Raw genomic sequence first — 136,000 nt, 5'->3', positions numbered from 1 at the left:
GTCACTACCACCACAAGAGCCTCTCCAGTAGGCTCCATCTGTAGCTCTTCCCAAGGAGCCTGCAAACACTAGACATTCTCTGCCTTGCTCTTTGTCCCTCTCCTCCTATCCCTTTGTCTCACCACCTTCGAGGCAGCAAGGCCACAGCTGTATTACACTACTATCAAAGGGTTGGTAAGTCAGCAATCCTGAAACTGTTTTTCAGCGGCAGCTCCTTGCCTGTCTCCACAATGACCTGGCTGGGGTCATCTCTCTGAGTGGTGGCTGGAGGAAGGAATGAATGTAGAGGCGAGAAATAGCCAGATGGTTTCAGAGCATCTGTGAGCTGCCTCCATCAGCTGTGTGTTACTTGGCACCAGAGACTAAACCAACTCCAGGAGGTTTATATTGGCCAGATCAGTGCTGTTAACATACTGAACTTGGTGATTACATGTGGCAGGGTTGTGATTTGCAGGGGAACTGTGAGTGATCACCTCACAGCGGTCAGCCCTGCTCTGTGATGTTAGGTGTGGGATCTATGGCAGCTATTCATAACTGGGAAGGTGAAGGAGTTGCCCACAGTCTGGTAAGATGTCTGACAGCTCAAGGGTCATTATTATGTTTAGAAAAAATGTTGTTCCTCCTCAGTAGAGCTTGGTCACCATGAAAGCCATTGGCAGACTGCACATATGAGCAGTGATGAAAGTCTTAGAGGATCACAGGAGTGGGTAGGGGTGGAGAAGCAAGAAAGGCTGGTTGTGACAAACCTGCATTTGGTTCTTGAGCCTCTTAGTTCATGCAGGTACCCAGATTAGAATAAGGACCCAAGTAGAGACATCCCTGCTGTTGGGCTGGTAACAGAAGTACAAGTCCAGACCTAGGGCTTCTCTGGCTGGGCCTGCACCTTTTTTTCCACTGGAACTTCTGTTTGGCACCATTGAACAGTCTTGCATGCTGATCTTCTCAGTAGGCCTCCCCGAGCCAGCACTGGTTTTATATCAGTCTTTCAAGGGAGCTACAGAAGGTCTAATTCTTGTCAGTGCTGACCACTCTAGCTGTCAGCCACTTCCAGAGAATAATCAGGAATATCTATGACCTGTGTGTCATTTTGCCCCACAACCCATAAAATATAGCCTAGCTGTATGCTTTGAGGAATGCTAACTTTTTGAAATCCACTGTTGGGAGGATTGGATATCACCCTACCTCCTCATACTTAGCTGCTGGCTTCTTCCCCTTCTACTCCTGCCCCTACCTTCCTGGGTAATGTTCTCACACAGACTCTGTCTTCTCTTTTGCCATGGGCATCCCAGAAGGATGGTCAGGTGAGCCATGTTCTGCCGGTTCATATAGTGTGGCCTGGCCTATTGTCTCTAGACACGGTTCTGATTTCCCTGACTGCTTTGCCAACTCATGTTTATAATATGGACGGGGCTGAAGCACCACTCACAGTTCGTTAGTTCGTTTGTTTGAGCCAGGGTCTTTCTGTAGTTTTGAAGCCTGTCTTGGAGCTCACTCTATAAACCAGACTGGCCTCCAGCTCACAGAGATCCACCCGTCTCTGCCTCCTGAGTGCTGGGATTAAAGGTGTGTGCCACAGTTCTTAGTTACATTTTTTTACTTTGTTGTGGAAGGGGCCATGTGCATGCCACAAGGACACATGCCAGAGGACAACTTTCATAGTTGGTTCTCTCTTAACCACCATATTGGTTCTGGCATGGAACTCAGGCTATCAGGCTTAGAGGCAAGTGCCTTTACCAGTGAGCAACCTCACTGGCCCCCATTCATTCTCTCTCTCCCACACTTCCTCTCTTCCTCCCTCTCTCCCTTCCCCTGTATTTTTGTTTTTCTGTTGTTATTTTTGAGACAAAGTCTCATTTTTCAGCCTTCGCTGGTCTGGAGCTTGCTATTTAACCCAGGCTGGGCCTCAAACTCATAAAGATCCAGCTGCCTCTGCCTCCCAAGTAGGATTAAGACATGTGCCCATTCTTCATTTTTAATGTAGAGTTTCTGCTTCAGACACAACTCGTAAAATAATAGGAAACACACATGAAGTGTGCTGGGCTTGATGAGACAAGTAACTGTCTAGACAACCCACAGAAGGCCCCGAGCCCAGTTCTGTAAGTCCCCAGCCCCCTTGATCAGTGTTCCAGTCTTCTACATCTGGGGAAGTTATAAACAAGCAGAAAACTCTACTGTAAGGAAGACAAGCTCCTGGGAGGCTCTGCCCACCATTTAATGGCAACCCAAGGTCTTTACTGTTCTTCTTGATCAGAATAACTATGTCTTTATTTCAGTTTTGAGACTGTATCTTCACTGAATAGGGATGCTCTCCTATTTTGAACTTAATAATTTCCTAAACTAGAACCAATAGATAATCTCACTCTGGGTCCTTGGTTTGTGGTCTGTGGCTGGAAATCTTGGTTGGAATGAAGTGCTTGACTAGGAAGCCCAGCTATGAGTGAAGTGCAGAGGTCCAGTCACATATAAAAGCCTCTGATATTGTTTAAAAGACACACTAAAGAGCCCATTTTGTAAGGTGGTGAGCATTCATGGGAGTGCCCAGACAGAGAGAGGACAGTTACTTGAAATGCACGTGTAGAATCTGCAAATTTGGCATAAAATGATCTCTGAGGCTCTGCCCATTCTAAGATACCATGTTTCTGTGACCCCACAAAGAAGCAACACACATCAAGAATATAAACCATGGGGGCTTTTGGGCAGAAGACCATTGTTCACAAATGACAGGAATGGATGGACATTAGCTTCTAATTGCACTGTCCTCACTATCAGATCCTCTGGCTTCTTCACGTGATCGTGTCTTTACACCGTGTTCCATCAGCTTATGCAGAATTTAGGTTATTTTTAGTTTAATATTTCTATGAAAACAATAAAAGCAATAAAATAGCAAGTGCTAGTAACAACTCTCCCCAGCTGTGGCCATTGCTGCCTTGATATACCCCTTTCATCTTGCTACAAACACAGTTCATCATAGTGCATGTCTGATAGTCAAATCACTGTGTGTTTGCCTGTTGTTACCAGTCTTTGGGATTATTATTTAATAATAATAATTGGCTAGATCACCCTGTCTGGAAATATACACATAAATCTTTGTTCATGATCATGTGGTATCCATCTTCCCAACATTGTAAGTGTGCTGCACAGTATCTTGGGTTATTTCTTAGGATTAAAGATGTTAAGTCTCAGTGCCAAACTGGAGCACTTTTATGACTGTGAGAAGATGGCAGCCAAGTGCTTCCCTCTTACCTTCCTTCAGTCAGGGCAGATTTTCATTTGCAGGTTGCATGCTCAACTTGGTTTGATTTACATTTCTTCCATGCAAACAGGGTTGTTTCTTTGTATGTGATTCGCCATTTGATAAGCATCTGTAGTATCATTTGTCTTGTAAGATAATGTTATCAAGTTGTATGAAATACATGTGTGATTTTTCTTCCAGATACAATAAAGATAATGACCTTTTTATTGAGAATATATTTTCCCCAGATGCCTACCTTTTAAACTTTAGGTTACAGTCCCACATAAAATTATGTGGCTCAGAGGTTAAGAGCATATACTGCTCTTGCAGAGGACCTGAGTTCGATTCTCAGCACCCACATCAGGTAGCTCCTAACTGACTCTGGCCTCCTCAGGCACTCACACTCAAGTATATGAACTCATGTATGTATAAACACACACACACACACACACACACACACACACACACACACACACACACTTAAAAATAACATTTAATCTTGTAATGAAATATGTTCATAATCTTTTTCACTTCTTGGTCCTAAATGTTAACACTACTCTAGAAACATTTCAGTTTTATGCTGTATTATTTTGTGATTTTAGTATTTGATTACCTTTATTTATTTAGTGTTTGTGCATATCCATACCATGGTATGGATGTGGAGGTCAAAAGAAAATCTTCAGAAGTCAATTCTCTCCTTCAACCATGTGGGATCCAGGCATCACACTGATGTCACCATCTTGGCAGACAGTCCTTTCACTTAACTTTAGTCCATCCGAAACATATTCCAGTATGAGGCATATCAAACTGATCCCATTTTCTCCCTTAAAGGTAACTATGAGGCTACAGCTTTATCTCAGTGGTATAGTACTTGCCTAGCATGTTTGAAGCCCTGATTCACCATCCTACAGCATGGCGGGGGGGGGGGGGGGGGGGAGTGTTTAACTCTAACACCTGCTGTTGAGAAATCTGTTCTGCACTTTCTTCTTCTATCTCCTTTTTCATAGTACGTTTCTATATCCTTAACACACAGGATTCTGGAATCTAAAAATTTGTTTTTTCTAGTACCAGTTGAGAAAGGCTGTTACAGACTGTATTTTAAATATTGTTTGCTGTCTAGGTTACTGTGTCTCATTTTTTAAAAAGAAAATCCTCATTTATTCTTCAAGATTAACTTTAGAACTCTTTAATCAAATGCTCCAGTTTGGGCTGCACCCATTTGGCTATAATAATCAATATAGTCCATATATTACTTTGGCTATAATAATTAATGTAGTCCTTATATTACTTGGCAGAGAATCTGATTCTCGTTGCTTCTGGGTTTTTATTTTGTTCTGAGACAGTCCCAGTACATAGAAACAGTTAGTCTAACCCGTGTAGTCCTCCTGCTTCTGCCTCCCAAGCTACTGAGGTGACAGCTGTGTACCACTGCATCTTGATTTCTTTAAGAGTTTTGACCATGTGCTGGATCAGTCTGTCCTGTCTCAAGGAAAACATCAGGAGCCATGCTAAGTGTAAAGACACACAGACACCCAGGCCAAGAAGCCGGAGATTTTGATGGGAGAGGTGCTGGGGTGCAACAGTCCTCAGAGGGCCATGCTCAGTAGAGGCCCCAACAGCAAGCACTAGGCTTGATGAAGCCTCTTTGTCTGATATGGCATCTCTTCTAGGTCCTGGCCAGCTCTGCACTCCTTTTTATAAGTGATATCTCTGTACCACAAGCTTCACCCTCTGCTTCAGCTTCCCTGGCTTAAAGACAGCAGACCCATGTCTATTGTATTTCCTTCTCTTTGGGACCAATGCCCTACCCAGAGCTGGACACACAACATGTGTTCCCCAGACATGGGACGAGAGTGGAAAAGGGGGAAGCAGGCAGCCTCTGTGTGTAGAAGAGGTTTGTGTGGGCCAGTATATTTTGCAGCCATGACTTCAGTGTAAAAACAGGTCTCTTGGGGGTCATGTCAACTTCTGGACCATACTTCAGTGTCAGAATGCTTACCAAGGTAAGACTGCAAAAGAAGGGGCTACAAGTCACAACTATACTTAAAGCCTATATACATTTGGGTATAGACAAGCTTGGGAACACAAAACTACCTGACACATTATGGGAGTTGTAAAGCTGTGGGTGACTGTGGGTGGACTTCCTATATGCTTGTTGCAGCCTACCTCAAAGAATAGAAACTTTGGAGAAAGCCTTTGTTAAGGGGAGGAAGGCAGTAGATCCTACAGCATCACAAAGCCTGTGTACACAGTACTCACCAACCTGTTCTGAGCTGCTCTGTGCTCCTGGGGAAAAGTCTCTCTCTGTCTATGAAGACTTTCAAGAAGTTTGTGATTAGTATGCTTGACTTTTACTATAGCTTGGGAGCATTAAGACTATGATCACAGTGGGTGTGCTAGCATGAACCTTTAATCCCAGCCCTTAGGAGGCAGAGGCAAGAGGTTCTCTGAGTTCAAGGCCAGTGTGACCTACATAGTGAGTTCCAGGCCAGCCAGGGCTACATAGACCCTGTCTCAAACAAAACAAAACAAAAACAAGACTATGATCCCAGCCCAGAGGGTGACATGTGACAAGCTGTCCTTGTGCAAAAAGCCTGAAGAGAGAAGAAACATGGTGACAACCAGCTGACCTGATGCCCTGACACCTTTCAAGAGCATTATTTTAAAAAAATATGACTGCTGGACCCATTAATGCAGGCCTATAATACTAGCTACTCAAGAGTCTGAGGCAGAAGAAGCACAAGTTCAATGCCAACCTAAGCAGTTAGTGAGAGCCTATCCCAAAGGACACATACAAAGAACTAAAAGGAAAGCTAGAGATTAGTTCAAATAGAGTCTACCACTTGTAGTGCCCTACCTTCAATATTCATGAGCACACACCCCTCTAAATTGAGCATGGTAGCACACACTTGTAACCCCAACACTTGGGGTGCTGAGGCAGGAGGACCATGAGTTTGAGGTCAGCCTGGGCTACATAGAGAGACCTTCTCAAAAAGAGAAAGAAAAAGCCCTCTGAGGAGTGGGGTTCAGTGGTTGAGTGCTAAGTGTAAAGCCCTGGGGTTGATCCCCAGCACCACGAGAAAAAATAGTTTTTTTTTTTCCCCTTTCTTACTGGAAGAATTTTTACAAGACTAAAGTGTTGACAACTGTGTCATTCCCAGAACTTGCTAGCTCCACCACTCCACCCCATCCTCATTGCCTTAGCTTTTTAGTATTTTTCCCTCCTCACTTGGGGGGTGGGAAAACTGTCTCCAGCAAGCAGAAAGTTTTATCCAAGGTGTTTGGCAACGAATCTGGGGTCTAGGAAAGATTTATGTCTTGGTCGTCTGGCACTGCTTCGAGTTAGCTCACTTAAAATAACTGAATAAATGAGTTCACTTTATCCTGTCAAAGTGGAGCCTAGGGCAGCTTGGTACCCAGCTGGGGTCCACAGGGACCTGAGGCAATGTTCATGTCTCAGTCACTTACTCTGAGCTCAGCCCATTTTATGTCTATCTGAGATCATTAAACCAAGGTGGGCAGGGGGCAGAGAGACCTCGGAATGAATGGTGTGATGGAAACTCCAGCTGGAGTCAAGGGGACACAGCCACAGGCATGGACCATGGGGTTCACTTAGAGGGCTGTGTGCCCCTACCCTGTCTCTCCCAGTCATAAGTCTTTAGGACAAGAGCAAGGCTGAATGCTTTGAGTTTTAGCTACAAGAAAGCTCTTCTAGAAAGTTCTTCCTAGCTGGGCACTGAGGTTCACACTTAGAGTTACAGCACGTGAGATGCAGAGGCAGGGGGATTGCCACAAGCTCCAAGACAGCCTCTTCTACATAGTAAGCTCCAGGCTGACTAAGTCTTCATCAGCGATCCTATCACAGGAAGAGAACAAAACAAGGAAGTTCTCTTCAGTTAATGATCCCTAGAATATAGAAATTTTCCTTTCTTAGATTATGTAAATTTCCCTTTCTTGTTAAGTGGTATTTTCTTTTTGCTGACTCGTTACCATTATATCACTGAACGCTGGGACAATGTGAGTCTCTCCACAAAGAGGAATATGAATTCCTCCTGCTTGGACTTTTAGGGCCTCACCAAGGCCCATCCCTCTCATGTGGGTTGGCAAAATGGCTTCTGGTGACAAGGTGCCTGTCACTAATTCAATCCCGGAGTTCAATCTCTCGGACCTTCAAGGTAGGAGTGAAATGACTCCTGCAAGTTATCCTCTGACCCTTACTTGCTGACAGTGGCATGGGTGGATTCATGTATGCACACAGACACATAAATAAATAAAAATGCAAAATAATCAGAAAAGGGTTTGCCAAGCAGCTTTGTTGTCATCTTGAGGTAGCAGAACTAGAAAAACAGAGAGGGGGTTGGAGAGATGATTTGGCCATTAAAAAGCAATGGCTGCTGTTAGGGATCAACCAGCAGTCAATAGGGCAAGGTTTTCATTATTCAGATACACCAGCCAAGGGCAGGCCAAAGCCAGGAGGAGGGAGCTGGGACCAGGGCCAGCAGCAGAAGGGGGAGCATCCACGTGTCCGTGGTCCCTTAAGAACCCCCTTTTACGTCACCTTAGACTTCCCCTCACCCCACCCTCACTGGCGGGCGTGTTCCAGCACACCTGTCCAGGGTTACCTGGGGCAGGACTAGAGTGTCTCCCTACAGGCTGCTTTTCCAGAAGACCGGGGATTGGTTCCCAGTAGCCACATGGTGGTTCACAACCATCTGTAACTCTGGTTCCTGAGGTATCTGATGCCCTCTTCTGACTTAAGAGGGCACCAGGTATGCATACGGTATACAGACATGCTGCAGGCAAAACACCTATGCACATTAGAACAAAGAGCAAGCTGGAGTCTAGGTTCTATATCTGCCCATCCCAAAACACACCTGCATAATCTTTCACTCTTGCCCCACACTAAGCCCTATTCCCCCTTGCAGAATCCTCTGTGAAGGGGGGAAGGGGGGTCTGGGGCGGGGGCAGCCCTGGAACTGTTAGAATTGTTTGCATTTGAGTAACTGAGCATGTGCCCATGACCATGAGAAGTCCAAGAAAAAGGATGGTGCCAGCTTAGAAAATGAATGTGTTCAAAGAAGCACTGTGGACACTTCATTAATGACATCCTTCAAATGAAGCTGAGGCAATGAGTGACCCTCATTCAGACTGTGGCCTGCTCAGATCTCTCCTGCATCACTGCTACCCAAACCTTCATCACTCCTCAGCTGCCTGGCTGTCTTTCCTGGTCTTCCTACTACATGTCCAGGTAAACACGTCCTCACTATTTTCACCAGGAAAATATCATGACAAGCCCCTGATAACTCAGTTAAAAACTAGGTCTCAGTTCCTGCAAGAACTGGGCTTGAGCCAAGCTGCCTCCCCCTCTCCCTTCCCTACACACACACACACACACATACACACACACACACAGGTGATAACCAAACAAGGACAATGCCTGGAGCTTGTCCAGATTTACCCAAGAATGGAAAAACTATAGCCTCAGCCCACCCCTGCTAGCCCTAACCAATTAGAAATGCACTATGATTGCCACTTGTGTAAGTCAATCCTAAGTAGAATGGTCACACTGCTTTTAAAATTCCTGTAGCTGTGCTTAAAAGAAGCCTACATGGCCCTCTCAAGGTTGTCACCATTTTGCACAGGTGTGTATGACCCCACGTGTGTGTGGTATAATAAAAACGCTCTTGTTGATTGCATCATGTCTGGTGGTCTTTGGGGGAATTCTCAGGGACCCTAACATTCACCATTCACATCAGCATGCGTTAAATTCTGCAAGAGACAGAACTTCTTTTGAGTGACCAGGTCTATGAACACAGGGTACAGGTCCGGTTCCAGCAACACTTCTCTGTGTGGACTCCAGAGCATTAGCCTCAGGGCCACCTGAGAATGTTCTAGAAATAGAAATTCTGGGACTGGAAGATGGCTCAGAGGTTAAAGTGCTTGCTGCACAGACATGAGGATCTGAGTGCAGACCTCCAAGCACCCATATCAAAGCTAGGAGTGGCTCCAAGCCTCTGGAATCCCTGAAATAAAGGCAGAAACAGATCCTAGAGGCCAGAGATTGGGGTGGGGAGGTAACAGGAGGTGGGGGCAGACCTCACCTAAGTAAACTTAGCCAGTTTAACTGAAATGGTGAACTACTGGTTCAGTGAAGAGATGCTATCATCACTAAATTCAACTTCTAGCCTCCATATGTGTACATGTACACATACACACTCAGGCATACAGACACAGGAAATACAAACCCATAGACCTAAATCAGAAACCCTGCGTCGAGGCCTTACCTTTCTCTCAAACCCTCCAGCTGATTGCTGTAGCCACTGAGAACTTCTTAGTCAATATTGACCGCTTTAGAAAGTTCTAGTTGTTTTCTCTGTGTGTCCCAGCAGCTCCAGCATCACTCTGTGTAACCCCTCTCTGAGTCTTTGCCAAAGCTGCGGTCCTCTTCCTGCACCACTCAGACCCTGGCCCTTTCTCTTGGGGTCATTATGAAGACACAACTCATGAAATCAGATGCAGCCTTTTATGGTTTGCCCGAGAATGAAGCAGTGCAATGTGAATGGGCTCTGCATCAAGGCAAACACCTAGCAATCTACACAATGCAGGGCAAAATACCTGCTTGCTTTTCTTCCTTATTGTGACTTCTTGGGTCAGAATTCAGAAGTGAGAAGAGAAGGGAGGAAGTTGCAGTGAGCTTCCTGCAACTCCATCAGTGCTCTCAAGAATATTCTACAATGATGGGAAAGCTCTACACCTGCACTGCGTTGAGAAACAATTCCCTACAGGTCTCTAACATATATATATAAAGCAGAAGCCTTGACTATATTCTGAATGCTTGAAGGAAAGTTGCTCTAACTGGTAGCCTTAGAAGACAAATCTTCTCTCTTGTTATTTTGCAAGCAGGGTGAAACAAGAGACCTTTCCTATTTCTCTTTCTGTTTGCGTGTTTTGATTTTTCAAGATAGGGTCTCACTGTGTAGCTCTAGCTGTCCTGGAACTTACTATGTAGACCAGGCTGGGCCTCAAACTCACAAAGATCTTTCCTGCCCTTGCCTCCCGAGTTCTGGGATTAAAGGTATGCGCCTCCACCAAGCCTGGCTTTTATTTCTTGACTGTCACTATACTGCAACAACTGAGCCTCTGAAATGTGGTGATCATGATTTAAAAACTGGATTTTCCATTTTCATTTTAAATGGCTGCATCTGGAAAGGGACTACAATATTACAACAGCATGGTAGAGAATGCCCCTTGTAAACTAGAGTAGCAGCTGGTCAGGGCCACTGGTCAGAGAACAGCCACTTTGAGATGCAGGTGTAACATAGGAACCACCGTCTGAAGGAATGCATTGTTAGAATACAGCTCCTGCTCAGGCCACAATACCTCCACAGCAGCCCTTCCCTTTTCACAAATACCACACCCTACCAAAGCATTCATCATGGCTAACACATGACCATGTGCCAAGGTTTCTCACCTGGGAAAGTGAGTTTACACTAAAGGTGGTATTGGAGGCCACACCCTCCTGTTCCCACCTTACCTGCTTCCTGCCTGGGAAGCAAAGAGCTTGGCTGCAGGTTTCTGCTGTGAAAGTATACCCATCCACAGAAAGATATAAGAAGAATCCCCCCTTCTGATTTCCTTCCCTACGAGCCCCCTCCATGTTGCTGTCAGTCTGTGCCATTAATAACTCTTCTAATGACCTCTATACTCCCAACATCTGCCCAAGTTTCCCCTTGAACCCCCACCCAAGACCTTTGATTGTCTAGGTTATTTTCAGCATTTGGGTGGAATCATGGAGAGGCCAAGCAGAAAAATTATATGTCCTTTCTTATATGCTCACAAAGTTGTCCTGGCAGGGCATTATGCTGAAAGCAAAGAGTAATCGAAGGCTGGCTGAAAATGAAAGACGTTGCTAACATAGGAAATGCCTTTTGAAAGAGGTTAGGAGGCCAGAAGATATGACCAGAAAGGAGAAGCCACCTTGCAGCGGCCCTTGAGTTGCCTCAGTTCCACCATGTCTTTCTCTTTTCAGTTCAAGAATGCCACCCATCCTCCCCTGGTTGCCTGGGACCCCTTTGGGATTCTCTTCAGCTCCCCAGACTTCTGCCCCTCTCACCTCCAGGCTCTGAACAATCTTGTCTTTGATTGCTGGCCCCGCCCACTGCTTGTCGGGTCATCTGCACCTAATCAGGAGGAGCTGGGCCTGAGGGATGATAAACGGGGCTTCTCGTTTCAATAAAGTTTGTGTAGAATATTGGAAACAGCTGTGGTCCTCCACTGGCCCTGTAGAGCCTGTGGGGGCCTAGCATGGAGGGAGGAGGATTGAGATGAGGGAGCATCAGGGCAGGAGACTGTTTAAAAAGGTGCTTAGCCACCAAAGCTGACAGAGCTAGCAAACCCTGGAGCCCCAGGCTGGGAGACAAGTGAAGAGCACTATGCTCTCCTCTGATTAGAGGACATCTTCAAGGCTGGCAGGTTTCCATTTCCCAGCAGGCATTCACTCAGATGTATTGTCAGTTATTTTACAAATGCCACATAGTTGGTTTTTACACCTAACAAAAATACCACTTCAATTTGCTCTTTTTAAAAAATTTGATATGCATATAAAGTAAAACTTGCTATCTTACATATACTTTTTTTTTTTGGAGACAGGATTGTTTTAAATATAGTCACATGGTTATATAACCCATCCCTAGGCCGTTTCCTTTTTGCAAAACTGAAATTCTCTCCCAGTTAAACAATTCCCTGCTGCCTTTTCTTCCCAGCCCTGGCAAGCACCACTCTATTTTCCATTTCTGTGATTGTGACTCCAGGGACCTCATATCAGGGAAATCATATAGCATTCGCCGCTCTGTGACTTATTGTTTTAATAACTGCATAATAGTATATCATATGGGGGCTAGAGAGAGAGCGTAATCAGTAAAATGCTTGCAGCACAAACATAAGAGCCTGAGATGGATGCCCAGAATCCATGTGAAAAGCTGCACTTTTAATCCCTCCGGGATGCAGCAGACACGGATCCTTGGAGCTCCAAGGCTAGACAGTCCAGCCTCCTTAGTGAGCCCCAGGCCAGTGAGAAACAATACTTCAATAAACAAGGTGGGTCTCACTTGATGCATCCACTGGCACGTGCTCACACATGCACACCTGCACACACGCGTATGACCATGTGAACATGCATATACATCATTCTGCCATTACTATACTATGAAATATATGCACATACATGTGCATACACATATATATTGTATCTTGCTTTTTCCCCTTATGGCTTAATTCCCAGACTTTGTATAAATTGGCCACAGCAATTCACACTTTTAGTTTTCACATGCTTTGATAGGTACCTTTCTCAAAAGCCTGAGGCACCCGCCATAACTTCTAAGAGCACCGTTTCTTCCTCAACTTCCCCAGCACCGAGTGTGATCATTCTGAAGTTTGAGTCTACTGGTAATGAGAAGTTGTAGGGGAAGCTGTAGCCACGCCTTCTTAGGGGCTGGCTACAGGAGTACCTGAGGGCTTGTGAGGGCGTGGTCAGAGTGAGTAGGGGGACTGCGTTTTCGGTTTCGGTTTCTCTTTGCTTCTTGCTGTACAGACTACCACCGGCTGGCTGGTCCGCTCTGTAAGTAAGGCTTTTCCCTATTAAATACCCTTATATTTCTACCTGATTCCGTATTGGTAATTACCTACTATAAGAAGTGGTATCCCATTTTTAAAATTTTTGCATGCCATTGACTATGCATGAGTGAAAGCATCATTTCATAAATTTACTAGCCATTTGAGTTTTCTTTTCTACAAATCACCTATTTGTGTCTTTTGCCCTTTTTTCCTGGTAGGTTATAGTTCTTTCTTACTGGTGGGTTCAAGGACTGCTTTGTGTAAGGCAGCTGTTAACCTGTTATTCATGATACATATTGAACTATTTCATCTGCTCTATTTATATCTGCTACCTTCTCTTTGCTGTATAGATTCTAGACTTTGTTTGCTTAGAAAAATCTCCAACTCTAGATTGTATAGTCACTTAACATCATTTTCTCATGAAAGTGCTTTAAATGTTACATTTCAAGCTTGCATTTCTTAAAATGAGATAGAAAGCTCAACTATTTTTTTTAAATGCAGACATACTTAATTGTGTTTGCATGATTTTTGAATAAGCTGTGGTTGATATACCACCTTTATTGTTCCCTATAATCTGTGTGCACTGGTATGTATTTCTGGACTTGGTTCTATTTCTATCCTGAGTTGGTATTTGTCTTGTTTTTTTCTTTTTGTCCTTGACTTGTTCAAAATGATTTTATTGTTTTCCTAAGGCCATTCTTGCTTCAGGAGAGAGTACCTGGCTGCTGTTATTTTTATCATTACTGTTAAAAAATTCTTGGGCCCGAAAGATAGCTCAGAGAATAAGCTCACCAAACCTGATTACCCGATCCCAAAAGTCCTCTAAACACACACCATGCAGTGTGTGAACACATAGACACACATACACACAAACAAACATATTTGATATATACAAGTGGGGCTCAGCCATTAATCTAGAGTACTTCTTGATTTCCCATGGGACCCATGTTCAGTTCCCAGCACCCACAACAGGCAGCTCACAAGTTTTTATAGCTCGAGTTCCAGAGGAACCTGACATTTCTAATCTTTGAGAGCACTGGTAGGCATGTACGTGCAGGCGCGCGCGCGCGCGCACGCGCACACACACACACACACACACACACACACACACACACATTTTAAAATAAATATAAAGTGACAGTTTAAATTCTTTCCAGCAGAGTCCCGATGCTGCTGGAGAAGTAACACCATGTCAGGCTTTACCGGGTAAGCAATACATAGATTAATAGAAGTGGGTTAATAATTAAGACAAAGCTAGCTAATAAGAAGCCCAAGCCATTGGCCAATAGTATTATAATAAAAAAAAAAATTCTTTCCAGCTTTCAGAGCCTCTGAATGCCTGTAACCCTTCAAAACAAGCCGGGCCAGGCACGGCTGTCCACACCTCATGTGCTTCTTTAGGAATCAACACTTAACAATGAACAGCATTGCTCTTTCTATAAGCAACAAGGCTGGAAGACCCAACTTTCTGGCCCATGGTAAATAATCTCCCAAGGCTCCTGTTTCTCAGCCCAAGCTTATGTTGTCTACACTAGGCTTTCTAACACAGGCCTATTTCTGCTTTGCCACGGCTCCTTATTGGTCTCAGTCACTAGAGGGAGTGTGTAGGCTGCATCGGATACTGTAGAAGCTCCTACTAGCGTTCCCAGAAAGTAGCACCCAAATGGTTACTTTCTTCATTCCAGCAGCTGCAGGCCCACTCTACAGCATCAGGTGAATCCAGTTTGCAGATTTCCCACATCTGTGTCTTCATCACCTACCCCATCACCCACAATCACCCTATACGCCTGCCCAAGAGACCCCAGCACCAGCTGGCAGCTACTCGAAGATCTGGGCACGAGAGACCTTCCTTCTCACTCCAGGGCCCCACCGAGTGGAGTCCCCTCTTCAGAGGCTCCTTTCTTGAGAACCTCACCTCTGGTTTCTCCAGTCCTGAGAGTGGGAGGTGTGCTTGCAGGTGTGGCTTCCCTATACCCCAGCTTTCTCTTGTTACCCCCTCCCCCTTACCTAATTAACCTTAGGCCTCATTATCAGTTCCTTATGTTAAATGTTCTTTTCCAGCTAATGCATGGTTTCTGTCTCCCGACAAGACCCAATTGGCACAAGTAATGAGGACCTCAAGTTTTCTGGGGCTGAAGGCTGCTTCTCTTGGCTGCCCTGCACGTAGCTCCCCTCCCTCCTCCATTCCCAGAATTATTTGGCTGCTAGTTGCCAAGGAGACGGCTGACAATTTCCAGTTGCCAAGCCTCCCCCTGAAGCCTACAGAGACATTCTGGGAACTCCCTAGTCCTTCCTGAGCCCTAGCCAGAAAACTTGGAACACCGGGCCAGGTTGGGGTGGAGGGCTTTGGATGCAGGAAAGGGAAGCCAGCCAGTCCTGAAAGATGGAGAGAGACTGGAGGTTTGTGTGGACTCTGGTTTTCTCCACTGATCCCAGGTGCCTGGCCTGCAATCAAAGGCTAAGGGCTGGCCTTGATGGATGCCCCCTCTGCTTTGTGTGGACAGATACTCTTCAATTCAGTTCAGGTGTTAACTGTGTCTTCTAGGTAGGCCTCTTACCACAAACACACACACACACACACACACACACACACACACACACACACACACACACACACACACACACACACACACACACACACACACACACAAAGGTCCCCATACTGCCACCTCAGGCCTAAGAGAAGTCCCTGCTACTTCCATCTAGGGAAAATCTGGGGAAGAACCTGGCCACTAAAGGCTAGGGAAGGAAACTTGGACATTTTGTTGGCACCAAATAGCACTTAACACCCACTGAGACCTAATGTCGCAGCCCATGCTATTTGACAGCAGTGACACAGTGCCAATCTCAGCAATCGGGAATCTTACAAAGTTATGTATGCAAAAATACACATTTCTTCATTTCATTAAAATCAGAGTTGATCACAGGGGCTTCCTCTCCCTCCCATGTCCTCCAGAATCCAGGAGTTGCATTGTTATACTTCAAAGAGGGCTCCAAAAGTTACATTTTTCTGGGGCAACATTATTAGGGGATGGGCTTATAAGAAGCAGTTAGACTCCTTCACTAGGAATGGGACTGGGTGCCCTTATAAGGGGCTTGGTAAAGGGAGTTTATTCTTTTTTGCCCTTCTGCCTTCTGCTACGTTAGGACAGGGTACTCATCTCCTCCAGGGACATAAGCATCAACGCATAGTCTTAGAAGCAGAGAGCAGCCCTCACCGGCCAGCCAAGCCTTCCAGCATCCCATCTTAAACATCCCAGAGCTGCTCCTCCTAAATCACCATCTCTGTTCTCCCATGATAACAGAAACCAGGACTGACACTTCAGAGACACCATACACAGGGACAGGCCTCTACTCCCCTCAGTCCAGGCTGAGACAGTTTCCTTGTCCCCAATTATGGTGAGCCTGTGCATCAAGGCAGGGTTCACGTCTCTGCCCTGGGACATAGCCTGCCTTCCCCAGACTCAATCTTTCCTGGGTGCCTCCTGGCCTCTGAGGAAGAAAACCTCAAGTCTGCTCTCACCACCCCCAGGCCTTGCTCCTTACTCTCCTATTCCCCCTCACACACCTAATCCATAAATCCAGACTTCTAAAAACTTTAGGAATATTTTAGCTTCTGTTCATGATCCCTGTGGCAGTGTAGAACCAGACACATGGCTGAAGCACCACTGATTTTATTTTTGCAGATGTATTTAAGGTATATCTAATACATTATCAATGAATACTTTAATATTTGTTTCAAAATAAAAACACAATGCATATTCATGAAAGTGTTACTTCACATAATCAAATTAACAATAAGTTTCCAATATTATCTAATAAATGATTAATTCCATGTTATAGCAGAAAAGCTAAGACTCAAAGTGAATAACTAAAGTGTGGTGTGTGTTGGTGTGTGTTGGTGTGTGTGTGTGTGTGTGTGTGTGTGTGTGTGTGTGTGTGTGTGTGTGTTACTGAGGACAGAACCTAAAACCTTGCATATGCTAAACATACTCTCTGAGTTACCCACCAACCCTATAATAACCTACTAGGAAACAGGGATAGAGAAAGGGAAGCCTTTACACAAAGTGGCCCAGGAAAGGCCTGATGTGAGAGGCCCCTGGAACGGCGGGACAGGTGGAAGGTTATTCATTTCCAGACACTTCTGGCACCAGAAACAAGACCTTCTTTCCCTCAGCCCCAGCAGGTGTGCTAGCTCCTGTCACAACCCTCCACTTCTCTGTTCCTTCCTTCCTCCCCTGACATGCTCATCCCCCTTTCCCAGCCACTCCAGCCAGAGCTTCCTTCATTTCCTCTCCAGTCTCTAAGGTGCAGTTTACAAAGTGACTGATCAGTGACCCTAGCTGGTCCTCTGTCCCTCCTGCCCTTCTCTCCATTTTGAGCATAGCCAAGGATGTACTGACAGTGGAGCCTCTGACCCATGTCCTCTCCAGCCCCTCAGCTCATCTCCTGCTAGTGTCTCTAGGGACCAATGTTGGCTTCCACAATATGCACATGGAAAAGCCATTAACTTCCAGAAGCATCTGCTCCCCCTGCTCCAGCTGTCCCCATCCTTCCATGCTCTGCTTCTCTCTAAAGCCCTGATACTGCAGAGGCAAGTTCCAAAATGGTTGCAACAGGCCCAAGAGCTGGGTTAGAGCACACAGCACTAAAGGGCAAGTTGTCTCTAAGAGGAATAGAGGTGAGAATAAGACAAGAGGTTGAAGGACAAGACTTACCTGGTTCTGAGTTTAACTAGCAGCCAGTCTTGTGTATCCATTGCCTATGACAGGGTGGAGGCAGAATGGGAGGCAGTAGTGTGGTCTCTGTGTCGTTTGCATGGATACATACCTGGTCAATGGACACAGTGAAGAGTTGGAATGTCCTTTCAGGTCTAAAAAGGTCTTCCCAGTCTTCCTCACTGGCCTGGCCAAGGGCTCAAGATGTAGCAGGGCAATTATTTCCTAATGGTTAATACATGTCACCTAAGAGGAACAACACCCTCACATTGTACATAGCTAAAAGAATTTTGAGTAGCCCCATCAGAAGAGAAGAAATTTAGCAGTCTGCTGGGCAGAGCAAACCAGTGTGTGAGAGTGGACAACAGAGACAAACTGGAAGCTATCCAAAGCTGGAGAGCAATGTGGCACATGGAAAACAAAAGTGGGGAGAATCTGAGCATATTATAAAATGTGCCTAGCAGAACTTTCTCATGGAGTTGTTGAAGACATCTACACAATCCATCTTTTCCTGCCTTCAGACTCCCAGTGAGAAGCCAGCTCTCTTGGGTACCACAACTCATCAGGCTGCAGAATCACATGAACTGAGTCCTTATAACAAATCTCTTCTTAAGGGGCTTGGGTGTGGCTCGATGCTCAGGTGCTTGTCTAGCATGTATAAGGCCTGGCACAACAAAAAGTTAAAACAAAATAAAAAGCCTCTTGCTATATATACCCATACATCCTGTTGGTTCTATTTCCCTGGAGAAAACTGATAAATAGGCCTCTTTCCCTGACTTCCTCTCCTCAGATGGCCCTTATTTAAAAAAAAAAAAATGTGTGAACTGAGAAGCCACCTGAGTCCCCTGTGATATTGCTGCCCCTAGATCAGAAAGAGACATGGGGCTAATTATGCAGGCAGCATAGAGTAACTTCTGGTGGAGAACAAACCCTTCTCTTAAGTCAGGAGCATCCCGCAAAAGTTTCTTAACTCACACTGACTCGGCTCTACATTCTCCGGAGACAATACCTTGAAGTGGAAGGCAGTACAAGGTCCTCCACTCTATGTCTCCAAATCTAATTGTCTCCTTTTCCATTTTGGTTGCATATGTGTATACATGTTTGCATTTGTGGGAACACATGTGTAGGGGGCAATGCCTGTCCATGTGAAGGCTAGAGGTCTTCAAACTTGATTCAGTGAGTTCGAACATCTCCATCAAACTCTGAACTAGTCTCACTAGCCAGCTTGCTCTGGGGAATGGCCCCCTGTCTCTGCCTTCTGAAGCTGGAATTGCAGATGGGCCACCATGCCCACACAGCATTTACATGGGTTCTGTAGATCCAAACTCCAGTCCTCAGGCATTCGTGGCAAGTGCTTAACCACTGAGCAATCTCTCCAGCATCTGATCAGGTTCTGGAGACTCCTGCTTTGAGAAACATGGAGATCCAAATGAGTGATCCATAGGAACTGGTCTCTAGGATCAGGGATACCTGTCCTCACTACATAGTTGGAATCAGAGTTTCAAGGGCCACCTACCATTCTGTTCTCCAATTCCTGAGCTGAGGGGATGGGGTAATAGGAGACCTTGGCCATGGGTTAGGGAAGAAGGAGACAGGGTCTGTTCACAGAGTTTGCTATAGTCCTAGGACAAAATGACAAAGGTCCGAGCATCTCCGGACCCAGGAAGAGCCTGCCCAGCATTTGCCTCTGACAGTGATCCTGTCACCAGAACCTGACACCAGACATCAGATCTCCCTTCTCACTGGGGTCCCGGAATCTCACCTTCCCCTCAACCCTGCCACAAGGATGGAAAAATCTGACCCATCTCAGATTGTCATTCAAACACCATGAGGGTAGCAGGACATGATAGGAGGCACACAAGATGAGGAATCATAGAACCCTGGAGAACAAAGTGCTGAGTTCTACTCCAGCTCTAGATGCCACACTTCATCAGCTAAATCTAACTAGGAGCACAAATGGTGCACCTACGGCATGCTAGGCAGGGTTCACCTGTATAAGTGTACATGTCACATGTACATATGTGACTTATATCGAACATAAAGTGCATAAAATTTTAAGGCTTTATGAAGAACTGTGGCCCTACCTACATCAAGAAATAGGATGCTACTAATATCTAAATATCTACCACACACTAATATAAATTTCAAGTAATGTACACAGTATGTTAGAACTTGGAGTACAATTCTATTTATCTATGAAGTTACTAAAGTTCCAAGAAGCTAGGAACTTCCTGAAACCCCATGTCCTTCACATGTGTTTGACGCCTCCTCCTCCTGCACCTCTAGCTTCCCACAAAATATGGAGACAACCCAAGAAGGGATGAAGGCCATTCATCAATGTGTTAAACCTTAGGTGTCCTTCCTCGGGAGCCTGATGTTGAGCAGTGGGCAGGTTTTGAGGCTGGAGGCTTTATTCACCACTGTGTTCGGTGACTCTCTGATACCACTCAGTTGGAAATGCAGTGGCCATGGTCCTCACAGCCTTGCCTGCCCCTCCCTAACCTTACACTATGGATAGAGTGAATTTTCTGGTAAATAATTCATGAGTTATCAGGGCCATGTGGGTAATAGGAGAGCAGGGGTATCAGAAGGGCTGAGGTTGGCAACCTGAGCTGATCCCCATCCTCCTAGGACTCCTGTGTCCTGAAGAGAGGGATTCAAGAGTTGGGCTGGAGCCTCAGGTACCCTGATGGGGCCATGGTGGGTCTGAGTGCCCATCACAGACCATTCTGCTGCCAGCTGTTGATACTCTTCTGCCTACTGAATCCAGGGACCTCTGGTAAGTGACACCCAGACCCTCCTTCATCCCCTTCTCACACTCTATTGTTTTCTCCCTTTTGCACACACATGGTCATTTAATGGCATCCATTCACATCTGCTAGACATTTAATTAGCATGCACCAACTGTAATAATTAATGCGCTGCTCCATTATTAGTTCACAAATTGATAGAGTTGGGTAGACTGGTAAAGGCTGCTCTCCTTTTCCTGGACCACAACAGGATCTGAGGAAGCTACAGTCCTACTCTGGAATCCTTACAGAGAAACTTCTAGACCCTCTTATGTCCCCAGGATTGCCAATGTCACCAGTCTAGTAAGACTGACCTTAGGATGCTTGTTGAAAACCTTGTCTTGGAGATGGAGAAGTGGGTTGCTGGTTAAGCTATCATGAGGAACCCAGCGTGGATCCTGGGGCCCATGTAGCAAACTGGACATCCCTGCAAACACCTGTCTCTCTGGCTCTGAGGGATCCAATGCCCTCTTCTGGTTCCTGCTTATGCTCCTACAAACACACAAGTGCACATATACTCACATGGACACATGCACACACACAAATAAATACAAAACATCTTAAAAGAAAGAAACAAAAAACAGACTCCTGGTCCCTGGCCCCTTCTCAAAATATGGGATTCCTCCTCATTGGTCTGAGGTGGAGGCCATGAATTTGTATTCTTAACAGATGATTGGATGGATGGATGGATGGATGGATGGATGGATGGATGGATGGGTGGGTGGGTGGGTGGATGGGTGGATGGGTGGTGGGTGGTGGGTGGGTGGTGGGTGAGAGGGAAGGTGGGACAGCAGGAAGGTGGGAGAGGAGACTCTGCTCCAGGATGCCCCTCTGTGTCAGTTAAGCTCCATTCCAAGCATTAAACAGGGAACCCCCACAGGCTCTCTCAGGGACTGTTTCTTGCCCACTAGCTGCATAAATAGCCTGGCGGTCTCACTGAAGCCCACTAGGCTCCCTGGGCCTACAGAACAAGAAATGGGCTTCAGGCAATGGGGTGGAATGCACTCTGGAATCTAGGGCCACACAGGCACCATAGTTGTCTCTTGTGTCCCTAGATCAACCCCACTCAACCTACAACACCTCTGAGGAAGAGGCTTTGTCTATCCAAGGAGTGCGGGGCAGCTCTGTGGAGCTAGACTGCAGGCCTGGGCCTGCCCCAGTGGCAGTCCTCTGGAGCTTCACTCCGCTGGGTTCCCTGGTTCTTCGGCCTGTGGCAGTCACCAATGGAGCCTCTTCAAGGGTGGAGTCTGGGGCGTTGGCTCTGGGCATCGTCAGTCTGAGGAACAGCAGCCTGGTGATAGAGGAGCTCCGAGAGGGTGCCCGTGGCCACTTCCTATGCCAGACCCTGCTTGTGTCCGGTGGCCAGGTCCACACCACCTACTTATATCTTAAACTGGCTGTACTGGGTGAGGCACCAAGGCTAGTTGTCTAGCCTTCAACTGACCTGCAGGCTACTTTGTATCTCTGTGCATGCATTTCTTTGCACATGGTAGGCCCCAGATTTAATGACTCTTCCTGGGAGTGAGGAAACCTGGGATTTGGAGGAAAGGATGTGCCAAATTAAGGACTAGACAAGCCCAGGGACAGCAGGGCAAGGGCCATTGGACAATGGTCCATGTAACAAACCCAAGTCTTCTCTTTTTCTCATCAGTGCCCGTGTCCAAACCTCGGATGCACCTGAGTGACCCATCCCCAATAGAAGGAGTCTCTGTGGTGGTCACATGTGCTGTGAGGGAGGGCACAGAGCCATTGACCTTCTCCTGGCACCATCACACACCCCAAGGCCCTGAGGAGGTCCTGGTGGGTCTTTCAGAGCCAAGACTCCAGCTAGATCCAGTTAACCGTACCCACCTAGGCTGGTACAGGTGCAGTGCCAGCAATGCCGTCAACCAGCTGAGCAGTGATGGTGCCTTCCTAGATGTCATATGTGAGTTGAACTTGGGACATCTGCTGCCCCCTACCCTCCCAAATTTGGCTTAACCCTGTAGTCCAAACTCAGTTCCCATAATGAGGCTCCAGCAGCCTTGCCCACTCTGCACTGAGCTGTGTTCATGACCCATTATTCCCAGTGTCTGAGTAACTGGAGGCTCCAGCACAGGGCTTACAGACAGCACAAGTGAATGAAAAGACAAAGGGTGGAGAGATGTGATGGACCTTCCTTGCCCTCCAGATGGTCCGGACAAGCCTGTGATCACTGTGGAGCCGCTGGGATTCACTGATGACGGGTTCTGGGCCAGTGAGAGGGAGGAGGTGACCCTAAGCTGCCTGGCTGCATCCAATCCTCCTAGTCACTATGTCTGGTTCCATGATGACTCTCAGGTCCACATTGGGCCCACCTATATCATTGCCAGTGCCAGCCGCACCCACACAGGCTCGTACACCTGCCTGGCCCACAACAGCCACCTAGATACCCATACCCAGACCACTGTCCAGCTTATCATCTACTGTGAGTGTTGAGTATTGTGTGGGGAGGGCTATCTGGGGCTTACCCAGGCTTGTGCTCAGGCAGCCTACAGCCACCTTGGGGGACACGGTGACAAAACTGTTGGAGTCGCAGGAGGTATATTTAGAGAACTAGGGAAAGGCTAAGGGAAACCATGGGAAGAGGCATGGAGAAGCTCCCAAAGTCATTTCTCCCATGGTCCCAAGGCCTGGACTGAGGCACAGAGAAGGGTATGACAATGACAGTGAGGCAAGATTCCCAGGGGGCAAACATGAGAACCAAAGGCCTTTCGTGGGATCTCTGGGATCCCACAGGAGCTCTGAACTGCCTGCCCCTTATCCCCTTGTTCCTTGATCCGGGGGCTTAGCATTTTCTTTACCAACCCCCCTCTTGCCCATTTCCTTCTACTCTGTCATCCCGGTTCTCCATGCCCCTACCTGATGCTCCATGCTGGGCACTGTCAGGGGAGCTGCTTCAGCCCTTTCTCACCCAACTCTCTACCTAGATCCCCCAAAGGGACAGCCTTCCTGTGCTATGCTCCCCACCCTTGGGGTTGTGACTCTGCTATGCACCTGGCCTGGGGGTTTTCCAAATGCCCAGGTTCACTGGGAAGGGCCCCAAGGGATTGGCCCAACTGCCCCCAGCAATGTCACCTGGAGTTATACAGTCACTGAACTTCCAAATGGCAGCATCTTCACCTGCATGGGACATCACCCAACCTTGGCTCTGCCCATCCTCTGCAAGGTTACTCTCTGTAAGTAGACACAGGTAACATCTAGAACCCTGGTAGTGTTGGTTCCAGGCAGTGTGGGTACGACCAGGGGACATTTAGAAGGACCTGGGGTCTGGGATTAGGCTCTGAACCTCTAGCTCCCAGGCATTTCAAGGGACATGGAGATGGTAACATCTAATTCTCAGCTTCCTGTCCATCATGCTCTCTGCCCTCCTCAATCTTATATTCTGCTTCTGCTATTACATAATGATCTGGAAATAGACTTCAAAGCTCTCTGCCAAATGTTCTCTTCCATGTCCTCCTCTGTACACCCATGCCCAAGACAGGGTTGCGATGCAATTCTGTCTTCAAAGACTGTCCCCCTCCCCTGGGCCCCAGACTGTTTTCTACCTATAATTTAATAGTCACCAACTTATGTAATAGCTGCTTAGCATCTGTTCCCACCTTTGTCCTGCCACATGGTCAGCCCTGGATAAATGACGAGGAAGGAGACTGAGTGGAGGGAAAGGCGGGGAAAAGGTGGGCCTGCCAGGCTCTTCCTCTTCCCACAAGGCTACACTCACCTATCACTCCTTTCCAGGGGAACCTCCAGGCAGGCCCACCTGTGGGACCACAGCCACAGTAGGTGACCAGTTCATCATGCTGAGCTGTGACTGGTCTGGAGGTGAACCTCCTGCAATGCTGAACTGGCTGGACCAACATCAGCAGTCCCTGGGTGACCCAAGCTCTCCTCCGGCTGTGTACCTCCTACAGGCTCAGAGTGATCTGGCAGGCAGAGAGTTCACCTGCCAGGGCTCCCACCCACTCAAGGTCCCTGGCTCCCACTGCCAGCTAAGGCTAGGTGAGCAGGGACGGGACATGGTTCTGGGGTTTGGACAGGGGGAGCCCTTCAGAACCAGGATTAGGGGCTCTGGAGGTAGGCAATGCTGGGCTGGGAAGGGAGTCAAGAGAGAGACTGATTCATTTTCTCTCCGGGAGCTCAAACTACTTACATGACGTGTGTGTGTGTGTGTGTGTGTGTGTGTGTGTATACACCCTGTCACTCTATGCCTGTGGAAGTCAGAGGACAATGTGTGAAAGTTTATGTTCTTCCTCTCTCATATGGATTCTGGGCAGTCCATGTGAACTCAGGTTGTCAGGCTTGGTGGCAAGCTCCTTCACACAGGGCCATTTTGCCAGCCCGCCTCCCTTTTAATTCATAAAACGAGAGAGCTTGGTCAAGGTCAGTGTTGTCCAATAAAAATATAATGTGAGCTATATGTAATTTTAATTACCACATTAAAAAAGTATGAAGAGGTAAAACATTTAATATCTTTACAATTCATTCCCATATAGTAATCTTATTTATGAGCTATTTAACCTTTTTTCACCCTAACTTGAAAATACAGCATATCTGTAATTTACCATACATCTCAATGCATCCTGGCCTTATTTCAAGTGCTCAGTGGACACATGTGCTGGTGGCTATCGTTTGGGATTGGACATCACTGGCAGCACTGAACTAGAGGGTGTGGGAACACTGGCTGCAATTCTCATTTTATCATTTGCATAAGGAAGGTGCCTCAGCATATTCTTGGCTTTCAGAGTTTTGGGTATCAAAGATCTCTCTACTTGTGTTCCTTGCTTTCTCTTTTGTCTTCACCCACCCCTTCCCAAGATATGAACAACTGAAAATAAAAAAGTTCAGAACGCTAAGATTGAAAATGTAGCGAAAGCAACCAGGAGCTATTGCATGCAACTGGCCTCACGCAATGATTTCCCACTTGCTCTCCAAAGTCTTTGAGACTAGCATGCTTTAGGGGACTTTAAGGAGATCCTCAACTCAAAATATTTCTTTCCCAGTTACTCCGTCTCAGAAATTCCACTCTAAGAGAGCCATTGGCACCTGACTGTCAGGACCTTCAGAAGCCAAATACCTTCTACGACCCTGCACCACACCGGCAGGGAGATGGCAGGCTGTGCAGGAAGGAGGCCCCTGCTAGGTGCTGGAGCAGGGATGAGTAAGCGTGACCCCTGCCTGAAGTTAACAGAGGCTGGGATGGGAAGGTGGAGGACCTTTCAGGACACTACAGTAACCAGCAGACCCTGCAGTGGACAACATCAGAAGTCTGAACAGGAGGGCCAAGCGACCAAGAAAGGGTTGCCTTCTCTATTCACTCAGCCACTTTTTCAGCACCACCTTCTGTCTCTGCAGAAGCCCCTCAGCTGGTAGTGGCTGAACCCCGAGTGTCAGTGCTGGAGGGAGAAGAGGCCTGGCTGGGCTGTGCTCTCCAGCAGGGCACACCACCTGCTCAGCTTCTCTGGCTGGGACCCCAGCAACAGCTGTTGGAACAAAGTACTCGTGGATTCATGCTACACCCTGAGGGTACCCGTCTGCGCCTTCAAGTCCGAGATGCTGACCCAGCACACCACAGGGGCACTTACCAATGTGTGGCCCGCAATGCCTTGGGCAATAGCAGCCAGAGTGTGCTGCTGGAGGTCCTGCGTAAGTGTAAAGGATGTGTGTGCTCCTGTGGCAAGGGACATGGGTGACCAATGGCTACAGAGGGCTTTGCAGAAAGCTTTGAAAATTACCCTCTCCAAAATTTAGGCACCTTCTAGAGCATGACCAGATTGCTTAGGGAAGTATGAATCTGGTGGGATCTTAAATACGGGTACATGGGACTCCATACTCCCTCATTTTATCGAAGAGAAAATGGAGATTACAGATGCTCAGAGATACACACACTAGCCCGTCTCTCCTCTCTGCAGACTGTCCATCCACAGGAGAAAGCCACATAGCTGTTGCTAGGCAGATGCCTGTATGTATCCCCATCTTCACTCACCTGCAGGGTATCCAGCCCCTCCCAATGTCACCATCAGCCACCTGACCTACAGGCGACAACGGAGAGAGGTGCAACTGCAGTGGGTCATCTATGGCCCTGGAAACCTGACGGGCTTTCTGGTGCAGCAGAGGGCCAGTGTCCCCAGCTCAGAAGCTGGTGCTTGGGAGGTAGCAGCTAGTGACATCGAGCCAGAGAGCAGGAACCGGCGTCTGGGAGGGTTGGACCCAGGAGTCCTTTATGCCTTCCGCATCCTGGCTATGAATCACCACACTGCAGGACATCCTTCGGAGGTGAAGATACCAGGTGCTGGGCTGGCAGCAGGGAGGAACTCACCTTCCCCCCAAAAAACTGAAACCTGGCCTATGCTCCCCTTCACAGGGTACCCTGCTCAAGTCCTTTGTTTCCATCCATATGGGTCCCTTAGCCTATGTATGCATCTATTCGTTCTCTCCTATTGCTCTTTACTGTCTCTCTCTGGGCAGCTCAGGAGGCCCCGGGCATAGGAGCAGACCCACTAATCCAGCTTCAATCTGAAGAAACTGGAGAAAGAATGTGATGTTGAGGGTTTAAGAGGAGCCCATTCTGTGCCTCAGTCTTACCTCTCAAGAAATAGGTCTCAGCTTCTTGCTGCTCCCTCTGTCCTGGGAATTTCTTATCTTATGGCCTAGTTCCTTTAGGCCTGATATGCCAAGATAAGTAGCGTTCCGTATCTTCTACCAGAAATGGGGATTTGGCTGGGAATCAAACCATCAGCACCAGGCAGCCAGAACATCTCTTTTGATGGGAGAGAACTGAGCTCCACATTCCTTGGGTCTTCTATAATAGGCAGCAGAGCCTTTGGGATGCTCAGGGTACCATCTCGGTACCCTGTGAATCACTGTTGCCCAAGTTCATTGATGGGGCTAATTAATACAATCCTTGCTCTTCCCTCCTAGTGGACCCAGCCTTCAGTGTCTACCCAGCTGTAGTGGGTGCTGCAAGCACAGGGATGGTGGTGGCGTTGGCGGCTTCTCTGTTGGTGTTCCAGTATGCTGCCCGGCACCCACACAGTTTCCCCTGTGAGTGGGAATCTGAAAGAATGGGCTGTTTGACCCCATGGGGCAGCCAGATGTAGACTTACTCAAGGGAGAATCTGGACTCTTCCCTAGCTGTGACATCATCCTGTGGTGGTCAAGACCCCAGCCAGCCTCAAGTTCTGGGGCCATTCCACTTAGGCTTCTGAGACTCTGCATGGAGCCCACTAGGAAGGGGAGGGCTGTTTTCCTGGAGTCTACACTGTACTAGTCAAGTAATGTTCTTTCATTTCTTCCCACAGGCCTCAGTCAGTTGCTTGTTCCCATGTGAGTATACAGGTTATCTTTATGGGGTCCAGACTTTTCTGAATTGAAAAGGAAGGCTAGAAGGAGCAGATGCCTCTAACATTCCTCTCTGCCTCACCTCAGAGAGCACAGGCGACAACGAAGGGGCTCCAGGGAAAGCACTGAGACACCAGCAGGTAGGCACCACCTGTGCCAATGACTACACATAGACCAGTGCTGGGTTCCACACATGTTGTGTGGTCTGTCTTGTCCTCTGACGGGGTCGTTGGCACCCCTATTTACTCTCCTCTACCCACTTGTGCTCTTTCTAGGCACCGAAACAGCAACGGCCACCTCGAGTTCAGACCCCGTACAAGAATCCCCTGATGCTCCAGTGAACGTGACCATCACAGTGACTGCAACACCAGGCGTTCAATGATACTGCAAACAGGCTGAGGGAAGGCAACAAGGGTGGGACGATCCCATCAGCCTTTGGTCTTAAAAACCAAGGAGGCAACTCCCCATCTAACACACAGATAATCAACTACTTTCGATTCAATATCTGGGCTGGAAAAGTGGTACACAGTCCAGTTGCTATGCCTCACATGACAAAAGCAGCCCTGATCCAGCTGTGGCATAGAGGAAAAAACACAACTGAAGACAACACGAGGGCATCTGAGAGCAACTGAGACTGGCACAGTGGATGTCTCTGATACCAGGGAACTAAGTGGCAGCTAAACTCTTTCTGGAAGAGATGTGGGGGAGGCACTGATTGAGAGATCCCCAATTCAATTATATCTAGTGTCTAGCAGAGTTATTACAAACTTCTGATCTGATTGCTTGGGCCATGTTTTATTGTCAGGAAGAACCAGGTGCCTAGGTATGTGTTTCCTTTGCTGAAATGCAGCTTAGGTGCATCGCTGACCTTGCAGTGGTCAGACTCCTGGAATCTGTGCCAGCAGAGGTATTCAGCGACACCCCAGCCACTAGGCTGGGAGCTGGCTGACAGAGAATGGAGGCTGTTCCAAAGTCACACTCTGATAGCTGCCAGCGTGAGTCACTGGCTCCAAGTGTGTGGTGTGTGTGTGTGTGTGTGTGTGTGTGTGTGTGTGTGTGTGTGTGTGTGTGTGTGTGTGTGTCTAAAATCTGGGTGAAACACAAGTGAGTGCTTGTTTGGCTGACTGGAAGAATCAGGCTCAGTGCTTGCCTCCGCAGAGGACTCGGATGAGAAGAAAACAGCAGCAGAGCCAAGGGCTGATCTGCCAGCAACAAGGAGAGTGGCGCCTGACAGGAGACAGAACTGGAAGAAACTTAAGCTTCTTTGGTTCTCACACACTTAGGCTTTATTAGAACAGGGTTTCAGCTTTCCTCCTAGCTCTCAGGACCAGGTCTGAGACTTAAACGTGGTTTATTTAAGTACGGGAAATGAAACACAAAACGGCCACATCTGACAGAAAGGATTCTGCTGATTTTCTGGTTAGGGAAGATGAACACTTTGACTATTTAAGGTGGTAAAACAAGTTTCATCAGAAGTGCTACACCCCATCCTGGAGTTCACACTCCAAGGGTCCTGAGGCTGTGGTAACAGACACTATGAGAAGACCTTACTCCCACCTTGCTTCCCCAGGATCCTCCTGTCTATCCATGCTAACCTCCCTAGCAAACAGCTGCCCATGGTCCTGCTCCCTCCCAATCCTGACAGTTAGGACAAGAGAGAGATGGCCGGGCCCTTGGGTGCTCACGGGGATTTGAAGAGGTTATGAAAAGTCTCCAAACAGGACATTACACACCCTAGTCACAAACCACAGGGACATTTTGCACACACAGGAGTGCATGAGGACCCCTCTTCACAGGCTAATGTGTGTGAAAGCAGCATTCTCTTTTAATATAAAATTATATCAACCAAATAAAACCTGTCAAAACTACATCACTTAAAGTATGTACAATTTCAAACATAATATCACAACTTTAAGGAAAATAAAACATATTTTTCAATATAGTACAAAACATGCAACTCAGGGTCAGTGCTGTAAGAGCGAGCAACACAGGCAAAGAGCAATTTCAAACAGTTCCTTGGTAGTCCTGAAGCAGGTGGAGAGAAGTGACATACGTGATCGGCATGGTATGATGCCTCAGTCTTCAGAGATTCAGTCAATACAAAGGGGACCACTTGACGATGAGATCACTTCAACAGTTTAGAATGATGCAATTAACCCGTACCCTGTACAGCACCTATTACCAGAGTCCACACATAATCAAAGAACACAACCAGGGAGTGGCAACATGATTCACTAGGACTCGGGTAAGTTTAATGCTAAAAATAAACAGTCGCCCAAAACATGAAGAGGCCATACCAACTTCATGGTCATTGAGCCAGTTGAAGTTCAGACCTCCACTGGGGAGGGAGAGGGCAGGAGTAGGGTGAGGGTTAAGGCAGGGTGTCAATGAGAGACTCCCGAAGATGAAGTACTCAGCTCTGCTCTGCCAGTTTGGGATGAGGTGGACAGAGGGAAGCCCCGCTAGCTGCAGCAGGGGCCTCACAGAGAAAGAGCACAGCAGGAGTGGACAACAACACATGTTCTGGATTGGTTCCATGGAGAGTGAACTGTAACACTTCCAGAAAACAGGGAAATGGATGCACAGGTGATGGACCAGGTAAATGGCTTCAGTGCAGGCTCTCGCTCATGTGTGAGCGGGGAAACTTCACGCCTGCTCTGTTTGTTGAGGGGTTGGATGAGATATCACTAACAAATGGAGTCTAATATACAGCAGTTCCTCCACAAATGTGTGCCACCCCTGTATTTTCCTATGGCCTCTTAATTCCTGGGGAAGTGACACTTGCTGGGATCACTTTTGGTGACTGTGCAGGGCATGAAAATTCAGAGAAACTCACACTAAGGAGAACTCAAACTCCTAAATATAAAGGCAATTATATAGATTTATATTTATATTTATATATCTCAATATATAAAGCCATTTTTATAAATAAAATACAATAAAACAGATAACACTTAAAACAGCGTTACTATCATAAATAAAGCAGTCCACAATGAGATTGCCCTAAAGGTAAAGTCATTTTCTCTTCATCATGGGCAAGCCCCATGTCAAATTCAATCTTTAAAAGCAGTTTCTGACCTAAGGCTCATGCCAACACACCTCTGCTTCATGAGTCACAATGAACAACTGACTGCCCACAGACAACTGCTTCCTGCTTTCCTAACCCCCCCTCTGAGACAAGACAGCTTTGTTCTAACTGGACTGGCAAAACACATAGTATGTTTCTACGTCATGTGTACTAGGACTTTGTCCTTTTCTAGCCACAGATGTAAAGAAGAGCTGCAGCTAACTGCCTCCAAACCTAACTGTAGATCTCTTACACTACAGACATAAACCCCAAGATCGTAGAACTTCTTCTACAGCAGCCTGCTACCCAGCTATAGAATTCTACTCACTGCATTCTACCAGGAGTAACTTGCATAGTGGCCTGCTGAAACAGCACATATCCACTAACAGTTCTATTTATAAAAAATACACATATATGTAAGGGAATACTGACACATTTATATAGAGTTGATTAGTACAGTATCTTATTCTCTTCCACTGCAATTTGTGGGAAACTAAAACAAAATGTATCCTGGAATTGCTGGATTCTGCAATAAAGAGAATATTGTTTAGTTTTTTCCCCCCAAGGGATATACCATTCAAAAACAGAGCAGTGATCCATCAGGGCCTAGTTCAAGCTATGACATGCATTTGTGGTGCCTGGGGTTTCTGTTTAACACATGGAGAAAAGCCTTCCAAAGGCAACTGCAATATTCTTGCCACTCAGAAGATAGTAACTGTGATCCATAGACCCCATTGACCACAGACTGAGTTACTGCTCACAATGATGGCAGCCAGAAAAACTGTCAAAAAATGACCCCAAACCTTTTCTTCAGATTTAGCCTTCCCTGACATCTGCTACAGTTTGGATATTGTTTTCCAAAGGACCATGTGCTGGAGGCCTGGTTCCCTGGGTGGCATGCTGAGGAAACGGTAGAGTCTAGCATTGGGGACAAGTGTGAGGTCTTCAGGTCTAGAGATATGCTCTCGGAGGGATTTGTACACTCCGCTCTTCTTCTCCTTCTCCCTTGCCTCAGGTTTATGGTGTAAGCTATTTGCTCCACCATGCATGCCCACCAGCATGTGTTCCCCGAGCACAGGTCCAGAGCCGCAGGTCCATTGGATCACAAACTGGAACTTCTACAACTGGGAGCCAAGAAAACCTTTTCTCTGTACAAGCTAATGGTCTCAGGTATTTTGCTAGAGTGGCAGAAGGCTGACTCAGCATGCTCACTCATATCTTCTAGGATATTGTCCATATTGGAAGTGACAAAATTGACAGTCTTCAAGTGTGTGGCACTACGAGCACTATGGAACAGAACAAAGAGCTTCACTTAGCTTGGTCCCTTCAGCCTTCTTCTTTCTTCTTAAGGTTGTAACATCTTTCTCTTTAAGCTGCCACTTTAAAAGTCTGATTTTGTATATATCCTTACAAATAATGCAAAGAGTCCATGGTGACCATTTTGTAAATTGACACAATTAAAGCAGTGGGCCATGAAGGCATTCATTTTCTTTCTGAACCTGTTTCTCTTTCTACATAATGCAATACTCCAGCCAGACCTTACATGCTTCCATGTTCATAACACTGGCTAATTTTACCCAAAAGATTGATCATTGCTTGTACCCAGGTATAGAGAAGAAATAAGTCAGTATCAGTATTTTTCTGGAAGGCAGTCATAAAATTTGTCAGTTGGGTTTGCTATTATAAACATAAGATCACAACTATGATTGATTTCTAAATGTTCTCAGGAAGTCTGATAACATGGGATAAGTGACAGTTTTCTATATGGGAGTGACTGGTGGCAAACTTCAAATGGCTTGGGCAATCCTCCTCCCCACAACTGAATAGGCCAGCAGATAGGACCCAGCACAAGTTCCTACTGCCATAGAAGGTTCTAGAAAACAAAGAATGATCCCTCTGCTCTCCAGATTGAAAACTACATAAAACGGGTAGGAGGGGATCCTGTTAAGGGGGAGGAAAAAATGAAAAAGGGAATACTTAAGGCATAAATAATATAAAAGGGCACACATTTTAAGATACATTCATGACATTACTACTACAAAAAATAAATAATGATTTTCTCTGATTTGAATTAATGTCCTTCACACAGTTTGTCCCCAGGCCTGTGTTGTGCAGCTACTGGCTTACAGTGGGAACATGAAGAGGCCTGTACACTTCCTCAGGTCTCTTGGGCTTGCTGAAGGACGACTGACAGCCCGTCTAGAGGAAGGCCAGGAGACCAGGTTGTCTTCTCAGTGCAGTCCTCCAAGACGGGTGACAAAATAAGAGGATTCCAACTTAAAACTTTGTCCTCTGCTTCTGAATGGCCATTTCTATCTCCTGAAAAACATGGAAATTTGGACACCTTATAAACTAATAAGTGGTTTTCACACAGCAGTTTCTGAAAACAGCATGTTGAATAATAGCAAAATGCGAAGTCAGTCCCACTTAGGCTTGGTTTGAATCCGAGGAAGTAAAGCACATTTAAAAAACGGAATTCTCTTAAGTTACTATACAAGTCATTTGAGATTAAAATGGTCCTCTTAGGAGTCCCTAAAAAAAGTATCTTAAAGAAAGATTATAGTTCTTACAGTGGACTCAAAAGAAAGCAGGGCCAATATTTACTAAATGCATTGTCCCAGCAAGTCCTCTGCTCTGGAACTAATGAGCCCAAGCCTGTTTAGAAAACATCCCACAGTGCAAGGGGATTAGCAACCTGAGCCATCTACTGATATACCACCCTGAATGTTCAAGACCTCATCTGATCCCAGAAGCTAAGCAGGGTCAGCTTTGGTTAGTACTTGGATGGGAGAGACAGTATGGGCTGAAGAACATAATAATAGAATTTCCAAGAGTCTCTTACCCATCCTTATCTTTTTTTGAAGTACCCAACACTCCCACCCAGTCTTCTAAGCAGTCAGTGAGCTGACCATAGAAAGCTTTCCAATATAGTTCTTAGCCCACTGGAGACCAGAAACTTAATGAGTAAAAACCCCTCCCTGTACCTCTGCTGAACTCTGCTGTATCTTCGGTGGAATCAGAATTAATGTCACTTATATTGTCCTGACAGCAGGTATGCTGGGTAGGTGTTGGTGCCACACTGTCCTTGATGCTCTCCTCAGGTAACTGGCCACAATCAGGAAGTGTGGAAGTTGGACACACGGGTACCTTCAAGGCACTGAGAGGCTTCATTTCCAGACCATCCTGAGGATAGGAAGCCACTACTGGGATCACGGGAAGGGGACTGTTGGTTTTGGTGAAACACCTGTGGAGTTTAAGCCAAAAGAACCAGAACTGAGTGTCTAGGGGCATCAATAATTAAAATAAGCTCATTTAAAAATATGTGATTTTATATTCACAAACTCTTTACAAAATATGCTTTAAAAATAACTAACTGGCTCATTATGATCCGAAATAGCAAAACCCTGAAAATTAGTTATAGTGGACAATGACAGGAAAATGCACCAAAGGCAAACCACCTAAGGACAGAACCTTCTATGATGACCACTGTCAGAAGACATCTCCCATTTCATTAACTAGTTCCCAAATACAGCACACAGGAGCAAGAAACACCAGCTACTGCAAGGAAAGGGGGAGAGAAAGAAAGGATAGAAAGCTAAGACACATGGCCTCACAAGAGGAACAACCTTACGACAGTCAGTATACAAACACACGGCTCTGAATTCAGGCGGTGCATTAGTTTCTTTTCTCATTGTTGTGACAAATACCAACTAAAGTGACTTAAGGGAGGAAAGTTTCCCTCCGGCTCCGAGTTCAAGGGTATAATGCGTCATGGTGTGGAAGGTTTGGCGACGGGAGCTGGAGGCAGCTGGTCACATTGCATCTGCAGTCAGGAAGCTCCTGTCTCATTTGCTTTCTCCCTTTTATTCAGTATGGGACTCCAGACTGCTGCCACACTGAGGGTCCTTCCACTTCCGTTAATCTAATCCAGAACTCCCTCACACACCGTGTCTAGAGGCGTGTCTCCTAGGTGATGCTAGAACCTGTCAAGCTAAGTTAGAGTTAACCATCACAGGTGGTTTTCCTCTCAGCCTGGGAGATTAGCCCTTTAGAAGACAATTGGCTGGAATTTAGCAGCACCGAACATCATTTCGCTTCAGTTCCATTCTACTTTCATTCCTGGCCTCCAGCTAATAAGTGTGTTTTCAAACAGGGTAGTGTCTGACTCAGCCTTCTGGTTCTTTGGTTCATCTGTTGTTTCCCTGCCATCGCTGTCACATACACCCTGAACATTTCCCATTCAACTTGCTGTGCCTTTTCAGCCCTGAAGTTTCCATTTGGATTTTCCTCAGCAGAAACGCCCACACGTTCATCTCCTGACTATTTATTCTCCCTTAAGTCCTTGGACATACTCATAATAACTGCTCAATGTCATTGTTGGCTAACGGTGGTGCTTGGGCCCTCTCAGAATCTGCTCCTACTGTCCTAGTGATTTTCCTCAAGAAGCACCACAGTCCTGTCTCCTTGGATGTACCCCAATTCTTTGTCATTTCTCCTTGAATTTTCTGGAGTTGTTCTATTGTCATTGAACTCAGTCTTCTGACAGGTTCTTTCTCGGACCCTTACCCCAAAACTGGAGAATGCCTTCAGGAGAAACCCAGACTACCTTTGAAGGAGTGGGTTCTAGTTCAGTTTCTGCCTGTTCTGGTTACTCCCTAACATTGTTGTCTAAATTTTATCATTGCCATCTGTAAGACCGAGCTGTTTCCCCATTACAGGTATATTTTTCTTAATTTCAATAATTGGGACTAAGAAAAGTTAGAAAATGATGGGCTTTTATGTAAGGCAGGCAGGGAAAACACAGAAGCAAGCAGCTGTGTGCTAGAAATAGATCATTTGAGAGAATAAAGGTCAAAATTCTTTATTTCCATCTTTTACACATGGGAAGGCTAGTTTCTGGGACAAAAAAATTAGGAAAGGAGTCCAATTCTGTTGGCTGAAATCATTGGAACAAGCAGTTCTGAGCACACAATGCAGACAAACCTGAAAGAGAACCAGACACATGTCAGTAAAACAAGTCATTAACTTAAAACCCAACCTCTATTTAGAATTAAAAAAAAAATACATGAACTGTACAGTTAAAGGACACTAGGGATCTAATTAACTTTAGGAAATATGGCAAAACATGAATGTGACCTACATTTTTCCATGCAGGTCTTCAACTAGTCCAAAGGCAAACAGGTACAGACATGAATGTGCTGGAGTCAGCACTAGAGCCCTGGCCTGAACACGTCACATCTCAAAAGAGTACAGTATTAATTCTGATTTGCTCTCTTGGCTATTTTATTTAACTCAGAACTTTTAACAGTGCCTTTTAATCATTGTCTCCCTTCCACAATGCATTATGTTGTTGGCCTCTCCGGCTCTCATACTCAGTGAACTCCGAAGTCCCCTGTGATTCAACACCCAGTACCCACAGATGTTGATTATGTTAAAACACGGGGTAAGGGGAAATCTTGCTAGTTGAAAACTTCTATTAGAGAGAATTTAATGGGTATGAGGGTCTCCATAAATAATCTTCTGCAGAAGATCCCACCAACTGTCAAGCACTGTGTAGACACCGTGGATAACAAGATAAAAAACAGCAGAGGTCCTGTTCCCAGCCTAGCAGAGGAGATAAACAAGCAAACAGAAGTGGCAACTGAATGTTGGGATGTGGAAGGAAGTGCTGCTGCTATGGCTGCATGGACTTCCCAGGCTGTATCAAGCTCTACTGACTCTACAGCTGAGGATCTGGCATCAGTATCAACTATGGAACTGGGGAATTCCAAACCAGAAATATCTCTGGTTAGGGGAATCACTATGGCTGCTATGACTTATTGAAGGTCTTTTCTTTTCTTTTCTTTTCAAGACAGGGTTTCTCCATATTGCCCTGACTGTCTTGGAACTTGCTCTGTAGACCAGGTTGGCCCCAGACTCACAGAGATCCACCTGCCTCTGCCTCCTGAATGCTGGGATTAAGGACGGATGCTGCTATGGCCCAGCTTGGAAGTATTTCTTAAAATTTAAATTCTAGGCTCCCAGCTCTGGCTGCTTAGTTTACATCTTATTTATAAGAACTACTAAAAGGATGAAGGAATTGTACTTTAAATCCACTCAGGCAATCGGAAGTTACTAAAGCCCTTTTATGGCTTAGTGTGTAGAGAAGGTGGATGTGAGCCGACCTTCAGCCCTCCTTTGCCCTTGAGGCACCTGCTCAACTGAGTGCAGACAAAACTGCAGATCAAGAATTTAGGAGCTAAGAAGCTGAGCTGAGCTTTTAGAATCATTGTTGGGGCTAGGGAGACAATGCTGGAGTTCAGAGCCTTCCAAGAAGAGGCCTAGGACTCTCAAAAGGTTACATCCTAAAAGTAAGAGTGAAACAGGAATAGACTGGGCCTTTAAAAAAAACTGTGTATATGTGAGAATGTGGTACATGTGTGTTTGGTGTATGCTCCTGTGTCTGTGAGGTGCATGCAGAGACCAGAGGAGGGTGCCCAGTATCTGCTCTACCACTCTCCATGTTTTCTTTTGAGATAAGGTCTCTCACTGAATCTGGAACTAGGCTGGGCAGTCAGTGAACCACAGCAGTCCGCCTGTCTCCACTTTCCCAGTTGCAACTGGGTGCTAGGGATTTGAACTCAGGTCCTCATTCCTGTGCAGAGAGCACTCTTCCTTACTGACTCATCTCCCAGCCGAAAACTCAGCATTACATCTGTTCAAGTGATTTGGTCCTCATCCAACTGTTTGGCCAAATATAAATGTAAATCCTTTCTGGAAGAAAACATCTTCTAGAGCTTATACCAGTTATACAGATTACATAGAAAAAAATACTGTCAAGTATTAAACAAGAACAAGAAAAACAAGTTGGGGATGGAGAGATGGCTCAGCAGTTAAGAGCACTTGTTGTTCTTACAGAGGACCTGTGTTCAGTTCCCAACACCCACACGGTGGCCCACAACCACCCATAATACCAGTTCAAGGGGATCTGACCCCTCTTCTGACCTCTGGTAGACAGTGACAATACTGAGATGTTGAAGATCTCCTGGTGGAAGGAAAATGAGTGACAACAGACAGAAGAAAGAAAATACAGACATGAACAATTAGCAACAGAAAGATAATGTGAATACTGACTGCCAGAAAATATGAGCATCAACTATAAAGTCTTAGAGGATTTTTAACTATTTTAGTACAAAAACCATATACAAAGATCACAAACCACAGGAAGAAATGGAGTTAAACCATTATATTGTACTGTCTGAGAAAAAGGGTGGATTCTTATTTACTTGTTGAGTTTGTGTTTGTGTGTGGGGGTGTGTGCACATGAGTGTGCTTGGGTGTGCATGCACACATGCCACAGTGTGCACATGTGGAGGTCAGAAGACAACCTGCTAGAGTTGGTTCTCACCTTCCACTTGTGTGGATTCTGGGGACTGAACTCAGGTTGTACCTTTACTTCCCAAGAGCCCATCTTGCCAGACTCTTGTATGAGTTCTAATGCACGTGAGACTCTAACTAAAGTCATAAAGCCCAGTGCCAAGCACAGAGTAAATGGTAGTAAATTATGTACAGTAGGGCTTAAAAATGTAAAATAAACAAGCAATTTATTAGCATTAGAAAGTTGGACTTTTGCATATATCTTTTCTCAAGCAGGTAAGCTCTTAAGGAACAGCATTAGGCTCGTGAGAAGTTGCTGCTCACAGTCCATACCTCACATGGGGTAAGACATATACTAAAGCAGGAGAACCTGGCACACCTACCCTTTGGCTGTTTGCATCATAATACTATTGTCCATTCTTGTTCAATACATAACTATTTTGTTGGCTAGAAAATTTTTCTATTATCTGTTACTTCAGAGTTGTCTAGAGGTCAGACAATGACTGTCCTCAATGTCACAGGTCAGCTAAGGATAATAAGACAAAAAGCACAGCCAGGCCCTTGACGTCTCCGGTGTCACAGGTGCTAAGTGAACTTGGGCTCCAGCTTCCCTTTCTTTGAAGGAATATGAAGGTAATGACAGCTGCCAGGAGCATGAGCTTAGAGGACAAAGATGGATCAGAAAGAGAAGTTCATTTAAAAGAAGTCAAATTAGGCTGAGGGAAAAAGAAAAGCCATGCTTGCCAGAATCTGATAAAAACCAAGGCAGTTGCATGTACATAAATATTACAAATGTGATTAGTTTGCAGAGCTAATATGAATACATTTCATCACGCTGAAGTAAAAAAAAAGAAAAAGAAAAAAATGCCAGGGACTCACCAGGCAGTGAGAGGCCTTCTTCCTTCCCTTTGGCTTCCTCTTTTCCTGTGATCCTCTTTAAAGCTGGTTGTAGATGGGATTTCTGAGTGAAGTCTAAGGTCTTTTGCCAGAGTGGCAGGAAGTTACGTCCATAGGGCAGGACTGTGGGTCAGCAAGACAGAAGAGCAAGGGCCCGCTTCTCCAAGGACAGTCATCGATGTTAATGTGCCGAAGCACATATTAAACAGGCATTTAAAAATGAGGAGAAAGTGCAACTTCCTTTTGCTTATTCTTTAGCATCTGCTTTTCAGGTAAGTAGACCAGGAAGTCACAAACTCCATCCTGAATTCTGCATCTCCTTCAGATGGTATGGGTTACATCTGTAAAGTAGCTATGACCCAGATTTCACCATGATAAACCACACTGATTTAAAATTTTCTAGTACATCGAATCTTAAATCAGAATGAGCGATTAACCACTTAGCTAACCAAATGTAAGCAATCTCATCGCCTTTTTGTTAGTGTACTTCCAGATGTCTGTGTGTCAGCACAAAAGGCATATGGGCCATGGGCCATAGAGGGATATGACCTCTCTTCTGAAGTCATCAGGTGGGGCATGAGGAGGCGAGTCTGTCACTGATAATGCCCTCAAACATTTTCTAAAGCAACAGATAACCACAGAGCAGCTGTGAATATGTAAATTAAGAGACCAAATCTCCACAGGGTGAAAAAGAACAGAACATTCACTGAGACTCTTAAAAAGCACTCTACAGTTCACACAGCTCAGTAACTTTTACAATCTGAGGCTTCACAGCCTTCAAATATAGTGTTGCAGATTGTGGAGATGATGTTTCTGCAGCGCTGTCTCCAACCCCGTGAAACTCCATTTCTTAATTTTATCAACAGCAAGTAAACGGTCATATACAAAGTTTGGGTCATTCTGTAAGCGCCCAAGTGATCTAGGACTTGCCAGTTTGCAAGACAACCTTTTTACCTGTCTGTGGGTTTAAGAGAAAGAAAAATGACTACTGCAGGAATCACAGAAACAATGAAATACTCTGTAACCAGTAATCTGAACAGCACAAATGGAGTGAAAAAGGGAACTGAAGAGTAGTATAAGTTTGCATGTGGGACACAAGGAGTGTTAATAGTTGATTAAACATAATTTGGCTATTTCTACAAAACTATACAGACAAATATTTTTTAAAGAAGCATTTCACTTCTGATTACATGGCTGAATATAATTAGGCATAACTATGACAGTTACTCTGATCAGATGACAGGACAAGTTTTACATAAAGCCCTTTCCCAACTTTTGGTTGTGAGCCTAGCCTTTAATGGCCGAGCCTCCAGCCCTTTGCCAACATTTTTGCAAGACTGGGGATTGAACTCAGGACTTCACACATGCTAAGCAGGGATTCTAACACTAAGCCAGCCAGGCTCTCTCTCTCTCTTGATTATCCTTGAAGGGCAAGGAGTAAGGACCCATGAATCCCTTGAGCATTCAGCATTTACTTTCACACATATGCTTTGAAGACTTCTGCAATAATACTTGGTGCCGGTTTGTTTATTTAGTTCACCTTTACTGTTTGCTTTCATCACTGCTAGCTCTGTTATTTGCTGTTCTAACCTTTGATTGTGGGAGCAGATAAGTCGTTATACATCAGAATCTAATGACCCTCCCCCAGGGTCATGGTGGTTCTTCATTTTCACTGTCTATACTGTTGGATACTGTGATAACCCTATAGTAGCATGGTGGGACTTTCCTTTAGTAGTTAATTTATCACTTACTTTTACAAGAAAGGTGACAATAAGTGCTGGGAGATAGTAAATGATGGAGTACATTAATGAACAAGGAATACAGGCCCACAAACAGCTTATAATTTAAAGACCAAAAGCAATTTAAAGACAACAGGCCCTCAGTTTCCACAGTAGAAGAGGTGATTTTGGGGAGACATGCAACCTTCCCCAAAAGAAGGCATTGAGCAGTTAGAGATATATCAGCGGTTAAGAACATAGCTGCTGTTCCATTCCAAGCATCAAATCAGACGGCTCACATCTGCCTGTAACTCCAGCTCCAGGCAATCCAACACCCTCTTCTGGCTTCCAAAGAAACATGTGGCACACATTCACAAAGACACATACACATGAACAAAACATAATGAAAGCAAATCTTGCAAAAAAAAAATAAGATCATATTTTCTCCTCAAAATGGACAGATTACCATGGGTGAAGGAAAAACTGAATCTTGGACTTTTGTGCATTCTTCCTTTGGTGTTATGGATAGTTCTGAAGTTGCTAAGTGGTGGTCAGAAATAGGGGAGGGATTGGGTTATAAAAAATTGCCTGCTACGAGGAAGAGTTTAAGTATGCTAGACAATTAACAACCACCTGGGTCCAGCAAAACCTCCCCAGAGACTCCTACCATAACTTAATATCCCCGCTTCATCTCTGCATCGCATTTCACCCGAGCACATCTGACATCAGTTGTTGAAGGGTACTCCCAGACCGAGAACTCACAGACATTCAGGATTATCACTACACAAAAAAACTTGGCAGCCATCTGCAATATCTGATTTTGTAGGCATTATCCCCAGTGGTTTTCTTTCTCTTGATTATCAGCCATTCAGCCTGGACTTCTTTTTCTTTTCCCAGATGAATTATAGACATTTTTCCATGCTGATTTTTACTTCCTGCCCATTTCCAGTCTCTCTAGGACGCTTAAAGTTAATCTCTCATTCTTTCCTGATGGGACCTCTATTCACTCATCTGTGAATTTCATCAGTGTCTTCTCTACTCTCTCTTACAAATTATCAAGACTGATGGCAAATGGGCCCAATTTAATGTCAATTCCTTCCTATTAAACTAGCCGAGCAACTAACAAACCACATTTGATTGCATATCCAGAGCTGTACTGTTCTGTCTGAATTGAGGAGAAGACAAATTTGATTTATTTGATTACAATCTGTTTAACTCTTGAAATGCTGAACAGCACAATGGTTTCATAATTATGTCTTCGGTGGAGGGCACATGAACGGCACAATGGTTTCTCAATTACACTTTCAAGGGAGGGGACCAGCTCCCTGGAAGGTTGCATTTAACATGTCTCTTTCTACACTAAAATTCTGGAAGGGATTAGAGTGAAGAGAACGCAGGAGAGCTGTCATTTGCATGCCACAGAAGCCCACAGACAGCTGCAGTGTCTTCCCTCTTACTTGTTCCATTTTTGTTGTTTGTTTATGTGTGTAGCCTTGATTGTCCTGGAACTTACTAAGTAGACCAAGCTGTCTTCAAACTTAGAGATCTTTCTGCCTCTGCCTATGAGTGCTGGGATTAAAAGCATGTGTCACCACATCCAGGTTGTTCCTAATTTTTTATATTAGTACTCCAGTTATGTCATCAGTGTTAATATTGCTCCCCTGAGTTACTGCTAAAATAGAGGGATGAAAAAAGGGATTCATTAAGGGTTAGCAACAACCAGTTTCTCTAAAAGCCCTGCTCTAAGAAATACATTTGGGGTTTAAACCTCAGAAGGTGGAGGAAACAGAGGAGCAAGTTGTAGGGCAGGTGAGATGCTACAGAGAAACTCTAAATGAGTCCTGCCTGGTTCTTAGGCACCTGAGGAACAGAAAAGAATTTTCTCAGGCTAACTCCAGGCGTCCTAAAGCACACTGCTGGGCAAGGAGCTCTTTGTCAATGCTGTTTCCTAGGGAGACGATTGCACCTGGTGCCCGAGACTCAGTCTATGCCCACTCTGCCTCTCACTTATTTCCCAAACCGTGCCTACAGTGTTCTTGATGACCACAGTTCTAGCTGGGATGAACTGTTTAAAATGTTTCACTAATCTGCTGTGGCTCTGGACGACATGGTTTCGTTAACCTTTTGCTTCTGACCCTTTCTTTGAACAGTTTCCAGGAACATCAACCTTCCTTAAGTTATGTGGGGGATTTGGGCATCCTGACTTAGATTCCACATAAATAGTACCCTCTGCCTGGAAAGCTCCAAACCTAGCCTGTCACTTTGACCTCATTTTATAAATTCTTCATCGTTAGCAAAATGCTTAGGGAGCTCTGATACCTCCTGTTATTTTCCTTTTAGAGGACCTAGTTTTAACTATATATTCATCTTTATGATGCCATTTTGAAAAACACCAGACCATGATCCCCATGTAGGCAGGGATGAGCCTGTTTGCTCAGTCATATACCCCAAACACCTCTGTCTCACTGCAGACCTGCAGCAAATGTCTGCTGAATGAACACAGCTTCTTTTTGCTATCTCACTCTCCTTTCCTCGTTTCTATTATTCTTTGAAGATATTACCAAGGTGGTGAGCAAATAATAATGATATGCAACATCTTATAAAAAAGAATGTATAATTGAAATCCAAAATAAATAAAAGCAACTCAAGTAATGGGTTAAAATTAACCAGTCAAGTCTGTTGTCTCCTTTGAAAATATCAAACTGCAACTGTAGGTGAAGTTGGAAAGATTTTGAAACAGATGCTACTACATCTGTATTGCAGTCCCAGTATCTCCACCCAAACAACAGTATCCTCACTGGTCTCCCTGGCAACAACTGCTTCTAGAACCTGAAACCAAATTCATCACTTTCCCTCAATGTATCACTTTATTATGTTGCTTATTTCCATGCCCACCACCCTGACAATTGCCACCCGGGTCATTCACATTTGAAAATGCCTCCATATTTGGAATCTTTTTAAAAAATTTTAAATTTAATTTAAAAAACCATTTGTTTGTTTAGTTGGAGTGATATGTATACATGGGACATGGCACATGTGTGGAGGTCAGAGGACAACTTGTGAGAGTTCGTTCCTTTCTTCTATCAAGTGGGTCCTAGTTATTGAACTTAGGTAGTCAGGCCTGGCAGCAAGCACCTTAGCCAGCAGGGCCATCTCACCAGCCCTAATTTAAATTTTTTTGGACCCCCTATCAGATAATGGCAGAGTCACGATGATGGCAACTCTAGAATTTCATTCCTTACTTCCTCATTCCTGGAATGAAGGCTAAGTTTGCTTACAATGTATAACAGTCCCAGTCTCTCCAACACAACCAGTGCATGCTACTATGTGTCAAGCAGAAACATGTCCCTGAACACACCATACCCCTCAAAAAGCTTCTCATGAATTAAGATACAACTTGCACTGTGTTTCTCAATATTTAACGCACACTTCCTTTTGCTCTAACACATATCCTTCTGTACTTTGCATTAGAGAATCAAAGGTTTGCTTCTGTTATTTAAACATAAGACTATAAGATGCAAAATGCTACTGGTGCTACTACTGTGTGTGTGTGTGTGTGTGTGTGTGTGTGTGTGTGTGTGTGTGTGTGTTGCCCCAAACAAGTGGGTTTTCATGCAGGGGGAACTTTTAAGGCAGGGAGAAACACAGCTGAAGAGTATTCACCTGTTTACAGGTAGGAGTGAAACAAACTTGAAATGCAGAAAGCCTGTTAACCTCAAAATTAACAGAAATATAATTATAATCTATAATAAAACCACCTAATTCTACATTGATGTGCATACAAATGGTCAAATTGAAGTTGGCAGAGGTCATTTAAATTCTTTTAAAGAGATGAGATCTAAGCTGTAAGGAAGGGAGGGAAGGAGGTGGGAGGGCTGAGGGGAGGGCGGGAGGAAGGCGACCTATTTTGGGCACTGAGATGGGATCTCATCATCAAGATATTAAATTCTACATTGAACTATGTTCATATCAGTCTTCTACTGCTTAGAATATTCCTTCACTTTTCGGATAACGGTGCTAACTCTGATACTATGTAAATTTCCCACGATCACAAGTTTGAGCAGTGGCAAAGCACAGGACTACTTAGACCAAAGATCCCCCATCACAACACTCTAATAGTCAAGATTTTTGACGACCACAAGAGCCACACAAGGACAACACAAGGCGTTAAAACCTCTCGTTACTGCTTGTTAAATTAACCCACCTGATTGCTGCCAAGTGTGTGAGCCAGCTTCATGAACTTCCTCCTCCTCGGTAGTTTTTTGGAGACATAGCCTTGCTCTGCAGCCCAAGCTAACCTTAGACACATGGCAATCTGACAACCTCAGCCTCTTAAGAGCTGGGGTTACTGGCAAGAGCTACCACACCTAGGTTTACAAGTTCCTTCCCATGTTTTCTTAAAAAACTGTGATGATTGTGACAAACTCTGAACAAAAATATGGCTTTGATATATGCACATTTTCAAAATGAGTGACACAGAAGTGAAATATGAAACTTAGTACACAAACTAGGCAGACAGCTCTCACTAATATATAAGCCTTTACAAGTTAAGTAACAAAAAGTAGCAATGATTTATTGCTCTGTCCTGAGAATTGCTAAAACAACGTACTGTTTGTTTTCTGAGATGGCTTTCACTATGTAGTCCAGGCTTGCTGCTTTCATTCCAGAGCAAACCCAGCTCGCCTGCCTTCAAAGGATACACTTTTGATTGCATAGCTAGTTACGGCTTTCTGGTGTCCCCGATTCCTAGGGATAACTCTTAAACCATTACTTCCCTTAAAAGCAACAAATCGAACCCTTATCAACAATGCACAATCCAAACTTCAAGCTACACTCCAGCTATCTAATGTACTAAGTTTTCTAGTTGTGGAATTTTAGGACTATGTAATTCAATACCATCATTATGGAAAGGAACTAAGATTTCTATTGCACCTTCAATATCCTTTGGAATTGATACATACAGAAGCACATGAAAGAACTAAAAGCCTCCACCCACATGCCAGACTGGCCTTGAACCTACAATTCTCCTGCATCAGCCTCCCAAGCAGCAGTGATTAAAGGCTTGTACTACCAGGCATAGCTAAAATTCAAGATTCTTAACAAATGGTCTGATAGTTCTTTGCAATTAATATTTAACATATAGTAATTAATATACGCAGAAATAGTATAAAAGCTTTCTTATAGTCAATGTGTCAAATTTGGTATGTTTTTGTTTGCTTGTGTTTGAGACAGGGTCTTTCTATGTAGTCCAGGTTGGTCTTGAATTTGTATACTCCCAAATTTGGGGATAACAGGTCACTGAGATTATAGAGATGTGCCACCATGCCTGTTTCCTATGTGTCAAGACAGACATGCATATTATTCTATATAATTTTGTCTTATTTGAACTATTGTATATATCGCTTCACATTTTAAAATGTAAATTTAAAAAGCAAGGTTTGGGCTGAGGAGATAGCCATTCAAGCATGAGGAACTGATGTCAACCCCCACCCCAATTCTGGTCTGATGTATGTGTTTGTAATCCCAGGGCTGGGAAGGCAGAGAGGGAAGATCCTCAAGGCTTGTGAGCCAGCATAGACTATTTAATGAGCTCCAGGCCAATGAGAGATTTTGTCTCAAAAAACAAGGTAGAACTAAGGAATGACATCTGACGTCATCTTTTAAGTTCCACATGCACACATGTAATATTTTATTTGTAATCTAATAAATAAAATTTACCTGAAGACCAGAGTGCAGAGCTAGCCACTAGTTAGCTACACACCTAAGCCACTAGTTAGCCATAGAGGACACATATGACCACACCTCTAATCCCAGCACTTTGGGAGACAGAGGCAGATGGATCTCTGTGAGCTCAAGGTTACCCTGGGCTACATGAGAGTGGATCAGTCTAAAAGAGAGACAGAGCTCACACCTTTGATGCTAGCACTTGGGATGACATGCCTTGAATCCCAGCACTAGAGAGGACTATAAGGCAGGAGTTCAGTGCAGTCTCAGGGCAGTCTGAGGTTTGGTGGAGAGCACTACAGTCACTGAGGACAGGATCACTCCTTTGGTCTGAGCCTTGGTAGAGGAAACAACTCTAGTTGCTTGGCTGTTTCGCTTTTCTGATCTTCAGCTTGAACCCCAATATCTATCTGTCTCTGGGTTTTTTATTATTCATGCTATATACACATGTACCAATACTCATGTACACATACACACACACATGCATAGGCATATCTATGCAAAATTTCTTGTGGTTTTTGTGTTGTTTTGAGACAGGGTCTTTCTAAGTAGCCTGACTGGCCTGGAACTCACTGTGTAGACCAGACTAGCCTCAAATTCACAGAGATCACCAGCTTCTGCCTGCTGAGTGCTGGAAGTAAAGGCATACACTACCACAACCCAAGTAAAAATTTTCTTAAGTATCTTAAGAGTTTAATTGAGAATTAAAGTAAAAAGAGAAAAGAGATGGGCGTTGGTGGCGCATGCCTTTAATCCCAGCACTTGGGAGGCAGAAGCAGGCAGATTTCTGTGAGTTTGAGGCCAGCCTGGTCTCCAGAGCAAGTGCCAGGATAGGCTCCAAAGCTACACAGAGAAACCCTGTCTCAAAAAAAAACAAAAAACAAAGAGAGAGAGAGAGAGAGAGAGAGAGAGAGAGAGAGAGAGAGAAACACTGCATAATCTAATAGGAATGTTCCAGCAATATTATTATGGAAAAACTACCCTATAGATAGGAGATGCTTTTGTTTGTTTATTGCTTAAACATGACCAACTGTGTTTTTATCCTCATCCCAACACAGACATGAAAATAAGAAATGGGAAAAGGCAAAAAAATATATAGAGAGAAGACCTCTCCCCTTCAACAATACTCTGTTAAGAAAAAAAATCCTTTAGCATTGTCACTAAATGTCTAAAGAAACTGAGGCACAGAAAGGTAAAAATTACGAAGCTGGGAGAAAAATTAACAGCCTTAAACTATGGATGGTGATGTTTTATGTTAATTTTAGGAAAACAAGGAGGCAGCACAGAATGCATTGGTCACAGCAATGTGGCTGGGCACATGCTAACATACCTATTGTTGTTCCGGCAATTCCGACAATTAATGCATTCCAGTGGGTCAATCTGAGGGACTGCTGTGTACATTCCTCCGCCCTGGTCAGGACAACATTCAAGGAGAAAGAAAAGAAGAAGCTGAAGGAGCCAGAAAACATTTGCTAAATAATCACAAATCCAATCAATAACAAATGGTTGTGTGGTACATTTTCACACACTGCCTGAGCAATGTAACGCTTTCTACTTATTCACAAAAGAGCCCCGCACAACGTTACACTATACCCCTAAAACTGAGCTGCCACAGTCTTCCAGGTACTTCTGTACTGGAAAAAAGGCAAATAAATGGAGGGAGGTTAGTCACTTCCTTTTAGTATTTCAGATTTATGCTTTAAAATATATTATACATCATAAGCGCCTACTCATGTTTTCTTTTCTAGCAGTCATGGAAAAAACTTGTGTGATGCCAGTTAGAGAGACAGGGTGTAAAGTCTGTTTGAATGATGTCACAAGATCAACCCATCTTCATTTTCCTATAATTATTTCGATTAGGTCTGTTCACTTGACTGCACTGTTTTAAAACGTCATTATTTTTCCAGATGGAGTAGACTCTCAGCCAGCAATGACTTGGAGGGAATATTAATATTTTGATGTTGCTTTTGGCGGAAACTGCTTGGCAACTAAGGAAAATGCCCAGATTAACACATACCTCATTGTAAAATGTTCACTTGACATACAGAATGGCAAACAGGAAGTTAAAGATTGATTGGCCTTAGAATCTGAGCTCTGCATTCTGAAGAAAAACAGCAGAACTGAATCTAAAGGGTGGGAGGGGTTGTCACAGAGCACTCAAACCTCAAGCAGGCCTTCAAGGTTAGAAAGGGTTCAGGCAACTGCTTTTGCTAGAACACTTTCTGTTTCATTTATCTTATAACAACAGCCAAGCAAACCAAGACTAGAAATTTCTCTCAGTAACTCTGACCCACCTAACAACAGGAATGATGAAGAAAACAGAGGAAGAACAACCCTAGACTACATTCAATCCATGTGGGCAAACTCCAGGGGTTGTTTATGAGAACTGCTGAATTTGCCAAAGTCAAGTCAGTGATTTCCATGATCACTGGTAAGATTTTAACTTCTTAAGTCTTCTCTTTCAGAAGAGTAAGAAGATGAAAAGTTTAGGATCACACTGACAGCCTCGAAAACTGTGCACCTAACAGGGTGCATATCATTTAAATGGCAAGTCGGTTCTGAAACCCCAGCATTCTGTATTGGAAGCATTAGTCATAGGGTTCCTTCTCACAAAAACAGCCCATGCTGTTCCAAGTGGAACGCTTTCTCCATCAGCTTTCTCTACACCTTGGTTGAGGTGAGGAAGGAGTGGCCTGGGAATGTTGACAAGCCATGACTCCCTCCAAAGAATAATGAAATTATTATCTCTTGGTAGTAAAACACTTTGTAGAATGTACAAAAATTCAGCCACACAAAAACCATAGGTTTTTTTTTGCTTTATGATATAAATGTACCTTGCAGTTTTTGTTTTGAAAATCTAATATTTCAATATCTTTACTAAATTGAAAGTGAAAAAAGAAAACTAACTTTTCCAGATTGTAGCAAATGTCTTTGTAATCAGAATCACAGTAAAAAACTAAACAAATATTTAATTTGATCAACTAAACAAATTGTCTGATTAAAAGATAATATGGATGCCCAGCCAGAAATATAATATATCAAAGTTCCTCATACACAAACCATTTAAGCAACATTATCTAAACTGTGCCAGTCATTCTAGTCCCATCGGAAAAAAACAAAACTGTGTTATCTCACAAATAAGGAAGTTTCAAGGGTTTGCAACTGAACTCCTTGTGGCTAAAAAATGCTAATATTCTAAAATTCAAAAGACTTACATGTTACAGGGTTTAAAAAAAATACTGGGCAAAACAAACTCATGATGTGTCAGGAGGCATAACTTGGCAGCCTGTAGAGACCTTTTACATGGTCTTCATAAAGCTGGGAGTGTTGCTCATCTGTAGAGCACTTGCCTGCTATAGGAGAGGCCCAGGTTCTATCTCTAACATGGAACAAAAAAAGAATCTGAGTGACATCCTAGCATCGGGCGATTTCTACCTGTATTTACAGGTGTATTGAAAGGTCAAAAGGTCCACCAACACCAGGACCCGAACTGTGCACAAGAACAGGTACAGAACTGGAACTGCTTCTTCAATGGGGAGCAGCTGCCACCACCTCCTCCCACCGGGACATCCCAATGCGCTGCAAAACGTTCCTCCATTTGCTAGACTTAACAGCATTTTCATTCTCAGACTCAGCTCCAAGTAAGTCAAATGCGAACCATCTGGTCTTTGCTCAGTGGCATTTTCCATTTTGTCTCAAGAATAACTCCCAATGTGTTCTTTCCTGCATTCGGCTTTGTGGCAAATAACTTAAAGCTAGACCAAGCTGACAAATACAGCTATTGCTGATGACAGAAAACTGATGAAGTTTACTCTGGATCTGGAGCTGCTGGCAACATACGCCATACTCACATCAATGACTTACGAGGAACCTATAGTAAAAGATGTCAAGTGATCACCAGTCCCTGCACCCAGCCACTGAAGCCCTGAAGCCCATTTATAATGAGGTCTCTTACATTCACTAGATGGTGAGGATGCTCAAACTCCACACGTGTCCTGCTTAGCGAGTTTGTGTGTGCAGAATAAAGCCCTCCGTTTATGCTTCCATTCAGGACTCCATTGACTCCGTTGGGGACTCTATGGTGCAGATGAGAACAGCCATTGCTGAGGCTGGCTTTGCTGAGGAAGCCTCCGTGAACACTTCCATTGATCCGGGCTGTTCCTGAGAGAGTGGTATACTCTACCATCTGCCCATTAATCTCTGACCCTTGATAGAGATATCCTGGGGGATCATATTCTGTTGAAAAGAATAAACAAGCCCAGAAAGAAAAGCAAAGTCAGGTATTGAAGGAAAAATCTTCCTGCTGAGAAATTTTATTAATAACATCACTAAGACACTACAAACAAGACTAAAATAAACCATGCTAAACTGTTCGTACAAGCTTTGGTAAAGTTGCCGCTGTTACTTCTTTAGAGTGAAGAGCAGCTTGGAACGTTGAATTAACTCTGTTAATAGGAGGAAAAAAATTATCAGGGAGAAATTACTCCCAAGGGAATAATGTGCAAAAGGAAATCATCCAAGTGATGGCAACAGTTAAGTGGGAGCACTTGGACTCCCACACACTCCAGAGAGCTGAAACGACTGTCAGAATACTGAGTAAAACAACAGTTTAAATAGCAGTAAGTAGCACTTTTAGGGAGAAAAAAAAAAAAAGATGACATGTGTCTATTTGCCCGTTATTCAACAGCTCCTCCTGTCACTGTGCATGCCGAGGGTGTGAGGTACCACAGACAAACAGGCGATCCTATGCCTTATATTAAAGCCGCTTGAGCAAATTCTGATTTCCAGCCCTACATTTGCCAGATACATTTAGAAAAAAGCAAAGATATTTCTAAGAATCTCTCGGCCAAACTATACGGATCTGGTGCCAGGTTCCAGCTGAGCGCTTATGTGTCCCCTGGCCCTGCGCTTCCCCCACAGGTACACACACTCCTGTGCTAACTTATCTGTGCTCCTTCAGAGCAGGCCTGATTATCTTATCGTGTTGGTCTCCATTGTTTGGCAGTGTCAGACAGGCAGAATTCTTCTGGTGGCCTGAGTGGCTGCATAAACACTCTCATGATAATTTCCATTCTGTAAAATTACTATCAGCACAATGGAAAATGGCCTCTTATCAGATCCATATTGCTCGGATAGCCAGAACAATGCTTGACTACTCAACACACATACAATTTAAAGCTTTAGAACCATTTAGAATAAGGCCCAATCAAATGGTCACAAGTTTTGCAGCCTGACAGCACCAATCCAGTCATACCTCTTTTGGAAGGCACTGTCCAATCAAAAGAGATGATTTTCTTTCATGAGTTACTAACTTAAAGGGGGAGAATTTAACAATGGTCCCTGGAAATACTTATCACTATGGGTTTCCTCTTGCTTTTATTTCCTTATTCTTGGGCCAAACAGGAGACTCTTCCCCTCACCAATGTCTGATAACCCTGCTTGATTTGGTTTTAGTGTTTCTAATGGTTGAGGACAGGGAAGGAAGGCTGTTGGTATTGAAACAGTACCATCATCAAACTTAAAATCACACCCCTTACTTGATGTAATTGGGAGACAGTATGCCATTTCAGAGTTGTTTGGGTACAGCAGTAGTGGAGGCAGGATCGCCTTATCCCCGTTTGCGACACCTACAGACAGTAACTTAAAAGCTTCGCTACTTCCTTTCCATTGGGCCATTTCCTGTTGACTAACTTGTACCAGCATGAAGATGTTTCTACAGTGATTCCAGAACCGATGCTGCAAGCACTCATCCTCTTTGGTGGTCCAACAAAGCCAGGCTTTTCCAGCACCAAGACAGCTATTTACTCAGAGACCTGCTTAGTTTGGACTTTGGTGTTTATTTCTATTGGGCAATTTAATTTGATGCTCCAGTTACTTTGGCTGGCAGCATGAATGGTTCTAAAGCCACCTCCTCTGAGTGGAGAGTATCTAACAGCTTTCATTCCATGGCACAAATACATGAAAGTGTTAGGAATCAATATTTACTCTGACAATATTTTTTTCTACCCATCTTTAGAAAAATACAAGGAAATACTTATAAATGACTCACTCTGTATGGCACTCTGTTGGCGACTCTTCCACAAACACAGTGCAATGAAAACCATAAGAATGAGGACCATAACACCAAGCACACAGCCAACGATGAGGTACAACATATCACTGCTCCTGGCAGGGCTGGTGGCGGGCCCCACATTCCCTCCATTTCCTGAAGAACTGGGAGGGGTACTCAAGTCTTTTAGGGGATACTCCGAAGCTCCAGGAACACGTTTAACTGGATGAAATATTTAAAAAAAAAAATTTAGTCAGAGTGAATTCAGAGTTTATGAAATGGACTCTCTGAAGGAGGTCTGGCTAGGAATGCAAGCTGGTGTGTTGACACTCCTTACAGAGATGATATGACCACCAACGAATCACAAAGAGGTATCCAAAATTTGAATTTCTCATCTGCCAGAGTTTTAGTCCACTAATTTTTTAGCAATTCTAAGAGTCAAGAAACATATAAATTGGTTTGACCCAAACAGCTGTATGATAATCTTCTGGACTGTGCTCACAGAAAACTCCTGGGTTGAAATAAAATACTTCAACTTATGGACAGAAAATAAATAAATAAAAATAAAAGCCAATCCCCCCCCCTCCAAAAAAGCACACAAAACAAAACTCATCCTGTGTGATATATTTTCTTCTGAATAAGACTTGGAGTTAGTGTTTTATACTTCTAACATGTAAAAATGAAACATGAGACAATTAACGTTGAACTACTATAGCAACTACCTATAATCCAAAACCCTCATGCATCCTTTAAGCTTCCTCAATGAGGTCTACTAGAGTCCATGTAAACACAGTTCTCTTACCTACTTCATGGGTATTCTGGGCAACTGTGATCACAAATACTATTTAACAAGTGTGACATAAACCCCACTCTCACCATCTGCAAGTCACATGTTCTTATTGCTTTAAATGTCATAGAAAAGTCCCACTCTGTCATAAGCTGATAGCCCATTCTCTGGAGCCAGGATTCGTGGGTTTAACTCAGCCCTGTGACTTGTATCACTTTCATCTCTACAAACTGTTCTGTGTTCAGAAAATGGAGACAAAAAAAAAAAAAAAAAAAGCTTCACCTTAAGGCTGTAATGAAATGGGCTATGGTCTGAATTTGTCTTTCTCCAAACTCAAGTAGAAATGTAACCACCATGATACCAACATTAAAAAAGTGAAATTGGCAACTAGGTGCTAAGGACTTTATCCCCACCAATGGATCAGCATCATTATTATATGAGTGGGTTGGTCATATGAAAATGGGTTTAATATGGACCCTTTTTGTCTGGTCTCATTTAACTTGCTCTTCTGCTGCCCTGTGACATGGTACTAGAGGCCCTTGCCAGACTGTCAGCACTATGCCTGACTTCCCAGCCTCCAGTCAATAGACTTCTACTGGCTGTAAGCTGCAGCTGATAATGAGGGGTGCTATTCTGAACACAGCCATATGACTATAAAATGCACTATGATACTGTCTCAGTACCTTCCTTCTTTGCAGAGCTAGGGATGGAGCACACCACTTGATACATGCTAAGCAGATGCCTTCTCTCAGAGCTATAACCCTATACCAGCATTGTTTACCCTTGTGCCTGGTAAGATTTATGTATATAACAGGAGAGTTTGGATGCCCTTAGAAGCCAGAACAGCATTGGATTCTCTAGAGCTGGAGTTATAGCACATGTGAACCACCCAAAGTAGGTGCTGGAAACCAACTGCTGTGCTCTGCATGAACAGCCACCTCTCCCACCCTGCCTGGCAAGATCTTTAATGCAAAGAGATAACACACTGCATTTGATTATTCTGAGTTTCACAGCACTCTAGAAACAAGCAAGAAATCCTCCTGAATGCATCCCAGTGTCTGCTTCAGAAAGGTACTCAGACATATTCAAACCAAACGCAATTCAAGACAAGGTCCAGGTGGACAAAGGGTTAGTGTGGATTTAATGGGAGAGTTTTTCAGCAGAAAGACGCGATTGAGAATTTGTAAGAGGGAACCAAGCCTGGCTTTGCAAATCAATCTCAAGTCTTTGTATCCTTGTTTTATTCATTTTCTCATCATCAAATAAAAATAACTGTAGCAGACACTGATGGCTAGCCCGAATATTCAACAACTTCCTTCTTCTATGCTACCTAAGCCTTCTTAAATAAAAAGTCTCTTCTCAAGGACTGGAGATATAGCACAACACAAAGCCCTGGGTTTGAGCCCAATAGCACATAAACTGAATTCTCAGTATTCAAGGAAGAAAGGTCTGAAGTTCAAGGCTACATAGGGAGTTCATGGCTAATCTGGGACACATGAAACTGTGTAAAATAGTGACAATGACAATAAACTTTTTACTACTAATAACAATAACAACAAACTTTTAAAAATAGGCATTGCACCGGGCAGTAGTGGCACACACCTTTAATCCCAGCACTCAGGAGGCAAAGGCTAGTAGATCTCTGTGAGTTCAAGGCCAGCCTGGTCTACAGAGCGAGTTCCAGGACAGCCTCCAAGCTACAGAGAAACCCTGTCTCAAACAAACAAACAAACAAACAAACAAAAGGCATTACTAAATCTCAGCATGCTTACACAGCTACATGTAAAGCCAGATCCCTGGCTGGCTATGAGCAGTGCTGCACTCAGGGCCCACTGACACCCAGGAGAAGGCAAAGAGAAAGAAGACACAGAACTTCCTAAATGACCTCAGAGTTGCTTCCCTACATCTCACTGAGCAAAGGGACAAAGAGATCCCTGGCAGAGACGTTTGCATTACAGCCCTAAGGAGGTATATAGACTTTCACTTCTGCTTAGGAACATCCAGATTAACCATTTCTTCTCTTCCCATGTGCTGTCTCCTCCTCTTAAAGATTCTTTTATAGTCAGTCTCTGTGCATAGGCAGAGTTGAAAATGACAATTTTGAATCTGTGACTGTTATCTTAAACTTAATACAACACATACTTAAACATGTAGCTAGTACATGCATCTCTCATTCAAGGAACTGCTTTAAGCAGATTGCTGTGGCTTGAGTGTATCCCTGAATCTTGGTCCCCAGTGTGGCCATGTTAAGAGGTAGTGAGACCTTAAAGAGGTGGAACCTAGAGGGAAGTTCCTGCATACCAACTCAGCAGGAACTGCTTAAGTTCTTATGAGGTCCTGGTTAGTTCTCATGAGAATCCTGTTACAAAAGAGCAGGCCTGGCCCCTGTCTGGCCTTCCTGGCTTTCTGTCTTGCCCAATGATCACTCCCTTTTGCGTGCACTCCTATTATTGCGATGCCACCTGTCACCTTTCACAGAGCTGGACACACTAGCTAGCATCATGCCCTTGACCTGAAGAGCTATGAATTAAACAACCCTCCTCTTTCCTTAAAGGCCCCAGGCTCGGCCATTGCATTTTCACAACTGTAACACAGATGTAGTACTTTTCCTCAATCTTCTATAGTTTTATTGATAGTTCAATTTTCCCAGAAAGTAACTAGCAAACATTTCTACTCTCTTTATGGAGAATAGAAAAAAGAAGTATGGTCACATGGAAAGCAATGGGCATCACTAATGCTAATGTAGACAATATTTTAGATAAGTGCTCTAGCCAGCACAATGTACGTCTATGGGCACAGTCTAGATGCATGCATCTAGAAACTCGTCCAGGGCAGAAATTTCCACACAGAAAGATACCAATAACTGTAAGATGGGATCTAGAGTTTGGGATCCCAATACTGGCCAGGGAGGAACACGAGCTTCCACACTTTCCTACCTTTAGTCTCGCAGATCATCACGTTGCTGAACTCACTCTCCCCACCTTCATTAAAGCACTGCATCTTAATGTCATAGGAGGTTTCCGGCTGCAGGTGACCAATTGTGTGCCACTGCTTTGAACCTAGAAAAGAGATAGGAGAGGTAAGGTGTAGACATCACACGGCCTTGATGACACCAATGTGCTTATTCAGTGTTTGCAAAATGACATTATCAGCATCGCTCACCATTTCATACAGCTTGTGAGTTAAAAAATATCCTCCATGTTAGCATGTTATACTGCATCATGGATGAACAGCATTTCTAGTAAGTGGCATGTAAAACAGGTAAAGAGATAAACATCCATTGCCATGGACACAGCACCAGCTGCTGAGGATCCACAGAAGGCAAACTGCTTTGGGAACCCTCAACCGCTGCGCCCAAGGCCGCTGTCATTTTGAGTCAGAGCCTCAGAACTGCACAAGTGTCTCCACTATTAGGATTGTGTTATCTGTGGCATGCAGCCAACATTTCATTTAGAAACACTCCCAAACTGCGCACTCCAGTGTAAATCACACTCTGTTTTCACTTTCATGGATCTGTGACAAATTTTCATAAACAGGGACACTTTTGCCAGACTTAATTAACTCTTCAAGTACTCTTGAAGAGTTTAGAAATTGACTCTTCCAACTGTTTCCAATGTTTCCTAGAAATCCAAGCACACCACCAACCAATTAAAGAATTAATTAAAGGGATAGAAAAAAAAAAAACCACACCACACGCATAAGTCAAATCTTCTTGGCCGACAGGACCAGTATCACAGGCTCCTTTCTAATTCAACACAGACAAGAACACTTCAGCCCCTTTTCAAGTCACCACACAAAACCCCCTCATGCACACAGGCTTGTATTTTACATGGGAGAAAATTGGTTTGTCTAAAATCAAGTGTCTCTGCTCTGGGAGTGGGTTCTAGACTTCATTGACACTTGTAAAGAGACCTGTCCCCTGACATTTTTTTTTTTTTTAAACAAGAAACTGGTTGAAGCTGGAATGGGCCTGTTTCTAAAATGTAAAAATCCCCCATAAGACTATTTCTCACTCCAGCTTTTGGGCTTTCCTGGCTCTACACCCATCTACATCTCCACCAGACCACGGCACACCCTTCTGAGAACTGGTAGTAGGGTTAAGCTTCTGACCAGTTTTTAGGAGAAAACAGCTACAAGATAAACCTTATTTTCATTTCACTGAGGGTGCCCAATCTTCCCAATAGCAAAATCCATAGGCTGACAGAGGGATTTTTATCTTTGTTAAGTGAGACAGCTATGTGCACGACTGTTCTAAACCAAACAATGAGTGTGTACCCTCTGCTAAGCCTCAGGGTTAGATCATGAGTGTGCACCCTCTGTGAAGCCTCAGGGTTAGATGACGTGGGAGCACAATGAGCTTTACACACTGACTTATCTGGAACTCCTCTTAACAAGACAAAAATGTGTCACACAAAAACACTGGCAAGCCAAGAACATTTGTAGTTCATCTAAATGTGGCAAAGAATTTAGAAGATAAGATAATGTAAGAAACACAAGTGATCTTATTGTAGTCTTTATAATTGATTCACTGGGGGTGGGATAGAAATTTTGGATCAATGCACACATAAGTAACCAAAATATCCAAAGAAAAATTTAAGTACATACTTTAAATGAGCATTTTGTTCCTGGATTTGGGAGAATAGACCAATAGTACAAAGTGCCACAGAAAGAATTTCAAATGAATAAACTTGAAAATAAGGAGTAAGCAAATTACACAGCACAGTGGATCCCACTTAAACATCTAACTGCTCAGTGTGCTACATTTATAAACAAGCTTGCCGAGAACCAGGGGGAACTCCATCTGTGAGCCATGCTAGACACGAAGTGCTGCTAACTCTCTTCACATCCCAGGCTCACATTCAGATCACAGAGGCTTGCAAAAGTTCAAAGATTCCTCTGAAGAGCACAGTTTAAAAACTGTTAGCCCACAGGGATTCCTAGAAAGAACAAGTAGGAAGGTGAGGGAGAGGGAGAGAGGCCCAGAGAGCTATTCATGCCACTTAACATCAGCTTTGTTTAGAACCATCTTATGCCAAATGTTAACTAATGTCAAAAGTTTTAAAAATAAAAATCTGATATCCCATTCCTCTAAATCATCTAAACTAAAACAAAGACTTGGGTAGAACAAAACGCAGAAGTCATAATTATCTTTCTACAGCCTTTTGACTGGCGGAAAGTATGCAAACCGAAGAGCCACACACAATAGTACGGCACACTGAATGTTCACAGAGCAAACACATCCAAGCATGGATGTCTAGACCGCCAAAGGAACACCACCGGCTTCCCACTGTCTCCTTATGTTCCTTGTGTTCACTTCTCTCCCGCTTGACTTCTGAGAGCACAGGATGAGTATGCCACTAAAAATCACAGCAGAGAAGGAAGACACATCCCTTCATTCAAAATAATTAGTCATGTGCTGCTACCCTACCAAACACAGGAACCCAAACTGCGAAGATTTTATTACGTTACAAAAATAATTCCGCTGGATAAATACTAAAATGAAATCCTACAGGAGCTGGAAAGATGACTCAGCAGTCAGGAGCACTTGCTCATTGGTGAGGACCTGGTTTTGTCCCAACACCTACATGGCAGCTTACAACTTATCCACTACTTCAGTTCCAGGGGATCTGACTCCCTCTTCTGACCTCCAAAAGCACCAGGCACGCACTTGGTACACACATATGCATGTGGGGAAAATATTCAGACATATAAGATAAAAACAAATAAAATCAGGGCCTAGGCCCAGCCCAGGATGATGTTGTGGAATTTTGGGAGCCCCCGTGGAGGGTCCTACCCTCCATGAGGAGCAGATGGGGAAGGGGGGGTCTGGGGGAGGTTAGGGGGGAGGGGGAGAGGGAGAAGGGATTGACATGTGAAATTATAATTTTGTAAAAATTAAATAAAAAAAACAAATAAAATCTCAAAAAATGCTGTAATATTTGATATGCTATATAGCATACTTAAACTAATTTTTTTTAAACTATGTATTTAATGGCAGAAAGTCATATAGTAAATCCTAGGCCTAGGGCAATTTTCTGACAAGATTTGTTCTATGTATATGTATTTATGTATAGAGGAATGTATGTATGTGTGCATGAGATATAATTCAGGGCCCAGCACATGCTATATCCAACCAAGACTCACCATTTCACAAGAGCAGTATCTTGGACTAAAAAGAGAGCTTGGAAGAAATTTTCCTCCCAGACCAAGAAACCCATCTATGATATTACCAAGAATCAAGCATCTGGTTTGTACCTGATGCTTCCAGACAGACTCCAGGAACCTGTGAGGGAACCTAGATGATTACATTAGAAAGTTCTTCCATGTATCATTTCCTTATAACCACCTGTCTCGACTGAATCAGCTCCCTTCCTGCACCAAGGTCAGCTGGTGCGAACACAGCTCTCATGCTGCTCCCTGTTTCAAGCACAAGCATCACCAGACATTCCACAGTTCTTTTCATGGACTCCACTCACAAGTCCATCAATCCATTCGATGCCGAACGCACCACCATAGTAGGGACTGGGAACACAGCAGAGGGAACAAAGATCCCATGACTAAAGGAAGTTAATACTTAATAAGAGAAATATAATTTCAAACACTCATACTCACATATCTAGACTTTGATAAAATGTTATGAAACAAACAACTCCAGGAAAGACCTGATCTGAGGAAGAGGTATGTAAAGTTCCAGCAGAGAAGAGTGAGAATACCCGTGCAAAGTGTTAGGAAAAGGGAACGGAGGGGGCAGGAACCATTCTGCACCAAGGACCTGAGGCTGGTGTCAACATCTCCAATGAGAAAAGGTGCAAAAGGCATGGCTAAGAGTAGAGATGGCACCAAGTAGGTCACAGCAGCCACCAGGCCACATGTGACATTCTAGATTGTTCTAAATTTAAGTGCAGCAGAAGAGCAGTATTAGTACCCTTCATGCCTGGACTGTTTCTTGTTCCTCTACAAAACACTCCAAGTTCCCAACATTGCTAAAGATTGGTAACACATTTTAGATGTGATTATCCTAGGGCAGAGGTCTACAGACAGAGGAGACTCTTTTCAATGTAGTAAGCAGTTGTAATTGATTTATATATTCAGGTCACTGGTAATTTTTTTGTTTCAGATGAACTACTGATGAATCATTTTCTCCCATACTTTTATACCCATCTTGCAATAAAATCAGGACACTATACGATATAGTGTATAAATATATATGCATACACACACACACACACACACACACACACACACACACACACACACACAGAACTAAGGAAATTGGGTTTCATTGGAACAGACTTAACAACATAAACCAGCTCATTTCTAACTCAGTCTTAGCCTGTGATGATGGGTTCATGATATTTAGGCCCTCCCCATAAAAGCACTTTTGCAGGACCTCCAGTTTACCAAGGGACTCACCTTCAACAACATCCCTCTTGTAGTCACTGTCATTGTCACTGTCTGTTGGCCGATAGTAGATATAAAATCCTTGAATGGGAGTGTTATTGTTACTTGATGGAATATACTAGAAAACAGAAACAAAGACTTGTCAAAGGCAAAAATAAAAGCAATATCTGAATTTCCTTATCTGTGTGGTAATGTTTCTCTAGCTTTGTTTTGCTACTATTATATGTAGTGGCCATTTTTGAACCTGATTCAGAGATAATCAATTGTATACAAGCACTTAGCTTACTGCAGACCTAAACAAAAATAGAACCGTATACACTTCACAAGCTTCAAAATTAAATGTATACATGGTTCAAAAAGAATAAATCATAAAGTGTCAGTTAAGTTAACAACATTTGGATGGCAGCAGAAGAAAACAATAATTTCATTTTAACCCTGTCTCTTAGAATATGTGCTTTAGACAAACTTCAGTGCCCTTCCACTTCCTCACAATTAAAAGTTTGACAACTGATCACACACAAGACATAACATCACATCACAAGAACATTACACTGATATGAAGTCTCGTTAAGGAGATGTCCATTCACGTACCGTCCACTTGAGCATAATCTGAGTATCGCTGACAGCCTCTGTGTATGCAATGTGAGGTCCGGTTATTGGGCGGTTGGAAAAACGATTTGGGAAGCCAGCCACCTGGTAAGGACGGGATGCTGAGCTCCGAAAACTCTCTCCATAATGGTTGATAGCAATGACCCTAAATTTGTATGTTGAACCTTGAGGGGTAGAGCAAAAACAAAACATTTTTAACTATAAAAACCTGTAATGGCATTATGGTGCATCCAAAGAATAAACTAAAATCCTAAAGTGAGTGTCTTCATCACTCAAACACAATCATTGGAAGATTTTTTAGTCTGGAAAGTGTCACTTGGTTCCACTCAGCTCTAAAACTGCTGTCTTTTTCCTAACTACAGAGAGTTAGACGGGACATCTGCTACATCTGTGCATATTTAAAATTACAGGAGCAAAAGTGGTCTTGAGCCCCCCAAAATTATAAGTTTATCCACACCTTTTTTCCTATTTTAGTAGTCTTGAAGTTTGGGGGTGAATGGGATTGGAGAAACAACTTAAAAATCCAGAAGTAAAATGGTTAAGGGTTGGGGATGTAGCTCAGAGATAGCTCAGTTATAGAGTGCTTGCTTAGCATGCATAAGGCCTTGGCTTCCATTTCCACCACTACAACAACAGCAACAAAAACAGTTAAGCAAAGGATGATAGATTTACAGAGTTATATATAAAACAAGGTATGCAAAACTGTGTGTACGACAAGATTCTGGGGCATATAAAGACATAGAGAAAAAAAGACTAGAAAGAAATATACCAAAACATAAACACACTGTCTATGAATGAATATAGTTCAGATAACTTACTCTCTTCTACATATTTTATTTTCAAAATTTTCCACTATATCATTTGTTACCTCAAAAAAAATAGCACCCCCCCCAAAAAAAGTATTATTACCTGGTTCTAAACTACGGACTTCCACAGAAAGTTTGGAAGGAGGGATGTCTTCAGCAGCCACCAGCCAATCACTAGTCCTCATCCGTTTGTATTCCACCTTGAAGGCAGTGATTGGAGAGCCACCATTTGCCCGGGGAATCCAAGTGACATAGACAGAGGTCTCTGATGCAGTAGAGATAGTAGGCCGATCTGGTGCCTCTGGAACTGAAAATTGGAACAGTCATTTCACCATCACCATGGTGTCAGAGATAGGAATAACCTAAAAACAGTATGAGGTATAAATCCAAACCCTGTAATAAAGGATAAATCTCTTATCAAATTTTCTGTCATAGCTAATAATATTACAGCCTGTCTCCCTGTCCTTTTTAAAAGCTAAGGGGAAATAAAATGTATAGGAAAGGAAATATGGGAAACTGGAAGGAAGGAAAGGCAAACAATTACAGATATGATAATTAACTCACAAAAGATGAATGGTTATGAATGTGATAGTTTCTGCTATTCTATTTTAGATTTATGACTAAAGCTATGTGCAAGTGATTATTTGATTTTGGTTAGGGTATGTAAACAATTTTCCCAAATGTTTTTTTTTTATTTGAAATGTTTTCTGAACTATATGAAACAAACCTAACAACCTACTGATGGTTACATTAACTCTCAAGGCTTCAGGAATTGCTGCTTTGAAACACAGTCTATCTACACATGCATGGATCAAATAGGACCAAATCAATACTAGCAAGGGAAGGAGAGGATGTGAGGGAGACAGGAACAGTGCCACAGGAAGACGATGACACAAACATATAGAACAGTAGGTCAGAGAGCTTGCAGTGAGCACTACCACAGGGCACAGGTGCTGTCCTACATCACAGGTTAGGACTAGACCCTGTGGCAGATGGAAGGAAACATTGGGAGTGAGGTCACCAGCATTTAAGTAGGGAGCCTAACTTCCCTTGCTGAACAAGCAAGCTGGTGGGCTTCCTTCATGATTCCTACAAGGATGGCCCACAAAAAAGTTACACTGAACCCCAGGAAACTGCCATTCTGCTTTCACATCAGCCGCCTGTGGATTCTGTGGGCATCTGGTTCTCAGGAGGCCAGTGGGTCTTTCTGAGTGCTGACTGAGTTGCTAAAGCTGTACATGGACGGCCAACCTGGGCCACGATATTGGTAAAGCCACTAAAGAAATCTTATCTTTCTCCTGAGTCCATGCTTCTCAAGCAACTTGTTTCATCTCAGCATCAATTCAACCCTCATTTCTAAGGAAGTCACACTGAACATGGTACTTCTATGCAGAAAACCAGGGTGCTTTACAAAACGAATGGCTTATAGGATAAACAGAAGGAGGCATTAGCAAATAACTGTGGGTGATACTTACTGTATTCCTTCCCACTAGAAAGCAATGGAAAGAAACAGAATGAGCAGAAATGTTAATGTACATCTTTGCCAAAAATCAAACGACTTTCTCAGGGTGACTGTGCAAGGTTCAAACTCACCAAATGCCACAGGTCAAAGAGGAAAGTCACTGAGAACATGTCTACAGAGAAGAGCACACTCAGTCTCTTTCACAGCAGTAGCTGTACTGGGAAAACAGATTCCTACAGCAGCTCCTCCACCAATTGTCTAGCATACTCTCTGTCTAGCACACTCATTGTTGTCTAGCACACTGAAACATCAGAACCTCAGTTTACCACAACTGGAAAGCAGGCATGCTCACATCCTCGAGAAGCACTTAGAAACAGCAAACAAATAATTTCATATGTGTACTTCAGTTAAAGAATTCCAAACTCATAATCTTCACTTACAATCGTTTATCATCCATCCACCTTTTAAATGGTTCCTCGTGTCCACACCCAAGCTTCTTCCTTCTCATTCAACGTAGATTCTGTTACTCTAACCTCAGCTATGCCCTGCCTCTTTCTCCTTCATTCACTGGTGTCATCTTATTTTTTTTCTAGGTATATCTCTTACATTTCTTCCTTTTAAAAATCCATTAGGACTTTTTTGAGGGAGTAGCACGAATGCAGCCCCCCACTACCACAAATTATGCAGTCAAGTTTCCAGAATTTGGGGAAACCATAGGGATCAACACATACCATGTGTAATAAAAGAACCTCGCCCTGGGGAAACCACTTCATGACCCTGGAATGTCTGTCCCTTGCCAGGTTAAGTACTAGGACTGACTCTTCATAGCTCCCAGGACAAGATTACATTTCTTTAAATTTATTTATTCTTTATTTATTTATTTATTGTGGGTGGAGAGGCATATGATACAGCCCATGTGTGGAGATCAGAAGACAATTTGCAAAATCCATTTCTCTTCTTTCACTGTGTGGATCCCAGGGGTCAAACTTGGTCTCTCAGGCAGTAAGTGTCCTTACCCACTGGCCGAGATGACATTTTTAAGTGTATCAAATAAGACATGGGCACCTACCTTCTTCCTTATACTATCATCGACCCCAACAGCAATAAGTCACACTAATTAACTGAATGCAACATGCCATCTATCCATCTGCCCATCTGCAGAAGCTATGCTTGCCTCTCCCGCTCCTTCATCTGCTGGCATTGTTCTTGTCTTCTGAGGCTTAGCTCAAGATGCTGAGCAGCCGTTGTGTGCGAACCACTATGTGCTCCCCTTTGTATCAAGGCAAGTCCAAGTCAAGTGTCTCTCCTGAGGTCCCCCAGGAGTATAAGCAGAATGGACAAGCTGTCTTCTGGCATGCCTGTGTATATTATCTATTCTATTACTATGGGCTTAGCTGTTTCTTTGATTTTTAGCAGTCAATTCACTGAAGTGTTTGTTCAGATGTCTGTGTCACTCACTATGCTTTAAATCCTCGATAGCAAGGATTATTTTATCTCTGCTGTGCTGGCAGTTAGTAACCTCTACATGTTGTATTAAGTAAATAGTAAAGTATTCACCTTTGAGGTGTCATCTTTACACTTATAAAGCGTAAGTAGTGTGCTTAAGGTAACTGAAAAGCAGCTCTGACATGAAAGTCCTTGGGTAATTACGGTTCAACTTTAGGCCTAAACAAACACCCACCCACCAACCCCCCCACACACACACATGCACACATGCCAAAATACATGCACACACATACACCACATATACACACACATATGTAAAAAGTAGCTATGCAGGGTAGAACATTACCTAAGTAACCAATGTCCCACTTATCCTGCCTCCCCAAGTGAAACAGGACACTGACATTTATAAACAAACAAGATGAAGATTCTTTACCTCCACTATGCCTAGAGGAATCCGTAAGCACAACTCCAAAGTTGCTGTTAGAAGCCTCTGAAATAACAGGACGCTTAGGGATGCCCACAGGTGGAAAGGATGCCTGGGTGTTTTTTGACGATGCCATTTTTTCTGTAAAGTATTTTGTTAAAAAAAAAAAAAGTGATAAGCTTATATATGTAAAATAAAAACAAAAATACTATGAAACATAACCAGTTATAAAGATACATGTGTCTATGTCTAAACACAATACCTCCCTTATACTTAGCTGATGTCAAGAACTAGAGCAAAATTGCTTTGTCTTTCTCTAGAATCATTAAAAGAAAGCTAAATGTGTCTTTCTTCCTTGGTACTACACAAGGAAAAAACAACTGTGATGTTGGTTTTGACGTAAGCTTGCCACAAGTTAGAATCAGCTGAGAAGGGAGTCTTTTGTGAAGAACTGTCCACCTGCCTTAACTGATGTGGTAGACCCACCCCAGGCCTTCTGGACAAACCAGATCTGCTCGCTTGGCTTTCCTCTACTGCTGAGTGGATTCACCTAGCTGCTGTTGCTGTTCATTCCAGTGTTTCCAGTCTCCATTAATGACTGAGGACAAACAGCTCTCCAGGAACCTTCCAGGTTTTCAGCACCAGACTGAGACTTCTGAGGCAGCAAGCCTCCTGGGCTCAGTAAGTACTAGGTTGTTGGCTCTCCAGTGAGAGACAGCTTCTATGGGACTGCACCAATGGCTGTGGTACTGGGCATGAAGGACCAAGCACCTCCCAGGGTTCTCAGCCTCTCAGCTGTGAGACACTGTTGGTACCACTTAAGGTGAGCTAGTTTAATAAAGTTATGTCATGTCTATGTCCCTCTATGTCTCTCTATGTCCACATATGTCTAGGTATGTCTATGTACATCTCTGCCTGTCTGTCTGTGTCTACATATGTCTATGCCTATGTCTATATATGTCTATATATGTCTAGGTCTCTCTATGTGTATGTCTATGTATATGTCTGTGTTTGTCTATGTCTGTCTATGTGTGTATATATATGTGTGTATGTGTGTGTATGTCTGTGTTTGTCTATGTGTATGTCTATGTGTATTTTTTTGTGTATGTTTGTCTATGTATGTCCATATCTGTCTATGTGTATGTGTAAATGTATATGTGTATGCACATGTATACATCTATGTACTTGTATTGGTTCTGTTCCTCTAGAAAACCTTGACTAATACAACAACGTGAGCAAGAAAGCCAAATGAAGACCTGGGCAAAGGTTCTGATTAGTCCATCCTTTTTGTTGCTTGTATTCATTCCAAAATAATATTCATAATTAAGGAGCTTAAGGTTGTTTTTCCACAGAAAAATGCTACACTAACTTTTAATGTTTCAACAAGCAAAAGTGAAATTGGGTTTTTTTGGTTTTTAGTTTTTAAACAGAAACAGTTATTCAATGGTTTATAGGTCAGACTATAAATAACTAGGACCAAGTGGTGAAAACTAACAGAAGATTCATTTAAAATGGGAAATACTCATTTCTGCCCAATAATGAATAAATGAAAGTCCTTTTCCAAAGCCACTAGATGCACATTTCCCAAACCTCAGAGGCTTTTTCTCTTACAGCACAGTGTTGTGGAATATTTGTTTAACTATGTAAAGATGTGTTTCTGTTTTACCATGTCTGCCTAAGGCACCTGATTAGTCTAATGAAAAGTTGAATGGCCAATTGTGAGAGAAGAGGTATAGGCAGGCTTTCAGGCAGGCAGAGTAAGTAGGAGGAGGAATTTAGGCTCAGGAAGAAAAAGAACACAGGGAGACACCAGAGGCCAAACAGACACAGAAGAAGCAGGAAGGTAGGACATACAGAATGAAAGAAAGGTAAAAAGCCCTGAGGTAAAGTGTAGATAAATAAAAACAGGTTAAAGTAAATTTAAAGAGCTAGTAGGATAAGCAAAGGCTGAGCATTCATAATTAATAAGTCTCCATACCATTATCTTGGAGTTGGTTGGTGGCCCAAAATTAATTCTAACCTCAGAACCAGAGCAGAACATGCTTCTTTGGGGTCCCCCCTGAAGTATTTCCCTGTATTTGGACCACTCCAGTATGGCCTCCTCTACCTGAACTCCCCTCATAAACTGTTCATCAGGAAGATCCTTCTGGAATTCTGTCAGACATTGTCTGTCTTTCCTCACTGTACCCTCCTCCATTACTCTGTAACTCCAGCCCAAATGTTCCAGCTCCTCCTAGCTCACTGACATCACCAGCAAAGACTTGGAAAATTCCACAGACTGCTGTGTGCCCCAACTACAGGGTCACACAGACACACACACACACACACACACACACACACACACACACACAGAGAGAGAGAGAGAGAGAGACAGAGAGAGAGAGAGAGAGAGAGATTTTCCCTTTTTGCTCTTTGGTGTGTACACCAAGCACTTTCTTTCTCCTAATGTGTAAAAGCCTTCTACTTCCTCTTTTTTAAATACCTCACTGCTGACTAATACTAACCATATATCTGTGGCCACCTACTTGCAATGACTCCAACTCAGACACTTCCCAAGTCCATCCCTGAAGTATTTCTTTGTTAACACCACCCCCAAAGGTGCTTAGCACTTGGGCATATGCTCCTCCCAGCTAGAACATGAACTCCATGAGGACTAGTGTTATCTGTTTTCTATACTGCCCAGAACCAAATTGGATTTTATCTGGAGTTGTTATCTGAGGGTGCATTTTACCTTCCTCAAGCTCCACTGGGCTGGTTCTCAATCTTACTATCTCCTTGCCCATCTTAATGCTTCGGATCATGAACTTGCAAAAATATGTGTGGAATATTACAATGGAATAATTAATACAACCCCTTAAGTATAGCCCCCAAAAGGTGCTACAGTATGCATGTATAATGGATTTATATCTTAGGATATCTACTATCCAATGGGATTCTTACTAATAAATTGACATGAAGTAGCCAGTTCACTCTGATGGAAGATAGCACTCACCTTTGCTGGTCCGGAAGGTAAGCATGGCAGGCTGTCCTTCACCAACTGCACTTCTAGCCACCATTAAAACTTCATACAGACTTGATGGCTCTAGCTCAGTTAGATGCAGCTCATTTTCACTTCCTGGGACACGAACTGTGTGCCAACTGCCCACTGTACCAGTACCATCATCCAGCTGCTCAAGAGAAACCCAGAATAGTGAGAGATGAGAGCAAGAAAACTTTCCTCCCAATTACAAAAATTTAGTATCCATTTAATTCTAGAGGAGTTTGCAGAAGTGTGTTTTATTGTAAGCAAGAGATACAATACGATTTGTCTTACGAAATGTATTACTCTCATTACATAAAGCAACTTTTAAATCTTGCTTTAATACAACCTGCAGAGGAAAAAATCACCTCTATCAATAGATAGAGGCCCAAGCATGACCAAAATAAATAACCAAACCATTTAAGATACTAGTACTAAGAGGCTAGTCTTCGAGGTTATGGTCACAGATGATGCCAGATGGCCTTGCTCCAACAGGTATCCTTTATTTGATGAGTATTCTACCATCTCAGTTAAGGACAGAACTAAGGTTTTCAAAGTAGTTTACAGAGTCTGATGACCAGTGGGTTAAAACAAGAGGCTTGATAGAAAACATTGAGTAATGGGGCTAGAGGTAGAGTTCAGCGGTAATCCCTAGCCTGGAGTCCCACCCCAGGATGGGGTGGGAGAGACAGAAGGACAGAGGAAAAATGTTACGGTTACTTTGGATTCAAACTTTGGTTTGGGAGAAAAAATTATGTATACTTCATTGGTACTGGTTTCCTAAGATCTGTCAATCCAGCGTGACTGGGGGAGACACCTCTGAAACACTTATTCTAGAACACTCTCCTTTCTACCCTCCCACAAATGTAAAACACAATAAACAAAGGTCTTACACATACACAGGACTAAGGAATGAGAAAAGAAAAATGAATGGGAAGGCTTTACCTTTCGGTACTTCACGAAATAGGCATTGATGGGTAGGCCGCCATCCCTCCCTGCCCTCCACACCAGGTTGTATGTATCTGGCATGTGGGTCTGGGGGGGACTCAGTATGTGAGGAGCATCAGGCACAGAGGCATTTTTCTGTGTTGGCAAATCCACTCCGCTGGAATGCACCTTCACTGGAAGCAAGCTCTGCGAGCCAGACTCTGGACCATCTCTTGGGTCTCGTTCGTCATTCTGAGTAGCTTCAGAAGGTATGACCAACTCTGCTTTTGTATTTGTTTCAAAAGGAACTGCACAAAGGGAGAGAGGAATAAGGGGAGCAGAAGTTCACTTTTCCAGCATCTTCTACCTGGTTAATATCAGTGCCCATACTGACATTATGAGCAGAATTTGACTCCAAGACATTAAAAAAAGCAACACTTCCCTGTTTCACCCTGAGTGACATCTAACTTCTATTGTCAATCTGTCTACTCAGTGGCAAGCAGAGGGCTTGTTTGGAAAACCAGTAGCATGACATAATAGTTGACTAGTGAAAATACTTTTATTTTTTACTTAGCTCTGGATTAATATTCAGTTTTTACAGTATCAATTTACCAACTCAATTTAAAAAGACTTGATGAGTCTGACAATAGATAATGCATTCTACTGTGAGCAAAGAGACAGAAAAAGAACGTGGGGATAGTTTGATGGCTCAGTCACCAATGGCACAGGCCTGACAACCTGGGTTCCATCTCTAGAACCCACATAGTAGATCGATAAGAACCAACTCATACAAGTTGCCCTCTGACCCCCACATGTGCACCATGCCATGCACACCCATTCCCCCCACACACAATAAATAAATGCAGTGGGATTTTTGTTTGTTTTTTAATGGTCAACTCTGTTCTCTTACCCTCTGGGAAGATAGTTTCCAAAGTTACTTCCCAGAACTCCCATTTAAGCAGAACACTCTAGCCCTTAATCTCAGCTTAAGCTTTAGGAGGTCCTAGTTCTGCTTTTACTTTTGTTCTCGGGGTTTGGCTGCCCCACAGACATGTGCCAGCTGGTCCCATGTAGAGATTTCACAGACAGAGATGGACATGAGGGTCCACTTCCACGAAAGTAAAGCTACTTTGGCTGTTCCCTCTTTTTTTTTTTTTTTTTTCAAGACAGGGTTTCTCTGTGTAGCTTTGGAGCCTATCCTGGCACTCACTCTGGAGACCAGGCTGGCCTCGAACTCACAGAGATCCTCCTGCCTCTGCCTCCCGAGTGCTGGGATTTAAGGCGTGGGCCACCAATGCCCGGCTTTGGCTGTGCTCTCTTATTACAGTTAAGTTACAAATTACTGACCCAAGCAAGGCAAAAGAAAGAACATTCCAGCTGCATTCTAGCTAACTAACAGAATAGAATAGAATAGAATAGAATGGAATGGAATGGAATGGAATGGAATGGAATGGAATGGAATGGAATGGAATGGAATAGAATAGAATAGAATGGAATGGAATAGAATCGCAGAGGGGCTGTGTCACTAATCTTTTGGGCAGTCAGTACTCATAAACAGGTATTCCACTTGTAAGGGTTAATCTTGAGATCTAGAATCTCCACAGAAGCAAACCTTCTGGGCATGCTCGTGGGGGAGTTTCTAGGCTGAATTAATTGAAGTAGGAAGGCTCACCCCAAAAAATGGGTAGCACAATTCTATGAATTGGACCCTGGGCTTTAAAAAAGGAGAATGCCAGCTGAGCACCAGCCTCTCTCTCTCTCTCTCTCTCTCTCTCTCTCTCTCTCTCTCTCTCTCTCTCTCTTTCTTTCTCTCTCTCTCTCCCCTCAACTGATGACCTGATGGGTAATGCAACCAGATAAAGGCCCAGCATAGAGGAAGTAAGGTGAACACAAAATCCTACCACTAGCCAAGGAGCCAATGCCAGGATAGCTGCTGGGAGTGGAAGATTCAGCTTTCTTTAGAAATGGCCTCTTGTAGTTCAACCACACAGCAGAGCAGACCCCACTTCCAAAACTAGCCAGGCAACACAAACTGGACTCAATAGGGGGAAAAAAACCTCAAAGCTGGTTTGGAAGTGACGGGAGGTTAGAAAGGGTCATCATGGGAATGGCTGGGGAAGGGAGGGTGATTTTTTTTTTAAGTGGTATGAGTCTATGGCCATAACCACCCTGAATGCGCCTGATCTCGTCTGATCTCAAAAAAGCGGAATGAAATTCTCAAATAATTAGTAAAAACTATCATGTAAAAATTGCCAGTCTAAAGATGGCTAAGTCTTAACTCCTACAACCAACAGCATTTAGAATATATAGAATATAAAATAATACATTTTCACACACACAAACAAAGGGGCATATATCCAAAACTACTGAGAACATTGTGTGCCAAGAACTGTGCAAGGTATTTAATCTGAACCACCTCATTTAATTCTCAGGTAGAGAAGAGTACTCCCTCCTGCTTGAGGGGTGCAGAGCTGAAGTTCTGAAACTCTATACAACAGCTGCAGAAGAATGGAGTGGGGTGCTGTGAGAAGAACAGGGAAAGTGTGAGCAAGGTCTGCCAGACAAGATCTGTCAATACAATAAAACCCAGGGATTGACAGTTTGGCTTCTCTCCAACGTTGTTAATACTGGCAACAATGGATCCCCTATTATTCACTCCCTTGAGAAGGAAGTGAGCAGAGGAAATGGTTCCCCCTACAATGAAGTCAGGTTCCTGGTAAAAGGTGGGTGTGATTTTTAGAACCACACATTGAACAAAGAGCCAGCAAGAACAGACTAACAGTGTAAGGTCAGGTCCCTGTTAGCCTATAAGAGAGAAAGAATGTCCTAGAATCATCCTCCATCAAAAAAAAAATAAGAAGCTAGTGTGAAACGCTGCAGAAGAAAACTAATTAAGTTCACTGAGACAACTTGAAAATATTGCTCCTGGAAGGAGCATGTTTGCCTAGTGAGTCAGAGCGGAGTGGACATTCAGGGTTGATGTGGTGCCTGCCAGTGCAGAGAATTGGGCTCTGGCTGGAGGGGATTTGCTGTGGCTTGGGTGGTGGGAAAGGACTCTTGTTTCATTAGTAGTTTCCTGGATCCTCCAGGCAGCTGACCACTGGGAAGTGGTATCTAGCCACAAAAGAGTTTCCACACCACATGCCTCAGTTTATACAGAAGTGTTAGAAAAATGCAGCCTGTCTGTCCACTGCAAGAGCATCACAGGTCCATTTCTGCTACTCCGGGTGCAGTGCAGCCTGCCACAACTTATAAAATGGGGCAAACTAACCAACCTCTACTATTGCAAAGAATATATTTTGGGTAATTAAAAAAAGTTATATTAGATACTATTTGAAGATTAGCCATGTAGATGCTTTTCATTTTATCCAAATACTCTCATCATAAATTAAAAATATTAAGATGAAAAATACATTTATATTCTCAACCCAATCAGACACCATCACTTAGCAACAGCACACTACAGTATTTACGTGCCCCTTGCCTGGAATGGCTGACTGGGAGGAACAGCTCATTGCTACACAGCTCTTCCTGGCAGCCCAGGAAAAGGCCAAAATTCAGTGTCTTTTCTTCTGAAAGTGAAGTTGAAAGTTTTTAAATTAAATCATCAGAACTTGAAGGTTTCATGGTTATTATTACCTCAGTTTATATTCAAAACAACTGCAAAAAATGGGTAGAATTATAATTTCTTTATTCTAAAAATAATGTTTATTCTTTGTAAATTTCACACATTTATACTTTGTATTTTGATCATATCTGTCCATCACTACATCCCTCCAATTCTCCCTAGCACCCCCACCCCAGTCTCCCAACTTCATGTCCCTTTTCTTTTTTTGGACAGATTGCTTTGGTTTGGTCCTTAGAGACAGGGTCTTCCTCCATAGTCTGGGCTAGTCTTGAACTTGTAGCGATACTCCTGCCTCAGCTTCCCAGTTTCTAATCACAAGCAGGAACCACATCCCTCACTTAAATGTAGACTGATTTTGAATTAGGAAAAAATATAGATATGTTAATGAATTCAATGAGTCTGCACAGAAACTAATGAATCGTGGAATACACACACCCCTGACCAAGGTATCCTCATGGTGACCACTCATCCACACCACACTGCAAGGACAGCCCCCATTAGAGTTACAGATACAGCTCACTCTGCAATGTTTTACATCCAAGACCTCAAAAGCTTAAGGTCTCTGGAAACAAGGGAGAGGGAGGTATCACCTCGCTTTGAAATCTGGCATTTCCTCTCCACAATAAACAAAGTAACTGACGGTTAATGCTAGAGCTTAATGAGACTCGGGTTTCTATGCAAAGACATGCATTAGTATGTAGTGCTTGTGCTTTAATAAACTCAACGGGTCTTAACAATTCTCTGAAGCAGGGAAAAGCCCAGGTGGGTAGGATGTAGCTGACAGTGTTACTGCTCATTAAAATGGTATTTACCAGGACAGGATCTGGAACTAAGGAGACTGTGAAAGATCTAATCTAAGCAAGTTAGGTTATGAAATGTTAAATGTTTCAGACTTCTCATATTTAAAATGAGAAAGACAAAATATCTAGTTCCAACAGCTATAATGATAACATCTACATCTCCTTAGGCTGCTGCACATTTGCATAAAATAATCATGCCTGCCACATTCTATCCAGGCAGCTCCTGTAAACCTATTAGCAGCTAATAATTCTAAGCTGTGCCACTCTTATTTTGCCTAGTGAAATATGTATATGCAAATACATACGCATATGTGCACATACATAGTCATATATCTAAATTTATATACTATTCAACTACCTCTGTTTGAAACTCTTAAGATTAATAAAGCCAATAACTACCTTTTCCTGCCACAAACATCACCATAATGAATAACAATAATTTACCAGTAATTAGATAGCAATAATCATAATCTGTTACATTTATACGGAATGTTTTGTTACCAGATGGCATTGTAACAGTTTTCCTGGCCTCTTAGACTTCCATGTTAATCCTACATACAGGACATCAGTGACATATATCAGAAAGCAAGCAGAGTTCAGCAACTGGCCTATAGACTTTATAGTCACATACTGTCCCTCCCCTAACATCCATGGAGCAGCACATTTGAGAGTGCAGGTCCCTAGCTTTTCCACACTTACCTTCTGGCCTCTAGGTTTACCCAGAGTTAGAAACTCCTTGTTTATGTGAGGAAACAGCAATGTTAACACCCAAACTCTAGCACCAGCACTTTTCTGCCAAGACCACACTAAGACTCCTCCTCTGCTTTAAGGACATCTATGGAGGACAGGACAGGCAAGAACACCCATGAACACCTGGACTGGGAACTAATTAAAGTGGGGAATTCTGGAGCCCTACAGTTGTTATCTGCAGAGAAGAGCATGACTCCAGGATAAACACTGACCTCAATCCCATGGGCTCTATGACCAGAAAAGACACCAGAGATCCAAGCACAAAAGGCCACATGAAACCCTAAAAGAGGAGTGTGCCTATGACAGGAGCCTCTGTGTCCCCTTACTAAAGCAGTACTGGACATCCTGCATCTCAGAAGAACACAGCAGCAATCCACTCGGGTGACCAAACCAACTCAACCATCTACTGACTTAACATTGGGGAGCACAGCTCTACATGCCCATTGGTGTAAGGTGAACAAACCAACTCAACCATCCTCTTACTGAACATTGGGGAGCACTGCCCTGCATGCCTATTGGTGTAAGGTCCGAATTTGAATACTTCAAAAGTCATATGAAACTGTTAAGTCATCAGCATGACAAATAAATGGCACATAAACACTATTATATATCCCATTAGGAAAATAACTTACATAGTCACATATTGGCATTTGACAGGCCCCTAAGTCGATATTTTCAATATAAGCCAACCCTTCAGACTTAGAACCTTGCTTCTCAGGTCTCCTCTGAAAACTATGTGAAATAATCTCTTTAGTACCTTCAAACCCCAAAGCCATTAATCACAAAGATGGATTGCATTTTGAGCTCATTCCCAAGTAAGATTTAAATAAGAAATGGAGACCAAGGCCCACCTGGTTCCTGTACAGCAAAATACCCTCAAATGAAGCCCTATATTTCATTGCCACAGGGAAACACACATTCGTTAAAATAACATTTCAAATCATCTTTTCCCCTATGATAAAAGGACAGTGTTCTACTGAGAAAAATGCTGAAAGCAACTTACCAACTGTAAGAAATGCTTCTGACTGTGTGGTACCATGTTTGTTTGTAGCTTCACAGGTATATTTCCCAGCATGCTCCTGAGTAACTGCCCGAATAGACAGAGAGCTTGAGCCAGCTCGGGACATGATGAAGTAGACAGGCTCCAGGTCCAGGTCCCGATGTGGGAGCAGGTGGGACTTTCGGGATTTGGACCTAAGGACCTGAGATGGGTGGCTGGTTATCAATCCATGGTGGCCATACCAATGAATGACTGGGACAGGCACTCCAGTGGCATTGCAAGACAAGGTCACAAAGTCTCCATCCATCACCTCTACATTTGCTGGTGCTGTGACTATAACAGGCTTCAGTCCACTGTCTATTAGAAACACAATTCAGAGAATCAAAACTTGGAACATGATAACATCTGCCCTGCAAAGGAATTTCATCCAATTGCAGAAATGATACTTCGATGATATCCCCTCCAATTAGATCTCTTCTCAACTTTCACCACGTAAAATTGACAACGAAAAGTAGGTTTCAGAGCCAGCAGAGGCACTTGCCACCAAGCCTGACAACCTGATTTCAATCCCTGGAACCCACATGGTTGAAAAAAAAACTAACTTACACAACTTGTCCTCTAACCGCTAGTCATGTAATCCTCAGACACACACACACACACACACACACACACACACACACACACACACACACACACACACACACACACAATCAACTTTATTATGGAGTTCAGAGGATGTCCCAAGTAAATGCATAAGGAGAGAATGGAATCCTGAGTAAATATGTATTATTGGGAAGAATCTCAATGCCTGAAACCCATAGGAACAAGCAAAACCTTCCCAGGTGAGGGTCAAGCTCAGAGAACTGGCAAAGCTTTGCTCTGGTCCCTTTGCAAATGTTGACAGTGTGTTCAAAAAACAAACAACTGCAGCTTTGTCCTCCTGGATGACTGCAACCTGAGACTGTCCTCCTACAAATCCTCCTATTGAGACTAGCTAACCCCCACTCCTGTGCTATATAAATAAAAGCACTGAATTTCTGGGTTATTGCATTTTAGGAGTCTTCTATCAGAGTGAGCACTGCCCATCCAATGCTGGCTTTTCTTCATTCCCTCATCACGCCATCGGGTTCCCAGTACCAAGCCATGCAGAACATTGTATGTAATTGGTTTTTTTTTTTTTTTTTGCAGGGGGGGGGAATCTCTGTGTACCCTTGGCTGTCCTGGAACTCACTCTGCAGATCAGGCTGACCTCAAACTTAGAGATCCACCTGTCTCTACCTTCTGAATGCTGGGATTAAAGGCATGCGCCATCACCCAGCTGGCAGTGTATAATTTTTTAAAAAGTATACTTTTTCATAATTGTAGGTTCCTCAAGTTCCCTACACAGATTCCATGTTCCTCCTGAAAGGAGTGTACATTAACAAATCTACTGACTTACATAGTCATAGATTCCATTAGGTATACTATGCCTACTTGACTGCAGTAAATACAGAATAGGTGAAGCCAGACCTCAGACCATAGCATGAAAAAGGTAAGGAAGCACAAAACTAGACAATATTCCTTCAAGGAAGTGGATGGTCCTGGTGAAATCTGATTAGAGAAAACCTGGGAGAGGGAGGGGAGAGAAGGGAGAGGGAGATGGGGGTGAAAGAGAGAGGGAAAGAGAGAGGGAGAGGGAGGGAGACAGAGAGGGTGAGAGGGAGAGAGAAAGGAAGGGAGAGGGGGGAGGAAGAGAGAGGGAGGGAGGGGGAGAGGAAGAGAGAGAGAGAAAGGGAGACAAATGGAGAGAGAGGGGGAGAGGGAGGGAGAGAGAGGGGAAGAGAGAGAGAGAGAGAGGGAGAGAGAGAGAAACCCATTTAAATGAAAACTGACATACTATTATCATCAATATGAACACCATTTTTGTTTTTAAATCAAAATGGCACCAAGTCTTCCCTGCCAGTTCTGGTATTTCCTGAAGGACTTTAAAGTGAGGCCACAGCAGACTTCTTTTTTTCAGCATGTTTCTTTTTCCTCTAGGCCTATTTATCATTTCTGATAAAACTAAAGACACTGGATCTTCACAGATTCTGAATTTTTGCCAAGTGAATGAGTATAAACCCTCTAACTAGCTGTAACATGCATGTCCCCGAGGACTGATGAAGCTAAACATCTCCTGGCAAGTTTATGTGCCATTCATAAATGCTTTACATGACTTGCTAAAACATTGGACTCATAGATCATACAAATATCCTCCAACCTATTCCTCAAAAACGTTCCCTTGTAAATTTATGTACCATGTGAGTTAGAAATTCAATTTTTGCTGTCTTTTTCATTTTGATAATTAATTATCTCAAGTCAAAACATGAAACAAATATCCTCCCCGAGGGGTGTGCAATACCAGTTCAGTCAGGTCCTTCCATGTAACTATATTTTTGTCAGTCTCTGTCATGTCCAAGAAACTATTTATTCCTGTAGCAATCTAAAACCTTTGGAATTATTATTGGCTTTTTATGCTTACAGAGAGTACCCCATGCTTTTACAGTGCTCTAGTTACTCTTGGGCTTCTGATTATCTTTATAAATTTCATCATTTTTCAAGGGTACACACACACACCCACACACACCCACACACCCACACCCCCACACACACACACACACACACACACACACACACACACACACACTACACACAGAGGCACGTACATACTTATGTAATCCAGGATGGACTCAAATTCCTTATGCAGCCAAGAATGACCCTGAAGTCCTGATCCCCTTGCCTCTCAATTCCAAGTACTGGTGTTATAGGCAGATGTCATTAAAGCCCAGCTAAAGTCTTGAAAATATTCTGATTAGATTTCAATTACAGTAGCATAAAACTACAGAAAAGTTTGAAAAGGCCAAATAACTGCATAATTCCAAATTTTGCTACCCATGACCTAGAATGTCTTTCTATGTAACTTTGTTACTAATATAAAAAGTGATTTTTAAATAGTATTTTCTGTTTGTTGCTGGTATACAGAAAGGCAAATGGTTTGTGTTTATTTAAGTATATACCTAACTTCTCACTAAATACTAGAATTTTAAAAAGAAAATATATAATAAATAAGAGCCAGTAAGAATTTTGGATAGTATACAATGGCAATAGTGATTATAAATTAATGACCATTTGGATTATTTCCTTCTAATTTCTTTTGTGTCTTTCTGTACTGGCTGGATTCTTTTGTACATGGATACCTAGAGTGAGTTTTCATGCTAAGAGATGTTTTATCTAAGTCCTTGCTAGATACCATTTATCAAGTTCTATTTCCATTTTTCTGACTATCTAGCACAGTTTTGTCTAATTTTTCCTACTCTTTATGAAATAATCATGGTTTTCCTCCTTTATTCAGTAAACATAGTGAACAATACATTTTATGATAGACTTCTGAAATAGCTGCTTCAGTAAGATATATATATTTTTTTCCTGGCTTGCTGATATTTTACTTATGATTCTTATACCAATGTTCACAAATAAGGCCTGCTTTTAGCTTACTTTCTTATCCCATCCTTCTGTGATTTTGGACTCAAGATTATACTGACTAGAGAGTTTCCATTTGGCCCTTTCTCTGGGAGAGTTGTGTAATATCTGGAAAGATCTATAACTTGCAAATTTGGTAGAATCTACAAAACCATCTGGCCTGGTGTTTTCTTTGTGGGAAAAATTTAACTCCTAATTCAATTTCTGTCATAGCTGGAGAACTACTCAGGTTTTTTATTTACTTTAAGTCAGAGCCTTGCTAAGTTCTAGTTTCCCTTAGAATTTACCCAAGTTACAGTGTGAATCAGGAGCTCCCCACAAAAGCCCATGAGTTGAAAGCTTAGTCACCAGCCTGCCATGCTACTGATAATGAAATCAGAACAAGATGGGGCCTAGTTAAAAATAGTCAGGTTGCTGGGGGTGTGTCTTTTGAGGGGAGACTGGGAACCTGCCCCTTTCTGTCTCTCTGCTTCTGGACCATGAGATAAGCAGGTCTATTCTAGCACTTATTCCAGCCTTAATGCACTCAGTGTACTGCCTGCCATAAACTCAAAGCAATGGCCCAAGTGACCATGTCTGCAGCTATGAGCTAAAATAAAGTCTTCTACTCTTTACATTGATCACCTCAAGTATTCTGTTACAGTGGCAAGAAGCTAACACCACAGCTCCCTTTATATTTGTAATTTACTGTCCTATCAATCACTTTATTACTTTTAATCTCTATAGTGAGATTTACAACTTCCTCCCCCCTTAATATTGTCCACTTATTACTTTTTTTACTTAATTTTGCTAGTGATTGGTCCACTTTATTAGACTTTACAAAGAACCAGTTTTTATCCTTATTAATCTTGTGCTTTACCTTTCTTAGATGCTTTCTGCTTTTGGCTTTGTCTTCTGCTTTCTTTGAGCCTATTCTAATGTTCCTCTGAGCATTACTCAATTACTCCATAATTTTCAACCTTACTCATTTTCTTTGGTAAGCACACAAGGCTATACAGGTCCTAAATTCCATGTTGGCCGTCTTCCCACAGGACATGATTGATTGTGCTGGCTAGTCTTATGTCAACTTGACACAAGCTAGAGTTATCTGAAAGGAGGGAACCCCAATCGAGAAAAATGCCTCCAAAAGATCCAGCTGTAAGGCATTTTCTTAATTAGTGATTGGTAGGGAGGGACCAGATCATTGGGGGTGGGCCATCCCTGGGCTGGTGGTCTTGGGTTCTATAAGAGGGTGGGCTGAACAAGCCATAGGGAACAAGCCAGTAAGCAGCTCCCCTCCATGGTCTCTGCATCAGCTCCTGAGTCCAGGTTGCTGCCCTGTTTGAGTTCCTGCCCTCACTGCCTTTGATAACTGTTATATAGAACTGTGAGTAAAATAAACCCTTTCCTCCCCAACTAGCTTTTGGTCATCGTGTTTCAGTGCAACAACAGCAACCCTAACTAAGACAGTGATCTTTGGCATTTTCATGGCCATTTAGCTCAAAATATTTTAAACTTCCCCTATGATTTCAAAATGTAACTTCAGGTTTCCAAAGGCAACACAATTTTCTTTAAAACGTTTGTTTTTATTATTAACTTCTAAATTTGTCATGCCAAGATCAAAGAGGTGTTCTGCTTCATACTGATGCTCTGAACTCTGAAATGTTTACAACTCACGTCATAAACAATTTCCTTCTTATAAATCAATAGGAAAAATACCCCTAACTTAATTTTTTAAGTGGGCAAAAGATGGCTAACATGTAAAGAAATAAATCTAAATGTCTTACATGCATATGAAAAGATATAATTTCACCTAGAATAAAAGAAGTACAGACTAAAACATATATATGGGTTGGAAGATGGCCTCGTTGGTAAAGTGCTTGCAGCACAAACATTGCTGTGGATCCCGAGCACCCACATAAAAGCTGGGTATGGAAGTATGTATTTAGTGTCTGCAAGCCCAGGGCAGGGAATGGGCAGGGAGGCAGATCCCAAAGGTCACTGGCCAGCCAGCTTAGCCCAATCAATGAGTTTCAGGTTCAAAACATAAAAGAATGCAGGAGGATACCCAATTTCAATCTCTGGACCCCATTAGCACACACATGCATGCACACACACACACACACACACACACACACACACACACACACACACACACACACTGACCTTACTAGTCTGTCTGTCTTGGTGAGAATGTGAGGAAATATGAAATCTAAATGCTCATGAGTATAAACTCATGATAATTATGAAGAGAAATTTGATGATATCTACTACTAAAATTTCCAATACGTATATAACTTTATTCTGTAAGTTCACTTCTAGGAATTTCTTTTAGAAATACTCGTACATATACAGAATAATCAAGACATTCATCACATCTCAAACAGCTATCAACAAGATGCTAGTCAAATTATTGCAACTATAAAATGGAACAGGAAGCAGCCATTTTTCTTAAAGAATAAAAATATGCTTTGGGGTACCATATGAGAAGAAATTCAAACTATAGGTTAAATAAAAATTTTAAAGGAAAGAATCCTGCCACTATTTATGTTTTTAAAAGACAATAAAAAGTACATAATACACATACACACACCTGTGGTGTGGTGTATAACTGTTTGCATATGCACATAGAAGGTTATTCAAGAAAGTAATAAAACCAGCTAGTTCTAAAGAAAAGACTTTACTGACCAACCATTAGATGCTAGTAGGGAGGGGGAGGGGCAGAGCAAGCAAACTATGAAGCAACTATTGACAATTAATGCTTTGCAACAGTTCATTATTTAGGACCTATGGGAATCCAGGAAATCACACATGCTATTCCACTTGAGCTAAATTTCCATCCTAGAAACAACTTTTTGTTTTGTTTTGTTTTGTTTGTTTGTTTGTTTTGCAAGATAGGGTTTCTCTGTGTAGCCATGGCTATCCTGGAACTCAGTCTGTAGACCAGGCTGACCTTGAACTCACCTGTCTCTGCCTTCCTAGTACTGGGATTAAAGGCGTACACCACAACCACACAGCAGAAACAATTTTTTTAGTTTTTTATGTTTTTGGGTGTTTTGTCTACATGTGTGTCTGTGTACCACTTGTGTGCCTGGTGCCCACATAGCCCAGAAGAGGGCATTGAATCTGCTGAGGCTGGAGTAACAAATGGTTATGAGCTGTCATAACCATTTGTAAATGAGAACTGAGTTCTGAGGGTTCAGTGCTGAGAATTGAACGTAGGTCCTCTGGAAGAACAGCCAGTGCTGTTAACCACTAAGCCATCTCTCTATCCCAAACAATTTTTTAAATGAGCTTGATTAAATAAGGTGGCTTCATCATGGAAATGCCAGTCTCTCACTACAAAGATCATAGAAAACAAACACAGTTCATATATGGTGATTATTTTCTTTCAGTAAACATGACTTCATTTCTAATTACTGAAAAAGCCTATCTATGAAGTAAAGCTTCTTGTGACTACATAACCTAAAAGTTTACCTTGTTCAATTTGAAGTCTTCCAGTCGATTGCATAAATCCAATCCCATTGTCGGCTACACACTGATATAGCCCTGAGTCCTCCATGGTAACCCCAGTGATCTTCAGTCCATTCTCTTCAGTTAGATGCCGTGAGGAGGGGTGAATAGGCTGGGCATTATGAAACCAGGTGCGGTTGGGGGCTGGGTTACCACGAACATCACAGGTAAAATGTACGGTGGCCCCCAAAGACACCTTCTGATCTTGAAGTCCTTTAGAAATTGAAGCACGCTCTGAAAATAAAGCAGGCACACTTAACTATCATACAAGTCACAAAGAATCCATCTCTAGGACTGCGTAGTGAAATCTCTGTGCTCTGTACTTGCATACCTTCTTCCATCTGTGTGGTCAGGAAGAAACACTGAGAAATCTACTTCAACTTTCACAAGCAGAAACAAATATGCAGCTACTAAGTTAGAAGCTGTTTTTATATTGACCCATCCATTTTATACCCCAACACCTATGAACACACACACACACACACACACACACACACACACACACACACACACTCACTCACACTCACACACACACTTCTAACCTGTTCTTCTCTTAACTTTTAACATCAAGTAGTAGTTTCTCTAGATTGTACACTAAATAGGAGACCAAAAAGTTTTATTCAAAATGAGAATCTTTTAAATGCATCGAATATTCTGCTTGTTTTAAATTCTGTTTGTGGGCCTGTTGCGGACACTACTGGAGAGCAGCAGCCATGGCTCTGGGTTAGCCTCTGACTGCAGGCCCCAGCGAGGGCCAGGTGATGGAGAACATCAACCAGTCGAGCCATAGATGGTGCCTCAGGGACCTCACCAAACATAAGCAATTTGTATGCTACATCATCCAGGACATGTGGCATCCTTTTAGCTGCACAACCATGGCGTTGCCCAAGGTCCCCAAGCCAAGGCTTTCAAGTTCATTCAGAAGAGGGTAGAGGTGCATGTTGACAGAAAGAGGAAGCATTAGGCAAGGACTAAACCCATCCTGCCTAAATACATAAATAAATCAATTCTGTTTATGGTCAATTCTACTTTGAGGCCATGTGTATAATAGGCAAAATACTCTAGCTTCCACAAAGCTTTGTTTTGAGACAGTGTCCCTCCATGTCCTGGCACTTGCTATGGAGGCTAGGCTGGTTTCACAGATCTCTGTCCGTTGCTGGCTCCAGTGCTGAGATTAAAGGCTTGTGCCAGGACTCCAGGCTTAAGAAGTCACTTCTTACTCTTGAAGTACAACATTTACCAACACTTTCATTGTCTGCCTAAAATAAGTGGTTCCACATATTAATCCAGTTCTGATTGTCACTGGGTTTGGAGCTTTGTGTGGATGTGAGGGGAGGGTTGTCTGTCTGTTTGGTTGATGTTTGCTGATATTGGTAATCAAACCCAGAGCCATGCATATGTTAGTCTACTTTAACACTGAACTGTATACACATCCAATTCCACCACTGATTTTTAAAGCTCACTTGCCATACTTAACATTAATCCCAGTGTCACTAACCTACATCAAGCTATGAGCATAAATCAAATGTAAAAGAATTTACAAAGATCATATTTAATGAAACCATTTCCTATTCATTTTTCTAGTTTTTACATAAATATGATTTGATGAAGGAAAACATTTTTCCAATGCTACAGGATTATCTACAGAAATATAGATGGATTTCATCAGCCAAACATAACAGAAAAGTAAAAAGTAAACAGCTAGATTTCTCTGTGAGGTAATACCTCTAGTCAGTTCCATTTCAGTTACTGCTAAAGGACCACATGCACACATGCACATGAACTCTCTCTCACACACACACACACACATGCACGAATGCTTGCCAGTGTGCACACACACATGCAAGAACACATGCACACACTAGTACATACACACACACACTCACCAAGCTCTCCCCTCTGTTCTGGCTACCAGTGTGGATATTTCTCGATATTTTGTGTCTCCTTTTTAGCTCACAAATATCCTTCAAACATCAATTAGGCCATGAAAATGACCTGATTTGAAATGAAATCTCTATATTGAATAAGCAAGACCTTACCCAGAACATTAACCATGTAAGTGACATGTTTTACATCTCCGGACTTGTTGCCCACCACACAGGAATAGTTCCCAGAATCCGCTGAGTCAATGCTAGCCGTGGCAAGATGAGAGTACAGCCTTCTCCAGTTGCTTCCTGACACAATGTCCTGCCCATCCTTCAGCCAATACACTTGTGAGGCCGGGACCCCACTCACCACACACTCCAAGGTAACAGGACTGTGAGGAAGGACGGTTAATGCCTGAGAAAGAGCAGGGTGAAGAATGTGAAAACCATCTGAGGAAGACCCTGGAAAAGGAAGGGAACACACAACAGTATTAGAAGTGACTATTAGCAATCCACCCTCTCCCTTAGCCAATCTATGAGCATGCCAAGGAGCTGCTTCCACTCTCCCCCACCACATGTGGCAAGGCCTTATACATAGCAAAATAATTTTTCTCTGAGAGTCCAAGTAAAAATATTTTGTGATTTTTTTGGAGATTTTTCTGAATTGGCATTTTGGAAATATTGAATTTTTGAACCTAAAGCCACACCTTTACTATGGTCTATCTCAGCTTAACAGCCATAATCCAAAACCAGTCATGATTTGTATCCTATCTGATAGAAAGCCTATTATCTCTTAATCACATACTCCACAGTTAACCACCAATCACTGTTCATATGTTAAAATTATGTACACGGGTGTTAGAGAGATGGCTTAGCAGTTAAGAGCACTTGTTATGTTTGCAGGGGACCAGGTTCAGTTCTCAGCACCCACATGGTGGCTTATTACCAGCCATAAATCCTGTGCCAGGGGATCTGATATACACCTTGGGCACCAGGCACAAACTCTCATATACATAAAATAAATAGATCTTTAAAAACTAAAATAAAAACAGGTACAGTACTAAGTCTATAAAACACTGATGCACAGAGAGGTGACTCAGTAGTTAAAAACACTGGCTGCTTTTCCAGAGGCCTCAGCTTCTATTCCCAGCACTTCCATTAAGGCTTAACTATCTGTAACTCTATTTCCAGAGGATATGATGCACTCTTCTGGCCTCTATGGACACCAGGTGTGCACATGGTACACAGATATACATGCAGACAAATATCCATACACATAAAATAATAATAATAAATGATGTTAAAACCAGAATTGAAAAACATACTGAACTCTCCTTCACCAAGGCTTCCTGAGCCATATTCATGAGGACTCTTCCTTCACTAGCCACCGTCCTCCTCCCAGATACTTACGACTCACAAGGAGCTTCCGGCCAGTGGGTTCAACTTTCAATTCACTGGTGACAGGATTATAAGCAGCACATTTGTATGACCCCTTATCCTTCGAGGACACATTCAAAATCTGAAGATTTCCTGAGGGAAGGATTATGTAGTTCCCTGAGGAAGGTAGAGAGATGTAGTCAGGGGCTGAGGATGAAGTTCAGCTGGTAGAATCCGATTTGCCTACCACAAACCCTTGGGTTCAAGGCCAACATCCACCACATAAAATCAGGCATAGTGACACATGTCTATAATCCCAGCATGAGGGAGGCAGAGGCAGGAGGCCAAAGCCATCCTCACCTACAGAGTTTCCTGGCTCTGCAGACCCCCATCACACAACTGAAACTAGCACAGACCATTGAAATTTACACATTAAGGCCAGCAGCAAACCAAAGAAGCCTTATTACACAAGAGAAAGGAAAGCCACGCCCAACAGTGGTCATGCAGCAAAACCTTCAGCAGATGGTCAGAGCCTGAAGCAAAGAACTTTATCTGTACAAAGACACAATGAGCATGGATGCTTCTGGATATGTCTCCACCTATAACCACCATGGTGTTCAGTCACTGGCTCCTCACCATGTTTCTCAATAAATACGCAGGGACAAAGTAGCTATTCTTTGCCAACCACGGCCTGACACACATGGTATGACAATGCAGAAAGCAATGTCCCTGCATTAATAATGCACTTAACATTCCAAAAGGAAGTATGAGGTGGCAGATAAAGGGGTGCCTAACAGACAAAATATATACAGCACACACCAGGTGTAAGAGGGAAGAAAGTGACAGATCATCTTATTTATACACACTCGTGTGGGCCAGCTACTCTAAGAAATGGCATTTAAATATGGCCCTAAATGGTTGAGGAGCAAGCTCTTGGGGTCAGTTGTCTAATGTAACCACCTGTCTCAACTTCCTTCATTTGCCCTCTGAGAGCACAACCCAAACAGAACTCACCTGTGGAATGCTTCAGCCACTTTCCCCGGATCTTATAGCGCACCTCAGCTTTGGGGTTACTCTCTGGTACCCTACAGCCAATAAAGCCCGTGTTTTTCTCTTCTGCAGTGATAACATGCATTGTTGATGAATCAAAATCACCAAGAGCTGAAATAAACAAGAAGATTAATGAACTGAATGCAAAACAATTTAAAGGAAATTTAGTAGTTAGAAACGTATAGAATGGCCTTTAGTGGCAACTGATCCCAGTCTCAATGAGAGCAGGTTTTTGTTTTGTTTTGGTTTGGTTTTGGTTTTTGGTTTTATGAGACAGGGTTTCTGTGTAGCTCTGTCCTGGAACTGCTCTGTAGACCAGGCTGGACTTAAATACAGAGATCCACCTGCCTCTGCCTCCCGAGTCGAGGGAGTACCAACACACCTAGCCAAGTTTGATTTTTGCCAGGTCTCATTATATAACATTATGCAGCTTAAGCTAGCTTTGAACTTGTGATCCTCCCACCTTAGACTTCCAACTTCTGGGGTTACAAGTGTGAGCTACCACAACCAGCAATGAGAGTTTTTTCATCTGAGAAAGGTGCTAGGGCAGCGGTGAGGGGTTGAGGGCTGGCAGCTAAGTCAGTGCACAAGGATTTTTCAGTTATTGCCTTCAGGGAAATGTAAGGAAAACAAACTGCTCCAAAACACCAAAGAGAGCTGCAAAGCATAATCACCCCCATTCTGTCAAGACAACTTTTTCCCCATCCAGAAGGGTCTTCACCAAAACTCAATTTCCTTGCAATAAAACGGCTTCTGGGAATGAACCCAGGACATTGTAACACACAGCAGCCCACCGAGCCTGGATGCACCAGCTTGACACTGATTCCTTTCAGTTTAGACAGTTCACCGTGGACTGAGCAAGCCCTGTATTATCCCCACCACCCAAGGAAGCCAGCTGCCTGCCTCCAGGAAATCAACCCTCCAGTGTGTGTCTTGGAGCTGTGCATGGGTCACAGCTCTACAAAAACATTTACTCTTCTCAGTTATGACAAACTCTCTACTCCAGGGGAATCCAGATTTGTTCTGTAAATAGGGGTGCCCTCGAAAAGCCGTTTTCCATTACTGGAAGCCATCGCCATTTGAAAGGCAGATGGCTCAAACTTACTAAGGAAAACCACGCATTCCAGATTGTCCATAAGTTCAATTCTTCACATTCCTTTCTTTACAGTCAGTTTTTCCCCCTCCTTCTTTAGCCTGGTTTCAATTACATAAATTAAAATCCCCTGGTAATCAAGGGAAATAAAACAATTAGATGTGAAAGAATGATAAGGGACTGCATGAAATATATGAGTGTCAAAAGTCAACTTTTTTTGTCTGTACTGATATTAAGGAATTTAAAAGAGTCACAAGGATGTTGTCCAGAATTCACACTAGAAAACTGTCCTGTGCTAATTTGAAAAAATAAATTCCATACTATTGATAGAGATTAAGCTACAAGGCTGGACTACCGGGGTTCCAGTATCTTTCCCCAGCTATCTGAAGTCAAGACAGGGTTAGAATAAGTACTTTCAGACCCCTACATGTATCACATCAGTGCCCAAGTATTTCCCACTATAAAAATTGCTGGGATGAGTAGAAAATCCATAGATTTCAAGAAAAAAACAACAGGTAGCAAGATTCAAATTAAACTCACCTGCAGTGGACACTGTTGCAGGGCCACTCACAATGGCACCAATGCTGTTGTTGGCAATGCACTGGTAGTAACCAGAAAGGGAAGGGTTAAGAGACAGAATGGTCAAAGTCCCCTGATGAATCTTAATCTGTTCCGTGTTTCTGTCCAATCGTTTCCCATTATGCAACCATGAGATGCTGGCAGTAACAGGTTTAGCAGAACAATACAGGACCACAGGTCTACCAAGCTTCTGGACAGCAGAGAGTGGCTCAGAAATAAAATAAGGCGCCAAGTCTGCAAGGGAACATTCCAGGGTGCAAGAAAGGAGGAGGAAGGGGGAGAAAGAGAGGGTGCATTAAATACATTTCATCTACATCTATAACTAAGGCAGTCTCTTAACTCTATATGTAGTAGTTCTTAATGCTTATAAAAAATTCATAAGCTCATCTTGGTCTCAAACTCAGAGATCCTCCTGCTTCTGCCTCCCAAGTACTGGGGTTAAAAGTGTGGCATCATGCCAGGTCCCTACAGTATTTTTAACAGGTAATAAATGCTACATAATGAATTACACATTGCTATACATGTATATCCACCTTCACATAAGTTGAAAGCAAAATGGCTAAGATGAGGAAAGTCTTCAGCCAAACTCCATTGTTCTCCTCTTACCTGAACTCACAGAAGAACACAGAATCCCAAGAACATACAGCAGTGTCCATAAGGGTCCGAGGTCTGGATGCATAGCGCCCAATTACAGAAGTAGGCAGGAAAGACTTCCAGAGAAAGCCCAGGCCTCAGCTCACTATGAAACATTTAAAAAGAAAGACAATCTAAATCATAAGAACCACTAACATCTTTAAACTGAACACCTCATCTTAGACTCTTAATCATCCACACACACATCTACACACTAAACTAGGGTTAAGTGATATGTTCCTTCTTCCAAGGGATAGGGCATGTTTTTCTAGGAACTGCTCAGAGCTGATGGAGAACACACTGGAATGGGTCAAGAATGGGAGAGGAAGAGCCATCAGGAGACACTGAACCCTTGGGAGACAGATGAGAGCATGATGGTGACAAACATGAGTTGTGAACTGTGACAATGAAATGCAAGTGGGTTCAGGACACAGTCTAAAGCAGAACCAAAGAAAACACAGCATGGAGATGAATTGTGGGTGAGATGCAGAGACATGTTAAGGATAACTCTTGGATTTTAGTGTAAAAGGGCAAAGAATGCCTGTTTACTAAAGGAGAAAAACCCAGAGAGGGGGATACAAATGAAGCCAGAGAGAGGGATACAAATGAAGAAGGGGAGAGCCAGCCATTCTGGGGAACATTTAAGATATCTACTGGACATCCATCTGCTACCATAAGGTCTAAAGTTGCTTAAATGTGTCTGGAGTCATAGAGAGAAGTCAGAGTTGGGAATGTAGATTTCAGATATGAGAAAGTCAGGTGCCATCTCAGGTTTTTCTATGGGAAATATGCTTAGAGAACAAGACATGCCCGGCAAGGACCTTTAGAGATTGGACAAAGAAGCAATGGGAATGTGAAGAAAGTAGCAATGAAGGGGATGAGAGCCAGGAGAAAGCTCTCTCTAGTCGTCAGCACTCTCAAACTTGGTGAGAAGCAGTCAGCTCAGCAAAAGGTGCAATGCAGACGGCTGACAAGATTAATAGCAGAGAGAGGCAAACTTAACAGGAACCGTGGAGAGCAGGCAACAATGGGAGAAGGAAGCATAAAGACTTCCCAAATTTTGCCTTGCAGCAGAAAAATAAGAGGAAAATGGCAGCAGGCAGATGAACAGCTCTGACAGATACCACCCAAGGGAAAGGTTGTTTCTGGCTTGCTTTTTTTTTTTTTTTTTCAAGAGGCAATACAGTACACTTGGAAAACTTTTAAGAAATCCATAAATCCCAGGACTGGCAAGGACATGGAGACAAACCACGATGTGGAGTGGAGGTAGAACAAATGAGTTCTTTTTGGAGACTACACACACACACACACACACACACACACACACACACACACACACACACACACACCTCAAAATCATTTATTCATGCAACAAATACTTTTAAATATTTATTATATAGCAGATACCATCCTAAGGGCTAGACACAGGGCAGTATTCATTACAAAAATAAAAACAAATAATACAGACTTGAGTTTAAACCTTACATTCTAATGGGAGAGATGGACAATGAGCAAGATAAATAAGTTTAGGAATGTCTGTACATCCTCCAGATATGGCTAAGTGCCCCCCCCCAATCCCTAGGCATCTTTCTACTTTGTTCTCACTTTTCCATGTAACATCCTTAAAAGCAAGCATATTCAATGTTGTAAAATTCTACTTTCTAGAAACACTCTATAATCTTCCTTAAAACAAAAGGACTACTTTAATGAAATTCCCATATGTGCAATCATAGTTAATAAAAAGTGACATCTGAACTTAGTACATTTTAGCTACACCATTTGTTCCTTCATTTATTCACTCATGTATCCAATTTGTTTTTGTTTTTGTTTTTCGATACAGGGTTTCTCTGTGTAGCTTTGGAGCCTATCCTGGCACTCACTCTGGAGACCAGGCTGGCCTCGAACTCAGAGATCCGCCTGCCTCTGCCTCCCAAGTGCTAGGATTAAAGGCATGCGCCACCAACGCCTGGCGTATCCAATTTTAAAAATCAGCAAAAGTGTATTAATCACCACCACCACCACCACCACCACCACCACCACCCCCGACCCTGTCTTGCTAGTCATTATGCTGGGCAGTTATCAGTAACCACTGTAGATCCTGTCCTGCGTTCTTGCTTGGCCAGGGCTGGAAATAGACTCTACCACTATGAAACACAACAAAACTGGATGACAGGCTATATTAACAATACATTAGAAATGTAACTGGGCAATAATATAAAACAAAACACTGAGTCTTTATGAGCCGGTGTCTTGGGATGTGCTCATCTCTGTTCCTCCTACTCCAGAGTCTGGAAGCTTACAAACTTAAGATGATCTAGATCGCTGACGTCACAGACAACCTTTCCATTCTTTTTCTTGGTGACTCCTTTAAGAAGTGGGAGCAGATGTACTAGCACACTCATTGGCAGAAGGGGCCAGTTGTATGAAAACCTTTGGATTTATTTGGAGTCTCCTAGTTTAAGGTTAAGGACAGACAAAGCAGCGGTGTGAAGGCAAAGCAAACATTCATAGAACTTGGTAACAGGAGACACTTTCTGAGAAAATTGCACACAGAGGATCACATCTTCCTTTTGCCAAATCTTTCTCTAACTATTTATTTATTAAAAGGCAGTGATCTGGATTTTACAGTGAACTTTAACCCTCACTCCTGACCTAATTTATAGCTCCTCTTTGAAGTTTCACAGCTCATTATTTCAACCTAAATACGACCATACAGAAGCCTCCTTGATAAAACCTACTAGGCTGCTGTTTGACACTTTTAGACAGGGTTTCACTGTGTACTTATGGCTAGCTTCTATCTATGTAACCCAGGCTAGCCTCAAACTTGCAAAAATCCTCCTGTCTCTACCTCCTTGATGCTGGGATTACAGACATGATCTCAGTTAACCTTGGAAGTTACGAAGAACTTACGTCCATAAGAGAAGCTTGACTTCTGTGTATGCACAGCACAATGTTAGAGAACTGTAGTGGTAATGTCATCTATGGGTCAGGTGACTTGTACTCAGCAGCAATGGGCTCTCACAACCTTGTCACCACACATCACTGTGAGATGAGTACAGATCAGAGATCCATGAGCAACACTGGGAATAAATCACTCAAGTCCACCTTACTTTCAAAAGTACCACCTTTGTCAAAAATGTAATACCCCTAATATTAGTGTGACTATTTAAGCTATTACTCTCTCTCCCCCTCTTCCTCCCCACCCCACACACAGACACGCACAATTCTCCCTGAATTCCTCTGGGTGATGAACAATTTTGCTTGACCAAGTTTATCACAATGAATCAAGGATCCTTCTATATTACACACAGGTGGCCTTGCCTTGTATGTTGCCTCTCTCACAGCAGACATTTACCTTTTTCTTGTATAGAAAACAGCTCTAACTGCTTCAGCAAAGTTGTCATCCTATCCTCCTCTCACCCTCTCTGCTGAAACAGTGACCAACAGAATGAAGGTCCAGAGAAACAGCACTCCACCCTACACCACACGCCTCTTGGCTGAATCCCTTGCCTAAGGTTTTTTTGACCTCTAGTATAGCATACACAGCATTCAGGGACTTCCCTGTAAAACTCAAAACCAGAATACAGACTTAAATCATATCAGATGGAATGGAATTAAAATCACACTTATTTTTTTAACTTCATCATTTATATATGCTTAACTACCACCCAGTGATAACACATCAGCATCCTGATACATGCCCCCAACCCTCCTCATATGTGTGTGTGTGTGTGTGTGTGTGTGTGTGTGTGTGTATATATATATATATATATATATATATATATATGTGCTTAACTAAGATCAGAATGTGTAATGATTTTAACTCCTTTTAGCCATTTCCCATCTAGTAATCTTTTTTCTTATTAAAACCTTTCATGAACATCATATGTAACATTTGCAGATACCCTGCCTTAGTTAGGGTTTCTATTGCTGTGGAGACACACCATGACCACAGCAACTCTTATAAAGGAAAGCATTTCATTAGAAGCTGGCTTACTGGTTCAGAAGTTTAGTTCACTATCATTATGGTGGGAAGAATGGCAGTGTGCAGGCAGACATGGTGATGGAGAAAGGAGCCAAGGGTTCTACAGCTGGATTGGAAGGCAGAAGAAGAGAGAGAGAGACACTGGGACTGGCTTGAGCTTCAGAAACCTCAAAGCTCACCTCCATAATGCCACTCTGTGAGCCTTTAGGGGCCATGTTCATTCAAACCACCACATACTCTATTGGGTGGATATACATAAATACATATGTATATATGTAGATATATTAATGTGTGTGTGTGTATATATATACATATATATCCCATTGAATACTTGTGCACATACATCTCATACCTATGAATGATTATCATCCATAAATCTCTTAGATACTCTTTTAATTATGCATCCTGCTGTTATATTCTTGCAAGTAGAATTCCCCTACATCAAGGACATAAACATTTTAAATATTTTTACATACATATCATTCAAGGCATTTTCTACAAAGAAGCCAGCATTTCCAACAAACACCATCAGCCAGGAAGGTGACTTTCCTCTCAGTTTAAGGTGCAAATCCATGTACTGTGTAAGTCAAATGTGAAGATAAAATATAATTACTCACTTGTTAAAGTACATGACACCCATCCACATTAATTACAATCTGTTCACCTTAGACCTGCTAATCATAAAAATATCATGGTTACAAAAATCTGGTTTTTACCCTAAATCCATCAAAAAGAATAAGGAGTCACTGTAGTTATTGTGTGGTTTTAAATTATATGTATTTCTCTAAAATTAAATTTATATGCAAAAATCTGCTGACGTCCAAAAATGTTTAAACTGTTGTTCAAGAATATATTCTCACTGGGCATGGTGGTGCACACCTTTAATCCCAGCACTTGGGAGGCAGAGGTAGGAGGATCTGCGAGTTCAAGGCCAGCCTGGTCTACAAAGCAGGTTCCAGGACAGCCAGACTTCTACACAGAGAAACTCTGTCTCCAAAAAAACAAAACAAACAAACAAATAATATATTCTTGGGCTGGAGAGATGGCTCAGAGGTTAAGAACACTGGCTGCTCTTCCAGAGGGCCTGGGTTCAATCTCCAGCAACCACATGGCAGCTCACACTTGTCTATAACTCCAGTTTCAGGGTTTCTGACAACCTCACACAGACATACATGCAGGCAAAACACCAATAAACATAAGATAAAAATAAAATTATACATACATATTCTTCCTCCCATAGTGCTTTTTCTTTAGTTCATCCACCATATATACATATACAATAGAAGTTCACACAGACCTATTTTCCTAACTTAGGGAGATGGTAAAATAAACTAGGTTCAATTAATTAGGCAACACACACATACACACACACACACACACACACACACACACACACACACACACCAGTAAGGCTTCTCTATTTCACTGGTCTCATGAGGAAGTTCTCTCCCTTTCATATGTTCAGATGAAGTTCATTCCAATGTAATCATGCCCTTCCACCACAGTTCTGTAAAGATGCTTCATAGTCACTGTGCTCCCAGGGAGGGCTCTGGTAGTACATACAGATGCTCCCACAGACAGCAGCATACCAAAAAGAAAAGACAGCAGCTACAAAAAACAGGCCTATTTGTCTACAAATCAGATCAACTCTTTCCTCCACACTGAAGAAAGCTGTAATGCCATCTGGCAAAGTTCTGCTCCTAGATTCTTGAGGGTCAAAGAAGAGCTGCTGTTTCCTAAGCAACCAAGAAGGAGGCCTTCCCCTTCCCAGCACAGGTGATTTTGTGTGAACCATACTTTCTGAGCCATGCTGGGCTCAGCAGAGGTTCTGCTGGCAGTGGAAGCTAAAAGTATGCCTCATCTTAGCTCGGAAAGGAAACACTTCCCTAAAGTTTGCTTAACTCATTGTTCAGGTTGTGAACTTACTGCTTTTATAACCCCTCTTCAACATGCTGCCAGAATAGTCCTTTGGGGAAAGCCCTTCCTGAGTTTTTAGATTTGATTTCTTTGTTTTTGAAGCATCACTTTTGCTTTCCCAAGGCTGATCAAGGCTCTCTCTGAATTACCCCCTTCCCAGCCCTCTCTCCCTCTCTTCCCCTAACTATGAACAATAACTTGGCTTTGGGATCAGTATGGTTCTTCAAAATAGGAAAATTTTAAAGTTAGCTTGCATTTTAAAGGAATCTTGCTCTTCATGAAATGTGTTCTTAACAAAAAGAGAATCAATTCCCATTTTCAATCAATTTCAAAATGTGCCATTTGGCAACTGTTGAGAAAAAAAATATTTTTTCTGCAGCAATTAAAATCTAGGATCTGCTTAGAGAAAAACCTTGGTTAAGTGCTGTAAGATTAATCCAGTTATAACCAAGGAAGTCAAACAGAAGACATTTAAAAAACAAAAACAAACAAAAAGAGCACATTTGGCTACCTGAATATTAGTCATATACAACTTTGAGTCTCCTGTCAAGTCTTTCTGCATTCAAAATGTTTAAGTAATTTAGTGAAGAAGCTAACATCATTTCCCGTAAGTCCTTCTCTTGTAGCAGCATTCTTTTAATGGATTAGTCAGCACACAGGACGCCTTTGGGTGAGATGCTGTAAGAAGTACAAAGATGAGGAAGGAGTAAGTCCTGAAAGGAAGTAAATTTCAGCTCAATGTGATGGAGAGTGGTTTTAGGTCTGGGGTCAGGACAGCTGGCCCTCTCTTGCTTCCGGTTGGGTCACGGAGGGCAGCCTGGGTGGATCCTTGGAGCAGGAACTTGAGGTTGTCATCTGCTTCTCCTGTTAAGTGTCTTTTCCCTGAATAAGCTTCACTTAACCTGCATTGAGTCTAGTGAATCCTGATTCCCACGAAATAGTCCCCAAAACAGGGGGCCCTGTAGAAAGGCAGTGAGTGTGTTCTCCTAATCGATCTAGAGCCATGGCTCCATTTCCAAGGGTCAGAAAACATTCATATTTCATCTTTATTTTGCTGTAGTCTTTTTTTCCCTGCCAGAACTTTAAATACACTTTGAACACAAGACAACTAAGACTCATTACGAAAAAAGAAAAAAGAAAAAAACCTTTCAAAGAATGTCTTCTTAGCTCCTGTTGTCAATCACTTCTAGAAATCTGCTTTCATTGCTCAACAGATATTTTTCCTTGTTTTGTTTTGGTTTTTGGAGACAGAATTTCTCTGTAGCTTTGGAGCCTGTCCTGGAACTCACTCTGTAGAACAGGCTGGCCTCATACTCACAGAGGTCTGCCTGCCTCTTGAATGGAGCCTAACCTAATGTTTCCACCACAGTCAATAAAGATCCTTTCATTGAGTGGCTGAGTTTGTAGGAAATAAAAGTTTTCAGGGAGTAAATCAGTTAGTGTAGAAGAGGTGGGTGAGCAATGGGTCAACAGGTACAGGCAACAGGAGGGGTGGAAGGCTTACTGCACCTAGACCTGGGGGCTAAGACTTCTGGGAGGAGAATTGCTGCAAGTTCAAAGCCAACCTAGTTCAAAGCCACAGAAAGAAAAGATACATTAAATGAAATCAGATTAATAAATTAGGGAATGCAGGGGAGAGAAGGGTTAAGAGGAGAGAAGGAATGGAAGAGACAGATTCTAGAAAGTATGGACAGTGTGTATACAGAATCTACATATGGAGTAAGAAAGTATATGGGTGGAGCACGGAGGGCAGGGGAACTATATTCAAAGAGGAAAAGTTACACAGGTACATAAAACTAGAGCATAAAGAAACAATATAAATCACTTTGAGGTATTCAGCTTTTATCCTGAGAGAAGGACCATTTTCTACAGGAGAGGGCATGTTCTGACCTGCATCTCTGAAAAGCCATTCGCACTGCAACGTAGTGGAAAATGGCTGAAGACAAGTTAGGCGAGGCTGGTGAGAAAGAGAAAGGAGCTCACACTAGAGAAACAAACTGTCAGAAATTTTGAAGATTTGAAAATCCCTAAGACCTGAGAGTAGTTAAATGATGTAAAAGGTAGAACTGATAGGATGCAGGGCTGGCGAAGAATACACAATTCAGATATCCCCCAGAACCCATTTGTCTATCCACTTCCTGTTTCCTGGCTGCTCTGATAGTAAAGAAGGAACTGAAGTGACTGCTTCTGACTAAGACAAGCGACTGTGTGGATGGTCTGCGTTTTCTCAGACAGGAAATCTATGAGAAACAGCGAGGCCTTTGTGTTGCAGGGAATGGGGTGTGTGTACCTGTGGAGATGCTGAGTGGGATGTAAGTAGGAACATAAGAGAGCTTATGGCCCAGCAGAACTGGGGTTTGTGGAGGCCAAGAGCAAACAGAGCTGCTGGCCCAATAGAGGAGGGTACCCCAGGCTGAGTTCTGAAAAGCACCCAGTTTAAAGAAACAGAAACTCCCCATTCAAAATTCAGGATCCAACAAAGCTGCTGCTGGGAGAACTTAAAAGAGGGAGGGAAGCAGAACAGATTATCCAGGGATAATATTGAACAGGCTTGATGAAAAAAAATCAGTCCTGAAGTGTCACTAAATCAATACCAACACCCCCAATCTCTAACGTACTTTTAAAAGGTGCTATGAGCTAGGTAATCAAACATGTCCCACATCCCCAAACTGTCATTCCTTCATAATTACTAAAGGCTTTGATGGGTGAGTCTCCTTGTTGTGTACATGTGGTCACCCCAAGTGAGAAAACAGATGGCATCCATCTTTCAGTAATTTTACAGGAGGGCCTGAAAGAGGGTAAGGCAACCAGAAGCAAAGACCAGACCATCATTATTAACCACAAGAAATACATTATCTAATATTCTGCCATTCTGGCTTGGGGAATGCACTTACGAACTAAAGCATCCCTTAAAATAGTCATCTGCAACTGACAATGATGTATTTATTCTCTGACCCTGCTGCATAGCCTGGAGGTGAGAGGAGGAGTCTGTCAATCTCACAGGAGAGTTGCCAGCTATTGAACTCCTGTTCCTCTCACTGAGTGAGCCCCTCTCATTGTGAAATACAGACGGTGTCATTTGTGCACACTTATTAATGACCTTGCCACCATCCAGGTCACTTCTCCTTAAAAGCTGGCACCCACAAATTTTTCAACCTTTCCCCCACCTCTCCTGTGTTTCAGTTGAGCCAGCCAAACATACAAAACCACCCTGCTGCCTGCAAAAGTGTTTCCTCCCCCTGAGGACCAGCAAGGGTGGAGGGAGAAAATGGAAGTGACGTGGGAGTTGTGGCACCAAAAAGGCCAAGTGAGCAAAGAAATAATCAACTCCACATGAGCCACTCCAGCATTGACACAATGGAAAGGGCCTAGGACTAACCCCAGGAAAGGTCATAGGGATCAAGGGTCACAAAAAAAAGGGCAACAGCCAGGGGCTACCAGCTGCAACAGGCATCAATGTGGCCCCAATTTGAGTGCAGGGCTAGGCTCTATTCACAATATTTGGGTGGTTTTTTGTTTTGTTTTGTTTCGTTTTTTTTTTTAAAAAAAAAAGACACTTCAAGAGTTCCTTCCCACTCTGCCTAACAGATGACTTCTCCCTGCTTTTGAGCAAAGGAAAGCAAGACTCATGGAGACCAGAACATTCTGGCAGCCACCATATTATGAATACTTAAGAGCATAGCTGCATACAAATGGTGAAATGCTAAAAAGCAGCTTGGGAAAGATCACCAAAAAAGATAAAATACATCGAATTTCAAAGAATTACTGTGCAAATACTATGGAGTCAATACTTGCCACAAATGCACCGCTCGGTGGATTTGGGATTATTGTCAGCATTGGCTTTGTGGGAAAAATAGCAGAATTATGGTAACCACAAAACAAATGCTCAAAGAGAAGTTTCTTTTTTTTTAAGTTTGCTAAGAACTAGCTAAAGTAGAACAGACTGGTGTTGTAATGCTGCCATCAGACACTTGGCTAGCCTTCCTTGGTAGGGGAAGAGAAGAAGAAACATGGAAAGAGTTGAAAAAGAAGTGCTTAGGTAATAATATTAATATTGCTGTTTAAAAGCCCAGAACTTCGCTTAGACCAAATGATGCACTAAGCCAAGAATTTCACTGGGCAGTTACAAAAGACAACCCTCACAGGGTTTAGATTTCATTTTAATAACTAGGGGGAGGGGCTTAAGGAGAAACTAAATTTCCATTAAGTACATACTAATATATAAAGTTGAGCACTGATGAAACAGCAAATGGGGAGGGATCAGAATTCTAAGAAAAGTACCTTCGCTGCACATAAACTTGGATCAGCACCCATGAATGATGGATCTGTTGTGGTGACTTTTACATGTTTCTACCTGTTGAGTTCTAAGTTTTCTGTAGTCCAGAACGTATTGATCTTAGTTTCATGTTATCTGTTTACCTTTAGACTCAACTACACAAAAGACTTGAAGAACTCTAGATGTCTTTGCTCCATTTAGTGATGAGAATTAGATCAGACACAACTTCATCAAGCCTGCCATTCTATCATGGATGAGCAGCTGTGCATTGATAATAGGGCTCTCCAGGGTCATTCAAAAGTTGACACACAAGTCAATCACAGATTGCCACCTAGTCAGCACATAACAGACCAATGTGACTGATAAGTCTAAACATAAATCAAAGCACACAATGGTCCAACCCAAGAAAACCTGCACTTCAGAAAACCTTACACAATAACAGGCAGTTAAAACAAAGCAATGATCAGGCTATAATTCAGTTATAAACAAGAAAATAGGAAAACAGGCTAATTCAGTTCTTCATTGTGAGAGCCAAAGAGATTCCAGCTCTTTATGGATTACCCAGTCTCAGGCATTTTGTTACAGCAGCAGAAACAGCCTTTCGGTTGTAAAATTTATTGAAAATTGTTCCTTTTTTTGAGTTAAAAATTTTAATGTGAGGTGTGTGTGTGTGTGTGTTTGAATGTGCACATGATGTATGCATGCTGGGTACACATGTCATAGTGTGTTTGGAGGTCACAGGATGACTTGGTGGAGTCTGTTCTCACCTTGGACCTCTCTATGTGGGTTCCAGGTATCCATCAAACTTAAGTTGCCATGCTTGTGCAGCAGCTGCCTTTACCCACAGAGCCATCTCTTTCACTCAAGTTTCAAGTCTTGCATGAATTTTAATTGTTCTTTTTTTTTTTTTTTTTCCAGGGCTGAGGACCGAACCCAGGGCCTTACACTTGTTAGGCAAGCGCTCTACCACTGAGCTGAATACCCAACCCCTTAATTGTTCTTAATAATAAAAACTCAGTTATATATTGGGGTTAATGCTGAAAATCAGAGAAGCAAAGGGGCCAGCCTCTAGAGTGTTCTTACCTCTACCAGTGCTCAGACCACACTAGTGAAAACTCATACCTACAGGTGGCGTTAGTCCGTTCATAAGGACAGGGCTTTCACACATCTAACCACCCATTAGAGAGCCCACTCTCAATGCTACTGTACTGGAACTTAAGTTTCCAGCAAATGAGCTCTGAGCATATATTTAAACCACATCAAGTAGTCAAAGTACCTCAGAAATAAAGGATGGGTAAGGAGCGGGGCAATAAAGTAGACGATAATAGAGACCCCATTTCCTAAAATACTACATCTCTCACATTAACACTCACAGAATCAGTGGGATTTAAAACATTTTTACTGTTAAAAAACAATCAAAGGGACAGAATTTCATTTGTAAATATTTCAAAACAAAACTATTGGTTGGTAACCTAAGTGGATATATTTCCCTTTCTTTAACTATGCGCAGGCAAGGACTGGCAAGATGGCTTAGAGGGGAAAGGCACCTGCCACCAAGGCTGACAACTTGAGTTCAATCCCCAGGTCCCAGATCCCATATAGTAGAAGGAAAGAACTGACCCCCAAAGGTTGTCCCCTGGCCTAGAGGTAGACATAAAGCACAGGCATAGTCTCATTCTCTAGATGGATGGATGGATGGATGGATGGATGGATGGATGGATGGATGACAGATAGGTAGATAGTTAGATGGTAGGTAGGTAGGTAGATAGACAGACAGATGTAATAAATAATTTTTTAAACAAAACATCAAAAGAATGTTCAGACATGGAACAGTAACATGCCCCATTGGGTAAAGGCAATTGCTACATGGCCAGGTCACCTGAGTTCAACTCCTGGAACCTGAGTAAAGGTGGAAGGAGACAACCAACCATACACATGCCACACCATACACATCCATATGCATGCATCACATACAGACATAAGTCATTTACTTTTTTATTTATGAAAAAAGAATTTTCAGAGAGAATATTCCCTTAACTCAGTGTTGCATGAGTTCTCTCTGTAAGAAAGAAATTCCACAACTTTCCAGCCTTAGACTTCTATAACAAGCATTTTGTAACTGCTGTACTTAAATGAAAAGAGAACACAGACGTCTGCATGCACGCATCTCTACATCATGGCTTGCCTCATCTTTGGCAGATGCCAGACACTGCACCTACAAAAGGGGAAGGGGAGAGAAGCCAAAACCACCAAAACCTTAGCCCTAAAACTGAAGCACAATGCTTCCATGAACAAGGGATCGAGTATATGTGTCTACTCATTAAATAATAGTTCTTGGTTTGTCTTTTTTTTAATTAAGAAACATGAATTTCATGGTGTCATTGCAAGAACTTAAAACGACGGGATCCCCTTGTTCTGTAAAAGTGGTTCCTACCACCTCACAGTCACGCTATCAGTGAGGCATTCACAGAATTCTGCAAACACTGTCAGAATGTGTTGATAGTGGAAAAAAAAAAGTTCTTTTGGTAATAATGGGACTTCTCTTTAAAAAGGGAATTGCTGAATAAAAGAGCTACCCACTTGAAAACTACTCAGGTGGGAGAAAACAAGCCATATTTAATCCATGCATGCCACATCCATGTATGGAAATATCACCTAGAACCACACTAATATATGCAACTAATACAACTAACACATGCTAATAAAGGTTATCAAAACAAATTATATTAGTTTTTAAAACTGAGGGTTGGGGAGAAAAACACTCAGGTATCAAGCTCTCCAGGGATCTGTATCTGAAGCGTCTCATCACACCATAAGCACCTCCTTTCTCTCTGCTGCCTTTATTGCCAACATCAGCAGCTCAGGGGCGAAGCCCAGATGGCAGGTGTGGGCGGTCCAGAACATCAGATATTGTTTTGTTTATCTGAATTACAATCTTTGCTCAAATGGCCTGGAGGTGCAAATAAAACATACTGCTAATTAAAATAACCAGCAGCAGTACTAATAAAACATCTGAAAAGCAACTATTCTACAGAGAGGGGCTTTTTAGGAGCTTGCCTCCTAACCTCAGGATACAGAACAACCAGCATGCCGTTAAAACTAGATGAGCTGTCCCAGTTTCTGCTGGAGAAGGATAAAAAGCAACTTAAACCTGGGGCCAGGCAGAATCAAACTTGACACTGAGGCATCATTCATTCTTGACATGCATCTCATTTGTGGACAAACACCTAGCCTACGAACTAGCAAAGAAGCCACACCCTAACATCAACAGCTGTGTTGATGTCCTGCTGAATTTACACAACAGCAATACATCCCAGGCTTTGGGATGTTGACAAACAAATTTAAAAAGGAGATGCCTGGATGTTGAGAGTGTGGCTGTCTTAGGACAGTCACCTAACATGAACATGGTTATGGGTTCAGTCCTCAGCAACTCAGAAAATGATGATAGTGAGGGGGAAAGGGAAAAATGTTTAAAACACCTGTGTCTTATGTATGAATGTCAAAATCTTCCAGGCAAGAACATTAGTGTTTTTTTTTTTTAACTAAATTTTTAACTAAGAACTGTTACCTATTATGACTGTTTCATTCAAACAAGACAAAAGGCAAGTGGGAAGTAATTTCACAAAGAACACAATTTCAGAAGCAATCACTTTATATCTTGGCTATTTATTTTGTTTCTCATTTTACTCCAGATTAGTATAAAATTATCACTAAAACCAAGCTGGTTTGAAGACGTTAAGAAGCAACTAAAGACTTGGGTTTTCACTGTCTTAAATCAGTATACTTTTTAACAGCTGGTTACCACTCTTTATGAAATGGTTTGCTCTGCTTCCCTCTAAATTCTCAGACCTTCACCCCCATGTCAGCACCGCTGCTTTCCTCGACAGAACAGGTCTCTGCCACTCACAAAGTACCAGAAGCCCCTCCTGTACCTTCATGATTACCTTTCCCAGCAAATCAGCCAAACATTTACCAGCAGGGATGTACCATGCCCAACCCAACATTCAGCTCAAGTAAGGCCCTGCTACCCTCTTAATCTCCCTACACACTGCTCTAAGATTTGGGGTTTTGAAACTTTCTTTCAACAATGGCCTTGACTTCCATTTTAATCTAACTTCCCATGTGTAAAAATTGTAGCTGACAGCCTGGTGATGATGGCACACACCTTTAATGCCAGCACTTGGAGGCTAAGGTAGGCAGATGTCTGTGAGTTCAAGGCCAGCATGGTCTATAGAGCAAATTCTAGGATAGCCAGTGCTACAGAGAAACCCTGTCTCTAGGAGGAAAAAAATATAGCTAAACAGACATCACAAGGGGAGAGTGCAGGCCTCGCTTTACCTGCCCTGCTATACTATAAGGAAAATGAAGAACCTAGGCTAGACTGTTTTCAGGTCACAAATGAGGTAGAGGATAAGCATATGTGAGAAGTCCTTATCCCTTCCATTCACCTGTACATGAACCTGTTCTAAAAAAAAAAATAAATAAAGAGCTTTTAAAAGTCATTTTCTAGTAGTCCCAGATTAATCACTTTGTCAGCTCCATGCTAGAGGAGTCCCCACGTGTTTTGCTCACCACTGTGAGTCCAACTCAAGGAAGCAGCTGTCATGGAGTAAAGTATTCATACACTTGATAAATGAATAAACCTATACTGCAAGAACCTCAGCAGTGTTTTCTGAAAACGACATAGTTGACAAACTACTAAGTTCCTATGTTGAAACATTCTGCTAAGCCAACAAGAAACAGTAAAAATGGCCAACATTATCAAGACAGCTGCTTTAGAGCCTTGGCATTCGTGCTCTCTGCCCTGACTGACCACTCAACTCTGTTGTCTAGTGAGGAGCCATATTTCCTTCTTTACTTATTCTTATGCCAGTGTTCACTTATCCACTTTATATCAATCTTTAAAAAGACATAGCCAACATTTTCACTACAGGTTCCAAGAGGGCTGATTAGGGAAGCATGTGATAGGGAACTGAAGGAAGCCCAGAGGCCAGAGTGAAAACAGGCTGAAGAGGACCTGTCATCACAGAGCACTTTAAGCCTGAGGAAGAGACTCAACACCTGAATCACTAGTCTACAAAACAGCCACCAGGAGGCTAAGGAACAGCGGTAGATAAACGGACACCTCAACATTAGGATGACTCCATAAGGCCTTGCAGCCAAACATACACAGTGCATGAGTGATTATCTTTATGGAGATATTTAAGACAGGAATTGTCAGTACGGGCTAACTAGCAGGATTTGATTACACATGATGACCAGGTTTCCTATAACATATGAACTGTAGGCAAAGTCACAAAGCAGCAAAATGTGGTAAGTCAAAGGCCTCTGGCACGTAAAATTCCAACCACAATAAATCCTAAAATCATCAGGTCAATCTGTCTATTTCTTGCCAACACCTGCTTTTCAGTCTTGACTGTGGTAGACATCTAAGGGAAATCAAGTACATTTATTAAATAACCTGCCACAGTGGCAACCTCACGTATATCTACAAGAAAAAATTTAGTTGTCTTGTCAGTACATGCAGTATCAATTTAATGATCTATTTACATAAACTTTATCTTCATTAGTAGGTATGAAATTAGGAGGTTAAAATACTGTATTTATATCGGAGCTAAAAAAGAAAGACTCAACTGTTTTGATCAGTAGTTCTTGGTTGGTTTTTATGGCACATCCCCAGTGGTAACTGTAGGTTATTGATGGAGGGGGTAGGACTACCACATACATTCTCACAAATTTGGGTTAAAAATGGTGTTAGTAGATGAAGCAAGAATTATATTTTTAAAAAAATGCAAAATGTGCATTCCCTGTAATTATAAATGCTAAAACAATCTTGTAAATGATACCTAACTCCAAAGCCACAAGACCACCACCTTACGAAAACTCTATTAATGCAATATAGCCAAGCTTTATCCTCTCGTTTATAGGCCCCAAATGGTATATCTTAAAACCTGTGCATTGGTAGAATTTCGACACAATGTTTTCTCCAGAGTACAAGTTCAATACCACTACAAAAATTACTATGCTTCCCTGAAAGCCTGGACTTCTGTGTATGGTGGGAGTCGAGGTGGAGGAGGGTCATGCTTAGCTGGACCCAACTCTCTAGGCAGATGAATGCAGGTAGAATATTTGGCACATTCCAGTCACACTGTGTCAATGGGAATGAGGCATGGAACCCAGAGGACAGACAGCACACAGACCAGCAGCTACACTCCATGACCCAGATATGCTATTACAAAGGTTAAGTTGGTCTCTTGTAATTTGAAAGCAAAGAGTTGAAAATGCCTTAAAGCCAAACATTTCCAAATTGATTTAATTTTATTAGAAAATGAAGGGAATTTTTTAGTTTAATCTCATTACACTACGGAATATATAATATCAAAGCAATCCATGTTAAAGACCTTATGGTAAGAAGCAGAACCTCAAGTAAAAGACTGAAGATACATGGAGCATATAATACAAACCTACTATGCACACAGCACCAGAAACAGCATAAAGTCACATTAACCTGCAGACAAAAACTAAGACTATTGTTCTAAAACCACTTAACTGCCACCTAAGAAATAGCATACACATTAATGCATGTTAACTACAGATAAAATTCTATCAGTTCATACTGGGCAAATACAAGTCAGAATTAGTATTCATTCTTGTTCATTTTTTTCTTTTCAAATTAATAATAATAATAATAATAATAAAACACCAAAAACCCTTACAGCCCAGTATCATCAATCACCAGGAGTGTCTGGTTCTGATATTATATGAGCTCTGTCAGCCTTAATCAAATTGCCTGCCAGATCGTAGCTAAATAATGACTTGCTTAGGTTAAGCCAGGCCAGAGTTTTCCTTCTGCAGTATATACATCTCCGGAGTGAAAATAAACAACCTCACACCTCGCTTTGGGAGTGCACTGGGCTATGATTACAAACCAGCCTTCTCCAACAGAGCAGGAGGGCAACTTCCAGCCCTAAGGATATCTACTTTTCCCTTCTCAATCTGGCCACCAACCATTTTAAACCATGTCACTAAGTAGTTAATGAGTATTTTGATGTTCTGCCCCAAAATAACACAAATTAGACATGATATGATGCTTCAACACTGACTTTTGTCTTAGCCAGCATGACTGTGATAGAAAACAAAAACAGAAATTATTAACAATTGACCAAAGTAATACTGAATCATTTAAAACCCGAAAAGCTTGAAACCCTACCCTCACATAACCAAGAAATGAAAAGCAAAATTTGGCCTCAATATCACCAGTCACATTTAAGATACAAGGAATACCAGAGAATAACCAGTAAGATCAGAGACAGAACATATCAATTTAGAGCTTGCATTTGTTCCATAACCAAAAACACAAAAGAAAAAAATGAAGTTCCCTTCTAAAATGTCTCTTTTGTGTTTGCTTTAACTATAACTGGAAAAAGCCTTTCAAGTTGCACATTCAGTCAAGATAACAGAGTAAGAGTGTCTAAGCATCCAAGTATTTTCTCTTCCAAAGGAAAAAATTAGAAAGCCAGGGTCAATAACTAGTCTAGGAAATGAAATACGAGACACCAGGGAGTCAATTTTAGCTCAGCAAAATTCATTTCAATGTTTTCCATTAGGTCAAGCAAGCCTAGAATGTAGAAATTGTGGTTTAGAATTATCAAAGACAAAACAAAAACACAGAATTTAACAATTTCCATCTATTACAAAGTACATACAAATGTGCACTTGCGACCTAGAACAAGTCTTAAAAGAGAGCTAGAAATTTCAAATAACACTTTTCCAACACTAACAGGGAGATTTTGAAAGGCTACCTGAACTAGATTAAAACTCCCTCATCTCATACCAGTGCTCATAGATGGCCTTCATGATCTCCTTGCTCACAAAAACTTTATTATCTCATGCATTTCTTATAAGAGAGGATAGAAAAAAAAAAAAAGACAGCTGTGAAATACTGTGCAAAACAGAAAGGGCTCTGTAGAGGTTATTTAAGAAAGGATCAGCATCAGAAACACAGGGCTGGAGAAATGTATTCTATATAAGGAATAAAAAGAACCACAAAACAAGAGTTTGTAATTGCTCAGCAGGGGGACTGAGGGCAGGGTGTCTGTGGCTCCTCCTTGGCCTGTCTGTGCATGCAAGGCCCAGTCTAGGTCAGGGCTTCTCTTCCCAATCTCCTGGAGGCACCATTCTTAGAAGTCTGCAGGGTACCCCAAGAGACAAGAGCCTCGCTCTGCAAAAGCAATACTTCACCCTTTTGTCACCATATTATTTATTGTTAGAGTCCCCAAGCGCACAGGCAGCATTCACTTTAGGTGAATTAACACACAAAAGACGCTAGTATTTCTCAGTGAATGAGAAAGAACCTTTACAAGCAAATGGGGACCTTGTTTGCCTACTAAATGTTAAAGTCCCCCACCCTCCCCCACCTGCACCAAAAACTCACATTTCAACATGAAATGAGAAAAGAACCGCATTTGTACAAATGAACAGCTCAAAACAACTTCTCACTCTGGGCTGTTGAAGAACTATAGAATTTTATATGTGGGACCTCCTGGTTTGATTCCATGCCTGTTAACGTCTATAATTCCAACTAGTAAAATATGTTCTCCCTACTGTGTGTGTGTGTGTGTGTGTGTGTGTGTGTGTGTGTGTGTGTGTGTGTGTTTCATATACACAGTTGGCTAAGAAAACAAGAACCTCACCAAATGTTATAGTTTTTGCTCACAGGGCTAACCGCTTCCTTATTTTTTCTTTAGGAAGTAATCTACTATATATTGGAAAGAAAATCTCAAACTAAGAAGTTCCATACTGATACCCTTCAAGTAACCTTTAAATAATGTTTATGATCATTTCCAAGGGTGGGGGAAGATACATTTTCTAGACTTGCCAAAAGTTCACATTTTGGAAACCCACTTTGGGAGTTAACTAAAAGATTCCTATTAACATTGGTCATATGCACATAGTCAAATCCCTGAGCTAAAATTTATTTGATGCCACAAAGGCCAGATAGCAAACCTCTGCAAGCTGCATTGTATTATTTAAAACCCCACTGTGGCTGCTGTCATAGCAACAAATGTGAAATTATTCTAAGACCTAACCACTATGACAATAGTTCTTTTTAAAATACATCCTCAAACACAAAAGAAATAACAAATCATGACAACTGTGTTTGCCAGCTTCATAGGAGACCACGGGTAATAACCAGTCTTAGAATGACTCAAAATGAACTTCAGCTAGCCAGGAGAGGAAGCAAAAGAATTTAGCTCAAACACATGATGAAGTTTCTATCAAAGACCTATAGATAATGACAATCAAAGCAAGACTAATACAATTTATTTTAAGGGAGAAATCCAACTAAAATACAAAATAATTTAAAATATTGTAACTAGAGCTTGGAATCAGGACTGAAGGGAAAATAGATGTTTATTTTTGTCATAACCTCAAAGGGGACTTATGTTGTCTTTTTAAGCCCTATTTTCCAACAAATATAAACAAAACCACACCAGTTTAGAAACTAGAGCAAATCCAATCAGAATATAGCTTGAAAATATTAAGGAGATACACATACATAGAACTGAGTTAGATGCTTAACCTATCTGCACCATTTCAGCACAAATGTGTGCTTCTCAATACAGAACAATGTGCCATTTCCTTCTGCAGAGTTATCCACAGCTTAAAGAAGACTCAACAACTCCTTTAAAATGGAATCCCAGAGTCCCCAGAAACCCCACTACTCAGGAGAAGATGGGAGAACAGTTGCAAGACAAAGGCTAGCCTGGTATACAACAAGATCCTGTCTCAAAAATAACTGGCCAATAGTTCAGCCAGTAGAGGTGTTTGTAAACAGGCCTGAAGACCTGAGTTCAATCCTAAATCCAACAAGGTTGGAGAATAGACTCTTGAGAGTTGCGCTCTGCCTCCATGCATGCCACAGACATGGCACCTATACACACACACACACACACACACACACACACACACACACACACACACACACCAAATAAATGCTGTGATAACTAAATAATAAAATGGCAATCATGCAGAAGGATGTACCTAAGAGGTAAGTCATAGGCACAGAACAGTAGTAAGCCTTCAGTGTGGTTCAACTCACATTTTTAAAGCTATTAAGTACTCAAAATTTTCCTTTTGCCATTTCCTAGTTCCAAGGTTGACTGAAGCTAAAGCTCAGATGCTAGAATGCCAACAACTGAAAGTCATTTCCATTAATGCACTCAGCCTTCATCACCTCCTCATCATCTCACATAGTCACCAAATGTTTTCAAACCCCAAGCTACATAATGTTAAGCCATGGGGAGGAACCCCTTTTATGACCGAGGGTTTACTATGGCTACCCTCCTGCCCTCCAAGTCTCCATCATGGCATGAACTGGGTACTGCTGACACACAGGTGAGTGATAAGTACTTCTGTTAAAGCTAAAACTGCTCACTCCCTAGTTCTTATGCCTATGACTCACCATGTTGTTATTTTGTTATACATACTCCCTGAGGCCAAAATCAGGAAAAGAAGCCAAAAGAAACAGGCAGGGGGAAAAAGGTCTCCTCCCCAGATGATGATGCCTTTTTGTCTTTTTATTGGACTAAAAAGGGCTGCCAAGTTCTGATGTCACTAGAGTAATCTCATGGCCTGATAAAATAGTATTTTACCCATTAAACATTCTTTTCCCTTGCCAATTTTACCTCCAGCCAGTCAGTGTATACAATTACTCACTGAACAGATACCAAATTGTTATAAAACAGAGAATACTAATTACTGTTATTCTGATACCACAAAAGCCCAATAACTGTCAGAAATTTCCCTGGCAAAGAGACAGAAGCCAGAACGTATTTTTTTTTAGTATTTACACACTCAAGGGAACCCCTGTAATAATAACCAGTTAAAACACAAACAAGCAAAACATGACCTCAGCTCCCTAGGCACCAATGATGTTACACAGAATAAAAACATATTTTAAATACATAAAATGGTTAAACTATCCAAAATACCTGGCGTGCATCAGAGTACCAGCAGTTGATATTCCACAGTTCTTAACCTTGAGCTATATTTTGTTGTTTTCTGAAACTTTCTTCGATTTTCATGATTATGAATTATGTGATCTTTCCCTGAATTTGACATTGAAAATTGATGATTTCACTTGATTTTTATAAGAAAAATTGTGTGTTGAGATCACTCAAGGATCTAGAGGAAAGAGCCTAGTATCCCACTACTCCTTGTGTTCTACCTAACTGCTCAACATTGTGTTCCTCTCCACTAGGATAAAACACCTCAGAAAACAAGGGAGAAAGATTCACTTTGGCACACTGACTTCATTTCAGACAATAGTTGCCAACTCAACCCCCACAGGCCTGAAGTGAGACAAGACATCATGACAGTGGACACCCATGGCACAGGTGGCTGCTGACCACCTAGCAGCCAGGAAGCACGGAGAGAGAGCAAAGTAGATCCCAAGAACTCCAATCTTCAAAGGCATGTCCCAGCAACCCACTTTCCTCCAACTAGACCCTGCCTCCTCACAGCCCAATCTGTAGGAACCCGTTAATGAATTAACCCATTGATCAAGTTAGCTTCCTCACAATCCAATCAAACCTTCAACACATGAATTTAGGGTGGAGGGCACACTTTAGATCCCAACCATAACAACACGTGCAAGCTTGTTAGAAAGGGGAAGTCTTTACTTCTACCCATCCTGCCAAACTAGAATTTACACTTTTAACATTCTCCCAAGAATTCAAATGTACATCAGCATTTTCAAAACATTTTAGTGTTGGACACTTAGTAGGGTGAGAATGGGAGATTGGTGAGGGGAAACTACACTGTCCTCAATAGTACAAGTTTGACAGAGGGAGATACAATCATGACATAATGTAAGTGTTCAGAGTCATGTTCCCGGCCTGAAAGAGAGAAACACCAAGCTGGGAACACAGCTCGGTTGGTAGTGCTTGATTCATACATATATAGCCCTAAGTTCTATCCTTAGAACCCCATAAAGCAGGCATAGTAACACATACCTGGAATTCTACCACTTGAGAAATGGAGGCAGGAAATCCAGAAGTTTAAGAGTTTAAAGCCAGCCTAGGTCACAAGAGACCCTAGCTCAAAAAAGGGATGGGAGAGAGAGAAAAAGCATGGTGTATTCACAGAATGCAAATCTGGGGATGGCATAAGCACTGGGGATACAACTGATCTTGTACAACCCCCCAAAAGTTCCAAGCACTGGGACCATAGCTCAGTGATAGAACATCTGCTTAGTGTATATGGAGCCCTAGGTTCAATCCCCTCATGCAACAAATAAAGTTTTAAGGGGCTGGAGAAATGGATCAGCAGTTAGAAGAGCCCACTGCTCTCCTAGAGGAACTGTTTGGTTCCCAGAACTCTTGTTAGGCAGCTCACAACCACCTGTAACTCCAGCTCCATGGGATCTGATGTTTTTCTCTGTCCACTTGCACTCACGTGCATATATGCACTCATAATTAAAATAAGATACATAATTAAAATAAAGGGAAACATAAAAATGTCAGAGACTTGAGGATTTTTATGGGGAGCAGCACATGATCAGACTTAGGTTTGAAGAACATCATTACTCGGCCAAAGGACGGACAGTTTGGAAGACAGGAACATGGTGATGACTTAGGAGCTGTTTAGGAAAGGGCCATGGAGTTTATTTCTTCTGAGGTCTTATATTTTGGGGAGTCCACTCACATTTTTATCCCCCCTCTTGAATTTTGAAATGGAATCTGAAGAGATAAGGCAACAGCCCATAAAGAATAGAAAATGAGCAAGGCCTGCTTCCAGTAGAGGAGAGATGGCGGCTATGTTCACATAAATATGGAACAGGAGGTGCTTGTGCTGGGTGGCTCAGCAGGTCAAAGAGCTGTCACAGAAGCCTCATGACCAAAGTTCCGCCCCAAAATCCACAGCTGCACACATCATTATCACCTATCACCTCTCTCTCTCTCTCTCTCTCTCTCTCTCTCTCTCTCTCTCTCTCACACACACACACACACACACACACACACACACACAAACACACACACGATAATAATAAATTAAGTTTTAAAATGGTAAAAAAAACTAAACATTTTTTCTGCTTCATAAAAGAGAAAGAATATTACTTTGATGACTCAGGTCACACAGTGCTGGAACTATTCTAAACACCAATTATTATATAAAATGCCATTTTGTAGATAGGAAGCACATAGCTAAAAGTGGATCCCAGACCAATCCTAGATAGTTTGTTGTTAAGTCACTGGTGTTGGCCTTTCTCCCTCTATGCGTTTTTCTCTCTCTTGAAAAGTAAAGTTTAGAAAAGTTTGGATGACAGAAAGACAAAAAGATTATTTGACACTCTTTACATCTAATGTGTAGGAGTGAATGAATAATAACTAGACTGATGGAAATACTTACCAAGTACCATAATTTCTGATACTGATAAATCCAACTGTTAGGAAAACTCATTTTATCTCCATTTTTGTTTTGTTTTGTTTTTAAAGACAGTGTTTCACTATGTAGCCTAGACTGACTTGCAGGTGTATACCACGATCTTGGCTCCATATTCTCCCTTACAACAAAAATTCTAAAAAGACAGAAAGAAAACTGACATAATGGTTACTATAAATTAAGAATCCTACTTAAAATGCAAAGATGGGGTCAAGTAGAAGCAGCCTCCAATTTTAAGCCAGGGTTAGTTTAGGAAAATGTATTTATTTGGAAACAGGACACATATTTTTTCTTCCTCTGGAATTAGGCTATGACAGGTAGGTGGCCTAGCTACAGCATGAAAACCTATCTCATAGAACCTTGACACTTCCACAAAGGTCCTTAGAGGTCACTGGTCCAGTCTCTCACCCACAGATGAGATTCTGACACACCATCCTTGGCAAATACCATTGGAATAGTCCAGAAGGACTCACAGCCTTTCAAACAGCATGACCTTTCATGAGGTGGCTCCATTTGTTGGACAGTTCTTTCCTTTGGAAATAATCTGCATCTACAAGTACCCCTACAGAACAAAAGATGTAGGCTGGAGAGACAGCTCAGTAGTAAGAACACTTGCTATTGTAGAGGACCTGGGTTTGTTTCAACACTCACATGGTAGTTCACAACTGTTGGTAACTCCAGTTCAAATATCTGACAAACTCTTCTGAGGGCATACATACACATGCAAGCAAAACACTCATATCCAAAAACAAGTCTAAAACATAATCCTTTTTAAAAATGAGTCACAAATGGCCTCTTCAACTGTCCCCACATCTAATGACATCCTGACCCTAACAGGTTCCTTGGGAGTCAGGGGGACCCTTTTCTACCCATGCCTGTCTGTGAAAAATGACCTGTGTCAAGGAGCTATGAATAGAAAGATTTAATAAACTCACGAATGCTGAAAAATACAATGTCTCCTGAGGAAAAAAATATGGCTAATGTCCAAGCAAAACATCCAGAAAACCTTCCGTCAACATTTCTAATAACATAGTACAAGCTATTCATCTCAACTATATTCCTCTGTAAATTTTGAAACAGAAAAACTTCACATCCATTGCTATCACTTTGTTTTGTATTTTACTGCTTGTGGGATAAACTTCATTCCCCATATTAAGGAATTTCAAAAAGCACAGAGATTCTTGATGTACGGTGATTGTTCAGGCAGTGGGTAAAACTCTCCACAACAGAAGTGTGTGGCCTTGTTCTTCAAAGTCTTCCTAGATCATAACATCTTAGCCCTGTTGTCCTCAATTTTTGATAGACTTTTTTAATAAAAAAAAAATAGTATCTTCACACAAAAACACATGTATGTATGTATAAACACTCTGCAGTTATAGTTTCAACTCAAAGAACAGGGCACTAGAGTTGATCTGGTGGTTATTTCTGCCAAATTCTATTGACCAAGGTGCTTAATCCTGAACATGAAGATGTTACTCTAGCTCATATACTCCTATCTTGAAGCTCCTTACTTTACCTCCTAAAACACAAATAGAAAATAAGTGTATTATCAGAGAATTCATAAGGAATTGGAAACAAAGGTAAATGAATTACCTCCAACTCAGTTTTACATATAAAAAATGATGTCATGGTTATTTTTTCTAAAATAGCCACTGGGATTTTGTTTTCTAGAAAATCATGGAGAAATGTTATTTTTCTTTTTTCTGCCAATGATCTCCATGAGGCAATGAAATAAATTTCAAAACACACAAAAGATTCTGTAACAACTTTAGAAGCATAGATAAGTACTGCACACAATAGCATGGATAAACTGCACAGGCACAAGGAGTTGCCACTGTATGACTCTACTTTACCAAGTTCAAGAACAGGTGAAATTATCCTATGGCAAGACTGATTCCCATAGTTGTTGCCTGTGCGGAGAGAGAAAGGCTGAGGAAGGGCACCAAGGAGCCTTACCAGGCAAAGGAAATGCAACTGGACTAGCTAATGATGGCACAAGCATGTGCTTACCTAACTATTCATTCCCTGCTCACTGCATACAGGGGTGTACCCTTGTGCATACTTTTGCCCATATTGGAAAGGCTCCACACATCATTACCAAATGCATTCTAAGTTTCAACTGGAAATTTAAGAAAATTTTAACAGATGGAGTTGTAGCAATTACATGGGACACATTGTTACAAACTTCCAAGATTTCCTCCTTATTTAGAACTTGAAAGGAATCACTTTTGGACCAAAGTAATACACTAACAGGCACAGGAGGAATCAATAAAAATAACAGCAGCTAACATTTACAGAAGTTTTACTATCTGCCAAATGTTTTACTTTCATTAACTCATTTAATCCCACAGTGGGGATATATTCTACCCATTTAATCCCCATTTTACAGATAAAGGATCTAAGGCTAGTTCAAGATCATTGTTCAAGCTCACATAAACAATAAAAGGAGTAGCTGAAAAGCAAGTTGTATGTCAACGTCTCAATTCAATCTCTATTGCCATAACATAAAAATAAAAGTCAACACACAGCTTCAAGCAAGGAAACATGAGCAGAATGTGTAACACAAGTTCAATAATGTAAACAGCATACACCTTTTTTCTCTATTAAAAGGCACATCCTTGGCATCCAAGAATTGAAGCTCCTACTCATATTCTAATTCACATGCAGCAGAACAAAATGTTACATAAAGTTTTGTTTGTTTGTTTTTAATTATCTCTGTCCATCAAAAGATACTGCACAGTAACTAAACTATTAAGTCAGACTGGAGCTGACTTCAGAGTCAATCTTCATCTTAGGTGGCATGTTCCCGATGAAGGAGGAAAATAGTTAAAACACATTCTCAAAGGGGGTTCTTTATATTCTAAACATATATTGTAAGAACCAGGTACGGTACTACATGGGAATGGGAAGAAAAGAACTGCACAATCTACATGATTTTAGTTAGCAATAAAATATATCACAGCAGCCATCAAACATGCCGCTGCATTCTACATGAGCTGAAACTATTCACATTGTGATTCACAGTCTCAGAAGATGAAAATCAATTAACAATACCACCCACAAACCCCAACCCATCCTCTGTGAAAAGTACACAAGAAGTGAACTGGGCTCTGAAGAAAAGCGAAATGTTTCCAAACTATACCGAGGGCAGAGGAAAAGGGAGCAGAAGGAGACACACCAATGCTTCTCCACAAATCTGCCCCAGAAATTCTGCAGAATGTTTTTGGAAAATTATATTTTCATTTACTTGGGGCTGCTGGCAAGTCTGCACAGCAATGGCACAAAATACTGGAGAGCCAACAGAAGTCCTTAAAACGGTAGCAGAAAAAGAAATCTGAAATGAATTTAAATTCTATAAAAAGAAGAAACATAACAAGATCAGATGGAAACAAAGGTATAAACTAAAATATGCCTATTCTAAACAAGCATTTCAGTTTTGTACAGGCAATCGACATGCCGTAAAAGCCCGACTTTGCTCTAAAATTTTAAGTCATTACACAATATACCAGCCCTTACAGGCAAGAGCACACTGTAATACAATTTCACATATTTATCCAAAGGTCATTCAAAGAAAACTTACCAAGGCTGCAAACGTGTATATGCTTGTGCTCAGAGGGAGAGCAGAGCAGCTCTCTGTACTTACACTAGGGTTCGCTTCAGTGCTAACAGCACATCACCACAGCCCTGCCTGTAATAAAGTCCCCCACCAGCAGTCCGCCTTTGGGTTGGGCTTTTCTCTTACAAGATAAGCTGTTAAGTCATGCCTTGATTTTAGATCTGCTAACATATGGAGCCTTCTACTGCAGCCTGCTCTCCGCCCCCTCTACTCCCCCCTCCCCATCACTACTCAGCTCCACTCTCTCTCCACACATACACATACACACATACAAAAAAGGCACTGCAGGGCAGAAATTCCTCAGGTGCTCGCTAATGGAATTCCCAGGGTCTAGGAGCCGCTTCGGGGATCAAGAGATCTCACAGCCCCTGCTGGGGTAAGGAGCAGCGAGTCTGTTCCATTTAATCAAATACAGAATGAATTTTCAGCTCTATTCACTAGCTTGTCTCCAGGGCTCTCAAAAGGCACCAGGCAGCTAGAATCACACACATGTGGCTCTTTTAGGCAAGTATAATTAGTTTGATTTTAAAAAGCCACATTAATAATATCACCTCAGGACCATTATTCAGGGGACAGATGACAATGATACTGTATGTTTTAAGCCTGACAATGGAGGGAAAGTGCACAAACAATGAGAGAAAACTTGAAGGAATTTTTTTTTAAGGGAAAAAAAAAAAAAACTCACCACTTTTCATTTCAATGTAACCCAGTATTTTAAAAGTGACATTAAGTATATTCTTGTGTACTACCCCTTAATTTTAACAATAAACAAACACAACCCTCCCCTCCTGTGCATAGCGGGTGCATGCCACCTACACAATAAAAATTTATCCCACAGAGTGTTTGGATACAATGTAAAAGTGTAAATAAAAACAATGTAACCTTTTCAAATTCAATCTAGGTGAGTAAATCTCTTGAATAAAAAGCATCAGTCAAAAACAAACAAATAAAATAACACAATGTTTAAAAATAATTTCTTCAAAGCAGTACAGTTAGCAACCAGACTCCAAATTCCTATTTTAATTAGTTTGTATTAAGATCATTAAGCTAAAGAAAGCCTACCTGTAGGCAATTCATTTACACTTCTAATGTACTCTCCTAGCTATAATTCTATACTGTAGAGATGCTGATCACATGTTAACTAATAACACACTTTAAAACAACAAATTTTCCAATTCATTATCTTTTATCACTTTGATTCTTCCCTTGATTTCACAAAGATATGTTTAATCCCTGAAATCACTTCCCTAGTATTTTACTTAGAAATATTCATCACATTTTAGTCTACAAGTTCACAAAAGAAACATTTCCAGAGAGGAAAAATCCTACTGTCATTAAAAAAAGAAAAGAAAATGCAAGAAACAAATTAGAGAACCATAAGAGAATGCACACAAAGCATAAAAACAAGAGGAAAGTCATAACTAACTATTACATTTTACCTGACTTTTGTGGAGGGCCACCTTATGACACAAGGTCCTATCCCTAGGCATGCCTTTATATATATGCCCTGATGATGGGGGAGGGTCCTATCTTAAAGTGAAGTTAACGCCACCTGCAAAACCTGCCAGAAGTAGGGAAGATGCAGGAAACAACCTACTCAAGTTAGATCAGTGTATGTCAGGTCCTTGGATTCTTTGCACTGCTTGAAAGTCAGTGCTGTTTAAGTACTTTGCACACCAGAAGCTGATGAGAACTGCAGCAGTCAATCAAAGCATCCCAAGTGAGTTACTACACAAACAATAGCACAGCACCTCTAGTGACTGGTTTTGCTAGGTGATTAAACTATTCAAAGAAAGACTTCCCAAATACTGTAACCGAGTTTTTGCAAGAAAGTTAAACAATATACACTTGTGCGTTTTATAGAAATGTAAACGTTTCTCCTTTACACACTGCCAAACACACACCCAAGGCACGTCTTTACAAAATGAAACAGGTTTTCTCCATCCTTCTCATATAACTTAAAGCATGTAGCAATTTACTTCAACATGTGCGTAACAGACTACAGAATTCAGTGCCTCACCGAGTTTCTAAGAATTCTTTCAAGTTCAACACTAATTTAAAATTCCCAGAAAAACTCAGAAGACTTTTCTCTCGTCTTATCCTAAAAGTTAAAATATCCATAACCCACATTTTCATCTGTAAGTAACCTGGAAAGGAAGAGTTATAAAAATGTAACAGAATATCTAGAATTATATTAGAAATAAGGCACCTCTTCTCCAGCCCCCTTCCCACCTCCTTCTGGCAGACAGTCCTTGAGCTATGCCAAGCTTCCATTGGGAATCCGAGGCGTATGGTATCAGTGAGGCATGGACTCTGAATTCACTCACTTAGCCCCTTTCATCATTCCTGGCATTGGCCTGAGACCAAATCTCACGTTACCTTTTAGTGCAACCTCCTGTTTCCCAAGGTGTCTGATTAAGGACACAAAGGCTGGCTTTCTGTTAATGAGGTTCCCTAAATTCGACAGCCCAACTAGGGAGCAGCCTGCCCTTAAAACACCTGCCACCCTCTGTGGCCCCCATGAGGAAAGGCAGGCATTCTGTGGAGTTCTTTCTCGAGGGCCTTCCACCTGATTTGGTGGGGTTAGAGAGAACAATGAAGCGAAGGGCAAGGAAGTCTATCTATCCTCCTCGGTGATTTATTACTGAAATTCCTAAAAGTGGAGAGAAAGCAACAAAGGTCTGAAGCTACAGGCTGAAATAAATAGCGATGTATTTAAAGTATTTAGTAAATGATAATGCGAAGCCGCAGAAAGCTTTACAGAAGAGCAGGAAAAATACACTCCCTGGGGCTGGGAAGTCACTGAGTCTGTGAAGGCAGAGAAAGATACATTGTGCAGGAAATTTCTCTTGCTTCTCCCTACACATAAATCACTGTCTCTCCTCGGCACTCTGCGGGGATGGAGAGGGGAGACAGAATTGGCTCCCTTGGGAAAAGCGCTGGCGCCCTCTGCTACGCTGCATCCCACCTGCCCTGGCGGATCTCCCAAGACCTCAGCATGTCACTGACACCTCACCCCGCCTCCTCCTGTGAAGTGGCTCCAAGCGCCCTAGGACGCGGCGGTGAGCCGGCTGCGGGGCATCCTTCAGCAGCCCTTCCACCCCGGACCCCTTGCATCCTGAGGGCAGGCTGGCCTCTGCTTCCCCAGGACCTCCCGCTCCCGAGCCGTGACCACGGGCCACCCTCGGGGACCCTGCCGCGGTACCCCCGCACCTCTCCGCAGGGCTGGCTAAGCCCCCAGACCTCCTGCGCGGCAGCCGGCTCCGAGAGCCACCCCCAGGTCATCCCCCCGCGCGCTGGCGGCGGCGCGGCGGCGGCTGCGATCCGAACGGGCCCCTCCATGCACCGGGCAGGGCGGCCGGAGGGCGCGGCGCCTCACACGCGGGGCGGAGGCGCTGGGCGGCGCGAGGTCCCCGTCTCGTACCGAGCCGCGCGAGCCGGGCACCCGGGCTCCGGGAGGGGAGCTGGGGGCGGAGTCCGCGGGCGCGCCCCCGCGGCCGCGCTCCTCCCCCGCGGAGGAGCGCGCGGACGCCCGGCACCAGAGCCCAGGGAGGAGGGCACCAGCGGAGACGGAGGCGGGCCGCAGAGGCCGGGACTCCCCGGCCCGCGCCCCGCCGCGGGGTGCGCGCGCAGCCTGCCAGATCAGCGGCGGGCAGGGCCGTACCACTACTCCGAGGGGGGACGCCCCGCGCGCTGGAACCTGCGAGCCACCTGTCCGCCCGCTCCACACCGACACCCCCTTGGACAAGTGAGGGGGAAGCCTCGGGTGCTGCAGACCCGGTGAGGACGAGCTGCTTAGGCGAGATACGGAGGCGCCCGTCGGGTTTGCACTCACTCTCCCCTCACCTTCGCTCGCCCCGGAGAGGAGGCATTCCTGCCCGGTGCACCCCATAGCACTTTCCCGGTTCCCGCCCAGGTCCCGCCCCACCCCGCCACACTCGCCTACCTTTTGAGGAGCCACCTAGTATTTTTGCTCTTCCCTAGTGACCCTGTGATTGCCATTCAACCACGTCCCTTTGCCTTTTCATAATTCCCTGAGTTCAGTTCCTTAGGCAGCTTGCTTTGATTCCCCAGCTCACCCACGCTGCCTTCACTGAGGCAGGTGACAAAAATTCTGAGGGATTTGAAAAGGCTCCGTGTCTCCTGGCGCAAGCATCTTGCCTTTTGGCCCAGCAATCTTCTCAACTACTCCCTTTGACCTGCACCCAAATTATTTGAGCTCGGTGAACATTAGTTGTTTAAAGACAAAAGCGGGGGGTGGGGGTGGGGACAATTCCTAATTATGATATTCTCTGAGAAGTACCTGCCACTCCTTCGGCATCCTGGGATTGTAACTTTTAATAATAATAGTTATTATTATTAGTTTCTTTTAACCCTATGGCCATTACTATTAATTTAAAAAGAGTTTTAATGATGATGATACTTGGTGGTCACAGCTACTCTGTACTGAGCTTCAAAAGAATGCACCTACCTTTTTGCTTTAGAGTGCAGAGTATTTCTGAATACCTTGGAGAAGAAAATCAGTATAAAAAATGAAAAAAAAAAGCTTTAAATCTGGCTTGCCCTCCTTTGTTCCATATTTTTAAGATATTCAGGCAAGATACAGAAAAAGATATTTTTATTCAGCAAAGACACCTTCCTATAGAAAAAATAAGATTTAACAGAAATAAATTTTGTGTACATGGAGTAGAAGTCTAGTGGCATTCTAAAGAATCTACATCCCCTAGACACCAGCGCCACTACAAACACTTCCAGCTTTTTCTTTGGGGGCTCATTTGACTTTGGACACCTCCCCCACCTAAATCTAATAGTGCTATTCAAATATCACTATGCCTAATGTTTCTCAGAATCAACCCTGAGAAACTTAGTAGGTCAGATTCCTCCTCTACTGCCTATTTGTAAATTGGACAAGTCATCTCAGATGCAAAATAGTTTTTCATTAATGAATCACTTTTTCAACATGTATGTTAAAATTAGTAAGTACTTACTCCATGCCACCAGTAGACACAGGAGTACACAGAAAAAAAAATTACATATCTCAAGTTTCAGAGAACTCAAAATTTACCAGACTTTCTCTTCTTTTGGGCCACCAACTAGCTCCCAGATCATGACATGGAGACTTACAAGTTTTGAATGCTCTTAGGCTTGTCTCTGGCTAGCTCTTTTAAAGTTACATGTTTCTTTTTGTCTACCTTTTGCCTTGGGGCTTTTTACTTTTCTTTCCTTCTATATATCTTACTTTCACTGCTTCTAGTGTCCTGCTGGCTGGTGGCTTCCTGGCTTCTTGCCCAGGGATTGTTCCTTTCTCCCTCATTCTTTCCTCTCCTTCTCCTCAAGCCTAGATTTCTCCTACTTAGTCTCTCTGCCTGACAGCCTTTCCTGCCTAGCTATTGACCATTTAGCTTTTTATTAGATCAATCAGGCGCCTTAGGCAGGCAAGGTGAAACAAATGCAGCACATCTTTACTTAATTAAACAGATGCAGCATCAACAAATGTAACACACCTTTACATCATTAACAGAGGCAGCAGAAACAAATGTAACACACCTTTATATCATTAACAGAGGCAGCAGAAACAAATGTAACACACCTTTATATCATTAACAGAGGCAGCAGAAACAAATGTCACACACCTTTACTCAGTGAAAGTAGTATTTTACAGCATAAACAAATGTAACATCTTTTCATAGTTAAAATAATATTCCACAGCACACAATCTCATATACAGATAAGTACACTGGGACATCTTCCATGCAATGTACTGTGGCACATAAAGGCAGTGTAGCCAATTCTGTCCAGAGTTTGGAAGTGTGGCTCTTTCTAAAAAGGATTCTCAAAAGAAGTGACTCTTGGTCCTAGGCTCAAAGGAGAGAAGGAATTGGCCAGTGAAAAGTGATAAAGACCAAAGATGGTCTGGACAGGGAGCACACTGTTAAAGACAGTGCAGAAATAAGCACAAGCCAGTTCACAGAAAGCCCATGTGGATTTTATGAAGAACACAGGCCTTCCAGGCATTGGAAAACCAGTGCAGGGTTTGGAGTGGGCAAGAGATGTAACACAACTGTATTTAGAGCAGTCATCTAGCATCAATACAAGAATAGGTTTGAGGGAGTTTGATGCTTCCTGCTGTGGTATGAGTGTGCCCCAAGGTTTTATGTGTTGTAATTTAATCCCTGTTGTGAGGTATGAGAATAAAAATTTATTATAGCTGGTATTTACAGGTGTGGTCTTTGGTGAGTGATTAGGATTGGATACTATCCTGATGACTGTGAAAGGAGGGAGGGAGGGAGGGAGGGAGGGAGGGAGAGAGAGAGAGAGAGAGAGAGAGAGAGAGAGAGAGAGAGAGAGAGATTTCCGTCTTTGACTACACAATGCCTTATGCCACATCAGGACCCTACCTGATGAAGCCCTTACCCCAGTGGTTCTCAACCGTCCTAATGCTGTGACCCTTTAATACAATTCTTTATGTTGTAGTGACCCCTAGCCATTGCTACCTCATACCTGTAATTTTGCTACTGTTATGAATCACATCTGTAGTTTTTATGTTGTTAGCCAACCTCTGCAAAGGGGTCATTTGGCCCCCAAAGGGACTGCAACCCACAGGTTGAGAACTGCTGCCTTAGACCTCACACTCCAGAACCATGAGCCAAAAGACCCAGTCTGTGTTTGTTTATTATTAGCAATAATAACAAAGATGAACTACTCTGCTGCTTTAGGACTGACCAGGCAGTCCAAATCAGGAGCAGAGGCTTGTAGACATAGACTCAATCCACTTCTGCCCACTAGGCCACATGTCCCAGTGTATTCCCTAACTTCCTCAAAACAGTGCTATCAGCCAGGGATCAAACATTCAAGCATGAGACCTGGTAGAACACATTTAACATTCAAATCATAACACTGTGGAGTCCCCAAGCACATTTCTACTGGGTGGAAAAATCCAAGCTGGACTTAAGTTTGAAAGTGATTAGTATGTGTTAGTAGTTTTACATTATTATTTTTAAAAAAACTTAATCAGCTTTTAAAAGGGAGGAAGTTTATTTGGTTCACAGGATTGCTTGGATGAGAATGGCACCCATAGACTTCTATGTTTGAATACTTAGTCCGAACTTGGTAGAACTGTTTGAGAAGGATTAGGAGGTGTGGCCTTGTTGGAAGAGGTGTGTCAATGGGCTTTGAAGTTATAAAAAGTGTGCCTCTTTCTGGCTCCTGTTTGTGGATCAAGATGAGACTGTTCAGCTGGTCATGCTGCCATGTCTTTGACCCACCATCATAGACTCTAAACCAGTGGTTCTCAACCACTAGTGGCAAACCCTTTGGGGGTCAAATGACCCTTTCATAAGGGTTGCATATCAGATATCCTGCATATCAGATATTTTCATTACTATCCATAACTATCAAAATTACAGTTATAGAGAAGAGGAAGGAAGGGGAGTGAGAAAAAAATGTATAGCTCAATTTAAAAATTACAGTTATAAAGTAGCAAAGAAACAATTTAATGGTTGGGGTCAGCACAGCATGAGGAACTGTATTAAAGGGTCACAGCATTAGGAAGGTTGAGAAGCACTGCTCTAAACCTTTGACACCATAAGCCCAATTAAACAGTATTTCTTTAAGTTGCCTAGGCCATGGTGTTTGGTCACTACTACAGGAGGTTATAAACCATAATTGTCATCATTGGACTTGTGCCAGGGCAGCACACTTCATAGGCCAAGATACAAAAGAGGAAAGGAAGGCCCTGGGGTTCCAGATTTTCTTTCAATATTTGCTCCAGTGACCAAAACCCTGTCTCTGGGCCCTGTCTCTTCTTACGGGTGCTACTACCACTTTCGGGGACATTCCTATCCAGCCTATAGCAAGTATAGGGTAGCATTTCCATCACAAAAGTTGAAGAGACCACTTAGGAGTAAAACGGAGTTGTAGAAAGTTCTAGCTAGTGATAGATCTTTAAACCTCCAGTGTCTGAAAACCCCCTAATGAATTTATAGTACAGGTGTTTGGTGAACTCAAGCTGTGGGAATAATGTTTGAGGAAGGTGTCAAAGCCTCAGAATATTCATTATGAAAAGTAAGAGTGGAAACATGAAATCTAAAAATCATTCACAGAATTGACTACTGATGCTGAGGCCGTAGCTACAGTTGAGGATTGTGCGTTTATAGTGATAGTCTGTATGACTGTGTGGATTTTCTTTGTCAAAGTAACTACTCAGGCAGAGAGAACATAGCAGTCCAAACCTGGAGTTTTGCTGGGGGGGGAGGGGCGGGTAGGAAGAGAACATTGCAGAGGAATAGCAAGAAACTGATTAAATCATCGATCATAGAATCCAGACTGTGAGCTGGAAAGGGTTAAGGAAGATAAGACAGAAAGAAAAAGACAGATTAAAGAAAAGGACATTTCTTTCAGGTTAAAAAATAGTTATGACAGGATTGGGTAGGTCTTTGTTATGATCACAGTTTATATTTTAGAAGCAGAGAGTCGCCAAATTATTAAAGTTACTTATTAAAAGTATTGATGGTACTACCAAATGACTTAGTGTTAAGGTAGATTATGCATCCAAAGAATTCTAGACTAAACTGGATGCTTTGGAAATATTAAATATTAAAACTGCTTCCCCAAAAATGACATCAAAGCGTGAATACAATCAAATTCTAGTTCTATCTCATGTTATGTATCATGTTCTTCACTCATACTCATCCCTCTATGCTGATTAGTTTTTTGTTTTCTAGGGCTCTGGGGTTTTGTTTTTGTTTTGTTTTGAAGTAGAGTCTTACTATGTACCCTGGGTAGCCTTGAATTTATGACCCTGCTACCTCAGCCTCTCAAGTGCTGAGATTAGAGGTATGCACCGCCCAGCTCAGTAGTTACCCTACTGCATTTGACTTTGGAAAAGCCTTTGCTAAAGAGTCATGAATTCTCGGAGTCTCGATTTCATTGTTTACCAAGTAGAGAAGACAATTACACCGAGAGTTAATAGAGAATTGAGATGAAACAAAAAGAGCCCTTAATAAAAGTTAGACATACCAGTAACAACTTTAAAAGCTAGATATAATCATTATGGTATTCATATACTTCCTCTTAGGTGGTAAGTATTAGCTTAAATTTTAGCTCCATATAAGATTGGAAAACAAGAACTGAAATGTGAGGTCCCTTAGATCACACAGCTAGTTAGTGGCAGAGCTGGTGTGCAGACCTAGGAAACTGGGGTCTGGAGACTGGCCTCCTGCCATACCTTAATGTCTCACCACAGTAAGAATGCCTTTGCTATCAGCTCAAATGAATTATTTTATTAAAAATTTTTATTGAACATGAAAAATGTTCAACATCCTTAGCCATTAGGGATGTGCAAATCCAAACTGCATTGAAGTTCCATCTCATCCCAGTAAGAATAATTATCATCAAGAAAACAGATTCTGGGAGGTATAGGCACAGGAGTCACAATGTAGGATATGAGAGGAATAGCATGTCTTCCAACATTTCTCCAGTAAGAGAAGACCACGTGGAAATACATAGATTAGTAGTCATAGGTTAGAAATTAAGTCAGGGCTAGCCAATAAGAAACCCCAGACATTGGCTAACAGTTTCATAATTAATATAGTGTCTCGTGTGTTATTTGGGGGCTCTGAGGCGGCTATGGAACCAGGCAGAAATCCCACAACAATATACCCCATGGATAAATAAACAATGCCTCCCCTTTTACACACACACACACACACACACACACACACACACACAACACACACGGGGGGGGGGGGGTTATTCAGCCATAAAAAGAAACAACACTATCTCACTTTCAGGAAAATGCATTGAAATGGGGGTCATTGTATTAAGCAAAACAAGCCAAACTCAGAAACATAAATATTGGAAATTTTCCTCCCATGTGCATCATCAAGTTGATCAGCAAGAGAACTTGGGGCAGAAACTCAAGGCAGGAACCCAGAAGCAGGAACTGAAGCAGAGCCCATGGCAGAATGATGCTTCGGGGCTTGCTCACATGGCTTGCTTAGCCTGCTTTCTTCTATACCCAGGGACCACCTGCCCAGAGGTGGCACGACCCACAGCCAGCTGGACCTTTCCACATCAATCATTAATCAAGAAAATGCCTCAGGCAGATCTCTGAAGGTTCCAGGCCAGCCTGGTCTACAGAGCGAGTACCAGGACAGGCTCCAAAGCTACACAGAGAAACCCTGTCTTGAAAAAACATAAAAACAGAAGAAGGAGGAGGAGGAGGAGGAAGAAGAGGAGGAGGAGAAGGAGGAGGAGGAGAAGGAGGAGAAGAAAAAGAAGACGGAGGAGAAGGGGAAGGGGAAGAGGAAGAAAAAGAAGGAGAAGGAGAGGAAGAGGAAGAAGAAGAAGAAGAAGAAGAAGAAGAAGAAGAAGAAGAAGAAGAAGAAGAAGAAGAAGAAGAAGAAGAAGAAGAAGAACCCTCATAGACTTGCCTACAGGTCAGTCTGATGGATGCAGTTCTTAGGTTGAGGTTCCCTCTTCTCAGGAGATTATAGTTTGTATCAAAAAGACAAAACAAAAAAAAAACTAACCTACACAGAGGGATGAGTATGATCAAAGTACATGATATATAATATGAAAATATTAGAATGAAGCACACCCTTTATACAATGAATAGACATATAATAATAAAATCAATAAAATCTATGGAACTCCCTTTAGGCATAAAAAACTAAGCTAAACAGGTGGAAGGAAATGCTATTAAACTTGCTTTAGGGGACAAGATTTGCAGGCTTTTGTGGTAGCCTGACCCATCCGGAACTCTCAGCTGCTTTAGGCACCACCTTACCTTTCCTTTCCCTTTCTTTTTTAGACAGTGTCCCCACTGTGTAGCCCTAGATGGCTGGCCTGAAACTCACAGAGATCTATCCTCCCTCTACCTTAGGAGTGCTAAGATTATAGGCATGCACCACCATGTCTGGCTTGCTTATCACCATTTCTAGACCTAAAGAACTTAGGATCTGGCTTCCTAAGATCTACTGCAAAGGCAAAAAGACATCATTCAAATGTATAAGTGTTATCTCCCCATAAAACATAAGAAGGGCATCAGTTAAATTATTTATCCCTTCCTCCAGGCATGGGTTTCCTTGCATCTTGTCTGGAAACACCTCCTGGTTTTCCATGGCTGAGAGTCAGTCATGCCTCTAATGGCCACATATCCCTTTATGTTTGGTTTTCCAATTTGCCTCTCTTGTTTCTCTTTTCCCTCTTTTATATCTGGGGTTAACTTAATTCTTGCCTCAGTGTCTGTTCATTAGGAAGTTTTTTGTTCTGTTTTGTTTTTCTTTTAATGTGCATTGGTGTTTTTGCCATGGGTTTCAGATCCGCTGGGACTGGAGTTACAGATAATTGTGAGCTGCCATGTGGGTGCTGGGAATTGAACTTGGATCATCTTGAAGAGTAGTCAGTGATCTTAACCACTGGGCCATCTCTTCAGCCCCTCATTAGCAAGTTTTTGAGCACAGAGAGCTTGTAACAAAGTTGTTGAAGGTTTATGCCTACTTATATGTATAAAATAGGTAGCTATAAATCATATATACCAAATGAATGGCATACGTGATTTATGTGCCATTGTGTGTGTCAGCTGAGTGTCATTTGCATTTTCCATGCCTCGGTTTCCTCATTCATAAAATGGAAATCGTAATCTCTACACTGAATCTCATACATTGCCCCTAGGGAGAAAATAGGACATAACTCTTGAGGGAAGAAAAAAAAGTAATAATATGTACCAAATGGAGCATGCTTCTACACTTTGAGCCTACGGTCACTGCCATTTCAGTTTGTAAATTTATCCTGGAAATCCCATCCATACGGCAAGTGCACTGTCTCTGTGATTGATTAGAAACAATCCAAGTCTCCACTATTTAAAAGCAACATGATTCTAAAGTCAAGCAAGGACACAGAAAGTGAAAAAAAACTATAGGTTTATACTCCTGGTAAACACAGATGAAGAAATCCTCAACAAAACAATAGTGTTATAGTTTAGATAGACAATATGCTCCCACAAAGGTTATGTGTCAAAGGCTTGGGCCTTTGACAACTAGCTGGTGCCTAACCCAGCTAAGAGATGAATCTACTGATGGACTCACAAATTGATGGCATTACTGTGCAGAGACTGAGATTTGGCAGTAGAGTCTGGCCAGAGGATGTAGACTGTGGGGGTGGTTCTTGGAAGAGAATCTCTTGTCCTTAGCCCTGTGCCTTTTCTTTGCTTCCTGGCCTCCATAAAGTGGACCTTCTCCTCCACACACTGCCACTGCCATGCTATTCTGCCTTGCCTTAAGCCAAAATAATGGAGCCAGCTGACTGTGTGCTGGAGCCTCTGAAACAGTGAGCCAAAATAAACCTTCCTCTTTTTAAATCATTTCTCTTAAGTATTTTCTCACAATAATTAAATGCTAAATAGCACAACTAGCATACAGATTGTTCATTATGATCAAGTTGATCGAGTGAGATGCAAAGATGCAAGAATGACTTCATAGATGTAAATCAATTATGATATGCCATGATGACAAAGGAAAGGACAAAAACCACATGATCATTTTAATACATGCAAAAAAAGCATTTGAGAAATTCAACACTCACCTGTGATTTAAAAGCTATTGAAAATAGGTGTAGAAAGACCACAAAAACAACATATATAACAAGTCCACAGCTACCATCACAATCAGTGGTAACAGGTTGATTTTTTTTCTTCTAAGATCAGGAACAAGATAAGAATGCCTACTCTCACTTTATCTATTCAATATAGTACTAGAAGTCCTATTTAGAGGACAGGGCAGGATGTATAGGAAAGGAGAAGTGAAATTATCTATTTGGTGATGACTTTCTCTCTCTCTCTCTCTCTCTCTCTCTCTCTCTCTCTCTCTCTCTCTCTCTCTGTGAGTGTGTGTGTGTGTGTGTGTGTGTGTGTGTGTATTCTGTTAGAACTTATAAACAGATTAAGTAGAGTTGAAGTTTACAAAATTAATATTAAAAGATTGGACCATTAAAAAAAAGAAGGGATTTTGAGAGCCCATCCCATGTGAAGGGATGCTCTCTTGACCTGGACACATGGGGAAGGGCCTAGGCCTGGCCCAGGATGATGTGGCCTTTTGAGGGCCTTACCTTGCCTGGGGAGTGGAGGGGGAATGCCTTGGGGCAGGTGGGATGTTGGGGGATGGGGAGGGAGAGGGAGAAGAGATTGACATCTGAAGCAAGCTGTTCCTAATTTGAACTAATAAAATAAAATAAAAATAAAAAATAAAAAGATTGGACCAGTAAGATGTCTCTGAGAATAAAAGCACTTGTTGTGCAATCCTAATGACTAGAGTTCAAATCCCAGATCTCTCTGTTGAAGGAGAGAAAGTACTACTAAAAGATGTGGAAGGAAAGAACTGAGAACCAACTCCTGAAAGTTTTCTTCTAATTTCCACATCCATACTGTGCACACACACAATCGAACTCATACACATGCACAATGATAATAATAAAGTAATAAAATAAATAATGGATAGTATTTTTACTGCATACCTACAATAAACTCTCAGAAAAAGAAATAAATAAAATCTCATTCATGATAGCATAAAACATACAGCAAATCTAATAAAGAAGGTGAAAGGTCTGTACAGGGAAAATTATAAAACATTGATGAAGGCCATTGGTAGAGCAATAAATAGAAAGCTATCCACATTCATAGAGTGGGAGAATTAATACTATTAATATGCCCACAGTAACTAAAGTGATTCACAGATCAGATTGAATGTAATCCCTGTGAAAATTCCAATTTTAAAAAAAAGAAAAAAACTCTTACAGAACTAGAAAAGAATCCAGATAGCCTGAATAATCATTAACAAAAAAAAAAAAAAGCAAAACTAGAGTCATCATAGACCCTGATTTCAAAATACATGTAAAGATATTGTAATTTGAAACAGCATGGCACTGGCAATAAGACAAAAATATCAGCCAATGAACAGAACAGAAATCCTAGAAACAACCCACATATTCTGTTTAAAAACCCAATTAGTTTTTAACAAAGGTCCTCTGAACTTGCAGTTAGAATAGAAAAGGACTCAGCAACAACTGGACCATCTCACACGGTGAATAACAATCCACTCAAAGCAGATGGACTACAAAGCTGAAGGAAAGCCCATGACTTTGGTCTGTGAGATGATTTCCTGGATTCCAAAAGCACAGGAAACAAAGAAAAAGTAGACAAATAGAATGACCTAAAACCAAAGAACTTCTGCACAGTGCAGGAAACAGAATGAAGAGAGGAAGACCCACAGGTCAGAGGAATTATTAGTAACCATGCACCTGGCAAAGGACTACATCCAAAATGCATAAGGAATTCAAACAACTCAAGAAACCAAAGAATCTGGTTAAAAAATGAAGAAAGAATAACTTCTAAATTTCTCAAAAGAGACATGAGTGACCTACAGAGTAATTTTTTTTTTAAGCTCAATACCTCTACTTATCAGGGAAATGCTACTAAAACCACAATGAGATATCAACACACAGCCATTAGAATGCATGTTGTCAAGAAGACAAATGGCAATACTGGCAAGCACATGAAGAAAAGAAACCTCTGTGCACTGTTGGTAAGGATGTGAGTTAATACAAAACCACTATGGAGAACAGTGTGGATAAAAACAAAACCCAGTCGTTTGCAGGAACATGTTTACTATCTAAGCCAAATTCAGAAAAGCAGATGCCATGTTTTCTTCTTTCATTTGTGGCATAGGGGGAGGTGGAATGACTTGAAAGTGGAACAGGGGTTATTAGAGAAGGGGGCCAGAGAAAGAGGTAAAGGAGGTAAGTATAAGTTAAATTATATTATAGGCATATATGAAAATGCCGGATGAAAGCCATCACTTTCTACAATTAATTTATACTGATTAGAAGATAGGATTATCACAAAATCTAGCAATTCCACTTAGAGATATACACACATGAGCACTTACACACACACATTCGTCCAACAGAATTGAAATCAGTATGCTGGAGAAGTATCTACACTCCATGCTCATTTCAACATTACTTACAATAGTTAAGACATGGAAGTAACACAAATGCCAGTCAGTGGAAAGGTGGGCAAGAAATCTGTGGCATATGTTCACCACAGAATACAAGTACTATATGTTTATATATATATATATATATATATATATATATATATATATATACTCTTGGTGGTGATGATGTTTTAAGAAAGCATCTCACTATGTAGCACTGGCTGCCCTGGAACTCTCTCTGTAGACAAGGCTGGGCTGGAACTCAGAAAGATTCTCCTATCTCTTCCTCCTCAGGGCTGGATTAAAGCTGTACACCAGCACTTCTGGCACAATAGAATTTTTGAAAGAAGGGAATCCTGTCATTTACAATGATGTGGGTGGAACTAAGTGAAATAAACCAGGTACAGAAAAACAGATCCATAAAATCTAAAAGTCAGAGACAAAATACCTGAAAAAAATCACCTTAGGAAAGAAAGGGGTGATTTTGCCTCATAATCTCGAGGGGTTTCAGTGACCCATGTCACTTGGCCATATTGTTTTGGGTCAGTGGTGCCACGGTGGTGCCAACTATCAGAAGGTGCCCCATTTTGTGACAGCAAATGTGGTCAGAGGTGATCATCACCAATTGACTGAGGTAATTGATTCTATCTGTTAACAGTGTACAAACTAAACAGCAATTCCCCATGTTTAGCTCTTGGCTATGACTATGGATTTTGCTTGATCTTATATAAAGACAAAAGCATTAATCAATTTAAAACTGAAAGGGGGAGGGAAAATAACCATGAGTCGATTGCTTTATGGCCATTCTTTTTCACTCTTTGCTGAAAGTACCAAAGTTCAAAACAACAGCAAAACCCCACAGTAAGTTGGACCCATAAAGCTAAACAATAACAGAAGTCACTTGTCTCCAATTTGGATAGTTTCCAAATTTAAACAACAAAGTTCCCATTAAATATGCAGGAAGTTCTGATTATTTATGATGTAACTTAATATTGACATGTTATTAAATGACCTGACCCCCCCCACCCCCATCGACGGAATTCCTCCACTAATGACTACAGAGTCCTGACTGCAGGATAACCTTCCTAACAAGGCTAGAAGTTGGCCATCAACAGTTTGCTTCTGCAATCGGCTTCTCCTCCTATTCCTCCCTCTTCTTTTCAAAAAGAATTCCAATAGGTTGACTGTATCCTTGCTGTCTTGTACATTTCCTGAACTGTGTGCAGGAGGATTTCACGGAGAGAGGGATTTCTATGGCTTTTTTATGCTGAACAGGCTAAGCTCCGGAGACTCACTGCCTAAACCTATTACACACAGCTCACCTAACGCTGTTATGGGGTTTGTAATGCTAGATTAATTTACCCATACACCAGGTTGGAGAAAATGACTTTCCACAACTCCTTTGCACTAGCAAAGAATGTGCATATCATTTTACAGGAAAGAGAAAGACAGGTCCCTAACCAAGCCTGGGGGTGAACAGACATGGATGCCGCCTTCCATGTCACTCAGAATGTTCAGCAAAGGAGCCCCTGTCTGAAATATGAAAGAAAGCAAAGGCCCTGAAAGAGAATGGCAAGGAATTGGGCATATTTGCAAAGGATAGGCAGCTAACGAATGAGTTACTTGAGGCTGGATGGTCTCATAGAAAAAGCATCGAGCTGAGAATTGGAAAACCTGTCTGGTATAATTTATTCCCGGCTCCCTCATTATCCTCCTGTCTGCTGTGTGGATTTGGGCCAAACGCTTAGTCTCTGTGGTAGAATTTCCCTTCTTCCCTCCCAAAAGGAAAATGAGCTACAGTATATCAAGGTCTTTAAGGGGCTGGCATTGTCAGAGAAAATTCCTGCAGCCACAATAGCTCCAGTGTAGGTTGAACCAAAACAATTTTGGATTTCGATAAGATATCTTAGCTGTGCTTAGAGAATTTGACTGTAAGGCCCTCAGGACATCTACCATCTAAGGCAATTCTGACCATACTAGCCCTGAGAGTAGCAAAGATCTTCCAATGGGCCCACCATTTACTTGCTTCTTTGAGCAAGTTTCTTGCCAGCAAAACAGGGATAAATACACAGCAGGTTGCCAGCCTGTTTAGAGGACAGAGGTGGATCCCATGGATGTCACAGGCAATCCATACACAATTGCTCTGACTTCTCACATCTTAGTCTGAGCAACCACAGTTTCTTAGTCATTGTGGGTATTTCTTACTTCGGAAGCCAAGGATGCCATTAAAACTAAATCGCATCTTTGGACAAGTCCCATTACATGCATTGTGCTTTGGTGTGCTCATCTGTGAAGCAGGCATGACCCTCTATAACTGCTCTGAGAACTAAGTGCAATGATGCTTCTGAAGCACTTTGCCCGGATGCAATCAATAATACAGTAATACCTTAAGAAGCACAGAATTGATAAAAATTTGCCTTAGTTTTACCATTACCACTGTCATCACTTGTGGTTTAAAAAAATTGTCTCTATTAATAATATGTATGTTTGCTCTATTTACATTATGTATCCATAGAGGACATAGACTCAGATAGTAGTTAGGCAGATTGGATAAGCTTGATGCATGGCAAGTGCTTCTAACGAAAGGGACACATATATAAAAAGACAAGGATGTCTCACAACTCTCTACCATTCGTTGTGCTTTTATATTTCTTAAGCACATATCTCTTCTTCTGATGTGAGTTAAAAATACCTACGGATAATATCAGTGCCAAGAGCCCTTAAAGGAACTAGACCTCCAAGTCAGATGTTTGGGTCTTCCCTCCAGCCAGCCCATCACTTCCCAGTTCTGTTCCCTCTTCTCTGACCAGCTCCTTGAGCAGCTTGCTTGCTTACTACCAGCCTGCTCCCTGGGGACTGTCAGTCCAGCCATGAACTTTCCTGGAGTCCTATCTTTCTGCAGAAATGGAAGCCTTGCATTGCTAACTTCATGCCTCCTTCTCAGCAGCGCAGCTTTCCTGGAGGTTGGTGAGAGCATGGGCATGTGAGGAGCATGAGCATCGAGGAAGCACTATGAGAAATTAAGACTCTTTTCTCAGGGCAGAGTGGAAGACCCAAGAAACTAGTGAAGCTCTTGACTACACAACTCAGTGTACTCTTCCTTGTGGTTTGAATGTTAGTGTTACCAGAAATTCATGTTGGTACCTAATATCAATGTGATAGAACTTAGGGGGAGCCTTTGAGAAGCTGTGGAGCCTCTACTGTCTCATGAGTGGATGAATGGGATTAGCACTTTTATTTTTTTTTCACTTTTTTTGAATTCTTTAATTACTACTCATATTTACATATCCATCCCCCCATTCCCTTGCCCTCCCATCCTCCCATGTTCCCCACCAATAGTACTCTTATTTAAAAAAAAAAAAAAGAAAAATTCAAGTGATCACTCCCTACCACCATGTAGTAAGTAAAATATACCATCTTTGACCCTGGTGTATTATTCTTGGACCTCCCAGGCTTGGACAGTGAGGAGTAAATTTTGGTTTGAAAACTGACCTGTCTATGTCGAGTTTTCATGCACATATGTGTGTTGAGACTTGACATTACTATACATAGCCCAACCTAGACTCAGACTCCTGGTCCTCCTCCCTCAACCACTTTAGTGCTATGATCACAGGTGTGAACCACCACGCCTGGAAAGTCTCAGGTATTTTGCTACAGAAACCCAAATGGACTAACATTCTAGAATGGCTTGGTGTACATCCTTTCTGTTCACATCCATGCTGGAAGAGGAGAAGTAAGTAGACTGTAAGTGCACACACACACATAGTACATACATGTGCACACACGGAGTCTAGACATCCCCTGGTCTCTTCCAATCCACTCCTCATGATGGCTGTCATTCCTCATTCCCTTGCATCAATCAGAATCTGCTTTCCCTAATGAGAGAGTGTCACTCTGTGCTGCCTACATTTAAAGGCATGATACTTCTTCCACAGCTTGCCCTAAAGCCTCCTTAAGGACCAGCAGTGCTCCAGGGGCAGAAGTGAGAGATCCTGCCTGTATGAAAGGCCCCAGAGTGGGAGGTGTGGGAGAAGACCTGGAGAAGAGCCTGCCCACGTGCTCCTCATTCCTTCTGAGACTCCCACCTGCCTCCCCTGCCTCTCTCCCGCTCCTATGTGGTATTCATTTCATGGATTTGTCAGGAGTTCAACACTGAGCCAATTCATTCCTCTTGCAGCCAAACTTCTCTTGGCTGCTCACAAAGGGCTTCTACCTTGATTAAAGGCCTGTGCCTGGGGAGAATGTGCTCAACATTCTTCCCGGAAGGCAGTGGGGCCTTAACCCTAGAAGGAAGGAGTGGAGGTGGGGCAGTAATGAGCTAAGTAAACCCCAAACAAACTAAACCAACACAAAAGGTTGGGACATAGGACTTCCTTACAGAGTGAGATGATTTTAATTGTTTACCAGCCAACAGGAGCTGTGTTTGGTGGAGAGCATCAGGTCCAGTCTTGTGCCTCTGTGAGTGAGGATGACTTAAAAACCTGCTGTACTTTGGAAGGCCTTACCTCTTCTCTCTCATGTTAGTGTCTGCCTCTCCAGACATACAACGCTAATGGTCCTTTCCAGACCCAGACATCTGGCTTCATTGTCTTGAACCCAGGTG

General features: G+C 42.5%; 2 protein-coding genes and 1 non-coding gene across 6 annotated transcripts; 1 reads left to right on the top strand and 2 right to left on the bottom strand.

Annotated features, from left to right (window-relative positions):
* Window positions 1–20,259: 20,259 nt before the first annotated feature.
* Window positions 20,260–28,089, top strand: Vsig10l2 (V-set and immunoglobulin domain containing 10 like 2). Its single transcript, XM_035444205.1, has 12 exons — window positions 20,260–20,341; window positions 21,407–21,757; window positions 22,003–22,278; window positions 22,522–22,797; window positions 23,300–23,548; window positions 24,108–24,368; window positions 25,722–26,012; window positions 26,359–26,655; window positions 27,288–27,410; window positions 27,668–27,692; window positions 27,795–27,847; window positions 27,983–28,089. Exons 1-12 carry the CDS (start codon window positions 20,260–20,262, stop codon window positions 28,087–28,089), a joined length of 2,391 nt encoding a protein of 796 aa, XP_035300096.1.
* Window positions 28,090–28,970: 881 nt separating this feature from the next.
* Window positions 28,971–119,894, bottom strand: Cdon (cell adhesion associated, oncogene regulated). 4 transcript variants are annotated; one of them, XM_027411786.2, is made up of 21 exons: window positions 119,618–119,893; window positions 92,075–92,206; window positions 89,138–89,270; window positions 88,493–88,765; window positions 86,824–86,970; window positions 85,843–85,986; window positions 84,607–84,894; window positions 82,532–82,801; window positions 75,581–75,934; window positions 69,418–69,707; window positions 68,446–68,620; window positions 65,463–65,594; window positions 62,225–62,428; window positions 61,298–61,479; window positions 60,719–60,824; window positions 56,242–56,364; window positions 52,519–52,740; window positions 50,425–50,705; window positions 47,800–47,879; window positions 33,759–34,018; window positions 28,971–33,093 (listed from the first exon to the last, which is right to left on the bottom strand). In XM_027411786.2, exons 3-21 carry the CDS (start codon window positions 89,208–89,210, stop codon window positions 32,933–32,935), a joined length of 3,765 nt encoding a protein of 1,254 aa, XP_027267587.1. In that variant the 5' UTR covers window positions 89,211–89,270; window positions 92,075–92,206; window positions 119,618–119,893; the 3' UTR covers window positions 28,971–32,932. The 4 variants fall into 4 exon arrangements, 3 of the variants coding, with proteins under 3 accessions (XP_027267587.1, XP_027267586.1, XP_035299459.1); XM_027411785.2 differs by lacking the exon at window positions 92,075–92,206; XR_003484663.2 differs by lacking the exons at window positions 28,971–33,093; window positions 33,759–34,018; window positions 92,075–92,206 and adding exons at window positions 35,533–35,757; window positions 39,010–39,379 and having other exon boundaries at window positions 119,618–119,894.
* On the bottom strand, window positions 64,225–64,392 carry LOC113835320. Its single transcript, XR_003484763.1, has one exon. It is a non-coding gene; the product is annotated as a U1 spliceosomal RNA (small nuclear RNA).
* Window positions 119,895–136,000: the final 16,106 nt, after the last annotated feature.

This window comes from Cricetulus griseus, chromosome 4, assembly GCF_003668045.3.
Source record: "Cricetulus griseus strain 17A/GY chromosome 4, alternate assembly CriGri-PICRH-1.0, whole genome shotgun sequence".
In the NCBI taxonomy this organism is placed as follows: Eukaryota; Metazoa; Chordata; class Mammalia; order Rodentia; family Cricetidae; genus Cricetulus; species Cricetulus griseus.
Note: the sequence above shows the minus strand (reverse complement) of the source record. Positions and strands in the feature narration are given on the sequence as shown.

Coding starts and splice junctions, on each gene's coding strand:
- Vsig10l2 (XM_035444205.1), top strand. CDS start 20,260: ATGGTGGGTCTGAGTGCCCATCACAGACCATTCTGCTGCCAGCTGTTG. Junction 24,369..25,721: donor CCACTGCCAGCTAAGGCTAG/GTGAGCAGGGAC, acceptor CTGTCTCTGCAG/AAGCCCCTCAGCTGGTAGTG. Junction 27,848..27,982: donor AAGCACTGAGACACCAGCAG/GTAGGCACCACC, acceptor TGCTCTTTCTAG/GCACCGAAACAGCAACGGCC.
- Cdon (XM_027411786.2), bottom strand. CDS start 89,210: ATGCATCCAGACCTCGGACCCTTATGGACACTGCTGTATGTTCTTGGG. Junction 86,971..88,492: donor TGCAACAGTGTCCACTGCAG/GTGAGTTTAATT, acceptor TGTTTATTTCAG/CTCTTGGTGATTTTGATTCA. Junction 52,741..56,241: donor GATGATCTGCGAGACTAAAG/GTAGGAAAGTGT, acceptor TATTTCATCCAG/TTAAACGTGTTCCTGGAGCT.